The 142310-nt window shown below is 44.9% G+C and overlaps 4 protein-coding genes across 5 annotated transcripts; 2 read left to right on the forward strand and 2 right to left on the reverse strand.

Annotated features, from left to right (window-relative positions):
- Positions 1–49364: 49364 nt before the first annotated feature.
- tmem229b (transmembrane protein 229B) lies at positions 49365–58080 on the reverse strand. Of its 2 annotated transcripts, XR_013772692.1 has the most exons (4): positions 58023–58080; positions 57061–57183; positions 50712–52145; positions 49365–50625 (listed from the first exon to the last, which is right to left on the reverse strand). XR_013772692.1 is itself a non-coding variant. In XM_079286343.1 (3 exons), the coding sequence occupies exon 3, from the start codon at positions 52090–52092 to the stop codon at positions 51547–51549; it is 546 nt and encodes a 181-aa protein (XP_079142469.1). In that variant the 5' UTR covers positions 52093–52145; positions 57061–57183; positions 58023–58080; the 3' UTR covers positions 49365–51546. The 2 variants fall into 2 exon arrangements, 1 of the variants encoding a protein (XP_079142469.1); XM_079286343.1 differs by having other exon boundaries at positions 49365–52145.
- Positions 58081–60691: 2611 nt separating this feature from the next.
- On the reverse strand, positions 60692–93840 carry mta1 (metastasis associated 1). The gene is made up of 18 exons (XM_079287230.1): positions 93714–93840; positions 85465–85532; positions 82693–82786; positions 73517–73643; positions 72029–72092; positions 71617–71734; positions 70394–70496; positions 68503–68602; positions 67863–68051; positions 67077–67151; positions 66558–66616; positions 66009–66262; positions 65226–65377; positions 64446–64635; positions 64262–64351; positions 63574–63729; positions 61610–61756; positions 60692–61507 (listed from the first exon to the last, which is right to left on the reverse strand). The coding sequence occupies exons 1-17, from the start codon at positions 93739–93741 to the stop codon at positions 61647–61649; spliced, it is 1977 nt and encodes a 658-aa protein (XP_079143356.1). The 5' UTR covers positions 93742–93840; the 3' UTR covers positions 60692–61507; positions 61610–61646.
- A 10883-nt stretch (positions 93841–104723) lies between these two features.
- Positions 104724–121692, forward strand: crip2 (cysteine-rich protein 2). The gene is made up of 8 exons (XM_079286231.1): positions 104724–104851; positions 114456–114550; positions 117513–117570; positions 118076–118207; positions 119311–119382; positions 119514–119608; positions 120049–120106; positions 120363–121692. The coding sequence occupies exons 1-8, from the start codon at positions 104809–104811 to the stop codon at positions 120428–120430; spliced, it is 621 nt and encodes a 206-aa protein (XP_079142357.1). The 5' UTR covers positions 104724–104808; the 3' UTR covers positions 120431–121692.
- A 15204-nt stretch (positions 121693–136896) lies between these two features.
- On the forward strand, positions 136897–141815 carry crip1 (cysteine-rich protein 1). The gene is made up of 5 exons (XM_079286232.1): positions 136897–137167; positions 140228–140322; positions 141057–141114; positions 141387–141431; positions 141587–141815. Exons 1-4 carry the CDS (start codon positions 137128–137130, stop codon positions 141422–141424), a joined length of 231 nt encoding a protein of 76 aa, XP_079142358.1. The 5' UTR covers positions 136897–137127; the 3' UTR covers positions 141425–141431; positions 141587–141815.
- The last annotated feature ends 495 nt before the right edge of the window (positions 141816–142310 follow it).

The raw sequence follows: 142310 nt of genomic DNA on the forward strand, positions 1-142310 counted from the left end.
CGACAAGACTCCCAGCTGTGAAATAATCTGGGACATAACCCCCAATAAAAAACACCATTTGTCATTTTTTACATTTCAGTTTGTAAGTGTTTATTAGTGAGCTTTAGCGGAAATGGTTGGCAGAATTTTTAACAGTGGACGCAGCCAGGCTAGCTTCCCCCCCCCCCCCGTTTCCTAGCCTTTGTGCTAAGCTAAGCTAAACCAGCTGCTGGTTGTAGCTGATACATGGCGTAGAGACACAAGACTGGTATTGATCTTTTCATCCAACTCTCAGAAAGAAAGCGAATGAGCGCATATCCCAAAATGTCAAAACCTTTTCTTTCATCTGTACACATAAACACACAGTGTGTGCGCCGGCTCGCCTGCTGACTCAGTCTGGCTGGTGTATAAGAGAGGCTCCTGGCCAGCTCTAGTCAGAACCAGAAGGGCCAGCAGCAGCTCTGTGGAAACACTGACTCACCAGCCAGGGGACGTAACTCAACTCTACCTCCTCACAGCTGGCTCACAGGAGGAACAAAATATAGATTTTATTTCTAAAACACCTTTATTGTTACAGCACAAAAGAGAGAGAGAGAGAGAGAGCTGTATCAGTAATGTGGTTGGACCCCTGGGAGACTGTTGGCCCATCATAAGCCTCTTATTCGACGACGCTCCTCAGAGAACTTGTGGTCTAATCTTATAAAACTTTGAACACCCGCTCTCTGCGTGCTCGACAGGCTTATTAGTTGCAGTTCTGTTTCTGGGTGCTGAAGTGTAGTAAATGGACTCGCTACACTTCAGGCTCACAAAATGCCGCTCTGACGGAGTCCCAACTGAATTATGGCGTGAGAGCGCGGGGCGAAGAGGTGTTGAGGTGTCGTTAGAGTGACACGGGCTTTTTTCACACTGTTCAGTGCCGTTGCTGAAAGCTAAATCTTTCATCAGCCCAACCTTGCTCAAACCTGAAGTCATATGAACAGGGCCACTTAAAGAGAAGTACCCAAACTAAACATCACAGGTCACAGATTTGTGTGTCGATCCTGTTGTTTCATATCATTTGTGTATTTACTTTTCAGGTCAGGGGTCCCCGTCTTCGTGCCTTGGGTTCGGGGAATTTTAACCAGGTAAGTTTACCCTAAACCAGAGACTAACAAACTCGTCTCATCATCATGCTTTTTTTTGCCCAAACTATGGAAACAGGAAACAGCAGCGGCAAAGGAAGTCAGAGAGTAACAACAACAGCAGCAGTTGTGGTGAAAGAGGCACCTCAGAAAATATGAGAATTTAACCACCCGACTGCTTAAAAAAAGGTTCAGAGCAACGCAAATACGATACAGCAAAGATCCTCTAGAGCAAACAAACAATTTGAAAGTGCTGATGTTAGCATCCAGATGTAAACAAAGGCAAAGGAGTACAGGCGACATGGCTGTGTCGCCCTCTAATCATGTGACATTTCAGATCATCTGCTGACAGCTTGCAGAGGAGGCTGGTGAAACTCCACGGCAATTCAGCATTGTTTCCCTCTGCAAATGGGCCCTTTTGGCTCAAGTACGAGTTAAGCCAATACATCGGCAAACGTCAACCATCATCACATCTGTTCAACCATCTCTACATTTTCTTTTCAACTTCGTGTCAGAGCAACGGTCGAAATGAGAACGGCTGCACTGGAAAGGGCTTTGCAGGATCACAAAGACGCATTTTGGGAAAATATGATCATTCATTTCCTTTCAAAGAGTCAGATGAGAGGATTTGTACCACTTTCAAGTCCATGCCTCAAGTGTGGAGCTGGGAGGCGATAAGCCTAGCTTAGCAGATCGTCGAGAAACAGCTGGCCTGGGTCTTCACAAAGTTCAAAACTCCACCTCCCAACACCAGACGTTCACACATTTTCAACACATTTTAGGCTTTTCCAGTGTCATTTTACGCAGCGTCGCTATGGTGAAACACTGTTGTTAGGTTTAGGAAACAAAACCACTCAGTTAAGTTTCGGAGAAACATGATGGTCGGGCCACGACGGACTGATGGGGAACTGTTTCTGGAAAGACAAGTAGAATTGTTTGTCATTTTTCAATGCCGTGAGCCCAATCCAAATTAACGTATGGGGACAATTAAGCATATCATACCGCATCGTAACGTATCATACTGTACCCTTCCGTACCTTATCCTCTCATACAACAAAACTAAAATACTAAATTCACCTCTTTCGTATTAGGACAGAAGACGCAGTATTCTCAGACAACTGTTTTTGGGGGAATTTGGTGTGAATCTGAGCTCCAGCACCTGTGTCCAGGGCGGCAGAGACCTCTTGGTCTCCAGGCCACGTCTGCTCTGATTATAGCCCCAGAACAATGCACGCCATTGTGGCAGAGAGAGCATGGAGTCTGCGCAGTCTTCTCCATCATCTCTCTCAAACGCTCTCATTCAGCACACACACACACACAAAAGTGGTGTAATGGACTACAGAGTTGAGCGAACCACATAAAGGTAAAAATGTATGGTGTGTTTTTTTTTTAAGTGAGCATGAAATATGGTTGACTGGGTCTCTGGTGTTCAGGCAGCCTGCCAAGACTTGAAGAAGGCAGTTCAAATGCATCACACACACACACACACACTCACACACACACACACACACACACACACACAGAGATTGCCCCTGCAGGAGACCTCAGGCCACAGGGGAAGAACAATCTGATGTGCCACACAGCGAGGCTCTCTGCAATTAGACAGTCACTTTATCACACTGCACACTTGTTTTTTATTTCCATCTCTCTCACACACACAAACAAACACACAAAGGTGTAATCACTGACAAACACAGTGCCAACCTGAAAGCTGCTATTATGTGTCATTAGGGACACACACAAACACGTTTCGCAGCCCGACATGCTCCGAACACAGTCGGCCTCCAGCTGCTGAAGCTGGCGAGCTCCACATAAGAGCGGTAATACGCACGTCCCTTGCAAAGTTATAACAGTTATAAATAGAGCTGTGTTATGTTGAGCTTGTCCCTCCGGGGGGGGGGGGGAAGACTGGGAGGATCGGTCATAACCTCCGCGACCCATGACCTTTAACCCCTTACCCTAGGGGTTCAGTACATGCTGAGAGTCAATGATGTCCAGAGGGCTACACAGGAGTAGAAGCTTTTATATGGGCTGTGCTCACGTCCCCTCTTCACCCGCTCCACTTCCTGGAACCGCATCTCGACTTTCCGTGTGTGTAACCATTTGATCACTGAAGCTGACACGCCGAAGTCAATTTTAAGACATGCTTGCAGCCCAACACTGAGTCTTTATGTAAACAAACACACACACACAAGCCGTGACCCTCCCGTTTGGAGTAACTGACAGTTTAAAGTGGGAGCAACACTCTCAGCGAGTCACTGGCAGCTTGTCAGAGACCTGTTGATCCAGAGAGCTTTTTTTTGGTTGATCAAATGTCAGTATTCTTACCTATTTGTTTTTGCGAACAGTTTGAAATCACAACTGTGAGAGCGGTTAGCTTGTAACTTACTCTAAAACCAACATTGTCTATTTCTGCATTTCTATTTCATTGTGTTCATTATTGAGCTTTAGAGGTTCTGGTCGGTGGATTTCTTTTTTTATTTGGAGAGAGCGAGGCTAGCTGTCTCCATGCTACCTTTCTTTGAGGTTCAACATTGTCACTTTCTTTGAACTGACTTTAAGATAAGTTACATCGAACGTAAAGAATCCTAAAGGAAATGATGGTGCCAGAGATAGATCAAACATTATATCAGAAGAAGAAGAAAAATGTCCCCACAGACAAAGCTGGTAAAAAAAGATGCTCTGGCGACAGTATTTAATTTAAACGCTCCAGGTAATAGATTATAAATTCATTTTAAATATAACTATGTTGCTACTGGAGCCTCTCATCCACCATCCACATGTGGTCACAACAGAGCAACCCATCAACCAAAAGCCTTACAGCGTGAACACGGGGTCAGAGGTCATGCAGTGATTGGCCAATAAAGGGACCTGCAGGGGAAGTTTAGTCACCTACGTTTCAGAATGGTGACAATCGCTAAAAAGGAGTAAAAATCACTAATGTGATCACACTGATTCAACATCGGTTGAAACGGACGTGGCACAGGAAGGTGTGGAGCAGGACAGGATACACCAAAAGAATCGCACATCCAACGGTTTAGATATGATTTTATGATAGGAAACATCATGAGACAGCCCGACACGGAAGAAAAGGCCGGGGTAGTGGCCAGGTGTCTGTCGTGTGTAAACCTGCCTTCCAGTAAATCTTAACTGACCTTTATTGTCATATCTGAAACCGTTTTTTGCTTCTGGAATGAATTCATACTGAAATAAATAGTATTATAGATACAACGTAATAGATAAAGTAAAGGTTGGTGGTTGTTGGTGCCATTATGATTAAAGGTCTCAGACTAAATACTAAATACATATTTCTGATTAATCTTTCACCTTAAAGACCTCTAAACATCTTTGAATGAAACAATCACAGACAAAATATCCCACGCTACGATCAAAATAAACTGTGTTTGACCTCGGGCATAGATAGTTATGAATTAATCACAACTGAATAAATACAGCTCTCACAATGTTCTCCTCCAGAAGAATGCCTCGCCACGAACTCCCTGCCTCAAAACACACCCTCGGAGTAGAATGTAAGCAAATCAAAAGGAAAAGATTAAAATCAAAAGAAGACACCAGAAATGACAAACAAATGCAATTCAACTTGACATCAGCTCTTATGACGTAAGATGTGTAAACAACGCCAACAACCGCAAGGCAAGACGGTTTGACTTGCAAAGAAAACCAGGTGTGAGCAGCCTCTGAGTGAGATGCAGGAGTGTGTGTCTGTATCTGTGTGTGTTTGCGCAGAAGAACATTGTGTCCAGGACTTGCAGCCAGGCAGTGAGTCAAGGCTGCAATCTCTGTGTGTGTTTGCGTTTCGAACCTTGACACCACTGATGTTGACAGCGTGACAGCGTTTCCTACATAAGCTTTTCAATGTTCTCTGCTCTGAAGTGGTAAAACAGGAAGTGAGCGCGAGGTGGAATCTGCCTGTGGGGTGTTCTTCTCGACAACACCTCAGATCAGTGTCATCTATCGCTCTTCTGATCTGCGTAGCTGCCGTCAAAGACACCAGAGCTGTTTAACTGAGGCGGCGATGGGCCCGGCCCTGCCTGCAGCGCATACACACACCCGGAGCTATTTCTCTTGCCCTGTAACGGTGGTTTGGTTTCAGACAGGCTGCGACAGGCCTGCATCTGGGATCAGGACGGGCAGGCGTGGAGAGACTTCTGCCGCTGTGTGTGTGTGTGTGTGTGTGTGTGTGTGTGTGTGTGTGTTCCATTGTGTGTTTGCAGAGAGCGAGACAGATCTGCTAGAAAGGCCAAACGGGTTGCTGCATGCTGCCGGGATCTGCTGTGTTCTGTTCAGCGAATAGTAACGCTTTAAAATAATCCGTATATAACACCTTTCAGAGTAGAAAAGTATTTTTTTTCAATTAAAAAAATGCATTGATCGATATAATACTGTAAAAGGACAAAAGATGGATCCGATGATGACACACAAACAACAAAGTAAAACCACAATCAATACAAACACTGTAGGTTAAAAGAGAATGTAAAAAACATCTGTGTCGATGTAGTAACTACTCGTAGGACTAGTTGGTTAACTGTTGTAGCTGGTGAGCTAACTGCTGACACGCTAAACAGCCAGGCTAGCACTAGTCAGTCACAACCTCTTCTTTGAACGCCTCTCTGTCTTCTCTGTACAATAAGGCTAATAAGCTGCAATAGCTCCCTCCATTTGGGACTCTTCAACTCTTCATTTCCTCAACAGCACTATTTAGACAGCTCGCTAAGGTCCAAGTTCACAAAAAACAACAACAATTGCCACAGATTTACTTTGGCACCACGAGTGTGTGTGTGTAGAACAGCAAAAGGTTGGCTGTGTTATATGCCGGTGTGATCTGGCCTGAAAGGTCCAGGGCCTGCAGCTAAACTCAGCTCATAAAGGGGTTAAAAGACCAGAGATATATCCGAGGACCAGGCGCGCTTTAGAGGTTATCAGTAGCATCTTGTAAACCTCAACTAAAATACAAAGGCAGAATGTTGAAGATATGTTCAAACTGGTGTGACACGTTTCCTCATTGCTTGTACGAACTCAAGAGATCTTCGTGACTCTCACAGGAATAGTCAATTATAGCAGGCAATTGGAAGTGATTTACAAAGGAGTCCGGCGACACTACAGAGGTGTGTTTCCTTGTTCTACTTGTCAGTTAAATCATTTGAAGAATTTCTCTCAATTTTCGGAAGATGACTTACTGAATAAGGCTCTGGAATGCTCTGCCTGCAACGCTGCGCCTCGCAGATACTGTGGATACTTTTAAAAGCCAGCTCAAAACCCACCTGTTTAGGCTGGCGTTTGTGTAAAAGTAAACCCATGTCCTAGACCTGCTCTTAAAATATGTTTTACATTTTTACTTTATTTTTTATTTTATTTTTGAATTTTCTCTGTGTAGATAATTTATTGACCCTAGGGTCACATTGTGTTTTTTATGCTTTTAAATGTCTGCTCTGTTAAGCACTTTGTGATACTACTGTCTGTGAAAAGCGCTGTGTAAATAAAATTCATTCATTCATTCATGTGTCACAGAGTCACTTCTCCTAACAGGCACTTTAAGATCTCCAAACAATCTCGCTGTAAAGCTCCATTTAGTAGCTTTCGACCGTGTCACGAGATCTTCCTCAGCAGATGGAGGTTGCCCAGGTAGATCAAATTAAAGAGAAGAAGACCAATAGTGTCAACTGATATGAATCTCTGTGAATAACCTAATAATAATGATATACTGTCAGGGTTAAACTTTCCTCGACACTCACCTGCCAGGAGGTGATTGTGCAAGGCGGCCTTGCGTCACACACCCTTTGACAGGTTTGATAAGAGTTGATTGACGTGAGTGCACTTCATGCCTTAGGTCCTCTCAATGTGGCAGGGCTAGAGTCAGGCAGGACCAGGCACGCTGAAAACCAACACGATAATTACGTGAACGGTTATTATACAAACTGGCTGGGATATGTAAAAGTATACAAAACTGATTATTAGCCCCCGAATGGTCGGAAAACAGGGTCATCTAACAATGCAGCCGCCTTAAGAAGTTCACGGCTGAGTTTGAGTGCAAACCAGCAGGAATTGATCTGTTTGCCTCATCGATTTCTTTGTAATTCAACACTTTCAATCGTTTAAATTAGAAAACAACATCATGTGCGCTTCTGTTTCCTCATGACACAATAATAGAGATGATAAAGCAATCAAGTTGAATCTGCTTTAGTTGGCAGTTTTGATGACATGACTTTCGTATTTGTTTATTTGCGAGGTTCCTCCTATCGGCCCCGAGCTTGTTTTTTTTTTAATCTCGCCTTCACAACTTGCTTCTGAATCTCAAATAGTTTGCGACAGACTCGTTTTTACACACATACGAGAATGACAAATATATGAAAACTGAGAAACATTCTAAACTAAGACGGTGAAGTTAGCAAACAGCTTACCTGCTGAACATCGGCACGTTAGCGTCGTTACTGTTAGCACGCTGATGTTAGCATTTAGCTCGCACTAGCTGCTAGCATGCCTGCAGACTTCACAGGACTTCACAAGCTTGTCACATATGACCTGATTGCTAAACAAAATAAGAGTGTCCACGCCCAAGGGCTCCCTTTGTACCAGGTGTGTGTGTGTGACCTACATCTGGTAGGTGGTGTGTGTTGTGTGTCTATCTGGATATTTTCAGTCAGGGTGGAGGGGTTAGGAGCAGTGCCCCCATCCCTCCCACTGCTTCCACACCCCATTCCAGTTTCTTACCGTAAATGTGTGGTTAACCAGAAAAACCTGTTGGTGGGGGCAGAGCAAATCTTGAGGGAAGTGCACTTTGAGAAATCCTGTTTTTTGGTGATGTTGAGGGCATTGTGGATTTGTTTAGACCGAGCCGGTGACTTCATGATTATTATTATTGAGTTTTGGCATTTGTGTGTTCCCTCTGGCTACACACAAGCTCAGCAGTCAAAAGTCAACCTCTGGTCCTCCGACAAAGAAAGAGGGATAGAGTGGGAGGGGAGAAGGAAGGCCAAATACGAGGCTGTGAATGAACGAAACAGATAGCAAGAGAAGAAGAGAGAGAGAGAGAGAGAGAGAGAGAGAGAGAGAGAGAGAGAGAGAGAGAGTGTGTGTGTGTGTGTGTGTGGGGGAGAGAATGACAGAAACAGCACAAGAGCGAGAGAGCAGAGAGAGGGGAGAGAAGGAGGAGGGAGTGACTGAGCATTGCTTTTCAAGAGCAGAGAGAACAAAGGCTCCTTTGTGTGCAGTGCTGAGAGTGAACTGGAGCCAGGGCTTAGGGAGTGTTTAACAGTGTACACCGACTGCATTCCTGCAATGTGATTACAAGACGCTTTTAATTTATACTCAGGAAATGGACTTAACTCTTCCCTCTCCGTGCATTCCCCTGCTCTCTACCTGCCTCTCTTCTCCCTCGCACGTTCTTCTGTTGGTATTTGAACGAGTTGTACCCAGTCAGTTTAGAATTGTACAGTATGGGTGCCTTTTGTTTGTGAATTTCTACAGTACAGTTCATTTTCTGTGCAGTCTAGCTCACTGGTCTGCCTCTGGGCCAATGATTACAACGTGTCAGTGCAGCCAAACATGGTTGAATCATTGTTGGAACTCACGTAACATAGTTTCAAAAGTTTCCATACTGTATCAATACTGTGCAATACAGTATTCAAATCTTTGGGGATAATGCATATAAAGTAATGGACAACACATCTATAATATTTCCATTTGCTGGAATGGTGCAGCCATAACATACATGGACTCAATTGACTCAATTAATATGAATGTTTCTGGCCTGATGGTCACTCTCCTTTTGGCTCTGTTTTGGTCTCCACCAACTCCTGAAGGAAATACCGGTCTCTTCAGCTGTTACATGCTCCATTATGTTCGCCAGTAGTTGCTGTATGTCTAGTTTACAGTCGGCTGTTTCGCTCAAACAGATGAATACAGGTGTAAGAAGTGAGACCACGTTGCTGCCGGCTCAGACATTGCCATGTTCAGAGCTGTTGGAAGGCAAAATAAATGCTCCCAATCTCATATGACGCAACTTTAAATGAATTAAAACAAGTCACCCAAAATCTCAATGACCTCACTCACTGCCCTCCCTGCTGTTTTCTGCTCAGGTCATGGTAACTATGGTTGGTAAAGTCATACAACTCCAGCAAAAGTCACCAAAATGAGAAGAAACGCGAATGATGCCGCACGCTTCTCCACTCTGAGTTGAATGTTTTTTAGTTTTGAAGTGTTTAGGTCGCTCCAGTAAAAATGCGAAAGGATCGTGCAGAACGCTGAACCGTCACACATTGTTTTTACAAAAAGCTGCCTCAGGCTGCTTGAACACACTGTCTGATCAGGGCTTTAAGGGGATACATGAATAAATACAGATTTACAGAGATAACAAGGGAGATAGACCATCAAACCGCCTGAAAAACAACAACTTCTGCTGCTGCCCCAAAGCACCACAGCATTGTTTACCAACTAGAGAGCCATTACAGATCATGGACAGCCTCCCTTATCGAATTTAGCGAATAACATTTGGGCCTCACAGTCTCCTGACTCGACAAGTCAAAAAGGAGTGCTGGAGAGGTAGAACTAAAGAGGAGGGTAAGCAGAGATGGAGAGATGAGGAGGATGGAGGAGGCCGGGGTCAGGGCACATGGACCGCCAACCTCTGGCCTCGCTGCTGAAAAAACCCCGGCCTGTGTCTGGAAGTGATCATCACAGCTGCTTGTTATCAGGAGGAAACATCTGATCTCAGATCATCGGCTCCCCTCCTCCCTCTCCGTCTCCTTGGGATGAAGACAAAAGTGCAGTCTCAGTGTGTCCTCCTTACATGAGACTGGCCACTAGCTGCTTCTTTTACAGCACACTTCCTCTCCTTTTTCTTTTGTTATTCCACCCCTCACCCGACTCCCCCACACCTACCACCCACTGTATTCATATATTCAAATGTCAGATTAAACTCTTCGCATTGCAGTAAATCCTCCTCCTTGCCGAGTGATTTACTTTCTCTCTCGGCATCTCCTCTCAGTGCCAGTAATGAGGCTCTGCATTGTCCGCATCGCTCTCAATCCTCCATCAAACGCAGTGGAAAAGAAATATCTCCGTGAGGTTGAAGAAACCCAGGGGTGGGCTCCGAACCCCAATGCATGAAACAAGAAAAGGAAAGTTTTTGAGAACTCATAAAAGCGGGACAGGCCAGCTCCCACCCACCAGATTAGCTTCTCCTCAGAAAGACGGCATACAGATTTAATTAGCCAACCGCTTCTGCATGGCTCACTATTCAATCTCCTCTTTTCTTTTATCTGTATTTCAATATGCCCATTCTGCATTTTCCAGGACCACCTCAAAAACCTGAACTCTGTTGGGTTCTTTTCTTTTCCCTAATCACAAATGCAGGTCTGTGGTGAAAGGAAGGGCTAAAAGGGTGAGATGAGCGAGGAGGGAGAGCGCTTCGAATCGGGAAGGAGGGCGAGGGGTGTTACAGTGTAGTGTGCATCAAAAACAATACAAGGTTTTATATTCAGCTTGGATTAAGCGCCCAATCAACAGGTCTTGAGTGCATGAAGAACCACACGAGGAGCTTATGTGTGTGTAGTAAGGCGACTAAGCAAATGTCTGTGTGCGAGTGTGTACTCGTGTAGGGTGTGTGCTTTGGGTGTGCCCGAGTGATGCTGATGAACTGCATCTGTTTCTCTAAATGTGTTGCTGTTCTATCCGCATGAAGCCACTGGTTTTCATCACTAAAAGCAGATGTTCACGCAAGAATGTCATCCAGAGTGAGTACATTTGCAAATGTTAGAAAAAACACGACACCTCTGAGTACTCTGACCGACCTTCCTAAAACCCGCTGACGTTGTGATTTGCATTCAATTTTCTGTTAAACGTCTGGCTCAAGTAGCTTGCACATGCCCAGAGGTAGAGTTTAAAGTGTTAATTTCTAGTTTTGGTTGTTCAGTGTTGAAGTAAAATCCCGTTGAAAATGATGCGTTTCCTTCCAATAGGACCCATGTGGGTTTGATTAAGTTTAGCTGAATGAAACGGTTTGGATGAGCTTCGGGAAATACTGTGAAACCTTGAATATTGGTGGGAAAAGAGATGTGAATGACGACAAAGTCAGACTTACTGAACGCCATCCATCCCTACCTTAGCACTGTATCTACCTCGCCATTATTGTAACAAATGGTGTCATGGTAGGTTCCCACCATTGTAACATTCTTCCTCATAATATTACAAATGGCTGTGCAGTGTGTGGGCATCTGATAAGCTTTGAAACTCATGGATCTGTCCATTGCGGTTATATGTGCAATGAATTCCGTTTTAAAATCTAGGCTTCACTGATTAGCATGGACTGGTCTTGGAGGAGGCAGCTCAGGGTGCCCGAGGGTCTGTTTTGTCAGTTGAAGGGAGAGGAGAGAGGGAGGGAGAGAGGGAGGGAGGGAGGAGCAGTGGGGGACTAAAGGCGGGAGGGAGGCAGGAGGGATGGGGAAAGTTAGTCTGTATGAAATCCCTCTTTTTTCACTTTACATCAAAGCTGAGCCTGGCAATACAATTCAAAGAGGCAATCTGCATTTCCATGGGCTCCTCCTGACCCTGCCCCCCCCCCCCCCGCCTTCCTTATCCTCCCAAACCTCTCCTCCAACCACCAACCACTCTCCGATCCCACCCACACCTTTCTCCTCCGCTCACACAGCAGGACCATTGTCATCCACTCACATGACCCCCCCCCCCCCCAACTGTAACCCTGTCCAGACCGCTTGCTCCCACATCTCCCTCCTCCTTCACCCCCTCGGACATCCTTCCCATGTTCAAGCGTCCAGCAGCAGCAAGAACATTATCCGGTGGCTGTAATGTAAAAAACAGAAATGTAAACGTTAGCTTGCTAACACATGAATCCAGGTGATTCTCTTAACCAACCAAATGGATGTCAGGAAAACAATTCTTGAGGATGTTCTTGATTACAAAAGCACAAATATTGAATGCATTAAGATGAAATCTGGTTCACATGTTCAAGTTTCCCGCAGAATTACTTGTTATTTGAAGTGTTTAGTGCTACTTAACAAACGTTAGCATTAGCTAAAAACGCAAACCTAATATGGTGAACGTGGTAAATATAACACCTGCTAATCATCAGCATGTAAGCGTCATAATTGCCACGGTGCCACAGTACAGCCTCACAGTGCTGCGAGCATGGCTGTCGACGCTTATGGCTGGGTTGCACCAACACAGATTCATTTTTAAGAATTAAAAAAAATTGGTGCAAGAGAGCCCAAAATGGACCGACCAGAAATACCTTTTTTTTTTATCTTTAAGGCCATTCTTCATAAACATACTGTCTCCCTTTGTAAAACGCGATACCACTAGATCCTCTCGTGGAGAATCTTCTTCTAAACTGTATTTTAGTGACGTGCTCTAGGTTTGGAACACGTTACGATTGAAGATAAACCACATTTGGAATCTCTGCGTTCAGGCAGACAATGCATCTCAATCTATTTCGATGTCAAGCAAAATTAAAAATAGAATAAACAACGACGTCCTAGTTTCGTTGTTGTTGCTGCGGTATCAATGTCATCGAATATCCAAGTAGTGAATCATGTACATATTGCAGTGTGTTGAAGTATTGCTGTTGTCTAACAAATGGGCGTAACCCGACAAACCCGATCGACATTGCTCAACAGCAACCGCAATAAACACACAATGTCCTCCATGCAGGTGGATACAATAACATAGTTGTCCATATGACAGAGCATCAGGCTATTCATTTTGTGTTCTTGTTTTTTGGCAGATATGTGCTGAATGTGTTTGTTTCGATTACTGCTGGATGGTATTGTTGCAGAGGTTTCGGTGGGTGTTGGTCTATTTTGTTCCACTGCTGGCTGCTCAGAGGCAACATTTACTGGTTTAGTTGCATGCTCAGTGGTTTTATGGTCAAAATCTGCTCTGAAAAGAATCTTCTGGCCATAGATTCTTCTACGGTGGCCCACAGGGTGCTTCATTTCTTTCATGACAGAGTCCAGCCTTCACTGCCTCGGCCAATTTTCTCCTCCTCATATCTGGTTGTTGGGTTTCCGTCCGCCATTAGGCGAGCAATGGTCCACCTGAGAACAACTGACACAGCTTTTTAACAGTTCGAGTTGACCAAATGTGATTTTAACCATTTTGTTTTGTATTTCCCAAAGCTCTCTGGAAAGTCTATTTTTTATCTCAGGTACCATTCCCACAGTTGGCCGCAGTACAAGTCGTTTCAGCTTCATACTTGGCTGCAGTCAATCTGTAGACCTCATAATGTTTATTGCGTTTATTGACTATTTTAACCGGCTCTGGAATCTAAAGACCGGGGACTGCTGCCACTCAGTCAAACTCTGTTCTCCGGGTACAGTTTTTTGAACTCCCCGGGGTGCAGGGCGGAGGCCTCGCTGTTGCCCCATCCAACCATTGTGCCACGGAAGTCCTAAACATCACCGATTCCTTCAACCTGGTGCAGCAAGTCTCTGGTTCAACTCATAACTGAGGCAACACCTTTGACCACGTATTGACTTTCGGTCTGAATATGAACTCCCTCTTATTGATACAACTTGTCTCTGAACATGAAAGAGCTTTTGACTTTGCTCAATCAGTTGAATGTTTCAAAACACACAAAAAAACACTTTTATTGTCTTTGTCTGTCTACCACTGTTCCAGTGCATTAAGCCTCCCACACATCCTCACGCTCTGCCCTGTTGTCTGTGGGTGAAGAGGTGGTGTCGGGCAAGTCGGAAAAGGTCAAACCACAAATGGAGAACGTCTCCGAGAGGCCGACGGTCATGGCTAAAGACGTAAGTTTCCATATCGACAGCTGGGGAGAGGGACATACAAAGAACTTCCTCTAGAGGGGCCAGAATAGCATCGGGTACAGCACGCTGCGGTCGGAAAAAAAGACACGCAGGAGATGACAGAAAAGAGAATGTGAAAGCTACAACAGAGGTGAGACACAGTGACATCTAAGAGATAAGACACCTCGCTGCTGTCAGATGAAGTTCATAAGTGGGCCAAGAAGCAGGCTTCAGATGAGCAGTAATTGCACTTTAGATCTGCAGGAATATTGTGAAAAACAAAAAAAAACAAAGATCTTGCACGAAAGACGCTAAAAGATTCGAGCGCTGATAAGAAACGCAGAGTCAGGCAACAATTCTCCCCACAAGCGACGCCTTTCCCACCACACATATTTGGCCGTTGTTAATATATCGTGCAGATGTATTTTGTGAATATGAAACTCAGATGAAGGGGGATTACGCACTGAGAACACCAGAGCAGCAAACTTGTACTCGACGCCGTGTTTATGTGGATGTGTTGCTCGGAGGGAATAAATGTTTATTTGCTGTCAAACCACCGCGCAGAGACATAACGTCGTTGGCCTTGATATACGACACTGTTTTTGCCTCATTATGCCTTCGTCACTAACTTCACTCAGCCCTCTCTGTATTTTTCAATGATTTTTAACAAGATCTACTTTATGTCGTCTTGGTGCCAATCTTGAATCGACCCTCACAACCGCCTCTCTATTTAGACAACAGCAGGATTTGGGAGACACGGTTGCACTCAGTCCAGTTTTCATGCTCCTTCAGTCAAAGCAGAGTATGGTGTTGACCTCGGCATTGCTGTGCTCGCACTCGACACTGGCCTCAATACAACAAGACACTCAAATATGAAACACCCTTTCTGTCCTTTGTCTCAGCATTTAAAGCAAAGCTGTCACTCATTCTGAAATGTGTTGGTCGCCATCATTTTAATTTAGCTTCAGGGAGAGCTCCGGGCAAAACGCAGTTTCGATATGGCACTGATTATACGCCTGTCAGCTATAATTATTATGAGCTGGAAAGGTGTCATTAACTTGTTTGTATAACTGATCGGAAAGACTTACTTTGCTTGTTTCCACCAGAGCAGTTTACCACAACAAACAAGCGTGACGAAGGGCAACAACGACTCAAAGTTACATGGAAGTCTGGAATCTTCAATAAAAACCAGTTGTATTGTTGTTGTTTATTTGCCTGACAGTGATTCAGCAGTTGGAGTCTCTGTTTATTAACCACATCTACACTGATCAGCGTTAATGGCAAAGAAATCGAGTGCGGCAGAGGATTTACTGACGGAGCAAAACGGGGTCAATGCTCAGATAAATCAGAAGAAGACTCATAGCTCTTGTTTACTTCTTCCTTGTAACTATAGCCCAAAATACAAATTGTCCCCTTCCACAAAGATGAAAGAGCCACATGAATTCACTTTAGTAGAAAGCAAAGCAACATGGAAATGAATCATTGATTGTTTTCCCGCTATCCTTGTGTAACGTTGTGGAGATTTCAGCTCAAAGGGGACAAGATCTCAGCAACAGTAAGACCTGGAGGTTAGCTCTGGTGCACAGCAAGATCTAATAATAGATACTCATCTCAATAAATACTGAAGTGCATTCTGGGTGTGGCCCAATTCACCGTGGCTTTGACGCTATTGGCTGAGGTATGCCAATCCCCTGGATGGTACGATGGGTAGGACGTCAATGGGCGGATTCAGAGTTCACATGAAGGCTGTGGCCCCTAATTCACCACAGACACATCTTATTGTCTGCAGTAATGACAATATAATTATAGTGTTAGACGGAGTGTTATCTGCGTCCACGGAGAATAGTCACATGGCAGCTATTCAGCTATTTACACCCTGCCAAATTACTTGATATAGCAATAGTTAACCAACCAAAAGGCTTTTAAGATTTAGTAGAGTGACAAAGTAGATATAAAGAGTAGGTTGTGGTGGATGAATGGGTCAAACTCAGGACTTTCACCCAGGAGACTTGGGTTGGAGTCCTGTGAGAAGCTGATTTTTACACTAAATTGCCCTTTTCTGTATTATTATTCCTGAACATAGCTCATTGTTCTGATTTAATGGCAGTAACGTTGCTTTTTTGGTTCACTCACAGTCTCATTTCCGGCAAAAAGGCTCTAAAATCCCACTGTGCACTACCTGCTCAGCACCAAACAGCAGACCAAATTAACTTGTGCATTTAGCAGCTAAAGAGCCATAAAGTGGGCCTCCAACATCGACACCATCAGGAACAAGGCCCAGCAGAGGCCCTCCTACCTCAGGAGCTGCTGATCCTGTTTTACTCCTCTAGCATCCAGTCTGTTCTCCTCTATCACTGTGTGGTTTGGATCGGCCACCAAACAGCACAGAAACAGCCTACAGCGGACTGTCAGGTCTGCAGAGAGGATCATTGGTTCCAGCCTGCCCTCCATCCTGGACTTGTTCACCTCCAGAGTCAGGAAACGGGCGGGAAAGACCTCTGCAGACCCGTCACACAAGCTGTTCCACCTCCTCCCCTCTGATAGGCCTACAGAGCTCTGTACGCCACTCTGATCAACACTGAATCAGACATTCTGCACTAATACCTTATTGATTTATATTTTATTTATATTGTGCATAGTCCTTAAATGTTTATGCTTACATCTGTTCTACTTTTTTTGTTGTCCTTGTTTTTATATTTTTCTTGTTTATTTGTATATTCTGTGTATGTACGTGGAGAGACAAATTCTTTGTATGTGTACGCATACGTGGCCAATAAAGCTGATTCTGATATATTTGGAGGAGCTGGTGGAGACCAAACACAGAGCTGAAAGAGAGTGAACATTGGACTCATGTTCATCATAATGTTTCTCTGTGTCTATTAGATGTGTAAATATCTATTCGTCAACATGTGCGCCATAAACAAGTTTTTAAGACAACAGTTTCAAATTCAGTTTTATCAAAAGCCAATGATTGAATCGTTTATTGTATGTATTTGTCCTTCTGCTTCGTGTTTTTTTGTTCTCTGCTTTCTCATGCAAAATAGGTCTTGAACTCAGTGCGATCACCTGATTAAATAAAGGTCATATTCAGTCTCACAGCATCTCGAGAAGGCACTGAATACACAACTACTCCCACTCGTTTTGTCCTTTTCTCATCTCCGAGTTTCACATGACACCTTTTCAAAATACCACATCACATCGGAACACGTTGTACCCAGTGAGAAGTACGACGTCACGAGTAATATCAGTATGCCGTCTTATACATCAGCTTTGCAGGTGTGGCCAGCTGCATGACAACTGCATGACAAATGTCTGAGTTTATATAACTGCTTGTTTTGTTTTATAAGCTCATCTAAAAAGGGTTCACAAACTCCACCCAACCCAGAAGTTTCTCAATCCATCAGGGAGCTAAACAAGAGAAATCATCAAGCTGGAGTTTTGCCCGGCAGCAACATTATTCATAACTAACTACTTCAGACTTTCCAGGCCGCACCAAAGTGTGTGATTGCATCCATAAGCGGCCATGCTGCTGCTTCGTGTTCTCATCTCCGAGCGCAGCAATGTCCTCGACACACCTGGGAGTCATTTGCGAGCAATGTGGGCTCTGATGAATCCGGAACACAGATTTAGATTTAATAATCCAAATTGGAGGGATTACAGCAGTGGAAAGACAAGTGCGCCTCCTCGCCAGGCTTTGCCTCGTCTTCGTTTTTCACCCCTCTCCCCTGCACTACCACCACCATCATCACCACCATCCCTCCACTCCCCTTCCTCCCCACACTCTTCATTGACCCCGTGACCCCCTCCCCCACATCACTCACGGGTCATCAGTAAGAAGAAAGGGGGATTTAACGGCCAACTTGGCTCGGGAGGGCCCATGGAGGTGGGGGCCAAACACGTCTCAGAGGATTCCAATCTTCAGCTGACTTACCCCCCCCCCCCCGCTTCCCCCCGCACTTTTCTGTTCCCACTTAGCAGCCGAGAGAAAACATCTCCCCTCATTTTTTGGGGGTTGATTATTGGGGCTGGAGAGCACGTCTGTCAGGAACAGAGACGCCAACTCTCTTGTAGACACATGGCGAATGATCTGTGGGGGGGGGAAATTACTTACAGCAACAGTTTGACATTTTTGGGAAATACGCTTATTCACTTTGTTGCTCAGGGAAGATGAGAACTTTGATACAGCTTTCATGTATGCAGACCGGGGTGGTGGTTCCATTTTTTCAAAAGGGGGATCGAAGGATGTGCTCCAGTTTTCACATGCTCAGCCTCCTCGATAAAGTGTATTCTAGGGTTCTGTAAAGAAGGCTCAGACTGAAAGTCCAACCTCAGGTACAGGAGGAGCAATGTGGACTCCATCCTGGCCATAGAACCGTGGACCAGCTCTGCTCTGGATGGGTCCTGGGAGTTTGCCCATCCAGTCTACATGGGGTTTTGTGGACTTGGAGAAGGCTTACGACCGCGACCATGAGGTGAATGGATGGATGGATGAATGAGATGGATGGATGGAGGTATTTTGAGATGGATGGATCAGTGTATTAAAGATTGTAACCCTCTGTGGCACTTGAGGACATGAATCAACGACTTGAAAAGATCAACGGGTCAACTACATTTTGTCAGGTGTAAGTGTTCTGCAGGCCATCCTACACACTAAAGTTCATGCTATCACAGCCATCAAAATGTGCTGCTGAGACTCCAGGAAGTTACTGGCATCGGCCAAGAAATAGTCCACGCAAAGAGCCAGTTGATTACTACACATTTTCACGATACAAACAAAAAAGAACGTGTTAATTTGTGAGCTTCAGAGGTGCTGGAGTTTACCTTTGGGCAGACCCGAGCTAGCCTTCTCCCCCTGTTCCTAGTCGTTATGCTAAACTAAACTGTCTCCAGCTGCATATTTTTGGAAAGACATAGTGCTCTTCTCATCTAACGCTCAGCCAAAAACCAAATAAGCATATTCCTAAAAATGTCGATGTCGTCGTCTAACTGCCTCGTTAAAGCCATCGGAAAATCAAGAAGTGACAATACTGGCTGGGCAAAATAAGGATTTGAGGAGTGAAATTAGGTTTTGTTGTCAAGGAAAAGAGACTAAAGGATTAAAGGATCAAGCAGGAAATCACAAATGCAATCCCATCTTTTCTCTCAAGAGCCTCGTATCGTCCATTGAGAGGGAAAGTCATTGGTGGGTGTTTGTTCCTTCCAGGACTCCTCAACTCACTGCTTCACTTCTGAGGCAGCGCTTACAAGGCCGAGGCGGGGGATGAAATGAGAGAGGGTCTCGCAGAGTTATTCTTTCCTGATCAATAACGCTTTTAAACACTAATGCATGCAGCGGAGGCGGACTCAATTTGATTGTGAAGCTGTATTTGAACATGGCAGGAAGCAGCATCAGCACATCAAAGAGAGGCTTTGTGAGGAGGACAAGATTAGGACCTCTGACGCAAGGATGGACCCAGCCAAGAGGAGGCCATGAATACACACACACACACACACACACACACACACAGAGGAAAACTGCTCCGACACACAAGCCAACGCACTGCGAAGGCATTCAATCTAATTCCACATTTTCCGTTAAGCTTTCATTGGACGTATACAGGCACAACTATGCAGTGTCTATAATGTCAGAAAGATGGATGACGGAGTCATAAATCGCTCATCACTTTGTTAAAGGAATAGTTCAACATATTTTTATACGCTCAGTCATTTTCCCAAAACGTTACTCGAACACTATTTTCTGCTGAGGATTTATACAAATCGAATAGTTTCTGGCCAACAGTGGAGCGCACACAAAGCAATAAGCTGCTGTATGCGAAGAAATGCAGAAAAACAAATATCTAAATATTGTTGACCAACCACCTCAATATCAATTTTGCAACAATATTGTAGGGTTGACTATTCGTGTTTTCACAAAATATTTACATACGACTTTTGATAAATATTCATCAGTAATGTGGGTACAGTAAACTTCCCTTTATTCAATTACACGATGAATGAAGATCATTGTGAGAAATACTGCAACATAGACACATTTAGACACTGAAGAATTGGGACATTCCACCTTTTGATTGCATTTCTTTGTCATCGAGGACATCGCTACATTATGAGGTCTTTACGAAACAGTGTATCTCCGCTTCACACAGTTAGTGAGGTTATGGTCAACAAGGCTGATGTTGTCGTTTGATTTGCATCCGTCATGCCACTGAAACTGTGTCAGAGAAAAAAGAAGAGTAAAAAAAAAACACCTGGCTGAACACAAAAAACAGCCCCAGCCATGTAGAGCAGGCAGGTTAATGTAGTGATGTATCAACATCACCAGTTAATGTTCATTTCATACAGAGAAGTGAAAATATAAACAAAACAGAAACTATCCACACTCCAACACATTCTACGCACTTCTCCTCTCGTGCTTACCCTCCACCCCCACCTCCTACTTTTACGATGCCCTGCTTCCTAATAAACTTTTGTGGTGTTTGGAATCCATTAGGAGCAATATCCCACTTCTCAAAACATCCTGGCTCATTCTGGGGGACGGGGGAGGGCCTCAAATTTCCATTTCTATTGAAGGCAGACCGAGGGGGGATTTGAGCATGGAGAGCAGGGCTGCAGGGCCGCTGAGCGTAAAGTCCGATGGTAAAGAGAAAGAATGTCATAAGGGAGGATCTCAGGGGAGAAAACACACTGCTAGCAAGACATTTTTCTGGAAAAGTAGCCATTGGGTACAAAAGTATCGGGTTTTTTTGAGTAAACCGCAGCTCCATTATCTTTGTTTTTGCCTGAAAACACAGTGAAATGTCTCTAAATGAAACGGTAAAGACAGAAACTATGATTGAAATGTACTGGTAGACAGGCTCAATGATACTGGCTTGTTGCAAAAGCACACACTTGTAACACTACAACACCAAACTGTTGAAAGTATTTTCAGACTAACAGAAGCCACATGGAACAATGAAATGTTCCTCAAATAAAACAAATGAACCATGTAGGTGCTGAACCAGTCCTTCACTCATAAATCTGTTTAGCAGCAGTTAGCCAGGGAACCGTTGTCTTTCAGTGTAGAGAGGGCTGTTGTGTTTCTCAGTACAAGACAATGAAAAGTGTCTGATTTCAGAACAAAAACAAGATATAAGTACAACTTCATTGCCAGGGACACTTGCTTTAAACACTGCTTTTAAGGATCTGAGAACGTATGCTTGAAAGAACTTTTACTTTCAATTCTTCCCGTTATCATCTGCCTCTCTTTCCATCTTCCAATCTACAGGTGTTGTCATCGTCAGCTGTTACTCATATGTATCCCCCCCCCCCCCCCATATCAGTTCCAGTGGGTGTTATCCAGCTCCAAACAAACCTTTAATCCAATTCAGATAGCAGGCACTCAAGTGTCGCAACAATTGTTCCCACAGTGTGAAAGTAAGCCACTATCTGAAAGACACGAGAGCGGCAAGACAAATGTGTGGCCGAGTGCCAGCCGGGGGCGGTACAGGAGCGAGGGGCCTGAGATTACAGACAAAGCCGGAGTAAACAGTGGCGTCAGATAAAAAACACGTCGGGTCCTGTTAACAATAGTTCTTTCCTGGCAGGGAGCGTCAACAAAGCGCCTTCCTGTATGCAAGCCCCCTTGCATGCGGCCTCACTTCCTGTGGACGCTCCGACATGTGGCTCGCCGCAGACGCATCAGCGCTGACCGACCCCACATGCCATCCGACCTCTGACCCCCTGGGCGTCTCGCTCTCACACCACGCGGGGTGGAAGAAGCGTTCAGATCCTTTAGCAATACAGCTTGTTCTGCAGAAAATACGCCCCCTGGGAGTGTTATATTATCACATCAATTACTCGCACACAAACCACGTCTGGAAAAGATCTCTGCCGATCTGCGTTTTATAGTGCACGCCTTGCACGAACTCGGTCCCGGAGGAAATGGCGATATATTGTGCAGTCCTTTTAAAACCATTAAAAGCATCAAAACATAAGGCAAAAGAAAAGGAGATTTAACAGCAATTAAGAACAGTGTAAGAAATAAAATACAGTAGTAAAATGCAGAAATGCAGGAAATTGATTAATATATTAATTGAATGTGGTTCAATTAAAGGCAGCAGCAAACAGAAAAGTCTTCAATCTTGATTTAAATGAGCTTAAATCATTCCATAGGTAGTTTCCATAGTTGTCAGAATAATGTCGAGTAAAAGGTGCAACACTTGCCTTTGACATGTAGAACAGAAGTATAAAGTAGCATAAAATGGAACTAAAGTTAAGTACAATTACCTGAAAGTTAAACGAGAGTAAATGTACCGAGTTATTTTCCACAGCTGGAAAGCAAACACAAACATTCCCAGGAGACATCTATATCATCGGGAATTGTCCTCATTCCCACACCCACTCATTGAGTCCTGCTTTACTCAGCTGCTTCAAAACAGCACAAACATCTCGAGGGGGCAAACAACAATCGAGAGAAGAAATTACGGTTCAAACTGGTTCATTATGTTTGTCTTGCTTTCATAAGTTCTGGCAACACACACTTGGCTGAGGAAAAAGCATATTTCTGGATGGCACATCTCTGTGGACAGCAGAAAGCCTCCTTCCTTTTAAATCAAGACTATAAATGACGTTTGTGCGCTCCACGCTTTTATGATTGCAGCCGGGGAGGGGGCTGAGGATCATAAAAAGAAAAGAGAAAAGGAGAGCACAGGGCTTGTGGGTAATTACGGCGCAGAGTGGTAGGAGAAGGGAGCGTTTGGGAAAGACTCGGGGGCCAGATGTGTGAGGAATGTTCTGGCTGCTGCAGCGTGCAGAGGTGGGTGGATGGATTGGGGGGAGTGAAGACCAGTCGAATAACACAGCCTGCAGATCGTTAGAGAGCTGTCAAGCCGCCAGCGTTCTACTGTGTATTTCACATCATCTCGCCGAGCGGCTCCGGCCTCACCTTTCTGCCTGGAAGCGGTGGAAAGAAACTAAGCACATGTACCCAAGTGCTGTAGTGGAGTATCTCTTTCGTACTCCTTTACTACTTTTTTAGCCATGCTAGTGGTGCTGATCTAGGGATGGCAGTCACTCTGTCCAGACTGAAATATCTCAACAACTGCTGGATGGATTAAACTGAGATTTTCTAAGAAAGGTCATGGTCCTCAGAGGATGATCCTCTTACCTAGCATCATCATGAGGTTGACGTTTTAATTTGTACCACGAGTTTTGAGTCGTTTCACCAAAGAGACATTTCATCGAAAACCTTCTCAAATGGTTTCATGTACAGAACTGGTACCAAAGGAGTAAAATAAGCCTGTATTTGTGTAGAACTCCATTAACCATCCCACGACCCGTCACATGTGTCCGGTGACCCTCTGCTGGGGGTCCGGACCATAGGATGGGAACCACTGAACTAAACTACTGAGTTCTATTTAAAGCAGTTCACACTAGCTCCACCACGTGCAGCTTCATCAGTAAAATTCACATTGATGGATTTAGAGTTAATCTAAAAATGGCGTTGATAGTAACATACCACTCAGGGGACATTTCACTGAGTACTTCTACTTTTGATACTTTAAGTACATTTAGCTGGTAATACAGCTGTTATGCTCTTTACGTAGGATTTCGGTATTTTTTACCAAAGCGAATGATCTGCATATACTTCGGCAGACAGCTGCACCACCGCAGCCAGTCCTCCTCAATCAATTTGAAGCCGCAAGAAGCTGGGCACGTATTCATACAAGCTACCCACAATGCACCTGGAGAGCTCAACCTGCGTCACAGGCAGATAGTAAGAAAAAAGGAAAAAAACCACCCTCCATCTGCTTCTCATCATCCATCTCCTCTTCCACCCCCCCCCCTGTCATACAGACTCTTTCTCCCTCTCTCTGTTTCATGCTCTACCTCTCTAACTCATCCAACACTCCACCGCAACCTCTGGTGCTGTGGAATGGATAAATAGGCCACAACAGCTGGGTCTGACTCCTGACCAGGACCACCCCTCCAGACCTGACCAACACCACTCCCTCATCTTCCACCACCACCACCACCTCCACGAGTCTGTGCCCACATGTTTTAAAAGACAGAATCGAGGACGTTTTCCCCCATTACTGGCTCTGTTTACGGAATTATTTATTTGCCTTTTATATTCATTCAAATTCATTACCGGAGTTTTGACGAATGAGCGTTCAACCGCTTAGACCTGAGCTCATGAAAGGTTTGTTTACATCTGCAGTGAAAAAAAAATCCAGGTTTTGAGTTATAACAGCTCCACGAAAATCTTTTTTCCATGTTCCTACTCCAGTGCTTCAGGGCTATACACAAATATACCCAAAACGTACATGGTTCAAATAAATTCCTGATTGCGCCTTTAAGTTGGGAGCGCGTTGTTTGCTCAGCTGCTGAGGGCCTCAGAGAGAAACCCGGGGAGGCCGCGGAGCATTCATACCTTCCATTCATCACAGAGGAGAGGGAGCGGGGGGGCAAAGAAAGAGCGAGGAAATGAAGAGACAAGAGTGTGTGTTTTTTTCTGCTCTGCTGAGTAAGGAGAGAGGAAAGCTCAGCTTTCTGACAGCTGGGCTGTGAGACCTCTGCTCGACTGATTGAGCCTCATTCGTGTGACCGTTTTGTACAAAATCACCCTCCAGCAGCATTGTTTCTCATCATTTCAGTTGAACCCTCTCAGTGAGGATGTGTCGTTTTCAGTTGTCGAACACTATTCAGGGTGATTCGCACACGCAACAACGATTTGTTTCTCTCGAATATAATTTAACTGGGAAAGACGCTCACTTGCATTCTTAGAGTTGGATTGGAAGATCGATACCACTGTCATGTCGGTGAACAAAGTACAAAACTGGCACGTAATTAGCTTAGCTTAGCACAAAGACTGGAAGCAGGGGGAACAGCTAGCCTGGCTCAGTTTCAAATAATATGCCAACCAACATCTTTAAATCTCACGAATAATCACATTATTAGTGATCACATATAGTTTGGGTTTTAGGAGTTACTTGCTGGAACAACTTTGGGTGCGGTGACTTCCTGGAGTCTCGTTATTACAGCGAGGTTTGCTAGCCAGAGCCGGTCTCGTCGTTGCCTCCAAGCTCCGCCTCCATATCTAAAATGATTGAATGATGACTTGTTCAAATTCTCACATTTGAAAAGATGGAACCTGAAATTACCTGGAACACTTCTGTGGTAGTTCCCAGTACAGTAGGTGTATCCAGGACAACGTTTTGCCACAATGACACACACACACACACAACAATGGAGACAACACAGTCGTGCTATTGCAGATGGTAAACTGTCAATGCACACAAGCGGTGGATGACTAAACCAGGCTGACTACAGCTTGACCGTCGCTGTGAATCAGCCTGAGCTGCATCTCCACTCTGCTCCCACTTCCCCAGTCATGTCCGAGGCCACGCCAGAGCCTTGCTTCATCCTGTTGTTACTCACTTCAGTTGCACCAGCGCTGCCGCACACAACTGTCTCATCAGCACTTCTCACTTCCTCAAAAGTTAGAAAAACAGGGCTGGATGGCTGACTGCGGATCAGGAAGAGCGCAGGCTTTTGCGGTCAAGGAATAATCCCAACCACGTGAACCACGCTGTGCCTAGAACAGCTGTGAGCTCTGCTGATTCAACATAATACTAACGCTGTGGGGGCATTTTTATTTTATTTTCACCATTTGACTCTGTTTGGAGTGAAATATTTTGACATAATCACATTTGCCATCACACCAGCGCACGTCGGAGTACCGTTGGTACAGGGAAAATAAGGAAAGGGCGGGAAAAGAAACCACAGGGAGAGGTTGTTTTGAGAGCCCCAATCGTTTATTTCCCTCCATTTTCAGGGGCTGAAATTTCAGCCTCGCTGTGAGGAGAAACTCGAACCGGTGGTCCAGCTGTCTACAGACTGCCGAGAAAAAAGCCTCCGCCGCACACGCTCTCCCAGAGCCGCTCTCCCCCCCCTTCCCCTCCAGCCTCAGGTAATCAATGGGAAACGCACACCCAAACACAGCACAGCATTGAGAGGGATTGGGACGAGCTGTTGTGACAGAGGCCCCACAAACAAATCTGTCACTTGGCTGGAAAAACCACGTCCCCCGGTTGTATGTTTCCTGTTCCTTTGCTTGTTCTCGCTCCACAGCTAGAAAACACTGATAGAAGGCCAAACAAAAGGAAAGTTGGTGTACCTTCAATGTTATCATTGCGCCATTTATTGTCAAGTTCAAGTGATGACATATCGTCTTCATTTTCCGTGTAACTGATTTTACATTGGACACACAAAAAGACACCTTAAGGCCTAAAAACCATAATATGCAATGAAGAGAAATATTGCAGAGTTGAGTGTTTGAAATGGGTCAAACTCTATTTGGGGGCGGTAACAGACTTCTTGGATTTTCAAACTTGACGCAACAGTTTGTTCAAGAATAAATCAAGAAACCGACTTCTGTGAAACATCTGTTTCAGTGCTTTTCCTTTTAGTTTGTCTGACACCCCCCTGAATGAGTGCATGCAAGTATCAGGCCAGGAATCTGCTCTTCCTTCGAAACCCCGATAAACCTGCCAACACGCCGAACTAAACTGCCACACGGAGCATTTTCAACAACAGCTGCCTGGATGCTGTTGTTGTTGTTGTTGTGGACCTCAGTGGTGGTAAGTGATCAACAAGTGCCAGAGTGAAGGGCGGAAGAGGGTTCAGGGGAGGAGGACCAGGGTTCATGGGCCAGCAGATGTTTCAGCTTTTGGGTTTTGGCTAGAAAAGGGCAATTAAGAGCTGCTCTTAATGAGGCTGGCAGCCACCCCATAAACTGTCTGCTTCGGTGAAAGAGTTGCTCATTAGACGGAGCTGCCCAGAAAAAAACACCCACCTCCCCCCAGCACCCATCGCCTCCACGCTTACTGGAGCAGGAAGTGATGGATCACACATTTGAAAAATTGTATGCGAGCAATGAACAAAGTTACTTTATTCCACGTCTGGCTTTGCTGACAAAACCCTGTGTGTGTGTTTGCTTGAGTGTCCCTGTGTGCCAGCATGTTTGTTGTGCGCCAGGCCGAGTGTGGTAATGATGCACATTTTCCATGAGGTAGGTTGCTGCGTACCCTCCGGCATTAAGATCCCAGAGAGGCCGGCTGAACATAACTGATGAGAACGGCGACATTTAAAGAGCAAAACGTCCAAAATAGACCCGTTATGATCCAAAGAGCTCGTTTTTCCCACCCTCAATTTTTGTGCACCATATATTTCTAATTTGACGAACAAAGAGGTTTATGGAGACCACGGACAACTGGAGTTGTTGGCTTACGGCACAGCTGCTCCGCATAGCAGTAAGACACAAATAGTGATTTTCTTGATTTTTTTTTTTATCTCTGGTCATCCTCACGCTTCCAAATCACGTGCAGGGACTTCCACAATGGTGGAAAGTAACCAAGAACATTTACTCAAGTACGGTACTCAAGTACAAATTAAATTTCCACTCCAATTACAATTCGGGGGGCAATATTGAATATTTTTAACTCCCCTACATGTATTTGACATTGCTAGCTGTAGTCACTCGTCAACATTTTGCATACAAAACATATGAAGAGCTTAAAAATATGATGTGTTTTTCCAGATCAAACTTCCCAACACTTGTTTAAAATTAGAGCTGAATCAAAACTCAATCGGCCGAAAACGAAAACTAGATATTTTTCATGTATTTATGAAATGTCATGTTCCAGCTTCTCAAAAGTGAAGATTTGTTGATTTTCCGTGTCTTAAATTAGATTTTTTAATTCATTTTTTTAATGACTTTGCGGTCTGACTGTTGATCAAACAAACCAAGCAATTTGAAGCTGTCACTTTGGAGTCTGAATGAAAAAAGTCACGAGTTGCATCCATAAAAGAAATAAAAAATTTACAATAAACAATAAAATGCTGCTTGAGTGTACGAGTAATGATCCAACACGCCCATAAGCCGTTCTTCTGCATCGAGTACTTTTACTTTTATCATCTTAAGTACATTTCAATGCAGGACTTTTACTCGTTAAGGAGTAATTAGTACTTTTATTTAGGCATTAGGCTCGAGACACCGAGAGATTCTCCACTCTCGCGCTAACTGGCGTGGGCCGTCCCCAGACCTGTCTGGCATCGGGAGCGACTCGGCACAGCCGTTCCTATTGAGTCTTGACAAAGAAAACTAGGTCATTCGCAAAGCTCTCACTGGACGCGCGCAGTGGAAAGAAAATAAACGGGGCGGTGACCGGAGCTCGACTGGAGGTGGACGAGCTTCCTGCGCAGGCCACAGAGGGATGCTGAGAGGGAGGTGAAGGCCGTGCCAAGTTGTGATGAGGTATTGCCGTTTCTGTTACTCGCTATAGCTGTGGAGATAATCCTGCCTCTGATATCCATCTTCTTTTCACTGTTCCATATTTTGCGTGTGATGTGGCTCTCCGAGTTTCCTTCTGGTGAGTTTCACAACATTTATCTCTTCTTATAAATCATGCAGGAATTCCAAATCCCATATCTCTTTCATAACCCCCCCCCCATAGTTCTTGCACGTAGGCCCTGGATAATGTCTGATAGCAATTAGGCTTCAGAGGACTTCACAAAAAAAGTCAGTCACAGCACATATGATCTATTGTTCGCTTCACGCTGAAGCCTAAATTAGGTTTGCGGCACACACGTTGTTGTCATCACCACCGAGACCGAGCTTGTAGAAATACCAGCAGAGCAGGAAGTGAAAAGAAAAACCCTCAGATGAGAGACAGAGGAAGTCAGGTGACTGGAGCTTTATTGTTGTTTGCCTCCCTCACAATGCCACAGTAGAAAAAGACTCTGGCTTCGAGACTGGTTATTAGATCCAAACGGCAGCAGAAAGCTCCCGCTCACACCTGAAAGAGACGTATCTCTCTTTACTGAAGCTCTCGGGCAACAGTCCGTAGAGTTATGGAATCGATCCCTGCCCCCATATCCTCCCCTCGCATGAGCCCGCGGCGTATGTCTGCCAGATGTCTGAAGCAAAGAGGGGGATATGAAAGGGCTGAAGACTGCCAGAGGTGTCTTATATCGGAGGAATTATTATCCGAATGATATAACATAACACATGCCGTCAGTTCCTCCAGGAGCAACGAACCCCGATATATATATTAGAGCCACGTACCTTTCATTTAGCCGACCCTTTTTGGGAAAGCAGGAGGATGACGAGGATTTTCCTTTTCCACCCAGGACTAACACACCGTCAGTCTGTACCGAAAGTACAAAAAAGAGAACTTTTGAATCAACTTATTCCAAATACAAAAGTCGTATTTTCAACAGACATACAGAGATATAGTGTTCGAGAGAGACTGGGAGATATAGTGAGAGGGATAGAGGATCACAAAGACGAGTGCAAGTAAGACGAGGAGTTGTCGTAGATGACAGTAAATGTAATGTGTTTGTATGGTAAGGTGCTGCAATCCATACAAATACAACACATTTACTGCCATAGTGTGGTTAACGATGTCAATTAGTTAAAATTGTGAATTAGATAGATATGAATGCAATATCGCAGCCAGTAAAAACCAAAACAAAGAGCAAAAGGGGAACAGCAGTCAGCTGATAACGCTCTGTGGTTTGGTCACACAGGGATTTGACACGCTGTTATAAAATATTGATTATTGACGCTTTGAATGCCACACCTCTGATTTAGGTACGAATGAAACTTGTAAAGCTGGGAGCTAAGTTTTACCAGGAAGGATGAATTGTGTTTCTGTGCAATCGGAGTCAAACTAAATGATCCTCCCAATGGACTTACACAGGATGAGCTTAAATAATGATGATTTTCACTGTCAATTAATCTTCCAATTATATACTTGACTGATCGTATGGTCTAGAAAATGTCCGAAAGAAATGACGATGACAGTTTTAGTCTTCGGCGGCATCTGGAAGTGTCTTGTTTTGTCCGACCAGCAGTCCAAACCCAAACACAGTCAGTTGATTATTCGACAATATCATCAAAACAAACTCATTTTCAAAAATTGGAACCAGAACGGAAGGTGTCGCGTGTGAAGTTTTGCCATTTCAACTCAACTAATTGATTACTTTTGAGAATGAGACCAAGGGGTCTCAATGAGATTACTTCTCTAAATAAAGGTTATGTGATAACAATCAGCGAATCATTTCAACTCCAAACAGGACTTTACTTGGGGCAGCCATGTCAGGCCCCAGGCTCAAACCTCCACTCTGGGTTTGTCTGATAATTGACCAATAAAGCGATACGTTTGGGCCCCAGGAAAGCCTCCACAAACCCTTCTTATTCAGCTCACACAAGCTGAAAACCTCACTGATAACATCAAATAAAAGATGCCTGAAATCTGTCCGAGGCCTTGTGCGAGTCCTTGTAAACTATATACATGTGGAGAAACCCGACCCGGTAACCTGACTGGAGTTGTACCATGTAGCACATATGTATACAGACCCTGCTAGATGGATATCTAGCCCTCAGCCCCCAGAGCATTTCAGTGAATAGATGAGGAGGAGGGTAGACAGTACCTGACATTTACTTAGTACTGCAGGATAGACAGGCCATTGTCTTTCCTGAAATGAGAAACTCTGCCGCAGAAGGGCGAACGGGGGAGAAAGAGGGTGGTGTCAGACAACCTGATATCAATCTAATGAAATAATAGCGTGCTCTGATGTGGATATCTGGGATATCTAGACTTTATACCCCATTGACGAAGTCTTTCACAACCTTGGGAAGCGTAGAGACACAAAGCGGGTGAAATCGTGAAACGATGCAATGGAGTCTCGTGCGCGGACTCACTCTCACTGCCTCAAAAAGGAGATGACACATGTCAAAACATTTAGAAATCTCCTGAAACTCCTGTAGATGTGACCACAGACCGAGGTTTCAAAGGTCTGATCTAAGTGGCACCGATGAACTTTGCGGGCCTAAATCCTAAATGCCACTCTTCCTGGGGGTTGTTTTTCTGATTGTCTGTCGATAACTAACATAAATGTAAACAGCCAAAGAGAGAGAGAGAGAGAGAGAGAGAGAGAGAGACAAACATATAGGGTAAAGCCAACAACACAAGCTGTCCTCCTGATCCGTCCCTGCAGTGTCAACAGCCTGGATCACTTTCCCGCGTCCCTGCAGTCGGCCAGACAAACAAAAAAACTAAAAAAAAAAAAAGAGCACAAACCACTCAGCATCCATCAGAGAGAAAGAGGAAGGGAAAGAAGAAGTCGAGAGCTGCTGAAAGGAAGTGAGACTGAGGCCAACGGAGCATCTGCTCCAGATCCTTTTTGGTGCAGTTCGTCCCCTTCTGTTTGTCCGTGGCTTCAGGAACACAAGCCAAACAAACACACACACACACACACACACACACACACACAGAGGGACGCTCAGAGATGCGTGTACACCCAGAGAGAAGTTAAGAAGTCAATAGGACACCGCTTCATATCGTATTGGGGATTGTCTTAGCGGCTCCTCCAGGACAAATAACAAACGGGACCGACACAAATCAATGTTGTCTTTTCACTCGTGGGGGTGGAAGGCGCGAGCCAGAAGAGCCAAAAAAAAAGAACAAAGGAACAAAAAGGAGGAGAAAAAAGGAGGGAAGGGGAAATGAAAAGCCCCCTTCTGACTCGCAGTGACCCACATACATTTGCCCAGCTTTTCAGTGGCTCTCTCTCTCTCTTGGCAACCGGCAGCCTCTGTGAAAGAATCCCAGCGTTCAGCCAAAGCCCATGTGAGGGGAGGGGGAGGGAGGTGTGGACGGGTGGACACAAGTCCTCCTCCTCCTCCTCCTCCTCCTCCTCCTCGAGGCCGAAAACGCACAGCATGCAGTGCTGGAAGAAGACTCTTTATTCAAATCGAAGTACTGACCCGACATTTTAGGACTCCTGTGTTCTGTGTTCAACATCTAAACAGTATTATCAGCTAAATGTACACAAAGTATCAAAAGTAACTTCTTAAGTTCTGCAGAAAAGCGTCGACGAGCTCGTCAGTGGGACACACACACACCTTCTAGGTAATGAACACGAATGCTTCAGCAGCATTTTATTCTTGCAGCTGGTTGGGAATAGAACAGTGGTTCCCAAAGTAAAAGGTTAACTCTGGATAAGAAACCTTGTACCCGCACTGCAACTTGAGATTGTTGTGTCTTAACACCGGTAACGGTTGCTGTATTTTACGTTTCTTTGCGTTCAATCGGATTCCACAACATAACTCCGTCTGTCAGAGAACTGTTGGACAATATTTCCTTCTAAACGAGTTCTGGAGTAAACGTAAAAAGTGGAAATACGTAAGGTTGGCGGAATAGTAAAAACGTGACACTCGACTTCTAGTTGCATCACTTAGCAGCACTTGTTCTGTACATTTCCACACTTCACCTTCATCTGATCCACGAGGAAGCGATCGCTCGGCACACTGGTTGTCTTGGTGCCGAGCAGCAGCTGCAACCAGCGAGCAAACTGAAAGAGACCAGTGGAAGGTTTTTAATAGGCCGTTTGATTGGGGTGTCCAGACTTGTAGCCTAATGATGGATGAATGCGGAGCCTTCTAAGCGACAGTGACATAATCAGAGAGCTGTAGGTCAGCGAGTGACAGCTGAGCGGCTGTGGCCGAGCGGGAGAAAGAGCCCTTTCAGCCCCGACGCTCACGGACGCCGATCCAAGTTCATTAGCAGTCAGAGCGGCTACAGGGCCCGCTGCAGGCTTCTCCAAGCCCCACACACACACACACACACACACACACACACACACACACACGCACACACACGTATCAGCATGCAAAGACACACCGAACATCACATAACAAGCAGCTTTTTCTTCTTAAAGAATCAGTTTTTGTTCTTAATGGTCCAATGGCTGTGATTTTTCTCCCCTTCGCTTTTTTTTTTTATGGTTCTGGCAAAGCGTTTAATCTATAAACAATAAAAGGTTGGGGCTAAAACATTTTTCTCTGGTTTGGCCCCTTCACTACTAATCATCCATACACTCTCCCCTCTTTTCCTGCCATTTAGCGGCGATGGAGCCAAACCCGCAGCCCAGCCAAAGAACCTGATAGTCGTGGAACCCATGCAGCTCCCCCCCCCCACACCCCACCCACCCATCTTGGAATGCATTTCTGCTGCGCTGCACTTTTCACCATCCAGCAGGGAATGGATGCAAGATCCCCCCCCCCCTCCCAAAAAAAACCCACCCGCAAACTCAGACACAAACACACCACCGCTGGCATTTACAGAAAATGCCCTCCAGACCTCCTCAGGCCTGCAGTTCATTCCCACACAAACCGACTGACACCCAGTGGTGGAAAGTAACCGAGTACATTCACTCACGTATTTTACTTTCTATGACACTACTTGTACTTCACTACATTTCAGTGGGACATGTTGTACTTTTTACTCATCTGACAACTGTAATTACTTGTTACTTTGCATGAGCACTAAATAAACAAACAAGATATTGTAAAAGATTAAACCGGTGGTTTCCAACTGTTTCGACTTCGAACATGAAGCTGTGTTTAGTTGTTTCAGCCGTCTTCGGTGTTGCTATTTCTTCTTCCCTGTCTGACTAATCATCTCGTGACCCTGCAGATTTGGATTGGCACAACTCATAGTTTGGGAACCACTAGTCTCGACTAAGTGTCTGTAAAGCAGCTAAAACTAGCTCCACCTCGACTAACTACGACTGAAAGACGCTGCTTACGGACTGTTGCATCAGTGTTAACGATGTGATGATGTAATGTCTCACACACAGGCTCCATTTTACTAAGAGAGTACTTTTACTTTGATACTTTAAGTACATTTTGCTGATCATATTTATTTTTCTTAAGTCGTATTTTTGAATGACTCTCACTTGTAATTCGTTTTTTCCGTCGTTGTCTTGGTACTTTCACTTAATAAAAGCATTTAAGTGCTTCTGCCACTCTACTGCTGACATCCAATCCCAGGGTTTAACAGTGCACATTAAACACACTCATACAAAGAGCCACAAACACTCACACCCTTCTCCTCATGAATGACCACAACTGAACAAGAGACACATTCCTCCCCCATCACACGTTTCAGCTTCCCCCCCAAACCGCAGCAGCGCTCGTGGAGAAAACGACAACTTTGTCCAGACATCGGTTCTGGCCGTTCCCCCTCAGCATGTGATCTTGTGTTTCAAAGTCAACACAATGTGGAGGCCTGCAACCCACACACACACACACACACACACACACACACACACACACACACTCTCCCACCAAATGCAGCAGATCCTCCCCGGTGCATCGTGTTTGATCCACTCCTCCCACCTCATACTGTACTCGACTCACTTCTTCCACCCGCCGCCTCTGACCCCCTCTGACCCCCACACCTCTCTCTCTGCGCCCCGCAAGCGCGCGCAGTAAATCGGTGAGCGGCGGAGGACTCTGGAGGTGTCGGCGCTGAAAATAACTCGACTGAGCGAGCGAACTGTCGGAGCTTTGAGAATGGAAAATGGGAAAGCGGGGAGGGGAAGAGAAAGGAGGGAGGCTGAGGAGGATCGGAGGAAACGAGACGAGAGGAAGAAAAAGCAAAAAGACAGACGAAGAAAGAGGAAGGAAACGAGGAAGATAACTAGAGTGTGACCTGCATCCTGACAGCGAAGCCCCCCAGTTCCTGTGGGAACTATTCTACTGCCCCCTGGTGGTGCACAACATCAACCCTCCCCCATTGACCCCCCCCCCCCCCTTTAAACACACCTCTTTCCCACACTACAGTAACACCATGCTCTCCTTCATTCACTCTCTCTGCGATGACTCAACGTATACGCAGCACTCGCTCTGTAATTACATCGACCCTGATGTGTGTCCTTTACACAAAGAGACAACTCGCCCACGCTCAGGTCGCAGCAGCAGCAGCTGCAGTGTCCCGGCCGCGACAGACGATGACGACGGCGGCGGGTTTCCACGCCCTGCCACTCTATACGCGTCATGTGCTCTCGCCTGCAGTGCAGCACATTGTTTCATAAAGACATCAACTGGGTTACGACCTGATTATACGATGCAATGAATGTGGAGGCGGAGAGAAAACGACACCCAATCCACCTGAGACTGTTCTGGGGTCTGGGGCCCTGGGGCCTGCCATTGTGCCATGGGTGTGTGTTGTACAGTCACGTGAGCGTCTCGGATGTAAATATGTGAGAAGTATTTGCACTGGTGTATTTTAACAGGATAGAATGTAAATGTATCCAAACATTACCTGCAGTTTTGGACAGGAATCACACTGGAAATGGTTGAACAACAACCGCGTTTGCTCGGTATGAGCTGCTTGTGACAATTGAAAAAAGCTCAGTTATGTTCTCCTTTCAGGTATTAAACATGAAGCAAAGCGATGTCCACTTTAAACTGTTTGCTGAGTGCATGTAAACACAGTGAGGAGGAGGAATGTAGCGTGATGCAATGATACGGTCTCATTTGTTTGGCGTTGCAGAATCAGAATCAGGTGTATTGGTTTGCGCATACAAGGAACTTGCCGTGGTGTTTTGGTGCAGCGGTGCAACCTGAGGCTGAACTATGAATCAGGAATCTATATCAATCTGCCTCAAGCTTGAATCCAGCTTGAGGCTTTGAAAAGCCCAGGAAAGCGAGTGTGTGCTGAGGCAGAAAAGTCAACCAGATGTACGATTGCCAAACCAACCAGTTAGTCCTCCTCCTTTGAAGCCGTCGCTCTTGCAAAACCAAAACACGGCGATTAAAAACACGTCCAACAAGGCACGGTTCTCGTCTTTGTGCGGCTTGTGTCCAAAACCGGTCGGTTTGGCAAAAAGCACGTCTGGTCAACTTCCCAACCTCAGGAAAAAAAAAAAAGAGAACACGTTTCAATGGAAATCGAGTGCAGTGGATGAGTGTGTACAAAGCGTAGACCTCTGTCTTTTCCTTTGGTGCCACCCTCAGGCCAGGATTTACAGTTGTTGCCCTACTGGTGGTAAAAATCTAACTGAGAAACAGAATTTGTCCATCGAGTCTGTAGCAACCATCAACAGCCTTACTCTACATTACTATACACCTTTTGACAGAAAAACTCGTGTGCGTGTGTGTGAGTAAAGTGTGTCCGTCTACGTACAGTAGGTGTATCTCATAGGTGCTGGTGTGCGTGCGCTTCCTCTGCCTTTCCCATGGGCCCATGAGCACGGTGAGTTGTGCAGGTTACGGGCTCTGGCTGCTGTTGGGGGAACATAATGGTCTTATTGACTCAATCCCAAGCTCGGACCTGCCAGCCCGCCAGCTTTGTGAGTGAGCTGCGGAGTGAGCATTGTTGTAAACAGGCTTTTAAAACCGCTATTAAGCCACATTAGGTGTGTGTGTGTGTGTGTGTGTGTGTGTGTGTGTGTGTGTGTGGGTGATGAGGGTGTTTGTTTTTACACCTTTTCTGAGGAAAATTAAAAATACTGGAAAAAGCTTGGAATATACTGTGGGCTTGTTCACTTGTTTTATAAAACCAAGACAAAGGAGACATTTTGCCAGCAGGCTTAATGGAAACCCTGGTGAGGAATTAGTTTGTATTGCCCGTGTGGTTGCTTGTTTAATTGGTTGCTGCCGATGCAACTCTCAGGACTCTGCAGAGGCCAGAGAGAGAAACACATCCACTGCTGTGCAGATCGATGTTCTCATTGTGTTGCTGCAGAGCATGATCACACATCGACTGCTGCAGGGGTGACCTGTTCGTATATAGGCCGACCAGGAAGTTAGCGTCGCAAATAAACTCCAAACCTATAAGAGCTGGTTGTAAATTATTTTCGGTGCGTTTTAAATGATTTTAATGAGCAAAGTAAATAAATCAAGCATCCTCAACTGGGCCTTCACGTAGCTCCAGTATGCACCCTGACGCACCGAGCCAAGAGCCAAGAGCTAGCGTTACCTCATCGGCGGTTTCATTAAAAGTCGCAGTTGAACACACACCCGAGAGACAACTGCTGAAGGCCAACGAGCAGCGCACTCATCGTCAGGTGATTTCAGGTGTACAGTACTCTTCCGACACTTCTTTATCTGTGCTGTCAATCAAAGAGAACATCCTTCCTTGTGTTTCTTATGAACAGCTGTTCAGTGTTTTCCCACGTGATCAGCCTCAAACGTCATTGACTCAAGCGAGACTGTCTGGATTACATTTCTAACCGTGAAACAACACACCTCTGCGAGCATCACCCCCGTGTGTTTTTTTATTACCCTGGGCCTTTTTTTTTTTTTTACGGTCTAAACACCTACTGACCAGGCTCAGCGGTCAACGCAGCACATGGTCACATTTCCTCCTGGCAAAGTGCAGCACTGGCCAATAAAACACATCTAAGCACACATTCCTGGTAGACTATTTGTTTTCTTGCATGCCGTGTTTCCAGCGTTTACCCGGCAATAACCTCAATGCTGTCTCGATGTGCAGGTGATGCGGTGGTTCAGGTTCACACCGATCTGTAGGCTGTGGCCTCTATCGTCACGTTTTCAACTTGTTTTCGCTGCTGAATCAGTTTGACGTCCTGGATACATCCTTAAACACATACTAGACCCTTCTGCTTCTCTCAGAAATCTCTTTTTTTGTTTTTCCAAAAGTATCTCTGACAGTTTGACGGCGTAGTAGCGGGCGTTAGAACGAGTCACCCATATATGAAGGGTGTACATACTGTAACCTTGTTGCTTTACAAGCGGTTAAACAATAACTTACTCGTGCTTTACAGATCAGTTGTGCAGAAAACAACTTCTGAGTTGCCAGGTTGTAAAAAAAAACACTTTTTAGCTCTTTAATGCATCAGTAGAGCCCTCCATGCTATGATGGGAATGGTCACGAACCAAAGTGTTTGACGAACACAAAGTCCGAGAGGTAAACCTGCCTCCCTTTTCTCTGTCCTACGGTGTAAGCTCTGTGATGTGCCGCGATTGAAAGCAATGAATGGACTTTGCAAACTTCCTCACAAGAACTGTTATGTCACGTCCTGCCAGTAGTCTCACACACACACACACACACACACACACGCCGTACACACACGACACACTGACACAGACAGGTGCACGGTTGCACGGTTGCACGGTTGCAGGGTTGGCTGCGTCTCCCCGCCATCCTCTCTGCCTTATCTGCTTATCTTTTATCTCCGTGTTTAACAGCGCTTAACATTTCACATCTGCTCCGACAAACTCCCATAAACGCCATCAAATGCATTCCGTATCAAAGACAATCACCCGCCGTTGGTCTGAACAAACAACAGAGCGAGAAGACTTTGGTCTGAATGAGTAACGGTGAACTGAGCTTAAAGAACTCAACTAAATCCCAGGGAAAATCCGGGGAAAGTACCTTTAACCTGCTGAAACTAATCAACAACCTATTCTGCTGTTGCGTGCCAAATATGAAACATGGGGGAAAAAATCCTCGATCTTATCGTAGTGAACATGTATCTTGAGTTGCATGAATTCCTTGTCATGCGAGACAAGTGTAAATCAATCTCCGAGGCATTTATCGACTTCATAGTGAGCACATGTGCATTTCTTTAGCTGTTATTGAGACTTTGGAATTAGCTTACAGAGGCTCTCAAACTGCAATCATCGCAGGGTTTCCCAGGTTAGGAGGGGTCCAGATGGGCTGGGGGGAGCTCAGATGGGCCGCATTCTTGAGAAAACTTAAACCTGGCAGAGCATTGTTTCAGATACGGGTGGTCTGCCAGTGTATTGGGGGACCGGCGAGGACGTAGAAAGGCACCAACTGTCGTCGGGCAGCGATGAGCAGACATCAAAAGGTGTCGGGCGTGCGGTGGAAAGTGACCCGCGGTCCGGTCTGGCCCGGTCTGTCGCCCTCGGTACCCCCCCGGCCTGCCGAGATCACGGCCGCGCTGTCACAGATCCGCCTGGCGTTGTCCCGGAGGACCCGCGCTCGTATACATTCACGTTCCCAGCATCCACATTGTGGCACCTGCTGGACGGGACTGGAACCCCTGACCCCGTGACCCTCGTAGCTCCAGTCTGGCCCTGTCCCTCCACAGTGACAGGGGGGGGGGCAAGCGATGGAGACAGAGCGCAATTCAGGGCCTACAAGCTGCTGTGAGGTGCGAGAGTGAAGCTCCGGTTAGTCCTGCACTGAGATTATTAATTATTATTCTCTAGATATTTACCGTCGACCGATACGGAAAACAGAAACATCTACGAGCTGTAATTGGTCGTTCCTCGTCACATGACATGCAGCGTGCCGCAGTTATCATTGTAAACTGCTTACTAAATGTGCCACCAAATGACTTCTTTTTTTAACGTGGAAACCTGCGGTGGACTTGCAGTGGAAGTTTGTATTCCACTGACGCTCCACTGATTTATTTTTATTCTTTAGAATAATAAATCAGAACAGGATTCTGTCCAATCAGCATTCCCACTCGGTCACGCTGGCTTCACAGTCATTGTCTAGACCTGGTAATCTTGGTTCCATGTGAGCCATGTGACCAAGTTGTTTTTCAGGGAAATTAAAGAATGAGCTCACTGATGAACTCCCAGACAATGAGACAAACCTGCTGCCTCATCGTCAGCCAACCCTCAGACGGCCGTTCACACAACTCACTGCCGCCTTTGTTGAAAACCTGCAATTCCAGTTTGCACAACCTCTTTTCCAACTCTGTCACTTGTCAAAGTCTATGTATGCGTGTGTGTGTGTGTGTGTGTGTGTGTGTGTGTGTGTGTGTGTGTGTGTGTGTGTGTGTGTGATTGGCATGTCAGAACAGCTAGAGCCAACTTTAAAGGAGGCTTGATAGTGCTAATGAAAGGTTTGAAGGGTGTGTGTGTGTGTGTGTGTGTGTGTGTGTGTGTGTGTGTGTACAGACAAAATCAATCACTGAGCGTAAAGCATGCTGACTAAGAGAGGTGAAAAGCAGCTCAGGAGAGACAAAAGGGAAGCCCTCAGGTAGCGTTTCCACTGTTACATCACAATGGCTGTGAACTCTGTGCGCTGTACTCTGTGGCCACTGGCTCTCAGCCAATCAGTGAGCAGGAGGGGAGGAAGGGCCTGCCGAGATGATGGATGAGTATTAAGGCTATTAGGAACTGGCACCGATTCAGAGAAAGAAAGAAAAGACAACGCACCGCACACGCTCACCTAACAGGTTCGATCATGCCTCTGCTGCTTCTGGCTCCTGCGAGCTCGGAGATTTCACGGCAATTTCCAGTCGTCATGAGAGAATGTGACACAGATAAAATGAGTCGGAAATAGGCTTTTAATGATTTACTGGCAGCTGCAGTCGTAAAGAGTGCCCTTGCCTTTTAGTATGTTTCATGGTTATAATGTCAGCCATAACACAAAGCATTAAAGTTGTGAGTTGAAGTGTTATGTTGCCTCGGTATCCCCGGTTCTGGACCACTAAATATATCAAGCTCAATATGTTGGTACTGATAGTACTATGTACTGGGTATGAGAGAACAGAATACATTATACAATGCGTACTTGCATCGGTGTTGACTTTGCACTCCCCTTTTGAGCTGTGACACCGGCCGTTTGTCATAATTACACCGGACGGTGGAAAACTTTTGCCGTCAAACTCGAAACTATCCAGCAACTTTGTGCTGCAGTGACCTGCGAGCGATCACTCGTCTCCCTTCTCCCGGTCCACGAAACGCACACCTGAACACACCGCAGCAAACTCCCCGTCCACAGAGGGGCCATTCTATCGCCAGGCGCTGGCGTGCAAAGCTGCAGCGGACCACTGTTTTCATAATGACTGGAGAGATTTGTAGAAAGGGGGGGGGGGGGGGGTTGTTGTGGGGAGCAGACATGATGTAAAATAACTTAACTGCTTCATAAAGTGCAACGGGGGAGGAGGGAGGCAGGCGAGGAAGAGGGTAAGAGGAAGGAGAAGCTCCCATGAGGACCTCGGTCGGACTACACAAGCTGAGCTCGGCGCCAAAATCAACATGACACAAGCGAGCAGATGTTTTTGTTGCTGCCAAATTTCTGCTGCTTGACCCTCTTTGCAAACGGGCAACCGTGTCCGACCAGTGTCACCCTGAACTTGTTGCCATTAGTCGTACGTTAAACCGCCTATTTAGCATTTATAAGCAGTATAAAGAGATTGAAGAAAGAGCCTATAACACATTATAATGCAGTTTTAAACAGACTTATTTTCAAGCGCTTATTATTATATTCATTCGTAAACGGTAAATGGCATAACTAGCGGCTTCCTAGTCTTCCTATAGCGCTCAAAGCTTTGACAAAACATGTCAACTTTCACCCAGTCACACCTAACGTTACATTCACACACTGTTGGCAGAGGCTGCCATGCAAGGTGCTGCCATGCAAGGTGCCACCTGCCCATCAGGATCTGAACTCATGCACATTCAAACGCCGACGGCACGGCCTCTGGGAGAAATGTGGTGTTCATTATCATTGCACGAGGACACCTCGACATGCAGACCGGAGGAGCCGCCGATCGTTCAATCAGAGAACGACCCCAATGAAGCCAGGAAGTATCGTTCAGTTAATTCTCAAGGCTGTCCTCGACCAAAGGAGTTCTCAGTCGGCGAACACTCGTTTGATTTCGTTGACGAATCGATCGCTCGATTCAATCGACGGATCTGTAAAAATGACTTTCGCCACAAAGAATCACAGAAAAGCACCATTTTGCAAATACAGCCTGCAAATACGTATCAAAACTATTCATCGCTGCTGCAATGACAATTTGCTAAAATAATTCAATAAAAAGGTGACATCGATCTGTGCAGCGAGAGGACACTACTGGGAACCTCTGCGTCCGTCAGTCTGTCTGAGGTAAACCGTCGCAGCCTGTAAGCTATTCTATTGAGTTCAGTGGATTTGTGTTCCTTCTGGTTACTGAGACTGTATGTCTCGGGCTCTTATTGTGAAAGGTAAGAACTTGGTTGAAAGTAACAAAGTTTGCAGTCTTGGAGCCTCCGTGTTGTTATAGTGTACACTTCAAATCTGTCCGCTCCTCACAACGTGATTGGTTGATGCATTTATTCGCGATACACATTCCGGAAAAGAAATAAAAATAAAAAAAATCACACCAGATTTTTTTTCCACGTAGTATTTGCATTCTGTGTGAACGTTCTCATGACAAACGCAAACGTTTGAAAAACATGAATTTATGAGAAAAACGCCGCCGGTGTGTGAAGGCCTTAACGGCTCACCACAGGCTGTATGAAGGGGGGGGGGGGGGGGGTTACAGAAAGCACGACACCCCACAGCGTTACACAAAGACGTCTCCGTCTACGACGACCATGACGAGCGACAGCTCAGCACTGGCCTGATGCCGGCTGCAGCACAAGCTGGGAGAGCAGGAACAAGCAGCCAGCGCTCACAGGTGGCTCTCTGCAGAGGTCAGAGGTGGCCCGCAGCTTAATGCTGTAAATATCAGCTGTCAGTCCACACATCAAAGTAGCCTCTCTGTAAAGAAACGCCGAGTGTGCCCCTCATGCTTTCTGCTTCACCAGCTTGAGAGGGTGGGGGAGCGGTCGGGGGGGGCTAAACCACAGAGTAGACCCCAGCCGGAAATCACACTGTTTTCCTTGACTCTCAAATGGGGGCTTTTTGTTTTTTTTAACACACCAAATGGTTGGAAAAACAAAGGCTACGAAGGTCCAGCATATTTCATAATAAGACGTCACACTGCAGCCCACCTGCACAAACAGCAGCCTGTAGCCTCCTGTACAGCGGCTCACCGTGCACGCGGCTAACGAGCCCCTCGGCAGCTGGTGCAGCGGGCCGCACCGCGTTTGGGGCGAACGCACGTTTCGCGTATAAAACTGAAGTTTAAACACTGAAAAGTGAAAGAAGCAGTTGGCCCGGCCGCGAGGCGCAACGCTCGCCCACCGAGTTAAAGGCCCGGGCTGGGAAGGCTGGAGTGGTGCGGTCGAGATGTTGATGTAAAGTCTCAGACACGTGTGCCTGCTCAGTGGCGGAAGACACAGTCAGACCTGTTGCTGACGTAGAAAGTACCAATACCACAAGACTACTGAGGGCAATGCATTGCACTTGTGATACTTTAAAGCTAAAACCAATATTTGTTTCTGTCCAGCCCTAAACCGTTTTGGTTCACTCTCATAGTATCGTTTTGGGCCTCAGCAGAAAAAAATGATTAAAAAAACAACCGTACACGACCTGCTGAGCTCCAAACAGCAGACAGAAACATTTGTAGACTAGCTGGGGAACAAAGTGAAGCATTTAGCCGCTAAAGAGACAGAGATATCCCACGGGAGGTGGTGGAGACCAAAAACAGAGCTAAAACAGAGAATATTGGACATCAATGTATCAGGTGATTAGAAAGTGGACAACACATCAAACATCTCATCGACATTGTGATACGAGACGGGATATCGGCTTAGATTTTGGATATGTAATATCATAACATGGTATAAGTGTTGTCTGTTCCATTATTTGCCTTTACCCACAATATCCACATTCTGATAATTATTTATCAAAAACGTCATCGTGTTAATATTGCACCAATTGTCAACCCAACAATATTTTCACAACATCGATACAACGAGTTATTTCGAAGTCTATTTCTATGTCAAAAGCGCCATCAGGTGTTGCTACACCTGGGTAACATAAAATTGGTAGGTACCTCAGGAGGCCTGTGTCAGACGCTTCCCTCTCCAGTCGTTCTCCCACAGGCGGGAAACACGACGAGCAGGTGATGACCGGGGTCGGCTTATGCAACACCAAACCCCCGCGGTTCAGCCCGAGGGGGCGAGCGGCGCAGTTAGATTCTTATCTGCGCTTGTTTGAATTACGCAACGCCGTGTGTGCACACGTACACGTGCACACCCGCAGCTGTCATCAGTGTAAACAGAGCGGCGATGTGACAGTAACACCGTTAATTACAGTTTGCTTGCAGCTGAAGCTTATTTGTTCCCAGTGCTCCTGGCAGACCGTCGTTACACACAGAGGCAGGAATGAGCGGGAAAACAAACCGTGACAAACACCATGTCGACAGTATGTGATCGATCGCTCTGCGGCTCTTTTGCTCTCTCACAGAGATAAACAAGCGGCAAACTGTTTTTATTAATGTGGGCAGGTTAAATAAGGAAACACATCCAATAGTTGTGTAAAAATGCCGACCTCATGGCGGTAGAGGAGGAAATAAAAGTGTATAATCACAAAGGTCAGGTGTTTTTCATCTGGGAATAGTTCATGTGGGCACCTACATCCGTCGAGTTAACTTAAAACTAACTTCTTAAAACGTGCCGGGATGAAATCGCACACATTAAAGTGCGGACTTTGAGTTGCACACTGTTAAATGTTCCCATCCTACCTCAGCCAGCAGATAATTAAATAGGACAAGCGGCTTTTAATGCGAAGAGACAGAGACACATCGGTAGCATCACAAGCCAGTCACTGCAGCGTAGGTGGTCAAATGAAGGTCCGCGGCCATGTTTACTGCGGAGAATAAAACGTGCCGTTCAGAAGGAGCCAGTTTAACAGAGCCAGCCTCGGCATTTGGATCCCATCAAAACCAAACTATGATGACGTTAGAATGTGTTGAGAGCAAGGACTCCCGCTTCAAAGTAGGGCGCGGGGCTCCAGTACAGTGTGGCGTCTGTTTGAAGCCCAGCGGACCATGTTAAGACGCAACGCAGACCGGGGCCCTCGGGCCTGATGGACTGAGGGGAAGCTGGCATCAGCTACGCTGGATAAATAAGACACTCTGATCGTTGCCCAAAAACTGGCATCTGAAAAGGCCAACTGGAAAGGAGGCTGGACTTGAGATTAAGTGGGAATGACACACACACACACACACACTGAAGTCCTCTGAAGGAAAGAGGTTGAATGGGCCCAGGGCACCGAAATCCCAGTTCAAGCTCCTCCTTGCATCCGTACCCGTGGACCGCAAGACGAGCAGCAGCACATTCATTTTCACAACTGCTCTTTATTTCCTCCCCTGCCGGCAGCCATTACTGTCATTCACGCTCTGCCGCGTACCTGGAGAGCAGAGCGGCCGTTAACAGTCCTGCGGGCACCTCGGGCAGGAAACGACACGAGGAAGGGAACAGGAAGGATGGTCAGCGGTGGAAAGAGTACCGGGATCCTTTACGCTACGTTACAATACATTACGTGTAAAAAACACTCGGTTAGTGGTAGAAGTCCCCCATTGTGTGCATGTAACTCCAACTTAAACATTAGAATTACCAACAAAATGTACAAAAAGGACCAGTTTGAACTACTTTATTCATCCGTTTGGCAGCATGGTTGTAGCCAGGGATTAAATGAGTGAGCTCCAGAATTTCTTTTTCTTTTAATGGGTATTGAGTGGGGTTACAGGCGGTCCTCCCCCAGGAAATCAGGAGCGTAAAACCAATGTATGGTGGAAATGTCAAATTTGTTCTTCCATCCACTTCGGCGTCGTGAATATTCCGGGTTGTGTGCGTTGATAAACAGCTGGCGCCGCCAATTAAACACAGACGCAAAGCACCGGACACACTTGCATGTCGTCTGATACGCTGCAATATACAGGATGTTATAACGTCATTTTTTACAGCGCAAACAAGGAATATGGAAAACAGGGAGCACATACGTGGGCGGGGCGCTGGCACGTTTGCTTTTCTTGGCAGGTTCCACATTTTGACCGCGATCCGTTGTGCTTGAATGCGGCACGATTTGGAAAACACTTCTCCACCAGAGCTCTCGACTGACATCGTACAAAAGAAAAGGGGGGGGGGGGGGGGGGGGGCTTTGAAGCTGCAATGTTGCACTATCCCTCCAGAGTCCTCTGAATCAGACTCAATATTCAACAATAGCTCAATCAAGGGATTGGTAACTCTTTATCTTCCGTGGTCAACTACTTAACTGATACTGCGTCGGAGGCAGCTGTGACAGCTCCTGCGTCAACACACTTCTATTTCAAACAATTACTCCCGCCACCAAATACAGGTGGAGCAGCGTGGGAAAGCGTCGCTCCTTCTCGTTATGCAAAGCCTCGTACAGGAGATAAGCCGTGACCGTTTTCTGGAGCGCCACAGGTTCAAACTGTCAACATGAAAATGGGCACAAACCTGCTGCCTGTTGTTGTGTTGCTTTGCATAAGAGCCCTGCCTGATAAGGTGTGTCGTTTTACTAACTGGCGGGTTGAAAGCCAGACTGAGAGGTATCCAATATATGCACGATTTCCATGCGGGATCGCTCACCTCGGAGCATCTCATCGTCTCATGATTTGAGACAGGAAGTGGCTAACCGTTACCTCGGGGGGGGGGGGACACCTGGCCAGGAGAAAAGGTCGCTCGGAGTTTGTTGAAAAAAAAAAAAATCCACAAATAAGTTCTGATTTGTTGTAACACAAGCAGTGCAGAGAGTCGTATCAGCGATTTAGGTAATAGATTTATTTCTATTTTCTCAAAAGACTTTTACTTTGGTGATTTTCTACTTCTCTGTAATTGTGCATTTGACAATAAAGAATTTGGAACTTTGGTCCCGTGTGTGTTAAGATACAACTAACGAGCGTCACATGAGAGGACTTACCAGCAAATACAAAGTGAAGCTCATCACGGGGCAGCCTGCTGGGACACGGAAGCGATTCCTCAAATGTCTGTCTTCCTGTGTTTTCTGTCTCTGTCAAAATAAAGGCACAATTTCTTTTTAAATCAATATCATGATCAGGAAACAAGATCTAACATTTTTCATTCCCGACCCCCTCCAGACATGTTTTGCGACAAATAAAAGCACTTTGCATTGAATAATATGATTAAATAATATGATGACGTGGTTTTTTGGGGTTCCACAGAGTCCAATTAACTGGTTATAATTCGCTAAAAAATCCAGAACCCATGAATATGCAAATGAATTTGTTATTTAAAAGTTCAACATCATACAAGGTGTCTCAAGTGTCTTGATCACACTGGACCAGTTGGATTTGATGTAACGTCTGGTACATCGTGTAGATGTCTGAAACTTAAGGAGACTTAATTTAAAACTTAATTTAAGGAGAACACAGAGAAACTTTCCCTCTTCTGCAGATAAATCTGAAAACCTTCGTGTCAAACTCTGCACATACACAATATTCTGCACAGTCAAACATCACAGTCACGGAACCAAAACAAAAATGCTTTTTTTGAGTGGAAGGGGGTTTAAATTCAACCCATGTAGAAACAAATTGTTTATATTATAACATCGTAGCGTTGGCTGCTTTGATGGGTAGGCCTGGTGTGAATTTACGTCAAATAAGATGAGCTAACTCCATTCTGGAAAAATAGTTTGCCAAAAGTGGGTTTAGGGGGGGTTTAGCGTTGTTCGTCATCCACACTCGTACGTCTTCCATTCTGTACGCCAGGGCCACGCATGTACAGGCGTCGTTCGGGTGGAACTCCTCCTTCCTGCAGTAGGTCAAAATGAAACCTTTGCCATTGTTTTTTTTGTCTTTTAATCCATGGACATCGATACTTTAGTACTTCCTGTTGAGGAAACTGTAAACCTGACACTGAGAACAATGAGGTCAAACAAGACGGGCCTTGTGAAACTTAAGCTTAACACACATTTCCCACACACCCAGAAGACAGCTTAACGCGCTCGCAGAACAGGCCCTTCAATCGGCCTCGGGGAGGCCACTTGTCATCTCCACAGCCCAGCTTACAGCTTACGAGTCTCCGTACTTGGGAGTGCGAGTGACTTGATTTGGAGGAGGCGCGACAGGAGCCACCGTGCCAAATGAGGCAGGGCCGCAGCAGGCCGTGAGGTTCATTAGTGCGGCTGAGTGGACACACCCTGACACGGGTAGGTCTGGGCAACGCTTCTGTGGACGGGGCCCCGGGGCCGCACTCACAGCCAATTAAAGGATTTGCAGAGACACGTAAATGACCGAGACTCTCCCTACCTGACGAAAGGCGCGGCAGCAAGACGGGGAAGGTGGTGGAACGTTCTGCTTGAGGCTTCTGCTGAAAACAAATGGAAATCTGTCATCAAAGCATGATTCAAAATAAATGAGTTGCTTTTTTTATTATGCTTAGGCTGTATAATGGCATGACAGAGCTTTAAATATTGACTAAAATGAGAGGGCATGTTGGCTCACATAAAACCGTACAACCGGCCGGCATTGTCCCATCTTAGAAAGCCGAGTCATAAAAACAGCTTACTTAACGGATACATCTGTAAACGTAGACTGATGACTCAGGATCAACTGGTGTCCTCGTGCTGTATAAACAGCTGCTTTGTCTTTCCTGGTGCAGAAGAGCCATCATGTGGCCGAACGAACGTCCTGCAGCTGTAGACAGCGCTGCCCATGTGTTTCTCTGCAGGAGCAGCACTTCATCATGTCGAATGGATGCATTTGAGGGAAGCTTCATGCGAGTATTATGAGATGTTAATACGCATGTACATCTGGCGCTATCATCAGTTCCAAATGTGTCCAATGCTCCAAAACGAATGGCATTCATATCAGCCACAGCTGCACTTTGGGTTTGGTGCTTTAGCGCAGGTAAGCGCGCCAAGAAAGTGCTGCTTTGAAACAAACGCTCAGTGACTAAAGTAACTTAACAGCCTCACGGAGCTGATGCGTGAACGTTAGACACACGCTATCTCGACATGTTTGCTCAGGATAACGAGTGCGAGGGCACACCAGCAGTCTAATTAGTGGTCAGTGTGTGTTTGTGATGTTCATCAACTGGTGACGTCTAACAGCTGACGTCAGCATCTGTTCCTCTAAACTTTAGAACTAGAAGGTTGTTTAAAACACTTACCTCCGCTCTGACTTTAGTTTCAGACTCTTTGAAGACTTTTCGAACCATTTGGATGAAAATATTTGCGTTTTTTTGTTTCCAGTTTCCAAATTGCAACTCTTGCTGTCCAGGCAAGGTAGCCGACGGGCCGCCATCTTTGTTTTGATGAGGAAATAAAGGAGCACTTGGGGGAACTCATTAAAACTTTTTTATTAAAACTTTTTTTTTAAAAAGACTTATTTTTAGAATGAAGTATCTTCTAAAAAAACTGCTGGTTACCCCCGTTAGTCAAATGTGTGCTACTATTGAAAGTAGGTAATTTAATCATAAAATAAGATACAGACATAATAGGTTTAAATATTAAGCCATCAATTCAGTGATGTTCATTTGTCTGAGGTAACATATACAGTATATACACACATATGTTAATACATATATATCTTGACCCTCGACATCATCGGTGATAAACCTCTTCAGGTAGTACGGTGTCTTACAGTGAAAAGTTTTGAAGGTAAATTTAATAAAAGTAAATGTTTACAGCAAAAGGTTTTAATGGTAAAATGTTTAAAGGTGTCGTGTAAAACGTTCTCAAAGCTGTGTAAAATGTTAATAACTATTAAACATGAACGATCACGCGTTTTGTCATTATACAGACTGACCAGTGACCAGCGTCCCTGCTGAGTGATGATACAGTGGGTCTGTGTCTTTCATAGGACACTAATAAATGGGCTGAAATGTGTCTCTGTAAAACACACGCATTCACCTAAAACTCCTCATTGCCCCCGAACACTGACCAAACTTATGTTGCATGTTCGTTGCTCTTCGTCTCATCAGCAGTAGTCTTATGAATTCAAGACATCGGCTGCACACCAGTTCTCATAATATAGTTTATTAGCTTTTGAAAGAGGAAAGTTAACGGCCTTGAGCTTGATAATCATCGCTGTTAAGCCTGTTGATTCACGTGTGAAATAAAAACACAATAATAATAAAAAACACAAACATGTCCTTCTGATTTTGATCCTGAAAAGGATTCTTGACCTTTTGTGCGTCGTATGTGTTGTCCAAGCGCAATAAAACCTTTGTTTTCCGGCTGCAGTTTCCAATGTGGCCACTGGGTGGCGGCAGTTCATCTGTCACGTGGAACAGCTTCCTGCCGTCCACCCTCTGGACCTGCAGGGGAGGCAGTGAGGTGGAAACACTGCATGCCATCGCAGCAACAATGATGCAGGTCACACCTTCACGTCGTCCAGTAGTGTTGTGCAAACATGGATTTGGATGTTTCTGTTTTTTGGGGGGTTTTGTTGCATAATTTCACACAAAAATGGGGAAAAGCTGAACAATTGTCAGCACAAACTGTTGTGATTGAGTCAACAACATAAACGGTCGCCCTGAGGAATCAGTCCATGTATTAAATCGATCCTCTGGTACCTTGATCACTGCAAAGAAGGACGTCTCCGACCTGTTCTAAGCTCGATCCAGTAGCACCAGCGATGCATGCGTGAGGGTGAGCGTGCAGTCCGTGATCGTTCTCCTCACGCAGCAAAGGAAGTCTCAGGATCAACATGAAGGAAATGAGCATTGTTTGCATTACACGTTTTCACCTGCTTGGAGTACCAGATGCCTGAAGATAAGACGAGTCAAAGATGCAGTCACAGTTGATCCAACACTACCTGAACTGTTACACTTGTGGATTGTGTCAGATGTCAGTCAAATATCACAGAGGTTCATTATTCACCATGGAAACGAAAACATGTTGTGAGTCACAAATCACTGGGGGGGGGGGGGGAAAGAAATGCAGCAAAGTCTGATACTTGCGTCAGGAGAACTGTTCGGGTTTCCTTTCATGAATTCATCACAATGTGCTGCATATTTCCTTCACACACTTAAACTGACTGGGATGCGAATAAAGAGAAGGGTCGTGAAAATGCGGCTGAAAAACTGACAATAACAATTGTTTTTCAAATCAAGAAACCTGACGTGACAATTTCTCATTCTGTGTCACTCAAAATGCAGTATTGCTACTTCGACGTGAAAAGCTTTTCTAAATTATTTTTATTTTTTTTTTATCTGAGATTTTTGGTGCTTCATGCTGATGCTCACGACTCATTGCCTTTGCCAACAGATGGCAAATGGACCGCATCTATTCAGCGCCTTAAAAACCCCTCACATTAGACTACACACACACACGCACACACACACACACACACACACACACACACACACACACACACACACACACACACACACACACACACACACACACACACACACACACACACACACACACACACACACACTCATACGCGGATGGTGGAGAAGCTGCCATGCAGTTCGGAGTTCGGCGTCTTGCTCAAGGGCACCTCAACATGCCGTCAGGAGCAGACGACCGGGAATCGAGCGTGATAACAACACGGCGGACCGGCTCTGCTGCCTGAGCTACAGCCTATATTATATGTTGGAAGACAACTTTTTATTCATGCATTTGTTTCACCAGGCATTGTGGGTATTCACTGAAAACAGTCTTCATAATGAAAGTTGACCCGCAAAGCCTCAGGGTGCGTGGTATGTTCCCAAAGAGCTTTCTGTGGCTACATGACTACAGTACTTTGAATAAGGACAATATGTTCATGTTTAAAAAGAACGGACATATTGTTCTTGAACTTGTTCCTTCACGGGTGACGGCACTTATTTTTGCAACAGTATTTGTTTTTTATTTCGTTGTTTTTTTAAATATTCTGAGGTCTTTGCAGTCCTGGGGACATTCGACGTTGAGTCTGGGTCGTTCAAGACCTCGATGTCCTTACGGTCAGCCCCACATGGAAATGTGTGGCTGCGTCATGAGATCCATGTCGTGCCTCTGTCGACGGCCGGGAGCACAGTGAGTGATTTGGGTGTTTGAAGCCTCGGTTAAATTTGGTTTTCTGGCTGTTCTGCTATTCAGTACACCTCTGCACACCAGCCCAGTGGACATAGTTGTCCGTTTGCCCCCCCCATACAGTTAGTGGTGGAGAACTGTTCATCAAAGGTGGCTGAGGAGGGTATAGGTGGTGTAGCAGGGTGCTTGGGCTGGTTTCAGATTGTGTTCTTCCTTCATTCATTCTCCTTTAAGGCAGCCGTTGGCATCATTTCTCGTCCTCCCTCCTCCAGCAGCCAACTGACGGTTTGACCAACCGTCCTCGGGCCCCTTGTGCAATCGAAGCCGCAGCGTTTTGCGGATGACCAAGCGCTCCACGATGAAGGAGGCGCAGAACCAGAGCACGGCGTACTCGGCCGTGATCAGTCCCATGAAGTTGTAGCGGAACTCGGAGTAGTCCCAGGGGCAGGCGTTGAACTGGCGCAGCAGCAGCCCCGTGCCAAACTCCCACAGGTACGTCCACAAGGTGTAGATGACGCAACGCGGCAGCACGCGGCAGCGGCCGCGCAGCTTCAGGTACATCTGCTCCACGGTGAGGATGCAGGTGCCGTAGATGAAGAGCGCCCACACGCTGGTCACGCCGGGGAATTTCCAGTTGCAGTTAACCACGAACTCCCAGGCGGCTGTGAACATGACCTCGCAGAAGTAGCCGTGGATGGCGTAGAGGTACCAGCGGGACAGCGCTGTCAGAGGCACCGGAGCCTCTGGGCTTTGCATGGTCGCCATCCTTCCTCTTACTTTCACGTCAATGTTTCCGTCTCCGATAATGCGATGCAGGTCTGAGGAGAAAGGAGCAAAAGGAAGGCGTAAGACCGTGACACGAAGGCAACGCGGTACAATATGTCAACTCCATCCAAAGTTCAATGAAGGACAAGGCAATGAAACACTTGATTGACATAAGGAAGATGAAATCAGACACGGCGGCGCTTCAGAGCACTTCCGCCTTCCCTCACTTGATGCTATTTACTGACTGAGTCTCTTATGTAACGTATAGCTTTATCGCCTGACTGCCGACATCATGTGCTCTTTTTCCAAAGCCGCACACAGGCTTTGGTGTCAGGTGTCAGGAGGCCCACGCGGGGTTGGATTCTTTCTCTCCTCTATTTATCACATCGCCAGGTCTAATAAAAAACACTGAAGGCAAATCCTACCGAGGAGTTCAAAGAGCACATTGGTTGAGAAGGCCGCTGAGTCTTCTACTATGGACGATAGCCGCTCTGTAGAACACAAGCTCAGAGAGAGGTTAAGAGTACAAAAGCCTGCTTGAAGAACAAAACCCCATTTTTGTTTTTGGCTCTTTTTGTCTTGAAAGGCTGGCTGAGGCCCAGAGTGGTTCCATGGGGGATTAGCATATTTCTCCCAAAACAAGGAACAAGGGTTTGATGTGAGGGGACTGGACCACCTGACCTCCTTAAACCCCTCATACCATCCTTTCACTGCCTGCCTGAGAAGCTCTCCCACTCCTCCTCTACCCGAGCAAGCGTGCGTCAAACTGTTATTTGCAAAGAATGTTTGGAGCACAATGCTTTATCCTGAAGTGGATACAATGAAAACGGTTTGCTACAGTAGAACGCCGAAGACCAGTTGCCTCTACAGCTCACGAGTTAACATGCTATGTGTGACATTTGTTTGGCGTTTTCTTCGTTTGTCCCATATCTCACCTGAGGATCACATGTCGTTGTTTCCGCACTCACACGCTCGCGAAGATGGAAATCATGAAAAATAAGGAATGCAATATTCAGCCGTGAATAACAGGTAAAGGTCAACTGGAAATGTTCGTCGCCTCATACAGCAAGACGTCATTTCTCACTGCAAGTGTTGACAAAGTCTAGTTTTGTCTCCTTACACAACTCCCTTTTTAGGCGTGTAAACAGGACTTGTTGGTTGTTCTTTAGAAATGTTCAGTAACTTTGTATCTTCTGCTTCTTGTCTGTATGTCGGATCCATTCCAGCGGAATATCGTGTTGACCTCTGAAGGCCTCTCAGCCTTTGACGTTGTCAACACAACCGGTCAGATTACATGAAAGATCCCTCGCATTGTTTCGTGTGCAAAGGCAGATTTGTTTAGGTCTTGAAACATGAAGCGAGCATGTTGTAGCACAGCAAACAGGTTCTGGTGAACACAGATGAAAAGAGTGACTGAATGGTCACTCTTTCAACACATTTATACTTCAGTGAAGCGGCACCTGAAACCAGCGCTACGTGTCCCTCGCTGCAGACGTGAATGAGGTTTGAAATGTGATCCTAAAGCACAGGAACGAAGAGTGAAATGAGGGTTCCAACGCACTCTGTTGAACATCCCTCTGCGGGACATCACAGTGTGCGCTGGTCATCAGAACGGCAACCGTGACAGAGCCGCCGGCTTTGTAAACGGCGGGGAGACGGAGCAGGATGCTGTCTGAGCTGAAAAGGGAGGGAAGTCGAACCGCGGAGCGGCCGAGTGTGTGTTTTTGAACGAAACATAAAGGGAGAGCGAGCGACAGAGAGAGAGGGAGTGTGGTTCCAAAGAAAGCCGACAGGTCTGTCAGCTCGACGCTCCTCTGACAGCAGGTACGCAAACACGAGCAAAGGAAACAGCGACATGAGAGTCAGCCATGGTTGAGTTAAAACAACACTTTACTGTGCCGACGGCACGCCGACAGCTGTGAACTGTGACTTCTTGATTAAATCGGGAACCTGACCCACTGCTGACCTCACATTACACCATAATCCCCGTTCATGTCCTGCAGCTCTCTGGTGCACGGCACGGATCCGAGGCCCACGGTCCCAGCTTCCAAAATATGAGGATTTACTGCTTTTCTCAATCTTTATAATTTGATAAATGTAGCTCATATAGCTTCATAACTTCAGCATCCTCTGTATCCGTGGGGGGGGGGGGGGGGGGGGGCTCTGTGTGCACTCTCAATTTACAATATTAACAATGCGTGCTGAAACACACCATTGTTGTTGTGACATTTGAATGTGGTGTGATTAAAATGTCACACTGTTTGACAATGTGTCAGTCCCGCCCAGTGCTAATTGCCAGCTGGTTATTCTAAATGTAATTGCACCAGGATGTATACCTCTGTGTGTTGTGCTATGTCCTGCTGTGAATGTTTGTGCTTGGGTGTGTGTGTGTGTGTGTGTGTGTGTATTCTGTGTCTTGTGACTTCTAGGTGCAGCTCCCTAACGAGTGATTGAAGGCACCTGGATGAGGATGTGGTTTACCTATAAGCGCCTCCTTGCTCCGCCCTCTCTCTCTCATCAGCCGGGCACCAGACCCGGGTCTGCAGTGGAACTTTCGCACTAGTTGACTTGTGTCCTGTAAATAAACTGCAGCTGTGGTTGTGTTTAACCTAACCTGGTGTTGTGTCCCTCCTATATGTTGCGACTCCCGAGCCGGTCGTAACAGATGTACAACTAAATATACCACGATAGAAGATTTGTATGCTGCTGAATGTGTTTTAATGGTTTATCTTTGGCCCAAGCTCCTCAGTGTCAAGTGTCCTTTCTGCTGATGTTGGAACTGAAGCTAAACTCTGTCGTCTCCGTCTCCACATCGACTGAGGAGTCCACATGGTGCTTCATCGTTGGGAACACTGTGTTGCAATCAACTCTGACTCGTAACCTTTTCTTTCTAGTTATCTCAGCTTAAAAGTGCAGAGACCTCTTCTAAAGCAAAGACAGATATATATGTATTTGATAAATAAAGGAACCTATTTGGTCATTAAAGCGCTGTGACTAAAGTCAGCATGTGTCCAAACCCTGGAAGTATGGCGTGAGGTTACTTTCTAAGTCATATTGTTGTCATTTCTATACTGCAATTTCATGCCAATTATTAGCTAATTCACATATTTGCGTGCCAAAAAAGTGAGCAAACTACTGAGTCAGTGGCTGCATATCTTTGAACTGTTCTGATCAGCGCAGAGATTTGTGATTTCCACATATTCCCACTCGCACACAGGAGCATTTTGGTTTGGAAACCTTCCCGTGCTTCAACAATGACCTTTTATGTGCCTTTAAACGTGCATTCCCATCATACCTACACGGTCACTTATAATAAGAAGCAGGAACTGAAAAACCTGCATGAGTGCATTAATACTATAATAACTTAGACCAAGTGTCCACACAGCTGAGGTGGGTTGAATGTTGTTGGGTTTTTTTTACACCAGTGCTTCCGTCATGGGGTCGTTTTGGGATTCCTCGCTGTGAAGGCTGGTGCTCGAGTTATAAATAGATCTATAATACAGTCGGTGTAAAAACTGAGAGGGAATAAAGGCAGCAAGCAGCAGCAGCAGGGATTATCTCACCCAAAATGAGTCAACTGCAGGCCTTATATGGAATAAATCAACCCAACCCCACAGCACCTTTTTTTTTTTGTTGCATCCATAAATGCGATGAAGAAATGTTATCCCGATGGGAATGCGCTGTAGATAAAACTGCATGGTCTGCAGTTACGCGAGAGAGCCAAAGTCATCATATTCTGTCCCTGGAATCTATACGGGCCAATGCGCCGGCTGCAGCGTCACGCGCCTCCTTCCCACTGAGCAGACAAACCAAGGCCGGTCCTGAGCACGCGCACGAGGCCACGACACCCGGCTGCTCCAGTAGAACCACACCGACCTCACACTGGTCAAGTGGAACTAAATACTCTCTTGCTCTCTTGCATGACGTACGCTGACATGTTCATTCTTAAATCATACCGCTGCCCACAGCAGCAGGAAGGAGTCCGAAAACCAGGAAATGAGTTGGCTGCACTTCCGGTTCACTCGTATCGAAGTCAACGGGTTGTTTTGATGGTTTTTGGTACTTTTGCCAAACAAGTAGTTGATCTTGTTGAACAAAACGTGTGAGTGTCATGACGTTTGTTTGCAGCAGAGCTTCTTTCCTGCAGCAATCCAAGATCCAATGGAGAAATCCAAAAATTGGGAAACGATGCCACCCAAAATCATGATGAATGAAACGGCTACTGACTGTACGGCCTAAAACACCCAAGATCCTAATTCTCCTTCACAATAATTCATTAAAACTCATGAAATAATAATCATACCAATGCAATGATTAAGATCAGTGTATATGATGGAACAGTGGCATTAGATGTAGAAAGCCACTTGATTACTGTACACAGCCTGCCTGTACTCAATGGGAGATATCCCCCCCCCCCCCCCCCGTTCAAAGCACTGTACCCGGGCCTGGTGGACTCCCCGCCTCTGAAATTTGACGCAGGGGATTTGGAAACACGTTCATCCCGTACAAAGCATCTTTGAAATACAGGAGGCACAATGACACACAGGTTACTGCGAGTCTCTCCTCTTTCTGAGTTATATCCACTGTCCTATCCATAACAGGAGCAACTGTGTATTCAAAACATGTGCATTCAAACTGTACATAACTGTGCATTCAAAACATGCCCAATGAAGAGGAATGCATCCTTTATTCTAACACGATGTGCAGCTGTTTACTTTGCAGAAATTACAATTCATTTAATTTGGGACACAGTTAAAAATAAAAAGCTGCCAACTTGCAAACACACACATTAATGATAACCGGACGCTGTTTTCAATCTAAAACTGGGTGAATTAAGAAAACACACATTTTAGTCACACAAGCTGCATAGATGCGGTGTCATGAAAGCCATGCTATGTTGTCTTATATGTCGGCTCCAGCAGATGGACATGAATCATCCTCAGAGCAGCTTTCATTTCATTTGTTTACCTTCAGATTGAGCTCAGCGGTGTCTCCCTCAGCATGCAGGCCGGCGGATGAAGCGCATCACCCGGGGAACCTGTCCTGGATGTGACGGTCTGCAGCTCGCCTCCTTCCTCCACCGTGTTTCTGCTGTCCGGTGGAAATTGACACATTTTACTTCACTGCCGCAGCAGCAGCAGCCGCAGCAGCCGCAGCTCACGCTCAGACAGACTCACGCACGTCTTGCATCTTTGGTTAACCCTTTCACCACCGACCTCCACCGACCTCGTGCTGGAAGTCCACTCAACCGGTCCATGTGGTCCAAAAGTAACTAAACGCCTCCACCAGCCCCTCTAAAGCTTATTAGCACATTATATATAGTCTGTATATTTCATTCTCCTTGGTGTTTCCTGTAATTAAAATATATTAATGGCAATGAACAAATAGTATCCCACTAAATAAGGCAGCAAAAGCCAGTGAACCATGAGTAAAACAGCCAAACCAGAAGTTATGTAGAACACAATAAGCAGTCAACTGCTTTTGGTGACTGTGTTAAATATATAACTGTCATATTGTAAAATGATTTAATCATTTAAAAATATATAACTATCATATTGTAAAATGATTTAATCATTTTAATGGTAATTATGAACAAATTGTAGATGAAAAAATGATCTATTTCATTCGTTGATACTGTGCTTTCCTCTTCTATTCCGTTATAAACTTGGACAATGTTTCCATCCTAATGCAAAATAAAAAAAATGCACCAGAAGAATGTCCTATTTTAGTTTTGTTTCAAAAATCCCCTTTAAAACAGGTAACTGCCCTCATGAACATAATCTGCTGCAGGTGCGTGCGCCAATAAAGCTGTATACTTACAGAGTGCGCCTCACGGTCAAGGACGCTGACACTGACTTGAATTTCCAGCTAAAATATGTTAAATTCACAGAAAACTCGCACAATCGAATCATTTTGTTCACCATTCTTACATTTTCAAAGGCTTCCGGTTGTTTCCCCAAAGTTCCAGACCTGTAAAGTGATCCTGTTTATTCTCACTGGGCTTCTTCCAGTGGGATGAATATTTTAAGAGTCTAAAAAAGAGGCGTGAACACTCACACGTATCCAGTCACACAAGAAGAGGTGACGAATAATGTCTCCTCTGGCTTTGTATGTTTAGAAAGAGGAGTGGTGTAGCAGCCTGAAACCCATATGATCAGTGTCACTGAAGTCAGTGACATCATGGACCGGTACTCAAGACAGGTGCTTTAGTCATGCGTTACAAACTAATGCTGAGGTCACGACTCGCCCCAACACCTTCCTGCTAATTCTTTCTTGAGTGGCAGACTGTGAGAGTCCTTTCAACCCGCCGCATCAGAGACGCTGGTGTTGTTTTCACCTTCTGCGTCTGTGTGTGTGTGTGTGTGTCATCACGGCTAAATGTGGTCCTGTACACCTACTGTAGTGGAAACTATGTCAGAAGCAAGGCTAGAGTTCTTTGCCAGGGGACAGATTCTGTCACCGTAAGAGTGTCACAACCACGCAAGACGTAGGGGGGGGGGGGGGGGGGGTAGGACGTGAGGAAGGGGCCATTGGCCCCCTGCTTTAAAACCCCCTGCTGCTACTGTGATCCCCTCACAGGATGGTCTCTAGCGCCACTTCATAATCTGCCAAAAACATTTTCATGATTTGTGTTATAAAGGATGTCAATTTTGTCCAAAATCTTTTAAGGTCTCGACGACAAAAAGAGACAAAACTGTACTCGGACATGTATTGTTTGTGATGTAAACATTGGTGGTTTATATGATTCCTTGTCATCACTTGTACGTCTAACTATACCTAAAGTAAAAGTACTCATTGTGCAGAACGGCCCAGTTCATACCATTGTGTATTATATCATTATTCATGCGTTAACGTGTTCATCATGTTATTGTTGCAGCTGGTAGCGGTGGAGCTGATTTTAATTACTTTATATGCCGCTGGGTCGTTTAGTCTCAACCAATAACAATATATCATAATGTATCAGTCGAGTGTGTTCTGGATTATTCATCTGAATCTGCAGAGTAACTAGCAGAGTAAAAAGTACAATATTTCCCTCTGATATGTAGTGGAGGAGAAGTATAAAGTAGCAGGAAATGGAAATACTCAAAGTAAAAGTACCTCAGAATTCTACTTGGTTACTTTCCACCACTACTGCAGGGATTGACTCACAGTCGCTCCGTGATGGATTTACATTCACGGCCTTTCTGATGACGTAAGCAGCAGTCAAACGTGCATCGGATGAAAGGATTAAACCGGATGATATATGATAATATGACGCAGGATGCAACGGAAATATCGACCCTGATGACGCTCCATTAATATCAGTTTTACGCGTTCAACGGGAAATGTCCCTTTCAACGAGACAAGAGATTCTTTTCTTTAGAACACTGCAATGACATCATCTGTATACTCACATCGGACGGTAGAGGTAGATACTAAAGAATACCTTACAGGCGCCATTTCCCACAGAGCCCCATAAAGACAGGAGGGGTGCTCCCTCAGTCATTAGGTTAGCTATCGGCATCGCCCTACGGATAAGTGGACTGAAACAGAAAACAGCAGAGAACATTCATCCATGATTAAGCACCAGCGGACACCATAAGTATTGACTTTCTGCAGCGCAAACATCTTAAACAGAGAAGAACCACGCCTGGACTCGAACATGTTCAGATAAAAGCAGATTCTTTGCTCACAATGTGAGTTTTAGACGACGAGAGAGGAACCGAGAGAAACGACCCGATGACGTGTGTGCGGGATGGATGAGATGAATTGATTTGGATTTTACAGGCAGTGGAGACGGGTGTTTGCGGAGACTTTGTTGATCCTTTTGAACTGAAAGTCCTCCCCAGTATTTAAGCAAGTAGTAGAAATACCAGTGTAAAAAACACATCAAACGCCCTGCATTGGACATGTTGGAGTAAAAGAACACAAGTATTGGTATCAAAATATAAAAGTACCCAGGTCCGAATAATATATATTGTTATTATTAATGTGTAAATCACTTTAACGTTGCAGCGGTTAAAGGTGGGGCTAATTTAAATATGTTTACCTGCTGGTAGCTTGTTAATAATATTATCTTGATCTAGAATATGACGATGAGGATATTTTCAGAGTAAAACCATCACACTGTCTCAGGGAAAGTGTTGATTTTAATCCATTCAAAAGCACATCTAAGCGGGTAAATATCTTCTATAGTACTTCTTAAAAAACGATAAAATACTTTTAAGTACCGGTAGTAATATGTTTTATCCGTTACGTCTTATGGTTGGGTATCTTATTATATTTAATATAAAGTGCTGCATTGTTTTTAATTTGATTTTCACATGTAAAAGTACATTTTAAATAAAGTTTACGACCGTTTCCAGGTCAGGCACGAAGAGTCGAGCTCAATATCTCAATGGGTGGCGATGATACAACAAAAATAACCGTCAGCAGATTGTTGTTTTTCATCGATATTTGTATATTTCCTTGTATCGACCTGTGACTGATGTTTATATCAAGACAAGCTACGACTGAACATAAAGTAAAGATAAACACATCGACAAAATGACTGGACATGAAAGCAGAACACATTCTTGATTTTTTTTCCTTTTTTTTTTAAGGTTGCTTACAAAACATGGCTGAGTTTGTCCATTTTCAAATACTGATCTTTTTTCTTCTCTCTTTTTTTTAAAGGTTCAAAACATAAAGCAGCAGCGTGGGATGGGATTTTGCATAATACCCTGTTTGCATACCTGTGTGAGTAAGAAAGCACCTCTCACCTCTGTGCACAGACACCAACAGAAGAGGGGGAAATCAAGTCTCTTTTTTTAATTACATTATCTAAGCATTGATGCATTACTTGTGAAAAAGGTAGAAAAAACAGCAAGTCTTTCTCAATAAGTTAAACCTCTCTGGCTGAAGAGCGGGGCCGGCTCACAAAACAGAAGATTTCCCGAAAAAGCATTCAAATTCATCGAAAAACAAAAAGACAAGGAGTTAACTTGTGGCGCTGAAGTAAAAGTCGGTCTCCTTGTTGAATTTAATTTGTTAAAAAACAAACAAAAAAAAGACAACTAGAAGATGCAAGTGGCTTATGTTACAGTCCTTCCACCCTTCTCCACAGGGCTCTGCAAGCAGTTCTCATGAAACTGCACGAGTTCCATCGTTTGATCGACAAACAATAAGCGGAGTTATAGTTGGTAAAAAAATTATAATAACAATAACAATAATTACAATGACAGTAATAACGAGAAATGTAAGTAATAAACACAGTCCTGTACAGTCAGGCTCATCTTCTCATCGACCACAGCCAAAGTGGTCGCGCTGCCGGTTGGTCGCCAGCAGCGCGACGGACCCACGCCGACTCCAGAAAGGTGAGCAACGCTGGCGTCTCCTCCGCTGCACTCGCCGATGGTTTGGTGGAAAGTGCCTTTCCATTTCATGTCGCCCTCCGCTGCCAAAGACGACACAAGAGGGACGTGATGATGAGCCGACGTGGTCAGTTCATCCCGGAGACCACGGGGCCCAACGTAAGACAACTGCTCCAGAGACTCACCTCACTGGGGTTTGTAGTTTGTGTTCCCACAGAGCGCTCAGTCCAGTTCATGTACCTCGTCCTGCATGGAGACCGAGGGCCGCCCGGCTTCGCTCAGACGCTTGGCCATGATGTCCCACTGTGGAGCCAGGATTTTGGATTTAGAGCCTGCGGAGGACGGAGAGAACCGGAGATGAAACGACACACAAGTCCACCGACGACCGAGTTCACTACAGGATCAACTCTTCTGCCCCCTGGTGGCGCCACAGAGTACTCATTTATGTATTTGTGTCTTTGCCTTATTCTTTGAGCAGTCGAACTAGATGAATCGATTTCCACTAATTACATCTTTCTTTGTGAGAAATATCCAATAAACAGCGAGTAGCGACACTTCATCACCAGTAGGAAGCAGAAAATATACTCAAACAACCAGCAGCCGGTATTTAACATCTACCAGCTCACAATACATTCAGCAAATTATCTTCAGAAATATTCATTATCATGTTGCTGACAATCTGACTCTGTAAACGCTATATTTAAAAAGACTTAAATGTCATTCAGCCAACAACAACCATTGAACATTCAGCAGCATTCCTCATTATTTTACTCCATGTGCTCTGCTGCACCTGAGAGGCCCATCATGAAATAAAACGCCGACGCAGCTCCGAAACAAAGCACAGCAGGTGAGAGCAGCTAGTTTATAGATAATAAACAAGAAACTAATCAGTAAACGCTAGAGTCACTACTGGGTAGATCTCTGAACAGAGCGAGGCTAGCTGTTTCCTACCGTTTCCAGTCTTTATGCTAAGCTACGCTAAGCACCTCCTGGTTTCTAGCTCCATACTGAGGCACAGACGATGTCTCCAACTTCTCTCAGCAAGAAAGTCGATCACACCTTAAAGAAAGCACCGTCCGTCTGTCTGTCCTTTGCTTATCATCTCGAGCTCTCATCCTGCTACACTTAGCGGGTGTTTTGTTGGGGACCCCAGGACGTGCAGCGTCCAAGTTGGACGCTAGTTTCCCAAACATGTTGACCTACCGTTATTTTTCATGCTTCGTATGGAAACAACGACATCTGGATGAAACTAGTGCAACAAACTAAATAAAGCAAAACATGTTAAATGCTAATTAAGGACATAAAGAGGCTTCTCCTCCACATGAAGAACGATGAACGGGATACAATCCCGAATACTTGATCCTGGCTGCCTTCCACCCTTAATCTCCCCCTGGTGAGCTATCCCAGCCTGGGCCTGAGGTGGGCTCACAGACCAGTGGAGATGCTCTCCCTCAGGGTACACTTACCAAGCCCCCCCCCCCACCCCCACCCCCTCCTCTTCCTCCTGTTACCATGACAACATAAGACTGTAGCCTCCAGCTGAAGCAGCAAGGCCGATGCGATCCTCCCAAAATCTCCCTCTCTGTCGCTGGCATGCTCTCCCTCTCTTGATCTCTCAGTCTGTCTCTTCCCCTCTCTCATTCCACAGGGAGAGGGAAAAGTGGGACATCACCCAAAAAAATAGGAACCCCACTCAAACTCTGTTCACCCTCCGGCGGTGTGTTGTAGCCATCGAGTTGAGCTCAGTTTATGTTCTCTTTAAATGTTTAATAATCCATTTAAAAGCTTTAACATTTATGTGTAATGTGACGTATTTTAGTTTGTCTTAATACCGTTAAACACATTTTAGTGTTCTTTTTTGAATGGCTTTTTTGTCATTTCAGTCTAATTTTAATTATTTTAACAGCATTATTCCACTCCTATAATTACATACATATGACCGACTGCCTAAAGAGTCGAATAAAAGCACATAAATCAACATAGAAAAACTTCAGTTTCAAGTAATTTCCGTCATAGAATATCATTTTTCAAGCTCATGTTCAACTACAGCAGAGATTTAAATCGAATGAGACGTTTTAAAGTTTGTGAATATTCTATAATAACTAGAAAACAACAACAACAACACACTGTAGTCTCTGCTCTCACTCACCATCCAGCCCGTTGTGCAGTTCGTAGCTGCGTTTGCCCAGGATGGTGGGGGAGCCGTTGTTGAGGATGGGGGAGGACTTAATGGGCGTCAGGCTGCCTGTGGAGATGGACGCTCCACGAGGCGGAGGGTTGGGTTTGGCTGGACGGGGGTGTGCTTCTGCAGGGGAGAGTGAGAGAAGAGAGGTGAAGGGAGAAAGTGATGAAGAAAAAAAAGGGGAGTCATTTTACCCGCCCTAGAGATGTTTACCTTCTCTCGAATACAACTGGACGACATGGCACTCGGCTCGCGGAGCTCAAAACCAAGCTTTCACAACACCAAGAGTCCACTGCCATGCTAGCAGCTCTGATGCTGAGCTAAATGCTAATATGGTCACAATAACAACAGCATTATGCAGATGTTTCACACAAAGTACAGCTGAGGCTGATGGGAATGTCCTTAGTTTTGCAGGTATTCGGTCATAAACCAAAGAATTGGTCTCGTCAGCATTTTGACCCGATGATGGCGCTAGAGGAACCCGTTAAGGAACCACCAAAGTTATTACAATTCAGCCTGAGGAGAACAATGCATGTACCAAACACACAAAGCTGTCCATCCAATAGCTGTTGAGCCATCGAACCAAAGTCAGCCGGCTCCGTCCTCTGTGGACCATTGCTGTGCGTATGAAATGTCGTGACCGGCTTCTTCTTACCTAAATACCGAACCACAGACTCCAGAGGTTTACGTTCCACAGCTTTCAGTGGCGACTGCTTTTTTGCCACATCTGGCAACCGCAGGGCACCTGCAGAAATCCATCGCAAAGAAAAATACGGTGAATAAAAACCCGAAATGGATTACACAGTCCACCGGAGAGGACGAAGACAAAGGGCCCTTACACTCTGCCTTAATGGCGGCCATGTTGACGGGGAGGTAGGGGTGCCTGGCTAGATACCGCGGCCTGATGATCTCGTGGCAGAGGCGACGTGCCATCTGCGTCAGGCCAGTGCTCTGCAGGAAGAAAGCCTGTTTCGTCTTCACTGCGAATTTGGGGCTGCCGCTGTGCCGCAGGGGCAGGCCGTGGGGGCTCTGTGGGTACAAACAGATCCACGGTAAGCTGCAACGGAGAGCAACGCGCGTCTGTGGGCTCTGGATTCGTTGGCGCCGGTTGGAGCCGACTGGAATGCTTCCCCCCCAAAAAACAGAGAGAGAAAAAAAAGCAGCATCCATTCAGCGCACTGGCAACAGACCAGCTAGTGCAAAGTCATGTAGTCGCTAATCATTTACAACGATACGTATACCGTTCAGAGTGTATGTGGTACTTCCTCTGGCTTATTGACACAGTACACACACACACACAGTATTTACACCATAACATGTCATCAGGGTTACTTGCGAGGACTGTGATCTTGTATTAACCGTTAATGCTAGAAACTAATTTCAGGTAAAGCATTAAAAGAATGTTGAAAGCGTTGCAGTCGAGGGTTAATAATCCAACGTTGAAACTGTATTTGTGGACCCAAAAAACGACTTCATCTGGTGACGACGTTGGTGACTCCAGCTTCTTTAATGTGAGGATTTGAGGCCTTTCTTTGTCATGTATGATAGGAAACTGAACGTCTGAGTTTTGGGGTGTCGGATAAAAATGTGTGTGTGTGTGTGTGTGTGTGTGTGTGTACCATGCTGCTGCGGTTGGGTCCAGGCCGCTCTCCATCCAATCGTGTGGGCATCTTCAGCCCTCCGTACTTCTTCCAGTAGTTCCAGCATGAAGCGCACAGGCGACATTGCATGTTCGGAGGTCCCCATGAGTACCACTGGTAGGAGCTGCTGGCTACGCACACACACACACAACCACACACACACACACACAGGAGAAAGTGAGTGCAGGGTGACAGAGCAACACACGTATAAAAACATGCCCACGATGGCTGATAATCCACATAATCATGAACACGCGTTCATTTTCACGCAGGCGAGAGCACAACCTTTAATCGTTCATCATTAAATTAACTACAAACATTCAAATAACGCTGTTCTCTCTCCTCACCATTTGGTCCAAACTAGAAGGAAACAGAAGGCCTGAGAACAACCTCTCTTCGCCTCGAACTTTTAAATGTCAAAACAACGAGTCATGTGGATTCATGTTGCGTTGGTTGTTTTGTCTCGTGTATTTAAAGGACTGAGATCTTAAATAGCACCTTTGAGCAAACAGGAAACGAGCTTGTGAATTAGTACGACGGCGTTTCAATGACATAACTTCTTACAGGTTCCGTTTTTCACTCGCTGCAGCCCCTTTAAATACGATTGCAACTGTGAAAGGCCAAAGCAATTACCCAAGTTCACCGTGCCCAATTTAGCGACACGCACTGGAATCAAACGAATCATTTTATTTTAAATGTCAATCAGCAAAAGAAAGAGAGGCTGTTGCGGTTACATTGCGACAGCAGTGCTGAGCGACTTACTGTAGCAGCTTTCGCAGGCTCTTCCGAGGGCAGGGACCTGCGGCGAGCCCGGGGCACCCGGGACGCCTGGGACTCCTGGGACTCCTGGAATGCCTGGGACTCCCGGGGCACCTGGAACACCTGGGACGCCTGGAGGTCCTGGGACCCCTAGGATCCCTGCGATCCCTGCGATCCCCGGGACCCCTGCGACTGCCGCTCCATTCACCAGAGCTGGTTTTACATTGTTACTCAGCTGGTTGGGGTTCGGCTTGTTACTGGAGAGGCGCCACAGAAACAGGGAGAGGGGTCAGACCATCAGAGACAACACCGGTCAAAGAGAATATACAACCTTCACCAGCAGCAGTTCTACTGGTACTGCACGGAGAGCTGGCGTGAATACTGACTCACTGAAAGAACGGTGGCAGATGTCCAACTGTTAAAACACAGCAGATGCTGCTGTAGAGGGTCAAAACAACCGATCTCTCCATGTATTCACATGACAAGAGTCGCACACATGCACTCGTGATGAATGGAATTATTTGAGTCACACAGAAACTTGGAGGTACTCACTAGTTCGGGATGTAGACCTGCTTCAACTTGCTTTCTGCCTCGGCTGCTTTTAATCGTTTCTGGAGCGGAGACAGAGGGTGAGGAGGACGAAGAGAGCAGAGGAAGAACAGTGGGATCAGAGAGCCGTGCTCCAGAAACACCCCCGACGGATTGCACTGATTTTAAGACAGAGTGTGGAATATTTTTGAACAAAACCGACTCATTTCTAATAAGAACATTTTTGTTGTACGTTTTAATTTGGAGCTTCCCTGACGACAGAATACAGCCGAACTGTGAGGAAAAGGAGTATAAAAAGAAAACAAAAGGGAATTGTTCACCAGAAAAGAGGGAGGAACACTAAAATCAAATGTAAAAGAGGATGTAAACAATATTCCTTTTCCTTTTACTCGGGATGTAGATCGGATGCAAACTAAAAGGTCGTAACAGTTATAGAGCCAGAGAGAGACACAGCCTGGTTTAAATGACTAGATGCCAATGAAGAGTTCTCTTGAAACCTTGATGTGAATGAATGTGTTTTACCTGCTGTACATATCTGTCTGTGGTCTTCCACATGTAGTAATACTCAATAATACTCGTCAGGGACTTCCACGGCAGCTGGAGGAGAGAGGCCACAAAATACTCGTTATTTCAGTGTAGACGCTCGTAAAATGGTGAGAGCAGACCAATAAAAAAATATGTGACAACTCGTGACTGTCGAGATGCTGTTAAACCGTGGATTTAGCACTCCCGCGTGAATATACCAACGTTTTATACGAGGACATTCTTCATCTAAATGAACTAAAACCACTAAAAAGGCCACAAAAGCTGCCGAGGTTGAAGTAGCGCCGTCGAGTTGCCTCCGAGAAGTTTTGAGAGTGAAAACTGAGCCGTCAAGTCGAGGCCCCACCCATAATGGTGGCGTAGTCCTGTTGTTTGAGAGGAGGCCTGGGTGGAAACCTGAGTGAGCGGCACTGACGGCAGACCGCCACCAGGTGGTGGAGTGATGCACACGGCGAGCGCTCAGCAGTGTGCAGCAGTAACGTCCTCTCTCTCACGGCTCTCTGTAGAAATGCTCATTGTGCTCCGCTTCAACGTGTTCGCTCTTTAGTAACGAGGCTGGCTGCAACGTGAGCTTGCAAGACCACTATTGTGCCTGAAAGTTTCTCCATCTAAAGTCAGCTAAATAACTTAAATAAGCCCAAATGACTGCGACATAAGGTTAACTCTAATTCTGTGGTCACGGGTGCATTGAACACCTATTCCACACACCTTTAAATTAGACCACAGGCACTACGCTTTTAGTTCCTTTTATCTACTGCTACTCACAAAGTCCTGCTGGATGTCGGTGAAGTCTTTGCCGTATTTCTCGAGCGCCTCCTCGAACAGGTTGGCCTCCGAGGCGCTCCACTCCTCCATTTCATCCCTGCAGAGGACGGGCCCACCCTGGGGTACCAGCGCTGCGATGGCCCGGGTCATGTCGTAGCCCGTGGCATGGAGGGTGTCCATGGCGTGAAACTAAACGCGCGATAGAAAACACGTCATTTGAAACGATCGAGCAATTTATTTATATTCTGCTGACTTGTTGGGAAGAGAACAACTTGTATCATTTGTTCAGTCCGTGGAGCTTATATGCAGCCCCTTCTTCAAGGCGTACGGATGTGTGTGTGTGTGTGTGTGTGTGTGTGTGTGTGTGTGTGTGTGTGTGTGTGTGGCTAGCTAGAAGGCCTCTCATCTATGTTTTATATATGAGGATAAGATCTAGGGCAGAATAGACCCACTAGGCTTCCGGGGGCCCCGTGCTTGTTAAGGACAACCACAGACTCAGCAACCACAAACAGAAGCACAAGCACACGTTAACACGCATGTGCGCGACAAGCACAACTGCTACACTCTTCACCTACGGCGGTGCGATGCCGATTTAACCCCGAGGCCGCTTTTCATGCGTGTGGATGTGCGAGTATCTCACCAAGGTGATGTCTCTGGAGGCTGCAGCAGCGCTCATGTGCAGACTGGGCTGGCGGACAGAACTACTGCAGTCCAAGGCTCTGGCGAATGTACCTACTGACCTGCAGGACACAGACACGACGCAGAGAGAGAGAGACACATACATATATTATTTCTATAGAAAAATAAGCTTTCAGTTTTACTTTCACCGTCTACATTGAGTGATTGAGATAGTTCCCTCCGAAGGTCCTTTTCTGAACCACTTGTGCGCAAAAAGAAAATCCAGTGCTTCCTGATAAAATATTCAGTGTTGTAGTGTCGCAGCAAATTATACAACTCCAGACAATTTGCACAGAGATAAAACCGCTCGCTCCAACATGGAGAAACAAAGACGACCAAACGTTCAGAAGAGTTTGTGATACTTTAAAGGAATAGTCCGACCAACACGTCTACCAGCAGCTCGCTGAGCGTACGTCGATAAATCTGGTTTGATTTCTATCCAACCAAATTCACACACATCCCCCTTCTGACACAAAATGATCATTTGTCAGCTTAACGAGTTACGCCGCTGTTGAGTTTGGCTACGTCAGTGACGGCGATGTTAGCAGGTGAGAAAGCGCACATCGGATTTGACAATGACCTCAGAAAAAAAACACCAATGCCAATAACACCAAATGCCAATAAAAAGGCAGAAAATATCTTATTGTCACACTTAAGTGTGTTTCCCGAGCGTCTGTCGGTAAAAGATGTAGCGCCACTTCACCAAAGTCCACAGCAACTATTCTCGGGACTTTCAGGTTGATAGCGGTCTGTGAACAGAGGAAGGCGATCAAAACAACGCTTTACTAAACCGACGAAGAAGGCCAACGCTGCAGCAGAGGCTTTGTTTTGAGTGGCACAAATCCTAACGAAGCAGACAAAAGCCCTTCACCGATGGTGGGATGTGACAAGGGCCATAAAGGCCTTCACCGACGATGGGATGGGACAAGGACCATAAAGGTCTTCACCGATGGTGGGATGTGACAAGGGCCATAAAGGCCTTCACCGATGGTGGGATGGGACAAGGACTATGAAGGCCTTCACCGACGATGGGATGGGACAAGGACCATGAAGCCCTTCACTGATGGTGGGATGGGACAAGGACCATAAAGGCCTTTACCGACGATGGGATGGGACAAGGACCATAAAAGCCTTCACTGATGGTGGGATGGGACAAGGACCATAAAGGCCTTCACCGATGATGGGATGGGACAAGGACCATAAAGGCCTTCACCGATGATGGGATGGGACAAGGACCATAAAGGCCTTCACCGATGATGGGATGGGACAAGGACCATAAAGGTAAGACACAAACTCCAACTTCTTGGCCACTTTCGTTTCGTCAACTTAGCGCTCAGAGGTAAAAAGGTTGGAGTTGGGGGAACGTGCTTTTTTGCTTTAATGCGGGCGACATCGCTCTTAGATATGAAGCAGGAGCCATGAGACGGTTAGCCTAGCTTAGCATAAAGTCTGGAGCTTTCCGAAGGAAACAAATCTACCTACCAGCACCCTCTAAAGCTCACCTCTCGCACACGTTGTAGCTCGTTGCTTTCAGCTGTACATGAGGAGGTTTGAAATGAAGTTTTGTGCAGGACTGTTTCTTAGCCAGAGAGGAAGTCACTGCCCCTGAATTAAGCTGCTAAAATTCACAAGGTACATGATGATTAATGCACTTTGGAGTAGATTGTTGTTACCTTAGAGCCAGGATAGCACGGTTCCCTTATATCCAGTCGTTATGCTACGCTAAGCTAACCATCTCTAGGTTGAGGCTTCATACTTGGCATATATACCGTACTCGCTACAAGAAAGCTTATTGTTTGTATATTTGGTTTTTTTTGATCATTTGTATGCTGAAGCACTTAGTGTCGACTTACCGAGCAACTACTAAGAACTGGTCAATCTGTTTCTCGGTCAGTGAGCTGTTGGGGTCAAAGACCTTCTCCTCGAGTTTCTCCAAGTCTCTGCCATCGCCCTCGTCTACACACAGACACACAGACACAGTTATTTATCCTATAGGCCTCTATGGTTCCTTATTGTGGTACCACATGTGTACAACAAGAGTTTCAAAGTTCCACAATCAAATCGGACTTTCTTCCTGGTTTTGCCTTTTATTTTTTCATTACTAGCTCGTGCAAAGCTTGAATGAGTCCACGGTTGAATAGGTGGAGTCTGTCGAGCTGCTAGCCTGCAAACAAACCCGCCGAGCTGCCTGAGCTTCAACACATGGAACAGAATGTCATTAACATGGCTTTAATTAGAGCGCTCCGTGTCCCCGTGGTGCCCAATTGCAATTTCAGAGGTTTTCCCACCTGCTAAGAATACAATTCTGGCAAAACACTGAAACCCTAAATATGGCAAGAAAACAGTCACATTTAAAAGTGCTGAATATCTGCACACAAGGTCTGGAAAATACCCTTCAGGCTGCTAGAATCAAAGTTATGTTGGACATTAAAACCGTGTGTGTAAGGTATAATAAACAGACATCAGTAGAGATTAAAATGAGGCCCACGTTTGCATTATGCATACCGGTATCAGCTTAAATTAGACAACATTTATGACACTAGTTAGCTGAACTCGTTTGGCCAGGAATCTAAAAACTGTTGAGTGTTAAGTTTCAGGTGTTCCTGTGCATTCACACGCACACACGCACGCACACGCACGTCTCGCATTGTAGTAAGTTACTGCCTGATGCAAGTGTACACGTTATCCTGTATTAGGAGGAAATGGGCGCTCTTAGCAGTCGTTAAGCAAAAGCAACAGTAAGCTCTCCATCCTTTCCTCCAGGTTACAGGAAAATCATCACGTATACAGCAAAACAACAATAGTTTGTTGTTCTGAAAGCTTTGATGATGTATCGTCATGCTGCCACACTGTGATTGCCATTGAAACTCAGGTTAATTGTTTTTCTTTTCAATAACTTGGGGGAGAAAAGGCCACTTAAAGTTCATAAAATGTTCCTGAGAATTGATAAAAAAGAAGAAATATAATAAAGAGCCCTGCAGGAAAACGTTAACGTGCTACGCTGTGAATAAGCTTCTCTCGAAGAACTGTCAATTAAAACCAAAATGCCCCAGATTTAAGTTTAAGTGTGATGTACCTTCTTTCAGGAGGTCGGTGATGTCGGCCTGGTACTTGTTCCCGACGCGGATCTCCCCCTTATCCGCCAGCAGAGTCTTTTGCTGAGGGTCGTATACCAGCGAGTAGAAAAAGGCATCCTGGGAAATACAGATGGCAGAAAGGCGTGAGGATGGTATGAAAGGAACAGGAAGCGAGACGGGCGAACGGAGAGGCAAAAGAGAGGAGTGTATCCGTGTGTGTGTGTCTTCCCCTCTGCTAGTCTCTCGTCTCCTCATTACTGTATGTGAAAAGAACATTCTGGGTCAACACGTTGAATAATTCATCTGGAAACAAGAATCTCTTAACTCATAAGTGTCTCTCGCTAACACACCTAACCACAGTTTAGAAGGCCGCGTCCTGTTATTTCAGCATGAGGCGCCGGTGGTACGCACCTCTCTCTCCAGGTAAGACTTCAGGGCTTCCGTCTCGTTCAGCAAAGTCACACAGCACTTCCCCCTGGAGTCCAGAAAGGATGTAAGGGAAGGAGGTGAGGAAGGAGAGGGTTTAGACACGGAGGAGGGAGGACAGAATGAATAACATGTGAAACACAGAATAACAGACTTAAAGTCTCTGGGGAGAACACGTTGCATAAGCGCTACCTTGGCCTAACTGTCTAAGAGGATACTTTGATGTAGGATGAATCTCAGAAACTGCAACGATGATGTCTGAATCCAAATTATTTACCAGCCGAGTAGTCACACACCTCTTCTAGCCCGAGGCAAGCGCGATTCGAGGGTGATGAACTCAAAAACACCTCGTGCAACCTGCGCCGCTGCAGCAACACGGCTGTTAAAGTTAGAAAATCAGGTTCGAATTTTGTTTTTTTTATTCCAGCAGATGTCAGTTTGCTCTTCCTGCCACTGTTCAGAAATGTCAAGTAATGAGGTTGGAATGATTAGGTGGGTTTGCCTGGAGCCTACTGACGAGCAACGGCGGTTCTACATGTAGAAACAGCTCACCGCTGACATTTAGTGCTCAACGCGCACGCTTATAATATTATTATTTAGTTATTATTTCATGTCTGGGGCTTGTGAGACTGAACGCCGACTCCCGAGCATCTTTCAGCCGTCATATAACCTCACGAGAGGCAGATAATGCGAGTGACAAGGAATCGATGAATAATCACGTCATCAACTGATGTTTTTACAGCCGCACGCACAGAATCCAAAGAGGAGGAATTTGTTTTATTTATTACGACCATGAAAATAGAACAGACGGTAAAAACAAAACTTGTACTAAAACTCTGAAGTAGTTATTCAGTAGACAAACTGTTTCATTCAGTCTCAAGGTTCATAAAAAAGAGATATTCAACAGTCTACGTTTTATTTTCAACATTCAGTTGAACTGGATTTAAAATTTTCCATGAAAGTAAAGTTCCAAAAAAATGTTTGCGTGTGCTTTCAAGTGTAGTTCTCAGAAGTCTAGACTTAAAGTCTACGGGGAAAACATGTTGCATAAGCGCTATGCTGGTCGAACCGTCTGAGAGGATACTTTGATGAAGGATGAATCACGAAAGACAAAAACATATATAAATGGGAGGTCAGACTTGTGAAGGATGGTGATCGGCGTCTCTGATTAGAGATGAAAGTAGCATCGGCTGCTACATCACCATATAAAATGAAAGTTTATGGTCAAAATTAGCGTTTTTTTAAAAAACAAGTGAAAATAACTCTTGACAATCAATTCCACGGGATGTTTTGATTTGGAAAAACTGGGATTTTTGGACTCAATAGCAGCCCCAAAGGAGCAGCTTCATTCACAGCCTGGGATTGGTATGCGCTATGAAAACTGTGCCCTGTGGGGGAGAGAACACAAACTGAAGCCAAATTGAAACGGACACCCTGGCGGCGTAACACCGGGGTGTCGTTACAGCAGCGTACCTGATGTGTGTGGCGGGTAAAGACTCCAGTTGGCGGGACAAGAAGAGCTCTCTGTGTCTGAGCTGGTGTTTCTGTTTCTCGGGGAGGTCGGCCATCTCTGGATTCTCCATCTCCTCCTCCAGCTCCCCTGGGTGGCAAGAAAGGGTGAAGGGTCAAACATATACCCATTGGATGAGGAGGAACAATGACGTCCGCAGGGAGAACGGGGGGGGGGGGGGGGGGGGGAATGTACCGGCCACAAACTGTCATGTACAACAAGCAGGTATTAAGGATGCACACTTGATGAGCCGGAACATTGAGTCCTCAGGGAGGACGACGCTCGCGTATACATTCAGATATTTTACATAAAATCTCACCGATTATGTCGACAACTCGAGTATGAAAAACCACATCTGGCCACGGCTTTCTCATCCGATCCTGCGGTTCTACCTCATTACAAATAACGTGTTCCAACACTGCTCGGGATTCTCCACCATTTTAATGCCCCCCAGCTGTGTTTTCATTATACGGTTACTTGGGCAATCGTCTGTATTTCAAGCGTTAAAAAAAACGACTAAAAACAACCTGAATTGAATGTTAAAATAACAGCAATCTGGCGTCCCCACTTGCATTTAGACCAGCAAAAAGACACAGCAACCAAATGTAAAGCATCCATTGAGAAAAGGTGAGTATTTGTGACTGCACCGCTATTGCCTCTCAACGTGGTGACGGCTGAGCCAGTGCACACGAGCTGACGGAGCTGACGGTGTTTACCTGAGGGTGCGTGCTAAGCTCCTGTAATGACGCTATCGCCTATAATATATATATGCAGCCGGCCATGTCAACAGAGCAAAGAGGAGCTCAGATTACCCCTCCCCCCCCCCCAATGGATAAAACCATTGGTTCAGCCAAATGACTCCTCTCCCAAAAACAAACAAATGACCACACTCCTGCAGAGGGGTTCAGTTTTATAGCCTCAGGTTCGGAGATATCGGCGTCAAACATTTCTGCCGTCACCCCGAAATAACAGAGCTGAAAGGATTCTCACGAGTGATTCTAAAAGCACTCGTTTCTTTTCCAGAGCCAGTTATTCGGGGCGATCCACAGACCCCACAGTCAGAAGGTTTTATTAGAACCAATCTACCCGTTCTGTGGAAACAGGGACACTTCTGGAGAGATGTCCTCGCTAAATATCTGGGTTTTGTTGTTGTTTTTGTTACAGGGCCCCATAAAGGAGGTCAGACGTAAAGGCATGTGTGTTTGTGTTAAAGGGGTGATTCGGTATTTCACTTCCATAAAGCTGAGGAACCAACAGAGAATCTTAAGAAACCTTCCCGGCCTAAACGAGTACGTCTTCTAATCTGCATACATCCCGTCAGTAACGCAGACCTCCTGCTATCATGAGGCTTCATCGCGGTTATAGTTTCACACTTGAAGGAGCAGGAAACATTAAACTGTTTCCACAGGCTGAGTAGGACTCCACTTGACTAGTGAACGGACTCGTGTTGTTGATTGAGCTAATTCCGCACAAGTCCGTCTCAGCATGTACGGCATTGTATCTCGGAGTGCCGCGACGTGGATCCTCTGAGGGTTTTCTTTTATTCCGGGTGTAACCTTGGATTAACAGAATCGATGGAGAAAAACAGTCCTCGATAATCGTCGCAGGAACGGGCGGAAAGAGCGACCGCTGAAGGGCCATCAGCCCGTTCGAGTAGGTCACGTGTCCCGAGTCGTCTGGTGGGCGACGCCTCCAACGCACACTCGCTTCCTCACTTGTGGAGGAGGGGAGGGGAGGAAACGAAGGTGGCAGGGGGAGGAGAAAAGAGATGAAGACAGAGAGACGTAAAGGCAACGAGGAGGAAGAGGAGCGATAGAGAAATCAGCAGGGAGAGAAAGAGAGCGAGAGACAACCAGCGAGAGAGTGAGTGCAGCGGAGAGAAGGAAGAGCAGTCTGTACGTGCTCCAATTCATTTGGAGTTTCATTAACGGAAGCGAGACAGAAAGAGGGAGACGGGGAGCAGAACAAAAGCAATCAAGGGATTTTCAGGAGAGGAGATGTGTGGCCAAAATCAATAAGTACTCCCTCACTCACTCACTCCCTCACTCACTCACTCACTCACTCTGCCCAGCAGACGCACTATCAGTGCCCAGGCAGAGCTCTCACACACACACACACACACACAGCACGGGCATCGCTCCATCTTCTGCCATGTAAAAGCAACAAAATATGGACTGAGATTATTAATATAAAAGGAAAACAAAACACAAGATTAAAAGGGAAAAAGAAAGAAGTTGTGGGAAGTTGAGCGGGGAGGCAAACGTGAACTGTGTGCGTTAGCGAGGCCGCTATGCGTGTGCGACATGGCTCAAACATGTGTTGTGACATGTACCGGGTTATATGGAGACAATTGAATATCACAATATTATTTTGACCAAATACCTCAATATCAATATAAAACTGATCATTGGTGCTTTCACAAAATATTTTACAATGAGACTTTTGATGAATAATCATCAGTAATGTGGCTGTAATGACCAAGTGGGTTAAAGCAAATAATAAATATATATATAAATATATAATATATATAAATACATCTTCAGGTGGATGTTCCAGTATTTCCAGCTCAGCGACTCATAATGACTCAGCGACTCTTCACTGGTAGTGGTGGTGGCATCAGCATGAAAATACACAATGTGGAAAAACAGAATCTAATTGCAAAGGACTGCATCAATTATTGGCCAAACAGGCGTCCACCGTGAAGAGTGAGCCGTACACAAGACTCGCTGCTGAATAAAAACAAGACGTGTCGATTGTTGTTCGCTTTTTGAAACGTTGGAAGAAAATTGAACGACAGCAACTCTCATTAAGTTATGCAGGAACTGTGTTAGAAGAATAACGGCACAGAGGCTCGTTCGGTTTATAGCTCCACAAAAGTGCCAAAGCAGAAAAAGATGGCGACCAGGCAAACGTACAACTGTAGAGCAAACACTTTACATTCATAGATCAGGGTTTCCTCCAGCTGACTGCAACATTCGTCTCCACTTCTAACTTTTTGGAACAAAAAAAATGAGGAGGAACTGTTCCGTTGGAGAAAATGTTGATATTGTTACTTCTGTGTTTGTACAAAACCTAAAATATGTTCGTCCTTCTCTGCAGCTCTTTATGAGATGTATTCCTTTATTATCCTTGTAAAGGGTTTTTGTTGTTGAGTTTTTCTTCATCCAAAATGAGGCTCTACATCTGATCCATGAATTCTCACACACACACACACACACACACACACACACACACACACACACACACACACACACACACACACACACACACACACACACACACACACACACACACACACACACACACACACACACACACACACACACACACACACACACACACACACACACACGGCTCTTCCAACTGGCCCATGGCTGAGCGTCTTTGACTAGCAACTCAACTCCCCAACCTCAGTCCTCCTCCGAGCTAATCTCCTGGCAGTGCACCCACACCATACTCTCCACAAATTGCCTCTCCATCTCACCTGTCCCAGCCAATTATCAATTATTGATGAATGGGTCGCCTTACGGGGCCGAGGGACCGCGAGGAGGGGAGGGAGCAGGCCTGAGGGCGAGGAGAGCGCGAGCAGACCGTTATTACCTTAACGAACTGACTGCACCTCTGTGTGTCCGTGTGGTAATGAAAGGTCTGCAGACAGAAGCAGACAGCTACATGCTTCTGCCCGAACATCAGCCGTCACAAGGAAACCAACCGATCCCAGTGATGCGGAGACATCCATCAAGTCAAATCCCGTCTCAACGTGGTCCTGGACCTTACATAACTGTCCATTAAGAACCCCGAGAAATAAGTAATTAAAACTGCTTTTGTCGACAGTTTTGGATCATGAGGTTCATGTGAGCCTACCATTTGAATTATTGCATCATTTCCCCAGACAAAACAAGGCTTCCTCCAGAGAACCAGAGGCCAGTAAACAGCTGTTTCCACAGGCTGAAGAGCTCGTCTCGTGAGCCGGGATTCCCCTTAAAGGGACCACAGTCAAATATTCTTAAACGTCACGTAAACAAGAAACAGAAAGTCTGTCATTGGGGTGAGGTGGTAGGCAGTGTATGCACTGTGTGTAAACAAAGTGTAACAGTCATCAGATTGTTGCGCTGAATGTAAACCTGGTCTCCCGTTTCCTCAGTGAACCTCATTTCTATCAGTGTCCCTGGAACCAAAATCTATTTAGTTGCAAAAAGCTGCAGCACATCGAGGTGTAATTGAGCACAATTCACCCCTTTCTTCCCCGACAAACAGAACAAGTAATTACATTTTTTCTTTTTTTTTTACAAAATTCAAACAAAAAAAGACCAATAAGCTTCAACAACGGCACGAAATCTCTGTTTGTACGATAACGAGGCACAACCGTGTCGACAGGAGGCGAGGATGTTGCCTTCACTTTGTAATCGTTACGGCTGATCAGGACGGTTCATAAAGCTCCGCGGCCGGGGATGCAAATGAGAAACTCATCCTCTCTTTGTAGGACGTACTTCCATAATGACATTTCGTCGCCTCAAGATAAATATAGAGCGCCTGTGAAGCTGCTGCCGGAGTAGAGACAGGGAGACTACGAATGATTTCACTTATGAAACGGTAATAAAAGCGTCCCGATAAGAAGGGATGTGACTTGTGACATCGGTGTGTGACCCACTTTGGAGTCCGAGCAGGAATAAACCTGTAGCTGGGATATACTACGCTCATCCCACGGCCAGCTCGACTCCACTGCTTCTACTGTTGTGCGTCAGCTCGCTGGCAACGTTGTCGTCTATTGTTTATGGGAGCTAGGCGCCACATTTCAAAAATAGAAAAAAAAAAGCTTTGAGTCACGGCAAATTCAAACTGTCTGAAGGGAGGGGCCGGGGAGGTAAAAAGCCAAGTCCGCCACAGAGGGCCGGCCACTCAGGAGGCTGCTTCGCTCACAGGGGGCGGGGCTAAGGCCGGAGTCAGAGGCCCCGTGTGCCCCAGTGCTCAGAATCTCTGCAAGCAAAATATTTGATCAATGACTCACAGCACACACACATAAAGACACACACTCACACACCCCTTCAGCGATTCCTGTGACAGGGCCCAGAGCTAAGACCTCAAGTCCATCATGCATTTAAGAAAGACATGAACACACACACACACACACACAGGCTGTAGCTACAGAGACGCAGACAGGATACAGCCCACACCCATGCGGTGCACAGCCAGTCCTGCCATGCTTTTTTTACATGTTGCAAATGTCTGAAAGCCCCTTACCGAACTGCAGCTGGCAGCCCAAAAAAAGCCCAAAAAAAACCAAGAGGGCTCGATAGGAGCTGCTCACACAAACATTACTGCACTCCCGCCGCATCTGATCTATAATATTATAATTCGATGCTGGGTTTCTTTAACCAAAAGGTGCAACGAAACCTGAGGTATGGGTTCAGCCACATGATCGCAAGTTACATTTTCATGTTTACTGAACACTCAAAAGACGTGCACGCACACACCGTTTTCTTCCTGCATAAAAAGTGATAAAGCAGCACATGTATGAACGCACACACACGCTGAAAATAATTACCAGGGTTTTTCTTGCACAGAGAATTAAGAGGCCAACGCCTGTCACATTTCGTCCCGCCTCCAACCCTCAACGATACTCTGACGAGAGTCTTCAACGCCATTTTCTAAATCAAAAAAAGTGTTGCACTCTTTGGATTTCTGTCATTTGCAACTGAAATTGCGGCACCGAGCCGATGTGGTGGCGCTGGACTGTAATTGGCAAAGTGAACAGGAAAAGGAGACGCCGACACCGCCAAAGGAGGAAGAATAAAGAAGTCCGTTTGTTCACTAACTAAATTACACCGTCAGTCATTGCGCTTTCGCCCCCCCCCCCCCCCAGCAAAAACAGATTGCTGAAGAAAATAAAAACACTGCGACCAATCATATGGAACATAGCAAGCAGATGAGGTCGTTATTAGTCTCCTGTTCTTCGCCGTTTGATGTTTTAATCGTTCATGAACATGAACCTCAACGTCGTCCTGTACTGCGACTACAACGTTTACGCCGCTCAAACGGAAGAAGATATAGAAAGTTAAGTTAAGTTTCCCACCTTTAATTGAACACAAAAGATCAAACAGACATCTGTAGATAACGATATTAGTCCATTACAAAACATCTGGGAACATGCCTGCCGCACTCAAAGGGGGGGGGGGGGGGGGGGGAATTTAAATTAGGAAGTAAAACGATCCAAATTAAAAGAACCGGCCGTTTTACAAAATGCTTCAAAAACTGGATATCTGCTGTTGTGTAAATCATATTTTGCCAGTCGACTCAAAAAGTTTTAGATATTCAGTATATCAATATTAGTATACCGATCATGAATTTAGTACACTTTGGAACAAATACGTGCAGATGAACATTTGACATCCAGAGATTCACATTTGAGACTCGACCACCTGTAATAATTTGGCCACAATTTAGTAAATTGACCACAGACGGTCCAGATTAGGCCTTAATCTAAAATGACACCGACCCACCCATCCCCAGGCCTCACACACACACACACACACACACACACACACACCCTAAGAGCCAACATTTAGCCTGCCACACCCAGTCAAAGTCTAGTGGGTGGTTAAGCTCGTCAGGACTACAGGGTGGCAGCGTCTCCACTGGTAGTGTGACAGCACTTCTGACATGAGTGCTGGAGTGAGTAAAATCAAACGCTGCTTAAATTAAACTTTTTAAACATTAGCCTGATCCTTTTTCGTTTGCTTTGAAGTTTGTTGGTGTGTTGAATGTAAGTTTTAAGTCACATTGGGGGGGGGGGGTACTTGAGGCCAGACTGGACACCAGCAGACATACTCGTTGTCTGTCCCCATGTAACGACATGGAAAATGTTCACATTGCATTGTGCAGTGTATTCAAAGTGAATCATGTGGCCTGTTAAAGACAGGGCCTCAGTATTAAACGGTCTCTTTTTGTGTGAACGCCACACAGACCACACTGTCCCAAAATGAGCGCCGTTATCCTCATTTGCACGACTCATCGCGTCTCGTCCTTCACCACGAGGACACCCGTCTCGCTCCGCCACCTAATAACACTTTTGCCATTATGAAAACGTGGTCAGACGACACTTCATATGAAGTGCTTAATGTCAAGCACAACCTGGCCTTTAGGCACGATTTTGGTGTGAGCAAGTCTGCAGAAGACTATTTTAAAAAGGAGACGTCAGCCACCGTCTAACAGCAGAGCATCACGAAAGACTCACGAATTCTTATCTTTGCATTTCAAGATCAGCGAATATTGTTTTTGTCTAAATGTGGCTCGAGAGGATGACTGTCGGTGGGATTATATTGACGACGTATAACCAGAGATGCTGCCCTCAGTCAGGTCTTCCTCCAAAGGACAGATCATATCAAACAGATCGTATCAACGTTTCTGAGTCACGATGCGGATCAGCAGAAACAGATGAGGAGCAAATATAACTTTTGGAGATGCCCCGATCGTTGTTGTTTTTTTTTTTTTTTTTTTTACAACAGACACCAATTTCTGTGTTGTTTTTCGTTTTGTCAATCACGTGTAAAGCTGTCCAGAAAACTCATTTCAACTGCTCTGAAGTCAGCGCAAACCACCATCAATGTGAAATGTTAGAATCTGGCGAGCGGCTTTGGTCATTAGCAAGTATAAAAGTAATTATTGATATTAACAAAATGATTGACAGTCAAAATGTCAACAGTTTAAGTACTATTCCACAATTATAGAGCGAACAGTGAAGGGTTGAATCCGAGCACTGACCATGAAAACCAGCTTACAAGCAACAAACAAGCACATGGAGGGGAGAGTGTGTGCGTGTGTGTGTATGGGGGGGGAGGGGACAGAGAGAGAGAGAGAGAGAGAGAGAGAGAGAGAGCAAGATGGCGGACGTAGTCACGTGAGTGGTTACACCATGCAAGGCTCCACAATGGCGGCGTGGCAGCGATTATTCAAAGGGAAATGTGTGAGACACACAATGCTAACGTTAGCGGTTAGCTCCCAGCGTTACCATCGCTCCTCCTGATGATTTCAACACATTTGTTGTCCACTGTGCAGCATCATCAGGCATCGATGACGATCTCTCCGTCGCATATTTGCATAATATCGGCCGATAACGATGCAGGGATACTTTATTTCACACTAAACGGTCATTATTATTGTTGTGCAATTAATCTGTGGTTCACAAGAGGATCCGTACGGATCAATTACGGTCTGTTACACCACTACAGATGGTAGGATTAGAGAAAGCAGACAGTAAATTATATACACACACACACTGAGGTGAGCAGTGCCTTGAAGACATCGTTTCCCACGGACCACCGGGGAGGCGACCTGGACATTTAAGAATGGCTCTGGCCTTTCAGAGATTCACTTTTGTCACCTCTTCTACCACGCTCTCTTTTACCACTAACCATCTTAAACTCACCATCTCCGTCCTTCTGGACTTCTGTGTATTACCCCCCCTCCCCTCTCTCTTGTTTATTTCTTAAATCAATCACGTCTCGCTCTGAAAAACATCCAGGTGCTCGCAACATTAAAAGGCTGCTTGAGGTCCACGTGTGCCTGCTGCTCCAGATACTGCAGTATCTGCTCCGAGCTCTGGAGAACGGCACCACATTCAAGCACGCACTACACACCCACGCTTCAGAGCGCGCGCACACACACACACACACACACACACACACACACACACACACACACACACACACACACACACACACACACACACACACACACACACACACACACACACACACACACACACACACACACACACACACACACACACACACACACACACACACACACCAGATCGAACGCTGTCTGCAATCAGGCCTGTCAGAGGAGGGGCTGCTGCAGTCTGGACTGATTCTTTCAGCTCGGTAACTGTGCACGAAAAAACCCAATGTTGTGTGCCCCCCCCCCCGCCCCCCGCCCGATGTGCAAACAGGCCATACAGTCCCACCAAATCCCAAATAAGAGTTGTGTTTTCCGGTTGCTGCAGGCACCATAACTTTGCAGTGTGGAAAATAACTGAAGGAGGGTCGCCCGAAAAGAGCCGGGTTTTCTTTTTTAAATCCCCCCCCCCCCCAGTTCTGCGTGTTCTTCTGGGCTGGCTGGGTTACGGTCGGTCACTCACTTGCGTGTTTGTCTGCCAGGGCGATGAGTGTGCCGGAGATGTCCCTGCGCCGGTAAAAACACACCACTTTGGCCTCCACGTTCCCATTGGCTGTCTGCGAACCAGAGACAATCGACGTTACCACGGCAACAAGTGGTGCGCACACACACACACACACAAAAAGCCCATAGATGAGGCTAGTTCTTAACTGCAAACACAGTGTGAGACAACAGCAATTCTCCAAAATCACAGAGAGTGTTGCCGTTATCAGGACGGTGTCTGTGCAGCACGAACATTGATTTATTCCTAATAACGCTACATTCACATGTTGACATGACGTGTTTCATTAGGAGCTGATCGACTATTTTTAATCAAACGAAAACGGGCTAAAATAATTGATTTTTTTTTTTGGAATAAAAGCAATAAGGCTCATTAAGAAGATGATTTGTAGCTTCTTTTTCTTTTTACTCCATGCGCGTAAAAGACTGAATAATAGAGTAGGAAAGGCAGTATTGATTAACTGTGGTTCTGTGAAGTGTTATCATATTTGGATCCCGTTATAGGTCGAGCGTATTGGATTAGGATCTCTCTCGTGACTCGTGCAGGATGGATGAAGGAGAAACACAGACAACATGTCAGATCTCTGTAGCACTGCAGACTTTCTACTTCTCCAAATCAGCGAATAATTAAAAATCCAATTTCCACATTTCTATGTTTGACAAATGGTGCAAGGAATGAGCAAAACATAATATCCTCAGTTAGGATTTCTTTTTTTTCTGACCGCAAACTTAATTTCTCAATAAATGAAGGAGGTTTTTAATTATTCATTTTTTTTGTTTCGATTTTGCTCTTTTGTCGAGTGTCGGATTGACATTTTTACTAAAGTCAAATGAAGAAATATTCTCTTTGTGCAGGAAAGTTACTGCAAACCTGACTCAGACTACAGGCCAGAATGAAGCAGAACATAATGGAGGATAACAAAAAAAGAAGTGACGAAGGTGAACAGATATACATTATATTATAGTCTGCACTATGACGGGAGTAAAAGGTGTAAAAAGAAAAAGAATTATGATCATGAAATGTATAATAAGCTGCAGAAAGCTAAGCTTTATAAAAATGTAAATCGTTTAAATCACTACATCGGCTGATTAGATTCAGTAAGTCGATGTCTTTTTGGTGATTCTTTGACAGTTCAGCAAAATCACAAAGTAAAGCACAATTAAGAGTATGATTCCCATTTGGCATTGCCATCATGAATATGTATATGTGCAAGTTAAAACTGTAACCCGTCTGCCCAATTAAAGCAGAACATGAGAGAAGACGATGAGAGAGGAACTGGGGGCGTAACGAGTACACAACATGAAGAATGCTAAATATTCTAAATATCACTCTTTTTCTGCTCCTTTGACGATACGTCTTGGGCTTTTATTGTGAAAGGAGGAAGGGAAGGAGTGAATCTGGTGTGCGCTGCCTTTATCAAGGCTGGAAGGCGCAATAAAGTTCGCCATCTTGTTTCGGACTACGGCGCCGTGTTTCACACGTAGCGTTTCACACGACGGGATCGGTTGATGCCTTTATTTATCATGGTTTACCTTCATTTAATCAGGTAACTCAAGTGAGAACCGGTTGTCATTTACATCGACGACCGGTAACGGGAGGAGAGAGAAAATCAAACGCAGATCCATTTGAAAGCTCAGAAAAATCGACCCTGTCCGGAAAAGATGCTGTGTAATAACGTGTGCTTACTTTCTAATTCACAAGAAATATTAAAGTTCTCCTTTCACAATAAAAGCATTGAAGTGTACATCAGCAACGTGCACATCAGACTACTGGCGTTCAGTTCATTCCTTTCCCGCAGTTTTGAGCAGCTGGCAGTCGTCGGGACTTTCCTCTAAACTCTTCTACACTTTGTAACCGTGCATCTCGAGACCTTACGGAAGAGGAACTCAAGAGATCCCAGAGGAGCAGAGCGGCTGACAGCGACGGGCAGAATAGAGCGCTCACTCCGAGCTCTGCGTCAATCACACTAAACAGCCTCCGTATTATCCGGCACGGGGGCGGAGACAGCGGGCACCTGGAACTGGTCCTCAGAGACGGGCCTCTTTTTCTGCTCCTTTGACTGAACAATGAACAACATGGCAGGCTGGGACCTAGCAGACGGCACCCAGGGCAACGTCATCGTCACACTACCGCGGTGACGTATATCAACAGTGTTTCAGTGCAAAACAGACACATGTTGCAACTCTATTGTCCATTAGTTTTATTTATTATGTTCTTGGTATATCAACTGGCTGGTCAAAGAGGACCTTTACTGTCGTATACAGCATCAAAGTTTCACATTTCAGTCGCTGAAACACAGTGTCTTTTGATATTTTTGCTTGAAAAATCACTTCACGGATTGATTATCAAATGAATTAATCAGCTGATTGTTTCAGGTCTACACTGGACTAAATCTTCAACCTTTTGATCATTCACAACCCTGAATTATATTCAACAATACGGTTTCATTAACTGCACTGATCCTGAGCCTCATAACGTAAATAAAACAAATCGTTTTTACACAGTGTTCATATTTTTCTTACGCCCTGATAAAAAGCAACCTTTATATTTAACAGGCCGGGATGTATATTCTAAAGAAGCCTCCAAATATCACAAAAAGACCAAAACTTTATGATAACTCAAGAGGACATTCGAGAGAAAAGAGAAGATTTCTTTACCACTACAAGCCAAATGTCGTTTTGTTATGCTTTAGGGATGCGGCCGTCAGATCTGTGCTGCGTTCAAGTCACTCACCTTGTTCAACTCCTCTATCCTCCTGATCAGCAGTGGGTTACTGGACGAGTTCTCAAAATAAACGTAATCTGCAGAAGAACAGCACGGCGGAGGAGGAGAAAGAGGGAGTGGGGAGAAAAGAAAAGAGCAAAGACAAACGTCAGTCTGCATTTCGAGGTCATCCAAATGCTCAGGGTGACTTCCAGTTGGACCGCACTATGACAGCTTAATAAGTCAACACAGACATCCCCCCCCCCCCAATGTTGCTTTAACTCAATCAGGTTCACTTCATACACAGGAGATCCAGCTGAAGTTGGGAGGTCTGACTGAATGAGACGTTGATGCACCGACACAATAACTCGGGCTCTGCTTGGTGCTCTCCATTCAGACTGCAGCCTTGTACCTCCTCGTGCTTTCTTTGCCTCGTTACCGCCGTTTGCATGCACCGCGTGTCTGCATTCGTGTGGGTGCGTATGGGAGACTGCACAGGCTTTACCACGCATTTGTGACTTGACTATGCATTCAAGTGTGTGTGTGTGTGTGTGTGTGTGTGTGTGGCTCCTGGCACCGCTCCAGGCCCGTTGGAGGCTTAGCTCTCACCAGGATGTCCCCACAGGCCCCGGTCTTGGTAGGGTGCCTGGTCTTAGCCCTGCATGTGTCTTGGCTGAGTGCTGTCAGATTATACCCCACACTTGGTTGGCTGCCTGGAGCTGGAGCTATCCTCCCTTCACCCTGAACCTCCCACAGCCAAAGGGGACATCTTCAACGGTCAAAAAAAAAAAAAGGTTAGTAACACCGACAATATAATCCATTACAATACCGGTCGTTATTTTTCTGCTGATAGACTGTTTCAGCTTCAGTCATCACCTCAGACAGTAAGAGCCGGGGATCGAACCTCGTGGTTAAAGGACGACCCGCTCTACCTCCCGAGCCAACAACAATCTCCCTTCCCATCGGTCTCGACTCCAACGCAATACTGCTCAGACTCGTCTCAAGAGTTCCTCTCGACTACAGCTCTGACTTTGACGGTTATTCAGACAAAACAAGCAAACGTGAAGACGTCGCTCTGAGCTCTGGGAGACTGTGATCGGAGTTTTTAGTTTTCACTTCCTGACAATTTAAAGACTTAAGAATGAGTTCCACATCCGAACTATGAATATTAAACATTATGTTGGCTGATCTCGCATCTCTAACAGACTACAATGCAAAGCTGCTGATTCTGGGGTCACACCTTTGACTGGAGAAACCTTTGGCTCCACTCTCCCTCTCGCCACCCACTTACACCACTGAACACAACAGAGTCACACCGACTGCAAATGTAATTTATCTCCAATTAAAGTAGCTAAAAGTAGAGACCCTGTGAAGTGAATGAAATAGGATACTTCCTAATGTGATCCTTTGTTTAAAGATAGAAGAGCGTAACACTTCCTCTCCCAGGTTAACTAAAAAGCAGCAGCAGTAGTTCAGAAAGCGTGTCGAGTGTAATTTCAACGACAGCTTCTTCATGCAACCGCATCCTCACCGACTGCTCGACGTCGCTACGAGTCCACCCGTCACCAGACGCTGCTGCCACCGGGACGTCTTCGTCCCGCTGCTGAATATCAAACGGAGCCAACGAGACGCATGAATGAAGATATCGTGTGCCGTCGTTTTCTAACGTGCACCGGGAGAGGCAGCCGGAACCCGGAGGTCAGAGGTCAGAGAAACCGGCTTCTGACCGGTTGTGATGATCATGAAAAGGGAGTGATAAAATGAACCGATGATCAAATATATATTTAAAAACAAGAATTACAAGCACAGGATGCTTCCCGCTCTTCAGATGTGAGGTTAAGGCTCCAAGGAAACAAGGAGCATCTTTTGGTGTCCTTGCAACAAAATTTGCAATTTGTAGACGTCACATTCAGCAATATTTAAATGAGATCAGCGAGAAAAGACCTGGTAGATAGTGATTCCAAGTTACGTTGAGATTATTTTGTGAAATGTCTCGAAATTTCCTTGAGTTCGAGATGTCTTCAAACTTTGAGACATTGTTTAATGTATAAAATGTGAAAAAAGTGAAAAAATGGCTGCGACAAGTTTGCAGATATCAATGTGAACGTCCTTAAATTAACAAAAAAGAAACAAATCATCTCATTTCAGAAGCTGTAATCAGTACATTTGGCCTTTTAGCTTAATTTAACAATACATCGTATGAAAATAGTTCATTCTCTGTCAATTCAGTTGACTAATCACCTCATGGTTTCAGCTCTAATGTGAACGTACGTATTGTAACTGGACACGCTGGTATTAATAACAACAATAAAAACACATCCTGGTCACATGAAAGGTAAATAAGAGTGTTGAAGAGAACCCTGTTCAAAAAGTATCTTCACGCTCAGACACAAGGACGGGTCTCATGACAAAACCGCAGAGAGAAAATGTTGAATTCTCTTTTTTCTTCTTCTTCTTTTTTTTTGCGGCCTTCAACGTCCGCCCGCTCTGAGGGACCAATTAGTCCAGAGCCAGAATGCGGCACGACCATTTCAAACTGAAGCAGAACCACATGTCAAACATTCACTTTGGCTGTGGGGTTTGGGTGCGATTCCCCTCCGGCCACACAGCGAGTTCTGTTCTTATGTGCGCCACTGTGAAGGTGGGGATACTGGGTGCAGCTCGCCGACTTCCTTTTTGTCCCTGGCGCAGACTTAAAGTTACCAAAAGACGGGAGTTCAAGAAAAACACAAATCCGGTTAAGTGACAGTCAAGAGTGGGCTGTTTGGAGTGTTTGGAGTTTCCACCATGTGAGGAGCTGGAGCCTGGTGGAGAGCGAGCTGGAGAGGAACTCAAAATGAGAGCAACAGAGAGAGAGCGAGAGAGAGAGAGAGCCTGTAGGCACTGAGCAGCGTCACTCAGTCTCTCCATTTTCCCATCAGCCCTCCTGCCGCCTCAATCCATGTATATATCCCCCCCCACTACCCACTCTCCATCCCCCGCTCCCGGTCTGGCAGCCAATCGGCGAGCTCCGGCGCCTTGTGACGTCGCAGTCGAATTGTGCGCGAGCCAATCGAGGCGCGTTACCGAGCCCCGAAAGGGAGTCTGCTGGGCTGACTCAAACCAGGAAGGGGGGGGGGGGGGGGGGAAGAGAGAGAGCGAGCGAGCGAGCGAGCGAGAGAGAGAGAGAGAGAGAGCACATGAGATAACTGATGGGCCGAGCAGAACTGTCGCGTGGGCGAATGACTTAGTAACAGTTAAATTAGGATCAAATGCCTGAGACGATAACACGAATAAAAAAGGAATGTTGGTTTACATTTAAACATACGACCACACACACACACACACACACACTAAAGAGACTTTGGCACGGTGCCCACTTACTTATGGATCGCCATCCAAACTACGCACTTACATGTTGTCAGTAAAACTGATGCACTTTCTATAGCGGTCAGTTTCTCACGAGGTTACCGGGCTTAACTGTTCATTTGGGACGTTGTATGTAGAGGGTGCTTTCCAAAAACCTGACCAGCAGAACTCCAGTATGTCACCTGTACCTACTTAACAAAACAAAAATCACCACATGTACGAGATGCATGACGGACAGTGAAGGCCGTAAAAACATCTCTGCATGGTTTGGCATCTTGAATGGAAGAAGTATTACACGGTTTTGTCTATGCCGACACTTGTAGAATGTCTTTAGATAAATCTAAAGTTGTCACCTTAGTGCGACGGTCAGGAACCCCGTAAGGTTTCGCGACAGGGAAAAGAAGCTCCGATACAGCATCAACAGCGTTACCTCGCAACATTTGGAGATCACCCGATTTAGAGAATCAAGACTTAAGCAATACCACCACCCGCCCCCCCCGGCCGTCGCTGCTACGCAACACACAGGAAGCAAACAGTCAAACCTAATGGGTGCACCAGTTCAAGCAGGCATGGACACAAACTGGAGGCATCGCTGGCAGAGTCGGGCCAACTCACAGAGCACTAGAAAGGTGCAGCATGGTCCGGGTGCCAATATCAGAGCGGAGTCATTTTTTTACCAATAGAAAAAAACTTTAACAAAACACAAAACACGCCAAACATCTCACTGGCATCACTTTAAAAAAAAGAATCTTGATACAATCAGCTGCACAGGATGTTTGCTGAAAAAACAAAATGCTAGTATGAAACTACACAACTCAAATTACTCAAAGGAAAAAGTACAACATCGAGCATCTCGTGCCACATGCATGTGCTGGATAGTTTTTCGATGCACACTTTATTTGGTAATAATGAGAATACAGCAGTGGTGTCTGTATACAGTACTCTGGCAGTCATGAAAAGGGCTGGAGCGAGGAAGGGAAGATGGAGAAGCAGGAAGTCGGCGAACGTGAACGTCCGCCCACGCGCACACACCCCCACCCAATGCCCACCCACCCACACCCACACACACACACACACACACACACACACACACACACACACACACACACACACACACACACACACACACACACACACACACACACACACACACACACACACACACCTGTCGGGATTACGGCTCAGACCGTCGTAGTACGGCTGGGGGTTTCTGGTGATGCTATTTTAATCAATGTCCCAGCTCGTTTTAACACGTTCGACATCACTCTAACTGGCCCGGTCAACGCATCCGTCTCACCGAGTTCCACTCGTCATTCCCGGCTGAAGACGGTGAACGTCTGCTTTCAGATTACAGATAAACGTCTTTCACTGAACGCTCTGCGACTCTGCGCTGGCCTTGGAGATAATCCACATCGGACACCATGTCACGCAAAACAGAAAATATGCCTTTATCATAAATGTCGGAGTTAATTAGTGATATTTAAAGCAGAGAGGGCTTTTTTTTTTTTTATCTCATAAACAGCGACTGCTACTTCACTCCCATCATGCATCGGTCTTGCACTTGTGCCGCAGCAACCGGTGCAGTTTGCTCCAATTCAAAATGATTGTTCAGCGTAGGGTTTTACACAAAAACCTCTCCCTCAGACAACTATTTTAAGGCGGGAAAGACGACTCCTTGAAATCTAAATAGCCGAGGTGGCGAAGACGCCACGAGGCCAGGTATCCTGCAGCGAACGCTGGTAACTGTGACGGGTGCATGTGCAGAAATGAGACGACGGGGACACTTGTCATGCAGCTGGCTAAATGATCATAATTTGGCAGGATGGCAAGTCTTTAAAAACTTAACTCTGCGAGTCCACCCACCAGACCTGCGAGCGAGAGAGAGAGAGGCGACTGCCAGCGTGGGAAAATTAACACCAGCCACCAGCCAAACAAAGTGTGAGCACTGTCAGAGTTTGTAAGTTAGTCAGTTTGTATATCAGTAAACATTACAACACCTTTCAGCGGGGTCTGAATCATAACTGGCAGCACGGAGAAAGTCCTCACCGGCCAACGGCCGAAAGAAATGAGAGCACGCGCAACAAAAGTTTGTCACTTTTTAAAGTTAGTGAACACAGTTAGCACATTCTGTGCAAGAGTTGTCACACTTCCAACAGCTGCAGTTACAGTATGTATTCAAAAAGGATAGCTTCACAAATTGTCTGAAAACAATAGCCGGGTGCTCGTATGAAACAGGCTTCGCTTGCTGTGATCATTCCTTCCGTTTACACCGGCTATCAAGAGTCCTGTGCAAAAACACATGAAGTTTATCTGAAGTTAGTCCTTTTCGTACTTAGTGTTCCCTCTTTGTGTTATCATCCCAGAAACACTGAGGAGACACTGAGGTGGGTCCGTTACTGTGGAAGATCCCCACTGGATTTGTCTAACTACGGCTGCGGTCAGAGAGACACAAGCTTTTAATGGCCAGTATGAACAGGAGGACTGATTAAAGCTGTTTTAATGTTCACACGGGCACATTACTATTGTTTGAACACAGACATGAAGAGAGTCATTTTTGTGTGAACACGTTTTTTGTGACACTTCTGTGGTCTAGAGCACACTATCTCTGTTCTAGCCTCTCTTCCCTTCGCACCATTTCGATGAGAAGACTTATAACATGGCCTACACTTGGTCACCAACACTTTCCTGCAGTAGCGCTGGAAGAGCGACGTGTGGCCTGCAGGATGAAAAGAAAAGACATCCTACGGAGCGGAGACAGCTTTTGTTCACAGCTCAATCAGAAGGGAAGTCGTTGCTTTTCCAAGATCATCCGGCATTGTCTTACAAAGTGGCGGCCATCTTTCCAAGGGTCCAGCTTTGTTCTGATGTTGAGTTTAACTGGTCTCAGAGGACCATAAGTCAATTATGAGACTTATTTTTGGCTTAAATTCTGCTCCTTTTTTATCTACATTGTTATTATGAGTGTGGGAAAAACTATTTAATAGTTTGTTTATTCAGTAATGTGATTTTAATGCTTTGTGGTTTCAGATTAGTTTGGGTTATTACACAATTAGGCATATTCATAATGTTCGGATTTTGTCTCCCAAGAACGGACAAGGTTAATATGATCATAAAGAACAACTTGGTATGTGGTATCAGTTAGTTAATCCTAATTTATTCAGGAGATCTAACCGAGAACAAGATCTATTTTCTCCAGCATCACGCTCAAACACATACACGCCAATTAAAACACAAACGTTATTAGAAATATGAGCTGGTAAAGATTTAAAGTATCTCAGAGGAATGAGTGTCTCTAACTTCAAGCAGCTCATTCCAGCAGAAAGGTGCCCACAAAAATGAGCATTACAATGCCGAGTCAGAAAATGATTATTATGCGTGTACAGAGTAGATAGCAGTGGGCCTGATATTGATCCTTGAGGGATCCCTTCATCAATAACAACAGTGTGAACTTGTGATCAACCCGCTAAAAGGCCTCAGACAGAACTACAAAGAGTGAAGCGAGTTCACAAACGTCATCAACAGTTGCAGGAGTTGTTGCTCTGACCAGACCTAAAACCTGACTGCTGCCTCCAGGAGCCCACAAAGCTGTCAGCCGACCTGTGGCTCTAGGATTTGGGACGGACAAGACAACATGGCAATAGGTTGATCGTTGTTTAAGGTATTAATGTAAATAGTTACTTCGGTACAGGGCCAAAACACACCACCGTAAAGCTACGAAGTAGGCCGACAGGCGGGGAAATCGCATCAATCACAAATCTGTACTGTTTTCTACAGATAAGATGTATAAGTTCATCTGATTCTCATCTCAGAGTGCAGAGATGTGCTTAATTCAGCAGCATTTGGCTGATGAAGTGTTACATTTCTGCCTGGCTCGGGAGATAATCCTGTCCTCACGCAGGTATAGGCCGCATTTAATTTGACTAAATATGAGGGCTATGACGTTGACTACCAGCTATTCCTGACGTACCATGCCAAGGGAAGTCAGAGCATTCCTGCTTCACGAGAGAATGGTCGGGGATCGCATGTAAATACATCTGGAGAATGAAATCAGTCTCGCTTTACCTCCATCTCCTTCGGACACCTTTATGTGATTTTGGTGCACTTTTTGAAAGTGAATTTTGAATATAGAACATTTTACCACTTGTGTTTTTCTTCTTTTTTTGTGCGTAAAAGCATCGGATTATTGTGCCATTGTTTCTTTTGTGCTGTTCAGTCCTTTCTCAAAGAACTATGGTGTGGCTGCAGTAACTATTTTCCCTCAGTACCTACAGGACATGAATCAGAGCAACAGAAGAAGAACATGAGTGGGAAGGGCGAACAGGAATCCACTGGATTCCTGAGGTATTAACTGGAGGTGCTCATGCAAAAAAAAGAAGAAATAACCCTGTTTAAAGATTTTAAATGCATCTTTCAGCATGCATTAAGATTCTTATTCAACTTTTTTTTTAAACCTAGTTCCTTCCTCTTCACTTTCTCTATAAAAGCATCTACTTGCTGCTTCCCTGCAGGCTCGTGGGTTACTCATAACGCTGCTTGTTGTGAAAGAGTATCCAGGTCAATAGTTGAATGGCACGCAAAAACTTTTACAATGCGTTCGCCCTGCTACCTTAAATATATAGAACACACAATGCATCACTTCAGACGCATCAGCATATCGAAGTAATAGTTTTGGGAATCATCGTTAAGTTGGAACAAAACACAAAAGAAACGAGGGGGGGGGGGATCCAGCAGTACTCTTCATCACCATCCTCCTCTTCACCATCATCATCATCATCATCATCTGTGAAGCACAAGGCTCTTTAGCTTTAGGGAAATAAAAGAAGGGAAGGAAAGACGGACCACGCTCTGTAAATACCAGAGACCCGCGGCGGATCGTGGCGAATCCGCCATAAAAACAAGGTTTTAAAATGTCCTCCCCACCACCACCTTACCTCCAACCCGGTACATGTTCGCGGCCATAACTGCCCCCGGTCCCTGGCTTCCTCTCCAGGTAGAGGGGTGGCTCTCTCTTCTCTCTCGCGCTGCCGGAGCTGTGTTAGCACTGCCGCCGCTGTGTGTTGGAAAATGGTGGATTGATCAATACGAAACAGACTAGCCGAGGGACCTTAAAGAGACAGTACACCTTTTTTATTTGTATTATAAACCCCGAAGTTCGGCAGCAGTATTCGGTTTGGGGGAAAAGTATTGTCACAAATAACTGATTTCATTGCTGTTACGGTTTCAACCGTAAACTACGAGTATGTTTCAAAATGACGCTACGCCACGGGCTTTGTTGAAGTCCCACACGTGACGTCACGGACTTATCTTTCTATATCCCCGTTCACTTCACGTTAGTTACTTAGTTAACGTTACCTGCGTAGTAAATTAGTACGTTAGTCGTGTAGTTGCTAGTTTAGATGATAAATGGGAGGAAAATAACAGTCTCAGTTTTTCCTGTGGATGTGAAATGGAAACGGTTTTACTTTACTGCCATGATGTAGCACAGAAAGTGGCTTAATACTGAAGCAAATAGTGTAATTTCTACCTATAAGATGTTAAAAGGTGGAACTCTGGTTGTACACCTGAAGATTTTGCTACTAAAACAAACACCCCAGAGTTGGTAGATATTAAAACATAAAATACTTACCTGTAACTTGGTGTATTTAAAAATGAAGCATCCCTGTCCCACGCTGAAAACCAAATGCTGTGACCCCCAAACCCCTCAGCTCAAGAGGTTCAGGACCCACCAGGGGAGAGGGCCCCATGGGGTTGAGAGGAATAGGCTTATTTATATTTAATTAATGCAACTCAAAGGTTTATCACCAACCACTGATTGATGATCAACGACTCTATAAATAAATGATTACTTTACAGATAATGCCTGGCCTAATTGTTTGGGGCACACACTTTTGTTTGTTTGTAGTTGCTACAAAATGTATGTGAGCTGTCTTATGTCAGGGTATTTTGTATTTCATAGTATACCCATTTGCTTTTAAGCTGCCTACAATTTAATTTGGGATATTCATGTGACATTGGTAGGATTACTCCTAAATTGAGGTGTTTTTTTCATGACGATAGTCTTTAAATTTGCTAAATTTCTTGTTTTTTCTTGCATTTCCCTGTCAAATAAGGAATCAAGTTGGGAAATTATTTGCATATATATATATATATATATATATATATATATATATATATATATATATATATATATATATATATATATATATATATATATATATATATATATTAAAACAGTGTTCTATAAGTCATAGTCACACATATTCTAGCTCATATTTTATAACTGTAAAGCAAATAGTTGCACTACATTATGTACTCAGAGTGCAATGAGGGCAGCACAGTGACTGATGATATGCTATTATGGGATACACATGATTCTGGCAGCATCACAAGCAGGTGTAGGACTATCAAGCCGAACATAACCACCTACCTTGTTAAATGTATAAAGTAGGAAGGATTATGTTCGGCAAAATTTGACAAAGAAAAATGGGATTTTTTTGTATTTTTTGCAAAGACCAACACAGACACTCTCCTCAAATATTATATGATTATATTGCAGTATATGATAATAAAAACAAATAAACAAACAAAAAAAACCCACAAGAATACTGCTGTTGTTTTCAGTAAAAGCTGTCTTATAACAGATATGCAGTAAGACAAGAGAGAGAATATAGTATATAGTCTTTTGGAGATAGTTGTTTGATTCGCTCAGTTTTCATTGTGGACACAAGCGTGGAGCCTCTGTGCTGGAGGAATGCTGTGGTGAAGGCTACATCTGATCTATACCATATGGAAGCCTCAATTACTGTTTCCTAACACAGGGGACTACAGTCCGCAGTCACATGACCGCCATAAGCCAATGGCGTGCACTTACAGTACGCACTCCTGCTCAAGTGTGCAGTCTTAATGTTGGAACTGTGCTGCATTGGAGGGAGCCTGTATTGTTGTCTCGGGGCTCTCTTATGAAAAAGAATGAGAGAAAATGTAATGAATTGAAGGATATTTTGCAACGTCAATGTGCAGAGAGGGAACAAAACAAACTATGTTGTGTTGAACAAATGAAAGAGCATTATTACCCGATGGGTATTTATGCATATTATATATGTTTATTTCCCAATTTACAGTATGCTGTTCATTGCTATGTGCAACATACGGTGTATTTCTGCATGAACACATCCATTATCTGTCTGCATATTGCTGCATGCTGTTTAGGAAATTGCTCCCTGTTTTACACTTTATTTCATATGCATACCTCGCTAATTGACTTTTCTTTTGGAGCAATAAAAATGTATTGCAGTGTATCAGAGTGAATCCCTGCACAGTGTGTGTGTGTTACCATACAACGACAACAAGTGAGCTGTCTTCCAAGCAGTTGAAATGTTCCTTAATACACTGGGAGGACAACAGTGCCAATACTTAACATGGGATTAATGAAAAGTGGTCAACAAGGTAGCCTTGTGTTTGGGAACTGTGACTACTTTCATCAGGAGTGTTTGTTTACGTGTCTGCTTGCTGCTGTGCAGATGTTCTTTTTTGAATCCATTTGCTCCTCTGCCAGATGTTTGCTGCAGTCAGGAACACAGGCATGCGAGCATGCATGCAGAACAGCATACATTTGCAGGTGTTCTCCCCGAAGAACCTCAGTCTGTGGCGATGGATCGAGACGCAGAGCTTCTGCAGTCCCGGAGGATGACCTCTGATGGCCTCTCTGTCTTTCTCCTACTTTCTCCCTCATCCTCTGTCAGTCCTCCACTCCTCCATGTTACAGATACATGCACAGGAGAGACAAAGAGGAAATCAATTCGGCCCGTTTCCTGGCAGAAACCATTCCATATCTTTGACTGTGCTTCCTCGTTTGTTCTCTCACTGGGGCTGTGCTTGGATCCAGGGACACTATGGGAGGTAGAGCAATAAAGGGACTATTGTTAAGAGTGCTCTCTCCTCTACACATACATCGGTGTATTTCTGTGTTAACAGTGGAATAAACAGCAGGATCATTTTTTATTATGGAACAACACCTGTGACAGCACTCCCCACAGAGTCACTGTCGGCCAGGTTAGTCACAGTTATCTTTCATACAGTCTTCATTTGGCAACGACAAGCTCTGACTCACGCTGAAGGTCAACGCCATGGTGAGATCTGCACCTCCAACTGAACAGGCAGCGTTGCAGTTTAAAGAAAACACTCATCCGAGCTGAAGTCAAGTATCATTTTTGGTTTGGTTCTATATAAGTCCTGAATGTGACAGCTCTCTGTTGCAGACGTCATTAGCGACTAGCCGTGTTTTTTCACTGCTCTGAAGGCTTTGACACGAGGCAGCGACGACTCTTTTTAATTGGGAATCTCAGCTGCAGGGGATCTGTCTAACAGATTTCACAGCTTAAAATATCAGTAACTGAATAGAAGCTTTCACAGGACATGCAGCTTGCATCTATCAGCATCAGACTCCAGGGGGAGCGATTGTCTTGCTTATGTCAAAATGGGCAGTTGAGACAAAGAAGTTGCTGCTTCAAGGCCATGCACAGATGGATGCGGTGCTGTCCGTAACTCGTGAAAAACACACATTTGAGCTCCAAGACCAGGAAGAAACCATCAACATTTCTAAGCACCAGATGCCTAAATGGAAAAACAAGATGCTTCCAGTTGCACCTACCTCATCCCACCAGCAGGGGTCATCACTCACATGGCCTTGTCCATTGTCCTGAGTTGCTCCCCCAACAGGGCAGTGATGTACTGAGAGGGAGGAGGAGGAGGAGGAGGAGGGGGGGGGGGGGGGGGGCCGTCAGTGAGTTATCATGAATTCTGGGACAATGCCAGTGAGTAGCATCAAATTGACTGTAGACCTCGAGGATAACATAAATCAAACGTTGTCACCGTGTCCTCGTTGTTGCCTCTCTACCAGAGTGCCAGAAAGCCGCTCTACAGTGTATGTTGCCTTTTGGAGGTCATCTGTCCGTCTGTCATCTGGCGCTGCACCCATGGCTTGTCTGGAAACACCCAGCCGCACTTTGAAGGCCTCACAAGACACCTTGGCCCCAATCCAAAGGGATTAACCGCACTGCAATTGCGGGTTATTGTTGATACTGCAACCTTCACAAGAATGAATCGCGGAATAACTATCGCGCTGAGACGAAAAGACTGTGTCAGATATGGATGCAGGCGGTTGAATATGTGGCACTCAGACGGGCCTGGCCCCACCTTGTAAGGGAATCCCGCCGCCAAGTGTCCACCCTCCACCGCAGGGTCATGTGCCAAAATGCAAGGAGCCGCCAGACGAGAGGGAGCTGCACATATTTTGTGAAACAGCTGGTGAAACGCCAAATGTGTCTCCATCTTCAGAGAGAGGAGAGGCCCTGGCACTCAGTGAGAGGACTGTGCCATGTGGGGGGGAAACCCACACAACACTGAGACATGAAACCGGAATCACAGGAATGGCAAATGGCATCAGAAAGTCACGTCTTATATTTCCTTTCCAGCAAGAGTGTTTGTCGTTTTATTGGGCAAGACAATCGGAGCTGCACCAGCTGATGTGAAGACGAAGATTCTAATATATTCAAACACAACCTATTCGATCGCGGAATGAGCAGCATTGGCGATAGAGGTGCTATTTTATGTAACAAATAAGTCAAGATGCAACTAGATGCTGCAATGTCTCGATTTAAAAATGTGTTATTGTTGAAGTGAATCATGAGTAAATCATTTTATGCTTCATGGTATTCAGCTGACACACAGGAAGAGCCAGGTATATATCAAAGACACACTGAAGAGGGCTCTAAAATGATTCTGGGTTTTAAATCATGAGTGAGTCTGAGTGCTGCCAACCAAACACAAAACAAGCTGCTGGTTTCATTCTAGTCGATTTAGAAACGTCACCTTGTTGTGGCTCCTGCTTGGGATGGAAACCTGCTCTCTCTGGAGCCTCCACAAACTTGATTAGAGCCTCTAACGTAAGAGGCAGTTGTAGCGGATTAACTGAGTACACTTTTTGTTTACACCTCCAGTTGTCACGTCAGTTTGAACAATGCCGGACGGACGGGTGTAAATAAGTGCACGGCAATTAGCTTGAAGGCTGTTTAACGAGAGTATGGGCTGTTTATCACGAGTGTTTTCACACATTTATTTCACAATAACTAGATTATTGGTATCTAATTAGTGCATGACCAAATAGAGACTGTGGTATGAGACAGTGAGAGAGTGGTATCGGTCTTCTTAGCCAACTCTCTGCAAGAAAGCAATTTCGTGTATTTCCCAAAATGTGAAACTGTGTTTTGTGTCAAACTCTCACTTCATACATCCAAACTGCATGATTGATGCAGCCGACCAGTAGTCAGTTCTGCTGACTGATGCTCAATGAGAGATGTTCACACAGCACGTTCACCACGGACACATCCGCTGAGTAAGATGGAGTCTTCAGGGCGTATTGATCATGAATCCGCTTCACTTAAACAACACGCTGCAGCACAAACAGAAAAGCCTTGATGAGTCAGACATTCCACTGACTGCCCCGGGCTCTTCAGTGTGACTATACGATAGGATGTAGAAAGTAACATGTTCTCACGTACTGGTTTAAATAGCTTACAGAACGTGTTTAGTCACCTTTAAATCACCTTAAAGTAAGTATTTGATTTGTTAATTATCCTCCTTGTGATATTACTTTAAATAAAGACTCACGAGTTCATGCAGGTTGTCTGTATTTAGAGTCTAACTCCCATGTGCGTTGAAGGATTCCCTCAGAAATGATATGAGCTCTGAGAGGGAGGATCACAGGACGTCGTGTAGACAGAGACATAAAAACCTCTGCAAACGTCTGCCAGCGGCCTCGACCACACCCTCCCTCGACCACACCCTCCCTCAACCACACCCTCCCTCGACACGCCTCAGCGCCGCAGCACGTGTGATGCCAAAAAACCCTGTTGTAAACAAACACATTTTAACGACAGATTTATTGAATGTATACAGATTGCACCGGCTAGAAATAGGCTTTTAGATTCGACAAGGGAGCAGTGGAAATGCATAAGAGTGGAACCTCGACCAACAGTGACCGGTGAAGACGTCTGCCAAGTAAAACAATCCACCCACATCACGAAAAACGGCATTCGGTGGAAAATAAACACCGCGCATTCCAAGTGGGAGTAACATACTTCAAAATTGACTGTCAACGGCTAAATAAAACACAGGAGCACTCTCCCATCTCCGCTTAGAAATACTGTAAAGGAGCCACAAGCAGACTGTTCTGTCTGTAAAAAGCCACCCTGCTGTCAAAGATACCCACTGAGGATGTAGACCTGATGGAGGACTGAAATGGGCAACTGGCCCGGGCCAAAAGGGCCCCCAAAAGTCACAGGTGTACAGTATGTCAAACTGTTTTTTGGGTAATTTGATTTATTGAAAATAAGTGAGAAGATTTGCACCATGAAAGTACAATATCAACTGAGGCCTGTCCTGTGCTCGAATTCTTGCAGTTGATAATGTGCTCACATGGTGCATATTCTAAAACAATATTGTGTTGAATCAAATCACCACAAACTTGCACTAAGTACACGGTTAAGTTTGATTCCATTACTTGTTGCGCTGGATTTAAAGCAGGGGTCTCAAACTTCCGGCCCGCGGGCGTCATTATGTGGCCCGCGAATCCGCCAGCAAAAAAAATGTATTGAAAGTCAAAATTATGAGATACTGAAACACAGTCATAGAAGCAGCTCTTTGGCTTACTGTACATTTGACATGGAAATGTATTGTGAGCACATTGAAGACGACTTTAAACTGTGAATGCAGAGAGTTATTTAACAATATGTTACGAGTAGTTACATTTACAACCGGCCCTTTGCGGGCGACCGTGATGCTGATGTGGCCCGGAGTGAAAATGAGTTTGAGAGCCCTGATTTAAAGGATAGGTTCATCTATATGTCTGTCTTAAAACAATACACCTATATGGACATTGAAAGCAGCAATGGTTGAAGTGCTTCAATACAGTTGTAAAGTACTCGTACTTTTACCTGAGTATTTCTATTTTCTGCTACCTTTTACTGTGTGATAACTTAATTTACCCAATTAAAGTGACGTTCATATTAATTAATCAATCTAATGATATATTATACATTATTCAGAAAAGGGCCAGTCTGCTTAATGTGTAGTTGTGGTACTTTATATATCTTGATACTAATACTTTTAATCTCTATTTAAGAGATTGAAACGTATTTTTGACACCAATTTGATTTGTCATCGAAAGCACTTAGTTTGGACACGCTTATTGGTTGTGTTTACACATGTAGTGTTGTTTACACATGTAGTATGAAGTGTGTATGTTGTCGGAGCTGTCTAACACCTGAATAGCACTTGATGAAGGTCTACCAACTGAAACATTGTGATGAAACACAGGACAAGTGATCATTTGTGGGCAGGACTGCTGGTTTACGTCAATCCGTTTATTTCAATGATTGTGGCTTACAATGACAGTATATTATGTGTGTGATTTGTAGTAACTTGCTTGTATCATGGCTAAACAAGAGGACGGCATCCTGTAAGGAGACGCAGAGAAAGAAGGCAGATAAAACCCTCCCTGTTGTCCTCTCGGTCTCATCCAAAAAGATAAGATCTGCTGTCTATTAAAATCTCCCCGAACACTCAACATACAGCTCATCATCTGCCGAGGCAGTTTAATCTGACCCCTGTCTCCTCCTCGCAGAGCTAAACATAGGCTACTGTTTCTAAAATAATCACCACTCTGGAGCGTGTGCGAACGTTTTCAATAATTAATTCAGGCTCTTTTATTCTCCCTCTCGCTGAAAGACACGCACATGCAGATCACGTGCAGTCCGTACAAACAACTGCTCTCACATTTTCAGCAGTACCACAGCTGCCTGAGGTCTTTTAAACGACGTGCTTGTCCACTTTAAATAGAGGCCCCAGAACCCCTCAGTCGGGCCGAACTGTACTGGTCGCCTCTCTCCGGCTCTCGTGCCCGCCGGCTGGAAGAAGCAGCCGGCTGTGGTGTTGGGCTGGGCCCTCGCCGGCCTCCCTCAGAGCCGACGAAATGTCACGTGGCTCATGTGGATTAGCCTGCATTTACATCTGTGGAGCCTGAATGTGTGAGTGTGTGTGTTAGAGGAGGGGGAGGGGGGGGGGGGGGGGTTAGGATGAACAGGAAGGAACTGAGGGAATGTCGCTGTCTGGGGTTAAAAGGCAGCTTTGGCACCTGTTTGGCCTTGGGGCTTATCTGATGAGTGTTGTTTAAAACAAGGTGTGCAGCTGGAGTTCATGAGACGTGGTGGACGAAGGGTCGAGGATTAACACGACTAAGGGCTCGGAGTTTGTTTCCCACTGGGATCGTGCTAGTGATGTAAAGACGTATTACTAACTATGAGTGATGGGCTCCAGATATAAACACGCAATTTCTGACGAATTCAGAGCAATTTTGGTGATTTTTACACGATTTCTATATTTTTTGTTTTGTTTTCTTCTAAGAAAATCAAGACGACATTCCACGTTGGCTTTAAAACATTTCAACCGAATGCAAAGTTTCAAGGGGCGCTCTCACTGATTTGAGAGACATGTTTTAAAAAGAATACGGGAGTCAAAATTGATGCAGCAGATGTTGAGATATCCTGAGCTTGACCTGGTATTCCCAGGTCAAGCTCAGACATCACGAAATCCTATAAAATCCTATTATGCATCTGAGTACCGTCTTTGGTTGGACTCTCCATGTAAATGAACCACAACATTCAAGCTGCACCCCTTCAGGCAGGCTTTCTGCAAAAAAAAAAATGAAAGTCTCAAGCTGAACTGAGATACCCTGATGGCATCATCAGGTTTATTTTATCTGAATAAAGTGAACTGAAGCTGCACAACCAACTGTTTTCACACGCTGAGTGGTTCTCCTCATGACGAGTGAAAAGGTAAAAATGGCAGAGTGCTCCTCTGAGAACACTCTGAGATAAAGAAAAGATTAGGATGTGTCACATTTTTGAGGTGCTTTTTCCACCCTTGTTTGCCTCATGGCAAGACTAACATTCCTTGCAGCCCTCAGGACCACCTCCCTCTTTTCCCGCCGTCTATTCCTGTCGTTCCCCCCGTGGGCTTTGGATGCTTGATCTGCTCTGGAGAAACAGTGAGGGTCTGAACCAAGCACCAGATCAGAAAGTAAAACGAGTGGCCTGGATACGTCCACTGCAGTCTCACCGGGGGATTACCCAGACTCCTCAGAGGCATCGAGTCACACCGCCGGAGTACGAGCCTGTCACGGGCATCTGTTCAATTTTGCTCCATATATCCACAACCGTGAAAATGATTTTAAAGGCTTTTAAACTTTCATTTTCAAGGAAAGGTTTTGCTGATTGTACATTCTCCTTTTCATCCTCACATGAACGTTATTTTATATCACAGATAGTGGGTATAATACACCCTTCCTCTCATCTTCATCACATGTGTTCAGTGAGCCGAGGATTGCGGAGAACATTGTCCTTTCACTTTCAATCTCCTGCCTCCTCTTTGTCTCTGTTTCCCTCTGTAGTGTGTTTGACCTCCTCCTCTCCTCTCAGGTTTGAGTCCGCAGCTGAACTGGCAACAAACCTGCAGCGACAGCAAATAACTCGAGGTGAACGTGAACTTGTGTGCTCTGTGATACACACACCGAGAGCGCTGAGGCGGGAAGACTCTCTACTCCAAATTTACTGCGAGTAGGAAATGCTGAAAAACGCTTTACTGGAGCAGTGATGCCGATCAGGGTTGCCCCATAAGTTGCCCAGTGGACAATCTGGCTGCCTTTGAGAGGCCGTTGAGAACGTTGAGACCGTTGAGTCTTAAACTGATACAGTTCTTTTCTTTTTAAACAGCGAGCTCAGAGATAAGGAGGAACCGGTTACAGGCATCCTGACGGTTGCTAGTCAGCCGGGACACAGATGTGGGAAATATCAGAGCGTCTGATGCTGGACCAGGACCTGCACTGTGTCACTGTGGCAGACAGACCAGACAGCACCCATGTGTGAAAGAGATGACCTCAGTCACTCCGAAGACTCCCCAAGTGGAAAGAGACAGACAAACTGTTGCAGGAGCTGATAATGCCTTTTAATTAGTCATCAAGTGAATGCAAACCACGACATGTCAAAGTGGATTGTGAGACATTCAGGAGCTGTTTCTCTGCTCCGCCTGTCTCCAGTCAGAAGGCCCATTTTGTCACAAAGCCAGCAGCCTTCTTGAGAGGAAAGTCGATCCACCCGAGCCACGTTTCAGCGCCGTCCTTTGCCTAAAGAATTCCTACGTGTCACTCATTCTGAAAGAGAGCATTGTGATTCAACCAAACACTACTCCTACTCCTACTCCTCTTGTGGAAAGAGGGGGGGGGGCGGGGGGGGGGAGTGCACGTGTACCCTGCACTACTTGCTCAAAAAAGCTTTCCCGCCTGGCCTTAGTGTGGCCATGACAAGACCACAGACTGGCTCATAGAGAAAGAAATGCTGCCTTCATGTGCTGCTCGTAAAACATTCAACTTGCAAAAAAACAGCGATTGATTCTAAAGACCTGAGGATCTGCTTCAAACTAATTATGTTGTATTATATGTTAGCCAACTACATCTAAAGTGTTTATGGCTTCTCTCAATGACCTCACTTGGACGCAGTAAACCGTAGCCTATAAAAAGAGAGAGAAAACCGGAACTAGCTCAATAGCTAGCAGCTAAAGCGCTAATGTATCTTGAATGTTTGCTAGATAGCTGTTTGAAGACTACTTCCACAGCAATAATATTCTAAAGAAGCAGAATGAAGAAAAAAAAACAAGCAACTGACGTCCCAAACCTCGACATTAACTGTCAAGTTTTGACATTTCCTACAACACATGAAGGAGACACAAGGACTGGTACTGTGACGGCAGGGAGGTGGGGGCGGGGCTATGCAAATGAGGGAGCCGTGGACTCAATAGATGCTCCTGGCTTCTGTAAGCGGAGCGCGGACACTTGCTGCGGAGAGAAGAGACGGAGAGAAGAGAAGACGCCGCTCCGGACAAACAAAACAGATCACGTTCACTCGACATCGCAACATGTCTTCAAAGTGCCCCAAGTGTGACAAGACGGTGTATTTCGGTGAGTGTTGCACGCTTTATTTGTTCCCATCTTTTCAAATTACTTTTTTGGGTCATGATGGTTATCTCGCTTCATTAAACCAAAAGATCGGTCTTTTTTTTTTTGGACCAACGTGTTTCACAGTTTTTGATGGTCCCTTAATTTACACATTTCATGAATAGTGTGCATATCGGATACAAAGCAGTTCATGCCCATTCATTGAAAAAAAAATGAAAAAAGTCTACGTTTCACTCATTTAGAATTACAGAATTTACATTTACTGAAAATGTCTACTTTTCTAATTGAGTTCTGAATGTATGCATGCATGCACTTTTGCCTTATTCTGTGTTTTTAACAGTATCTCAGTGTACAGTAGGATATTCACAGTATTTGTGTCTAATATTGACTCCATAAAAATCAATATTGCTTTAAGCTGTTATGTTCAGTGGTGGTGGAAAAAACGTAAACCATTCCTACATTTCCCAAAATATTTTCTCACAGAAATAAAGCTCATACCATTTCTTAGATTAGGCAGTTTTTTAGGGGAAAGAGTTGCTGGCAGTGTAAATGATTCACAGAGGTAAACTTTTTTTGGGGAAAGGAGGTCAATGTAAACAAAAGCCCTAAGAGCAAATATTTCAACAAATTCATGTTTTTTTTACAACATGTCAAATGCTTTTAACATACATTTATTTATTTAACATTTATTTTAGTGGGAGAAACCAATGCCGTGTCTGCTCTCAATTCGCAAAACTGGATAAATAATGTATCTTATTTTGACACTGATCTGTGCCATTTTTAATTTGTTTTATTTGGTAAACATCCAAGCTTGGCAGTTGGCTTTTGGAGGCCCTCGCCAAGAGTGCAGAAGTGCCGTATGCTGAGATTGCCCACTCACGGAGGAGCACGGCAGCAGCTGCTTCACTGAGATGAAAACATGTCAACATGCATCCTTGTAAACAAAGACTGAAAACACGTAAACATGCATCTCTTGCATCCTTGTAAACAAAGACTGAAAACACGTAAACATGCATCTTTTGCATCCTTGTAAACAAAGACTGAAAACACGTAAACATGCATCTCTTGCATCCTTGTAAACAAAGACTGAAAACACGTAAACATGCATCTTTTGCATCCTTGTAAACAAAGACTGAAAACACGTAAACATGCATCTTTTGCATCCTTGTAAACAAAGACTGAAAACACGTAAACATGCATCTTTTGCATCCTTGTAAACAAAGACTGAAAACACGTAAACATGCATCTTTTGCATCCTTGTAAACAAAGACTGAAAACACGTAAACATGCATCTCTTGCATCCTTGTAAACAAAGACTGAAAACACGTAAACATGCATCTTTTGCATCCTTGTAAACAAAGACTGAAAACACGTAAACATGCATATCTTGCATCCTTGTAAACAAAGACTGAAAACACGTAAACATGCATCTTTTGCATCCTTCTAAACAAAGACTGAAAACACGTAAACATGCATCTCTTGCATCCTTGTAAACAAAGACTGAAAACACGTAAACATGCATCTTTTGCATCCTTGTAAACAAAGACTGAAAACACGTAAACATGCATCTTTTGCATCCTTGTAAACAAAGACTGAAAACACGTAAACATGCATCTTTTGCATCCTTGTAAACAAAGACTGAAAACACGTAAACATGCATCTCTTGCATCCTTGTAAACAAAGACTGAAAACACGTAAACATGCATCTTTTGCATCCTTGTAAACAAAGACTGAAAACACGTAAACATGCATCTTTTGCATCCTTGTAAACAAAGACTGAAAACACGTAAACATGCATCTCTTGCATCCTTGTAAACGAAGACTGAAAACACGTAAACATGCATCTCTTGCATCCTTGTAAACACAGATGGGGATGCAACAGATTCACTTGGGCAAAGAGTCTTAATCACAGTGTGGATGATGGCATCATCATCTATTTACTATTAACAGATGTTTACAGTGAAATAAATGTGCACGGATAAGAGCAAAGCAGAGGATTAAAGGAGCGCATGTCATGAAGATAAACAAAAATGTCCGTCTCCGTTTTTTAATCTGAATATTCCCGATATTCAGCGTATTTCTAGGGAACGTGCTGCTGCCCCGTTCAATTGCGAGTGATCCCGCGTTTACGTTCGGCCGCATGCTGGGAACAGAAACATTTGTTCTTCGACGCTGATCTTTTTCTACTCTTCACAGGGCGCGTCAGAGCTGTCACAGGGGTCAAAATCAATTATGTGAGTGCATGGCAGTCCTGTTATGTAACAGGAGAGGCAGCAAACACCACAGCTGCTGCTCATCCTAGGGGTCCCGAGAGTCGCTGGCAGGCAATGAATATCTGTGCAAATAAGATTTAATTTCCTCCAATACAGATTTCATGCAGAGTATTCGTCTGCGCAGAAGATTTAATTCGCTGCAGCGAGTGAGTCACGGCTCCTCTGTGATGCATGTTTTTATTTTTACGTAACCTACTGAGATCCGTCCTGGGGGAGTTATTTCGGGTTGGGGGTGGTGTCTTATTGGGTGGCGAGTCGACTGTAAGGATGATGAACCGGTGGAATTAGCTGCGCACGTCAAACCTGGGGAGGATGGAGAAAGTGAGGGAGGTTTTTATGATGACAATATGAAAGTCTCAGTTATTGCAAGGGAGGCTGTGAAAGCTATGACGAGGCGTGGGAGAGGTCAGGGCGGGAGAGACGTTCTGCCTGAGCTGCTGCCCACAGCCTGGAGCATCAACATCACGGCCATGAAGAACACAGATACTTTAGAGTGAGCTCAGCAGCTCCACCTACATGCGTCCTCCTCGCAGATACTTGGCCCGAAATCCTTCTCAGGTCTGCAATTAAAAGTCCCAGAAATGTAAAATGCTTCCGATCTACTCCGAGACATGTGTTCCTGTTGGAGAAAAGGGTCTGTTTTCTGTCCACACTCGACTCTCTTTTTCTGTAAGAAAAACCCACAAAACAAACGTAATTTCGCACGGCAGCGGTGAGCCACAGTCTGTGACGGACTTTTTTATAATTTTCCGTTCGATACTTTAATGAACAGCTGTTTTCACGGTGGTGGTGATGGTTCAATTTCATCACCACTAAGTGCACGTTTTGATTGTTGCTGATTCGCTTTGCTTCTGCAGTTTCAGAAAACCAAAGAAATGGCACCATAAAAAAACCCGTTGCTTGTTGCTGGTGTTTAAAGAATGTGAACGTTTAACTTTTTAAATGCAGGGTTGGCTGGATTCCAAGTCCCAGAGTCCACATTGGGGCGTCACATCTGTTAGTTCCTGTGGAACGGAGATGCCTAGAATACATTAGGGACTACTGGCTGACATGTGCCAGGCCCCAGTGGAAATACATTGTTAGCGTGTGATGGAGGCCATGCGGGACACCTCGCAGCATGGCTCACTAAGTCTCTCTCGGCTCCAGACCCAAATTCAGCTGAGCGATCCAGCCACGTCTCCTGTGCTTGACAAATTGGAGCCGTGCATCTTTTGTGCAGCGAAGTGAATAAACGAGAAACTAATGGGGCTCTGCCGGGAGTTTCTCTTTCTCTCTTTCATTCACTCTGGCTCCTCTTCGGCCACTTGCCCTTCGCCTCGGGCCCCGAATTCCTCTTTCCTCAACGAGAAGGACCGGGGTGAGATGGCTCGCCTTTATTTAAGCGGGACACTCTCAAAGTGCCTCATGCATTACAATGAGAAACGACATCTCTATTCACACAAAGCTCTTTCTGTATCCGCGCACGTTCGTTGCCTCCAGCGAGGCAGAATACCTTCATCCTCTCAGCCCGACGAGACGGTTCCCACACACCTCCTTTTTTACCCCAAACATCCACACAATGCCTGTTTTCCCCCCCTCCTTCCACTCTCTTCTGTCAGCGGCACAGCGCCCTGTTTTCCACTCGGCTGCCCAGTGGGCTGTGTGAAAGTGCCTCGTCAGTTGCGTAACCTGCCAGCTACTGTGCACCAGTCATTGAGGGCCCTTTTTCTGAGGCACAAATATGATCCCCCTAATGGAGACGGCATTAAGCTCGGCCAGGCTGCCCCCCCCCCCCCCCCCCCTAAACACAGGTGAAACCATTTCACCCGGCAGCACAATGACCTGTTGCACAACAGCAGGAGGAACAAAGTTGTCGACTGTTCATCCAAATGTCTCACACTTTAACGTTACAATCATTCAGATCCTCAAGAGTTTTATTCAATCTACTCTAATTTTTGACGTGATTGGTGACCGCCATTTTTTTTTTACTGGTCACGGAAGTTTTTACTGGAACCATATTTGACAAAACACCAAAATCAATGATTTTCAGATTGCAAAGATAAGATATAAAGGTTTTGTGAAACACAATTTAAGAGTGGCACACAATCCTAAACTGCAGCGATACATCAACACAGTTGTCCTTTTGAATATTCATCTGGGCATCCATGTTGTTAAAAATCACTTGCACCAGTACCACCAGTAACCACAGCTGCTGACTGGAATGTCAAGGATTCGTCTATAATTTGAACTCTTGATCCTTTTTTTTTTTTTTTTTTAACTCTTTCAAAGGGAACTACTCTTGTCGAACCATGTGCTCGTTTAGACACGGACGATTTTATTGCTCCTCTTTACAAGCCTCACTACATAGAATTTATCCACGTTATGTCTCCTGTCATGTGATGTCGACCCCCTCAAGGGCTGATTGTCCAATTACACAGGCTACATCTGAAGATGCCTTTCTAGTGACACAGTCCCCGCTTGCTCCTTTGAAGACATGGTCCACTACTCTGTAAGCTAGTCATGCAGTTCCTCTTTGAAGTCCCGGTGGCTCGGGACACGGCGTCCTGACTGGTCAGAGATGAGATGCAGTGTGTGGGGCGAAGCAGGCTGTTTGGGGAGGGACTGTGGAGCGGGTGCTTTGCCCCGCGGCTCCTCTGACCAGCGCAGACAGGATGCGAGTTAACTGCGGCCCATTTACGTCAGCCAGCAAAATTCACGAGGTCGGCCTCTTTTATTCACAGAGGGGAAGGGGGGTTCGGGGGGGGGGGGGGAAAGCCCGGGGAGGAAACCTCGCCTTGACCGAGGCGACAGACGACCTCCAGTGCTAAGTTTTGCCACGGGGTTGCATCAGCCACAGGAGGAGACGGATCCAAATCCATGTTTCTTTGTGGCTCTTCAGCATCCCCACCCAGCCCCGCAGCACGCCGACTCTGCACAAATCAGTTCTAATGTTTAACGCACCGCTGACGGGCTCGTCTCACTTTCATCAATCCCTCACGACCAGCAGAAGATGAGCTTTTAAAACTCTTTTCACTCACTCAAGTCCTGACATTTAAAAAAATAACCACCTTGTTAAGAACAGATGGATTATTAACGTGAAATTATACACAATAAATGTACAAAAGCGCTTAAATACTTGACAAAAAATGAAACGATCTGTTTCTCGCTTTCCAACGTGAGGATTTGCACCATTGTCCGTCCATAAAGGACACTGTTGTAGGTTGAGTAGTTTGTTGACTGCACGAGCTGAAAACTCCTTCGAAGTCACTTCCCTGGGTGAGGTTGAATTGTGCCTGACTGAATGGCGATTGTCTTTTTAGTTTAGTAAAAGGTCACAAGTCCTCGGGGGTGTTTGTACTCCAGAGAACGGAGGAGAGAGAGGATGCAGAGAAGGAAACGCAGGCTGCTTGTTTTTTCCTTTGGTACATTTCTCTTGAGATACGAGCCTGTTTTACTGAATGTACCTTCCATGTGTGGGTCCTGCGTTGCCTTCTGGGCCTCCAGTCAGTCAGGCGTGTGGTGTTTATTAGGACGTGCAGTTATCACACTGCTGTGACAAAAGCCCAAAGCAGAATAAACACCCGCGTGGACTCAGCTGCCGCTTAATGGATGAAGGGGAGGAGGAGGAGGAGATTGTAGGACGAGCTGAACAGATGGGTCCACGGCACCAGAGGGTACAACAGAACACAGCCAACCGTGATTTACAGATGATCCCAATAACATTGGTGACATCACGAGCACTACGGAGAAACTCCAGCTTACTGATCAAGAATATCGTTATAAACTGTACCTTTTTACACATGAATGAGGTCCTTGATGATTGGTATTTAACCTCGTGCTTCATTATAGTGAGTTACAACCAACAGACACAGATAAAAAGAGCACTCATGGGAGATTTCAGAGCCCAACCCCCCTGCCGTGTTGCATGCTGGGAGTTCAGCTGTATAAATGTTGTTCAGTGCTTGTGCTTCTTTATCTCTTCTGTCCATCACCAGCTCTGGTGTTTGGGTGCAGCTGCCCTGTCGCTGTTGATAATTAAGCAACCATAATTAAGTCCTTTTGGAGGAATTGGCTGTTCATGTTTTCCCCTCTGAAGACCGCTCATTACAGTTCTGTTGCTTAATGTTCCGTCCAATTACAGAGTGTTTTGCCATTTGCTGCTCCTCTTACTGTACTCGGAGCCTAATTGGTTTCAGCCTTAATGAGATCTGAAGTGTAAGTGAATCATGTCACAGAAATAACGAAATGAATAAAATTATAACCGGCTAGAAGTCGTCTGATCTGCTCACTGGAATATCACGACTCATTCGTTTTCAAAGAAAGTACTTGATACCGAATTGCCGTCTTTACCCGTCGCATTAGATGTCTCGTGACTCACATTTCCCAGGACTAAAGTTAGACCCAACTAAAGATTTCTGATGACTCAAATGCTCTCTTAATAAGTATTGGTGTTACGGGCTGACATCATGGATAACATGTCATCAGAAACGTAGAAAGAGCAATTGTTTTGACCCCAGTGCCGTATACAGTGTGAACATGTCTGACCTTATTAAATCAGAAAGCATGAGCTATTCGCAATTTAAATGCTTTTTCCAATTACGTAAAAGCACTGAAAACCTTGACTTTTAAATGTCACTTGGATGAGATGTTGCCCCTTAATTTCCTGCCAGTGGCAGCGCTAACGCTGTCGTAATGCCTTTTTTCGTTGGGCGTCAAAGTCAAACATATATCTTTTTGCACTTGAGCCTGTTTGGTAATTTCCTGGCTCCTAATCAACCTGCCTAACTGTGCCGGGGTGGGTGGAGGCGCCACAGCTGGGGTTGTGTTTATGCACATCGGGGGGCTCAGTGTGCAGCGTTTCGGCACTCGTATCGACGTGAAATTGTGCTTCTGCTTCTTCCCATCGTCTCAGTAACGCTCTAACAGCATGTTGCTGTGGCTCAAGTTGACTGACGAGCACAAATGAGACCCTTTTCCATAATTACAAAAGCACTTTCGAGCCTCTTTTCCTTTGATTAATGTTCAGTAGCGTCAGTGAAACAAACAGTCGTAAACCCTGATGCTGAATCAGAGCGAAGAGGAGTCAGCAGCCGGCTGTCCTGGTGATTTAAAACCACACTGACGATGCAATCAGAGAGGCCGACCGCAGACCGAAGAGCTTAGACCTGGAATTCACAAATGAAGTTAAGCAGCTTACAGTGATGCAGGTATCCATCGTCTGGTTCTGGTGCAGACCTCTCTGACCAGCACACCTGCAGTAGCATCGTCTGTCAGTCGGTACTTTATATCAATATTTAAAAAATTCATACATTTTTTTTTAGAGGCACAAAAGTCCCACAAATCCAGATGTTTTCTGGATCTCTACAACCTCTGATTTTTATATAATTATTATATTATTATAATATAGCAAAAACGGACACAAACGAACTCTTCAGCAGTGATTTCCCAAAAGCAGTCCCACCGTTTGTTAGCATGAAACCACGGGGGAATCCTTTGTTGTGAGCTGTTGAGTGAGACGGTCGGGAGAGAGAACAGGATTTGGCACATCCTCATCGGTGTTGACAATTGAAATGTGACTATCCGGAGAGACTTCCCTGTGAACAGCAGCTTGTTGTGTTTACACAAATGGGTGCTTTTACCCTCAGGTTGTCTCCGTGATGAGGTCGAGGAAGACTTGGTGGCATTTCAGTCGCCTCATTCGTGCCCACACGTTTACTATTTTGGAAGACAAAGAACGATCTGTCGGCCCATTGTTGCAGTCACTTCAATTTTTCTTTTTTTCCTCTTTAATGCATGTGAAATGTCAACTTAAATGCATGTTTTCTGGCTTCATTTCAGCAATCGAGGCGATACAGTATGAAGGATAATAAAGATACAGGCTCACGTTGGAGCTGGGGGGGGGGGGCAGATCCCCTCCACCTCCCCCACTCTGTAACTCCCACAACACATACTCCACACACACAGGGCTCACCCCTCTTATAACAACGACGACTGCCCTTTAAGACGTTGTTCTACGCACAGAGAGAGTCACAGCATGAGGACATACTGTTTCCATTCACGTCTGTCTGCTGGTGTGACTACATTCACGAGTCGGTCTATGACAACACTGAGTGCAACCGAGTGCAACACGATGAATGACTTTCAGGAGAGGAACATGCGCAACTCGTATTTAAAGAATATCGTCTCGCCCTCTCTCTCGATGATGACCGGCGTGGCCTATAAACACATCTTCTGATTCAAGGACAGATTATTGATTTTTAAAGAATGATTTATTGTCGCCTTTTTTCTTTCAGTAACTTTAAGAGTGATTTAACGTTTCCGGCGGTCTGCTGTATCAGCATTCCTTTGCTCTCGAGTGGTGATGGGAGGTCATGCACCCAATCCTCGGATACTCTCCAGGGCCTTGCTGTTGGTCATTTGTCTCAGTGTTTTTATAATTGACAGGGAAACAGAAACCTCTGCAGGGAGGACTTGGATCTCCTAAAGCAATCCCAAGAAGCATTTTTAACACATGATACCCATAACATCAAATCAACTTAACGTCATGATTGAAAGAAGGGTGTTCATTTGGTCAAAGGTGAAAATAATAAACTGACGCATTACAAACAGACACGTCCATAAAACTCTGTGCCGTCTCAAATCTCTGGTTTAATTTGCTTCCCGACTATAAGCCGACGCAGGACTTTTCCCGGTTATAGTGGTACATATGGGAAAGCAGCTGAAGCCAGGAAGTGTGTGTGTGTGTGTGTCTGAGCGTTTGACTGAGGGTATGTAGGAAACACTCCCGTAGCCGTCTATTTGTGCCGTGTCTGATAAGAGAAGGTGTTTCCTCTCCTGCCTCCACGGCTCCTTGTGGTCCATTGTGTGGAAGCAGCGGAGATTTTATTGTTGGAAACGGTATAATTAGGGCCCCTTCGCTTGTCTGGAGTCGGTCTGGGAGAGAACGGGGACGGAAATGGGGCCGAAGGGCCGTCTGCAGCAGGACGGGTATACTGTAAACCGGGGGGGAGGGGCGACACAAAGGATCTGGGTTGGATGTGGTCACCCCCCCGCTGCTCCAGCTGGGCTGGGACTCACGCCACTGTCTGTCTGTCCCACAATGACATCACCACTGCACAGGCATTCCCAGTACCCCCCCCCCCCCCCCAGCAGCCCAGAGATACAGCACAAGCTCATGATTCTTCTGCAGCGTGAAGCAACGAGAGCACGTCATTCCTCTCAGCGATGAGCGATTTGAACGCCACTTTTGAGCGCGACGCAGTCGACGGCCGTTGTTGGTAGCAATGTTTATAAATGCTGCTTCATGCGAGTGTTTGCACTCACCCCGCACATCTCTTTTGTCTTTTCATATGCAGCGGAAAAGGTGTCATCCCTGGGGAAGGACTGGCACAAGTTGTGCCTCAAGTGTGACCGCTGCAACAAGCTGCTGACCGCCGGAGGCCACGCTGAGGTCAGTAAGACGCCAGCAGCAGCGGGACAATACTGTCCTCCCACTGCTGAAAGCACATGCATCTGCTGCGAATCCGTCTTCTCCAGAGCTGCAGCTACTGACGTTTGAGGCACTCTGCTTCCACTTTGTGTCTTTATACTTCTACTCCACTACATTTCCAAGGGAAATATTGTACTTTCTGCTCCACAACTGGACATTTAGTTCAAAGATTTAAGCACTTGGTACTTTTAAGATTAAGATTTCACACGTATGATCAGTCGATGAAATCACAGTTAAATTAAACTAAGGCTATTAAATGTTTTCTCACATAGTATTGCATTAGTAATAATATTCCAATAATTATGTACAATTATGTTGTTTCTTTACAGTTCAGTGAATGTTGCGGTGAAATTGAAAAAGGGGGGAATCCAGTACTGACTTATTGAAAGATGGTCTTCACAGTGCATCCTCGATGACAAACGAACTGTATCGCATGTATTTGTTTTTAAAAGTTCTAGAAACATGCAGGCACTACATGCAGGGCTAGTTTGTAGCTTGCGAGCTAGCCGCTAACATGCTAGCAGCCACTTGGGAAGATGGTAGCATTATCCAGTCAAAACAGCTGCGTCCTTTACTCCCCATGTTTGTTCTCAGGCGTGTGCATAACATATTTTCAATAAAGATCATTTTATTGACGAAGGCGATGTTTTGGTACCATAAGGAGGTTAGATTAAAAAAAAAAGGGAATGGTGCCACTCGGCTAATAAGCAGCTTTGTTCCCCAAAAAAGTCAGCACCATTGAGACGATCTGCTATTGGTCAACTTTGGCAGTCAATGTTAGTTTGTTGAACTCTACCCTGATGCCATTTTGTTGTTTAAAGCTGGTGTGACTGGGCCTTTCGACTGGAGGAGGGTCTTTCAGAGATATGAAGTTATTTCCTCTCATTTCACTTCATACAGGAAATCGCTGAGTCCATGCCTTTTTTTTTCCTGACTTGGTTTGTGTCCAGTTGCATCTGTCATTGCAGGCTGAGTTGCCTTTCTCCTCTCTGTCGCATAATCACACGTCTCAACATAAGATGGATCCCCTCCTTTCGTGACCCAGCCGATGATTCAATTCTTACCCTCTCTCTGTCAATGGGTCGAGTCTCCCGCTCCTTTTCTTCAACTCAAAGAGGATGTGATCTCAGCGTCTTTTGTACACAAAAGCAATTTCCTCGCAAACCCCAAAGGATGCCGTTTAATCTCGCCATGATTGCAGTAACGTAGTCACACAACCTAACCGCTCTCGCTCTCGCTCTTCATGGACTGCATCCAAATCCTGCCCCGGGCTGCAGCACCGTGCCACGAGTCTGACTTTAGTAGGCAAAAAAAACTCAATACTTCATCGTCGTCATGGAAACAGAGTGAGGCTGAGAGACGTTGCATATAAAAAATTAGGGGGTGGGGGGTGTGATGTCATCTCGGGCCCGGTATGCAAAAGGTGACGACCTTCCGAGAAAAACTGACCGCTTCTGAAAGTGTTTCAGTACTTTTTTCTGAACGCTTTATTAAGAACCTGACGCCTACATTACCCACAATGCAGCTCAATCACCGACAGTTTAGTCTGAGATTTTGGGTGTGTTGTGCTAGTAGCTAATGTAGCAGCATGCTAGCCTCAAGCGGAGATGAGAAGCGAGCTAGAGGTCTGTTAGCTCACTTATTTCTAACTCCACACCCACAGATTTGCACATATATATATATTACACAAAAGTGTGTTTATGTTCTCCAAATGTATCTGGTGAAATACACTGGATCGCTTCATTAGGCCTCTAACATATCCATCAAATGATACAACTCACAAAGGAGAAGCAGCCGTTGGGTTGAACTGTCCGGTTTATAGCTGTAACTTGAGAGCATCTTTTAAAAGATAAACCTTGTGTACCTGCTGGGCAGCAGAGCAAAAACAGCCAAGGTGTCAGAATGAATCCACCTCCATTCTGGTCTCCCCTACAGGGACTGAATCCCAGCAAAGTGAGTGAGTTTAGGGTTGAAGCGACGGGGCACGGAGATGAAGATGAGGTCAGAAAAGAAAAGATGGGAAAAACACATTTAAACGTCAGGATGTGGGAAGTGAACTTCTGGGAAGCGAGTGGGCTGAGCAGCGATGGATAATCCATTTTTAGGGTCCCTCACAGCCAGAACCACAGCGGTATACCGTACAGCAGACTGTGAACAGACCACTCGCTTCACTTGACAATGAAGCGCTGTGTGTCCGGGCCTGAGAAAGTCATCAGTGCTTAGTCACGGCGGCGGCAGCCAGACCTTCATGGATCTCATCAATGTCAAACGGGAAGTGTGAGAGGAGTGCGTTGCCGCAGTACCAGTAGCTGATCCTGTCGTGCTCAATGCATTATTAAAAGGTGAGAAAGCAAATCGGTCTTTTGAGGAAAGCTCATGTGGCCAAAGCAGAAGGGATTGTGGGTAGTATGTCCCTCCTGTGACGCCCTGGCGTCCTGCCCGTGGCATTCGCTCGGTTCTTCTCTTCTATGGGCATCGGGCTCTGGACCAGTGGCCACCCTGGCCCTCAGCCCTGATCCCAAAGCTGGTCACATGCTCCTGCACTGACCGCCACATACCCAGCATGCATCAGCAGCAAGCCATCTATGTCTTAACACTGACCCCTCAAGTGGCGGGCCTTCACGGGGGTAACGGAGACGTAGGCTGCACTGAAGTGTGGCGCTGGATTCATCAACAGAGTCCTGGCGACGTCGTCATTATGTGTTGAAATGAAGAAAAAAAAAGAAGAGGCTTGTTTCCGCTTTTGGACACCAGCTCTCCATCTCCTCTCCAAAACCAAAATATGATGTCAGAAAAAAGTGTGAAAAATAGGACTTCTCATACATGTCGTGGTTGCATTTTACTCGCGTCTTATGTTTTTAAATCTTTCTTAAAATCCTTTTCATGCCCATTGAGTCAGTTTGTTTTTCTGTCTCTCCCTCAGCACGATGGACGGCCCTACTGCCACAAACCGTGCTATGCTGCCCTCTTTGGGCCAAAAGGTAAAGTACACGTAGACGTGTGGACTAAATATCATATCATATAATATAATACACATTCAGAGGCCACTTTATCAGCGACATCAGTCCAATACAACAGCTCTTCCATAACATCTCCACAAACCTTGTAAAACATTCAGCTTGACAGAAATTAGTTAATTCAATTATGTTTATTATTTAGGCCACAGTTAAAGGTGGTGTTGCATTATACTGCATACTATATTTAACAAAATCAATACGGTGCAGAAGTTAATATGTAAATAAATACATGACCATTTATTTATTCCTTTAATTCTGAATGGAATATTGACTTGTTCAATCATTTAAGCTTGTATCTGTTAATTATACATTTATTTCTGTATGTATCTATTGATTGAGTCATTGTTAAGTCTTCCAAAGAGTTCAGACTATTTTCACACATTGCTAGTCAGTTTTAGTGTTTCTAAATTTGAATGCCATATGTCAAATCAACTTATTCATTTTCACGCTGACATTGTTTCTTCCACAGGCGTGAACATCGGTGGCGCCGGCTCTTATGTGTACGACACTCCCGCCAACAACAACCCGTCTGCCACGAGCGTGGATTCAGCCCCCAAAGCTGAGGAGAAGCGAGTGTTCGCCCCGAAGGCAGCGTCGAAAGGTAAACGAGGAAGCGCGCGTGTTACACCGTGTCCGGCCCGGGAGCCGTGGCTCCGTCAGCAAGTGTTGAATGGAAGAAGCTCGTCGATGGGGACGTGAGTTTGGTGCTTTAGGTCGGAAGGAAAGCTGCTGCTGACTCAATGATAAGAACGCCGACACACACAGTCTTTTGGGACTTGAGGAGGATTTTCTCAGACGCGTGTGTGTGCGTGTGGGTGTGTGTGTGTGTGGGTGTGTGTGTGTGTGTTCTGGGAAATCCCTGTCAGCAGGAACAAAATGATCTTATCAGGTGTTTTGCAATTTCTCTCTCCGCTGTGCAGTTCTCAGTTCGTGGCTGTTTTCGTCTCACTTTGTCGTTGAAGCCAGAAAACTCAGCACATTTAGGATTGTTTTAACCTTTCTGCATTCAAAACCTTTCAATGTGTGAAACGGCTCAACCAGATAACGGGAGATCTTTAGAATCTTTTAAATGAATAATAAATGGACATATAACTTTATTTCATCAAATAGAACGAGGAGTGAACGTCTTTAGGTTTAAGTAGATTCTGTAGAACGCGTTGTACTGTGTCTACTGTAGTTTAAGTCTTCATGTTTCATGATGTGAGGCAGTTTAAGATATTTCAACTTTTAGTCTCACGCTTCAGTTAAGTGCTGTTTACAGTTTGTAGGATTTTGTTGCGTGTTGAATCTGTGTGCTCACGTGTTGCGTGTTGAATCTGTGTGCTTCTATTTGTTTTGTGTTTGGTGACGGTGTGGGGAAAACGTGTGCAACATGTCGGTGGTTTCATGGTAGAACAACAACCAAACCAGTGTCTTTGCCTTATGGCGCCTCCTGCTGCCCCCAGCACAACACTACGTGTTCACCAAACGTTCATGATTGGCTGTTGAAAGAGGGAGTGAATATCAAGTGTTTGAACATGGCAGCCGCAACTAATTGGCTGGAAATATATAAAAGCTGTTTAGTACTTGGCTCAAATTTTATTTTCATACCCCTACTTAGGTAACTGGAAATATTAGTGGTCATTTATTGAACCATTTCCCTTACCGTCCCAGTATTGTAACGTGTGTGTGTGTGTGTGTGTGTGTGTGTGTGTGTTGTTTCAGCTGCTGGCAGCATCACCACCTTCTCCGGAGAGGCCAACTTGTGTCCCCGATGCAACAAGAAGGTGTATTTTGGTGCGTATGCTATCACACTTCTACAGAACAAGGTGACGGGGGGGGGGGGAAAGGTTGGCGAGTGAAAGGTGTGAACTTTGCAAGTGGTTGCCATGGTGTCTCACAGGCGTGTCTGTGTTTGTCACAAATAGCTGAGAAGGTGACATCACTGGGGAAAGACTGGCATCGGCCCTGTCTGCGCTGTGAGAGGTGCAGCAAGACTCTGACTCCTGGCAGCCACGCAGAGGTGAGACCAAGGAAGTCGGTTAAACCGCTGAAGTCTTATTTTGATGCAAAGATCTGTACATTAGCTGGAACAAGACGGGAGAGAAAGCAGTGCTCTGGTTATTTAAATGTGAAAGAGCAATAAGGAAAATAAATGAATTGCGATCTCAATATTGATCAGAATGATCGTGATTATCATTTATATACCAGTAAATGAACTCCTCCCAAGAACGAGACAAAGAACAATTAAAAAAAACATACAAAATTAAGATGAGAGATCAATGAAATACAGAAAACAAGAGGACGCCAGCAGAAAAATGGGAAATCAACACCTAATTCATGTCACGAAGTTAACAGGACATTCAAATGTCTCTTTTTCATTTTCAACCGGTCTGCCTGACTTTTTATGGGACAGAAAACACGATCTTATTGTGTTGATATTTGTATTTCTTTACGTTGCAGCACGACGGCCAGCCCTACTGCCACAAACCGTGCTATGCTGTTCTCTTCGGGCCCAAAGGTAACCGCTAGGGGGTGCTGTCCACCCACCAATTATCAGCCACACTTGAAACAGAATGTCTGAGCACTCGATCCACGCTGCACACACCGAGCTGGTTCCTCGAGAGTTATTTCATCACAGCGTTATCTGCCGCACAGCAGCTTGTTGAGGAAAATGATTTCGCAACCTCTCCTGCTGCACCTTTCTCTCGCTCCTCTCTGTTAAACCCTCCTCCCCCCCTCCTGACACCCTCTTGCTCTCCCTGTGGTTTTTCCAGGCGTGAACACTGGTGGCGTTGGCAGCTACATCTATGAGAAGGAGCCCAGTGCAGTGACCCAGCCTTGAGCCCTTTGTCCCCTCAGCTTCATCCCTCTTCTCTTCACAACACTGACCATCAACCACAGTATTATTCGTAGCCTGTTTTCTTCCTCCCACCTGTGCGTTCATACCTGCAACAACCGGCCTTCTGATCCTTTTTCTCCTTGATTCTGACCCGCTCCCAGCTGATTCAGCACCACGAGGAATGATTTATAATTTATATATGCATTTGTCCGGGAGATCCACATCCAGCATTCCCGCCAGGTTGCTACAAATGATTTCAACCTTTTTTTTATTTATATATTTTTTGCCATGTTTACACATTTATAAATATATGTGAACATATTAAATGTCACCACAGTTAAATACGAAGGTCTTATATTTCAATGTTGTACCCTGAATACCGTGCGATTGTTTTGAGATGACGTATGTTTGTTTTGGGAAGGTGCATTGTGGGTAGAGGTTGCAGGCACAGGTGGTGCTCAGGGGCACGGTGCCAATCAATCTGTATTTCATTAACGCCACATTTACATTTTGGCTGCCTGACAACATTCCTAAAAGTCCCAACATATTGTGAGAAGGTGGGAAATCTGATCTCTCAGGTGACTGTTACAAGATTTTCAACACATCCATGAGGCTGTAACATGAATTTATTTGACTTTTGAGCATGATGTTAATAACCTATTTAATGTCAAAATCTGGCTCATGTGCTAATAAATAACAAAAACGTCTATTTTTAGAATGAGGCAGAATGGGGGTGAAGTTTTGCTGAGGGAGGGCTGTGCTTTGCCAGAACAGAAACATGTATTTATAGCTTCGAATCAAGTCCTTAAGTTAATTAGCCATTGTACTACTACTACTACTACTACTACTACTACTACTACTACTACCCTCTCTGTGATTATGAAGGAGGTCAAACAAGGCGACGTAAGCTGTATAAATCTCTACGATCAAGATTTTTATTGTTTATTTCAAATAAATAACACTGCTGTTGTTTTCCTAGAGATGACGCACTGTTTGAAGTATTTCTTTGTTGTTGCCATTAGCAGGAACAGTAGCTTAGCTTGTAGAAACACTGCAGACAAGTCATTCTGTAAGAATGTGCATGATCCTAGTATTAGAGTACGACTGTTACTGTGTTTGTTTAATACCTGTTGTACATCGTAGGGCTCATTTCTCTTTTTAATCCCTCGAATAAACAGAAACTCTTCATCTGTGTCGTTGCGATTGTTGTTTCACAGAGTTTTTAACTCCCTGTTTCTGTTCATGAATTGCAATAAACAAACTAAATGTCGTGTGAGCTTGTGGATTTCTTGTCTGATTAAAGTAAAACAACACAATATTCACGCCCAGTTTGACAATGAATACCATAAACGCCATAACGGTAAATAGCAACTAATTTATTCTAGTTTAAGAAAAAACGGGAAACTATTGTAAGCTATTATGTTGAGTATGCAGGAAGCAGGGTTTCTATGTGTTTTGTGCTTTTATTGTGAAGGAGGAGACGGAAGGAGAGAGAGAGAGAGCGGAAGGAGGTTCTGAAGGAGTGTGACAAGGAATGAAGTGGCTGCCATCTTTGTGCCGAACGCAGAGCCCCGTGTTTGTTATTTTATTATTATCCTAAAGTAAAGTATGGGCGCAACATAAACCCTCGGCTACACTATATCACGTAGTTGTGTTGAGCATGCTGTTGTTACATTATGCATATTTAATAGATGATTTATAACACATAATTAGTTGTACACAGCTATTAGGACATTTAATGTAGACATTTTATATTATTACAGCAGTATTGTCCCTCATTCTATGGGTGCCTTCAGATGGATTTAAAGTTGTTGACGTACAATAATAAAAGGTTTTTGCACACAGCTACATTATGGTGTTTTCTGCAGGCTATTTGTTCAACGCTTACGTGCTAAACAGGGGGACCTAAAGTAAAGTATTTCCAGAGGAATTTTCTTAAAAAAGGACTGCTGTTAATGGTTAGATCAATGTAAAACAAATCGCCATTAAACACAAAGTAGTAAATGTTAATCACGTTAATCACACGTCATATTGGATGGATGAAATGAGAAAGATTACTGTGTTTCATGAAGACAGTTGAATGATTACAGAGTTGGTCTTGTCATGATTAATACGCTGTGCTCTGATAATACAACGACATATCCATTAAACTCATTTAGAGTGAACAACAGTCTTTGGCTGATGCGAGGCGTCCATATTTGTTTTGTTCTCAGGCACGCACGATCGTGACTATGACTTGGATGTTGACGTGAACAAGTCCTAAACTCATAATTACGATAATTACGATATGGCAGGAACACAGCCTTACACACAAAGACTGGTCCACTGTTTTGACTGGCAGTTGCCTGGCAACATGAGCAAACAACACATCAACTGGGTGGTTCAAATCCTGATTGGTGCATGCATGACATCACTCTTTTTTTTCTGAATGAGTCCTGCCCACTTTAAACCAGCTAAAGGGAACTCAAGACTTAAATGATCTACATTTGGCAGAAAATATTGTGTTCATGTCGGATCCCATCTCTAGTAAGAAGCCGATTGAGAAAACAGTTTTTCTTTAAATAAACTGTGAATCCTCTGCTACAACGTACACAACACCCACTTCTTAGAGGCCGGGCGTCAGTCGGACCCTGACGCTGTGAAGCAGCTGTACAGAGCTCTCTGGACTCTGGATCTCACCCACAGCTTAACTTCAGCCCCAGTCAGGTGGCAGACAGACAGCCAGGAAACCGGCAGACTGTTTTCTTTCCCCCACTCAGTTCACCGCGCTGAATTCATTATCGAGGCGGCCCCCGGTAATTAAATTACGCTTGTTGGGACTAGCTAATCAGAAGAAATTTACATATCACTTCGGATTTCTCCAATAGCCATTGCTCCAGTCAAAAGGCTAATTCAGCAAAACATCTGATGGGAGGTTCCCACTTGATAACATAAATCACACGTGTGCTATCAAAAGCATGGTTTTTGCATAAGAACTGAGTCCGGCTTAACAGTACAGCACATCAGATCCTGCGTATCAGTGAAAGGCATCAGGGGCTTTACAACCATTGTCCTCCTCATCACAGAGACTATGCCATCTGAATGCACATCCTTCACTGCCCCTGATGGTTTTAGCAAACCTACAGATGCCACCACACCTCACAAGCGCTCCTTTTCTTTCTTTTTTTACATGTGGGCCAGTTATCTGCACGCAGAGTCGGTGAGAAGCAGATGTGACAGTTTAATCACAGAACAGCCTGTCAGCCGCTCCCTCCTCCTGCTCTTTACATCCTCCCTGTGGCCGCGACAGCTCAGGACCCGCCTGAACCCAGCCGGCTGGACCTGCATTTCAACATTTCAAATGTGAGGAGGATAATGTTGCAGAAAAGCCGAACCCCAGAACCTCCCTGCTACCCCGACGGCCCAAAGTAAAAAATTCAAATCTACCCCACGCAAACAATCGCTCGGCACAGGTGGGCCGTCTGCTGTTTCACATTGTCGAGAGCAGCAACAAAGAGACATGAAACCGTGGCAAGCTGCCGCTGTCCGGGCGTGAAGCCAAGACCCTCCCTCCCTGTTGTCTCCTACGCTCTGCATCCCGCTCTCCCACTGGTCCCTCAGGGCCCCCTCCAGCCCACGATGAAAGCATTTTTATCATGCTTTTGGTAAAGCGAGCTCCCTTTTCTTTCTTTTTTTTGCACAGATATCGGTAACTCAAAGAGACCAGCAGCCTTTCCAGGTTATCTCACACTTTCAGTGTCTGTGACACTACATGGCAGAGGGCAAATTTGGGGGGCCGGTGACCGTGAGGATAAGCTTCGTTTTGGCTGGCTCCTGGTTGAGCCAGCCAAAACACATCACAGATCAGCCGTGTGCGCAAAGACGGCCCCTTTGATTGCAAATCCAAGAGCAACAGTGGAGCTTTCTGCTGTCATGTATCTGGTCTGTGGAAGTGAACCTGGTCAGGACAACGAAAGAGATCAAACTCAAAGAGAGATTCTAACAACGTGAGATTTAATTACTTGTGATCGTCAAAGTATGCTTGTGAAGCTGCGGCTGAATTTAGATGTTTCGCCTGGAAAATCTTTGATTCAATGAAATCACGTCAGCAAATAGAAGCACCAGAGTCGGTCTCACCTCTGAAAATGTGTGCTCGTGCGTGTTAACATGACGTCGGATCAGTTACATAATGTTCAGCCACACCCTTCAGACGGACAGGAAGCAGCTGTTAAACCGATCACATTTCTCATCACCACGTCTGTCAGAAGCCTTTTCCCTCTTTTGTCACCTTTTCCTGTTGTTCTGCTCTTTGCTGCAGGTTTCCACTGCACATATTTAATTCAGAATATAGATATACACACACACACACACATACATATATGATCTGCAGGAGGGTTATTGAGTGTCAGGGTCAGAGGTGAATGATGGAGAGAATAAAAGAGATTCATTTGGAAAAAGGTAGTGGCTTCGGTTGCCAAGCTTTTTAAAAAAGGAAAGTTGGCAGTCCATTCACCTTTTAGTATTTTGGGTAATTCTGTTGGGCCAGTTGGAAAGCTGAGAGGGTGCTAAAGCAGGGACGAGACAGCACAGAAGCTTCTGGTGAGACTCAGTCCAAGAGTTGTAGGTGGGCTGCTGCACTCAGAGCCGACATCCTTTTATTAAATGTTCATTGAAAAGAAAAAATGGTCGACAACGAGCAGGAAATATGTCTGAGACAAGTAGAATGTTTTTGACACTTATTGTCTCTCATTGTCTGTAGGGTCCATTTAATGTGAGTCACAGTCCGTCAGTACCATCCCAAACCAGAGTCTCATCAAGTGGGCTAACACAAAAACATGTCTTTAGAATACACAAATAACTCTACAATTGCTTAAAAACAGCGCAGTGTCATGCTTCTAGTCAGATAACAACAATTAAAGCAGAGAGACAAAGCTAGTAAGGTAACCATGGTAGCTGGTGAACACAATGGACCATTTAGCAGCTGAAGAATTAAAAGTAGGGTGAATATTGGATGCCAAGTGGACACAAGCATGACTCCAAATTAAAGTTAATGCTGACCATATCATTTGTTTTGATGTGACACTACGTCAATGTCGTGTTTAGGGCTTGATAGGAAGAACGAATCAAGCAGCTAGCATGTGAATCTGTGCACCAGCTTGACAGGAATGTGATTCTTTCACCACATTGTGATTGCAATAAACAGTTTGACCTTTAATCCACAAAACACCATTGAGTGAGAAAGTAGCCCATTGAGTAATGCTGGCGTTTGCATGATTGAATGTCTGTGAATGCAGCGGCTGTCATTAGTAGCTCCACCTAATTCTTATCTTGAATTGAGCTTGGCTATAAAAACAATGACCTAATCACCGGGGACTGGATTCACAGTGCACACAAACATGCCCAGAAAGATGTTGCACAAGAGGGACATTCAGCAAACATTCAGCAAACATGTGTTCTTTCTCGTTGGCTTGGTACATTTTGATATTTCAGTTCACATAAATACAGTCAGGCCTGCATCCAAGGACAGGCCCGCTGCCGTCACAGCCGCTTCACTCATTGTCGAGTATCCGGTAAATGGCCAAAGCTTCTCGGTGTACAATGGACCCAGTGTGCAAGCTGCCAGACTGAGACGGAAAACAAGTGAGGAGGGGCGCTGAGCTAAAAGCGCTGCAAGCAGTTTGTAGGCAGTTGTGGTAGAGAATGAGAGATGACAGGAATGTCAATGAGAGGAGATGATAGGTGGACCTCCTAGCAACGCCAGTCCTAAAATGTTGCACCCAAGCCCCAAAAAAGAGCGCTGGGCTTTGCACCTTCAAAATGAACTGCCAAAATCACATGCATCTACATTTTTGCAACTTTTAACAGCACAGATATGCAATATCAGTTCAGTTCAGTTTTAAAATCTGCGCTTAAGCCAGTCTGAGTGCAAATAACTAAGACAACAGATGGATCATGAACCAGAGACAGTCTTAAAAGGGTCTCAATTCTGCACACTTCAGCCTGCAAAGACCCCAGCTGTTGCTCTGATATTAATTCACAGACTTCTGCAGCGGTCACAGAGCGTTCCCACACAGTGTAAAGCCCACCGCAGGGACCCTCCAGAGCCGATATCACTCGGGAAAACATTTTCTCTGCATTTGCCTTTTATTTGCCTGGCGAGGGAACGGAGGCATGTTTGTGTTATGTGTGAGGCGGTTGTCAAGGAGACCCGGGTTTCTCAGACGAGCAGCATGCCAAGTTATTTGAAACATCTCTCACTTTGATTTTCAACTTTGATTTGGAGAGCTTTACTTTACTGTTAAAAACACTTCTTCAAGCGGAAATTACTCCATGATATTCTCAGCGGTCGACAGAGAGATCAGACACAAACGCATTCTACTCCTGCAAACATGTCTCAAGATTCATACTTATTATAAGTTTAACATGTTATTAGTGATTGATTATTCACTGGTTTGTGGGTGGACAGGCTTGGTGGCATTGCAAAGAAATGTGACTCAAAAATCCCCCTGCCATAAGAACCTTCATTTGATTTAATCAAGGAAAACCACAAGATATATCTGGTTCCCTCCAACAGGAAAGAAAGTGGTTTTGCACTAAAAGATGACACTCTGCACTGTTTAGGAAACTGTCTTTTAGAGGATGTGTGATGAGCGTGGATGATCTGTTCCTATAATTACCATGTTATACCGTTTACGTGTTTTATATGCCATCACTTTCGAGGCTGCCAAGCTTTGGATTTCCCCAGCGTTTGGGTTGTAGTAAAAATGGTAAAATAAAACCCTGTATGAAAAGTGTAAGGAATGGATCAAACAGTGCTTTTATCTGCTCTAACGTAAGCTGCAAATGTTAGCATGTCCGGCTAACTAGCTGGGCTACCTACTGTAGTAAGCTAACGTTATTTCCAAAGCCAAGGAGCATATCATAAATGAGTCTGTGGGGTTACATGTTAGGTTAAAAAAAACAAACGCATCAACAACTAGTTATGTATTATTTCCCCACTGTGTGGAAGCTAATTCTAGACGCTATCATAGCTAAGCTAAAATTAGCTAAGCTAACATTAGCTGCTTTGTTTAACTTTTTATTGGATTTGGGAAAGTTAACACCCGCAGCAACTGGAAAATCTGCAACTATTATCACTTTCCCTGCACATGTGTCTTTATAAGCTGTTTTACTGTGTGTTGTAACAGGGACGAAACCTGCCATTTACAAGGCTGACTGGAAACCCTGGACACCAATTCCTCCAGTGCAGCAGCTCAGATACAAAACAGTGGTTCAAAAAGATTAAAAAAAAGAGCTCCCAGATGTTAATGTGATGATTATGTCATCAATGAAAAGGAGCACACATGCACAGTCAAACTTTCCGGGACAATTGAAGACGCCACGATGGATCCAATTTGCATGTAAGGCTTTGTCAGAACCCATTTGCATCTATACCCACTTCAAAACACAACTCGGTGTCTGGAGCTCTGTTCAATGCAACATCCAGATCCCTCGCTGAGATACAGCTCACGCAGGGGCCAGGAGTGGACCACGTCACACACGGCAAATATGAAATCTACAGCACCGATTTGGAAACGGGGCTATCTTCATCCAGATGAACGAAATAGAGTCAGAGAGGGAGAATGGTTTTCTGGAGGTCAGCCTTGCTGGTCTGCGTACTGTCAGACCAGACACTAAAACTTGAGCCTTGACCGCAACGTAAACACACTCTGGGACTCGCAGACGGTCGTTTTTTTTACACAAAAACTATGATCCTCGTGTGTATGCTTCGCATTACCGCATTCAATCGTGCAGTTTAAACCCTCCCATTCATTTACTGGTCTTCATAATGGCTTTAATTATGGGTGTTACAGCACATGCAGCTGCTTCATTAAGTTGCTATCAATGCTTTGATTTTGTCAGAGTCAAAACAAAACAATGAATGACCGAATGTGTTTACCTATATGGTTATAAATACATCCGTCCTGAGTCTCTGTGATTTTAACTGTACTTCTACGACATTATGAGCTTAATAAAGCATACCGTTGTTTTTTAATCATTCTAATAAAATCTCAGTTACCGAATGACCATGAAGTCAGCTCGAGTCAAATTCATAGCCCGTCACTGGTCACTGTTCCTGCTGAGTCTCTTTAGCGTGACTTACGGGGGGAGAAGAGCTCAAGCATGTAATTTTGTGCACTTTATGAATCATTAGTCTGGTGATTGATTTGAAGTGGCATTTACGTGGCATTTACAGGATCAAAATGTAACTGTCCAAAGCTTTTTCGCTCCATGATTGCTCACAGTGTTCAGGATTTAAGTGCAGTTTCAGCCGAGACGGAAACCAACCATGAAGCTTTAAAAAGAATCAAAAGAAAACCGCTGTGAGATGAAAATCGGAGCAGTGGATGAGGCGAGCCACTCGGATTGGTGGGTTTCTGCAGGAGCAATTTCCAGAGCTGCCAGCCTTGTGAAAGTGTGTGTGGTTATCCCTCCTTAGAGCCGAGTAAACCATTGAAGAGGCAACTTTGATTCTCAATTATTTTCTGTCTTTGAAGAAAACTCCAACTACTTGAAAGAACAGTTAAACACTTGGCAAACAGACATTTATTTTCTTGCTAAAAGTTAGATGAGAAGGTCAATATCCCTCTGCATTACTGTAACTGCAGCCAAGAGGCAAAGCATAATACTGGAAGCAGAGACTTCCCATGAAACCACATTTGGGTTTTTTTTGTGTGTACAGAACACTAAAGACATACCGTAAGCTTTAGTCAGAGCTGGCTAGCTGCTTCCCCCTGCTTCCAGTCTTTATGCTAAGCTAATCGAATTGCCTCATGGCTCCAGGTCTATATTGAATGCACAAACATGAGTGTGTTTGACATTTAAGTTTTCACAGTTGGCAGAGGACAGTACCGCCACACAGTGTTTACACAAACTACAGTAGCAGCCATTCTGACAGAAGCTTGATGTCTTCTTACAAATAGCACTCAAAAGTTTTGGTCACCATGGACGATCAGAAGCATGCAAAAATTCAGAGTAATCTCCACAAAGTCCGGTCCTGAGGTCCATCCTCAAAGCCCAACGTGGCATCATGTCGCCAAGTGTTGCACGAGACGCAGAAATCTTAGCGTATTCGGAGTTTTGGAGGTACCAGAGGGAACAGGTGCTAAATAACAGGACCGGGGCGAAGAGATATTTCACAACTTTCCGTGGAAAGTGGCTTGATCTATATGGAGGTTGATGGAAGAAGGCTGCTCTGCTGGTTTCAGTGAATGAGAGTCGCTTTCAAGGCTGCAGAAGAGAGAAACCTGATTCACTGAGAGCAGAGGTTGCGGAGGCCACGGAACAAAGAGGGGATTGTGTCTTTTGATCACTTATTGAGCTTGTGGAGGAAACCCATTCCAACCCAAACAGAGTGTAAATATTTAGCCAACAGTGTTGGACATATTTCTGCTGTCTATTTTCTCCTTCACTGAACTAAGTGGAAAAATCAAAGCTCCGAATCGCAATCAGAAAAGCAGGCAGAGGGGAAAAAAGCTGCATGGCAGGCTGTTTGAGCAACGGATGGTCAAGCAGTGGCAATAGAAAAATATACAATTGTACAACAAGTCATTTAAGCTGCATTCATTTCTCTTTTTTGGCTCCTTTGGTGCAGGTCAACATGCTGCAAGCACAGCACTGAGATATTATCACCTCGTAAAGTTGTCGAGGTTGTTAACAAACCGATATGGAGCAACGTTGTCATTCATTTTGATTTGCTTTTGTGTTCATCTGATGAACGCAAATCCGATATTTACTGTTTCTGGTCTCCACCGACTTCTGAGGGAAATATTTGTCGCTTTAGCTGCTAACTGCTCCATCGTGTTCACCGGCTAGTTGCTAACTGTATCTGCCTGGTGCGGCTGAAATGCACGCTTTATGAGCGGAAGCAGCAAGCTGTGGGCTTAAAACCCCAAATACTGCGATGAAAGACACTGAAACACTGTGTTGAGTTGAGGGGAACTGTGGTGAGTGATTAATAAATAAATAAAATAACATCAGAAGAGCAGAAGACATAAGAAGCCAGTTTGCAGCAAGAAACACTTTAAATCCGTGCTGCAAAAACAAGAATACCACTAAAATCCAGTAAAACATGTTGCATTGCTCCACAGTCTTACTCACTCAAAATAATATCCCACATTCAGTCCAACAGACTTTTTATACAAAGCAAATTCTCTGTTTTTCGGAAAATTGGAGTCATGCTCTTTAGAATAAAATCCTAAATTTCATCCAGCATGCCTGGCTACCTTTCAGCTATAATGAGTTCCAGCAAAGGCGGCTGTTGGGAGTAACTTTAAGGTGGTTTTGTAAAACTGTGGTTCTAAAATCAGCAGAGAAACACAGTTTGGAGTTTGTTGACAAGGAGCATGAAGCCAGGTTATCACGAGGCACTTTCCGTCAACAAGCGAAATATCAGACTCTGTAAAAAAAAGACCTGAACGTGGAGCTGCGGTCCAGAAAACATACTTCGTTAAGAGTGAAAAATGATGTTTCTCTCTCAGTCAGAAAACAAATGACGTGAAGCGGGTTACAGAGCAATCGATCTGGCCACGCTGAGAGATAGGGCGGGTTACGACTGTAGGTGATAGCGTGAAGCCATTTAACACGACATGCTGACGCTTACAGCTGACCTTTGAGCACAGCAACACACGTTTGACCTCATCCACGTGATCATTAACCAGGAAGTATAAAGACTGCAGAAAGCCACACAGAGTGGAGGTGGAAGGGTTCATTTGTTTGTCACATAAATTCATTACTTCATTAACGTCACCATAGTTATTTTAACCAAAATCAGTTGCTGGAATTTAGGAAAACAGGAGAAATCAGGAATATCTATGTAAGATAGCTACATACGAACTGTTGTACACGTTCATACTCAAGTTTACAAAAAAATATGATGCGTGTCCGTCTGATTTTATTAATATCTGTTTTCTTAACCGACCTAAAGTGACTCTTCTCTTTGGCGTCTGTAGAAGGAAACGATCACGCGGTGTCCTCAGCCTCTTCATTTCCTGTTGTTGAGGAACTCGCAGTTGTCATAGCAGCGGACACAACCTCCCCGACAAACAACTACCGCTGTTGCCAAGGAAATGACAGCTTACCCGCAGTGTTTATTTACTTGACCTTTCTGTTCCTTCTGAATAGTTGAGCCTGTGCCAGGTCCCAGCATTAAACGGGCCTTTACCGTCGCAATTCGACTGGTTTTACGGGATGCTTCTTTGTCGGAAAACGTCTGCAGCAATGTTTTTCTCTTTACGGTGCCCAATTTGGACTTTCCTCCCTTGCCAGTTCCCATGGAGATCCAAATGGTTGACCTGTTCTCACCCCGACCAGCCGTGTTTGTACAGGAATCTGTGTAAGTGTGTGTGTGTGTGTGTGCATGAGAGTTTTGATCGAGGGGCCGTAACTGAAAGACATCCAAGTCAAACACGGCCTGAGCTCGTCTGCCATCTCCGGCTTCCTGCACAGAGGGTCTGAAATATTGAGGTTGTAAATGCTATATAAATGCTGTATTTGTTCTCCACAAAACTTCTACTTGTAACGGAGTATTTCTTCACTGTGGTATTGCTACTTCTTCCAACTCCGCGTGAGCATCGATTTGGCTCCTTACCGTTCGGTGCAAACATGTGATCGACTTCCTTGCGGCAGCTTTCTGAATGAGCTGCTGACCTGTGGAGACACCCGTTACAGTAGTTCAAGTTACTGCTGCAACAGAGCTGATCAGCAGGAGATTGTGGCAACACATGGCAACATTTCCACAGCACCGGAAAGCTCACAAAACCCCCCCTGCGGCCATTATGACACCAGGATTCACTCACTATTACAACACTTCCTGCAGCCGTGCACCGAGTATCCTGCAAGGGGCCAAAGGGATCTGTTTGCAAACCCCTAAGCACGTTCAAACAAGCTAAGTATAACTCAGCAGAGGGCAAGAGACACCCTCTGATGTGGGGATAAGTAATCAATCCGGAGATGACGAATCGCTATCAGCAATCAAAGCGCAACAGAGCACAGGCGCTCCGGTGTTTCCCAGTTCGACTGAAATCACAGGGAAATGAAGGTGGAGCGTGAGGTAATGGGAGCATCAAGCAGAGATAAGAGTGCAGACAGCGGCCTCGGAAAAACCTGGAGTATGTCTGAGAGAGGGAAAGTGTGAGAAACTGAGAGACCCTGCAGGAGAAGTTTCACAAAGTAAAGATATCAATACTTGAGTGGAAAATACTCAAATACATAAAGGTCCTGCATTCTGAGTCGGATTTTAGCTTCACTGTCTGCTGAAACTGTTTTGCTCTCCGGTTTCAGTGATGCTTTCAAATCAATAAAATAAATATACAGCAGCAAAAAAAGATAAGACCATTCTGAAATGAGGGCAGAAAAGAAGGTGGGACTTAAGAAGCGAGAGAAGAGAAACTATGAGCTGAAAGATGCTAAAATGCCCCAAATGCTGCGGATTGTAGTAGTGTAGCAGTTGCGTACTCTCAACGTTGTGGTCACAAGCTCCGCAAGTCATTTCAGACTTTCCTCCATTCATCTTCAAATCGAGGGGCTTCTCTATAATTCTCCTATAATTTCCTTAATTGATGCTCGTGCAATTCAACCGTCAAGTGAAATGTTTACTCTATTCCCGAATGTGAAGTACATCCACAGCGAGAAGATTAAATCCCTTACAAATATGGACATCACAGGCTGTGATGTCATGCTACAGAAGTTATGGCTGCCGAAGGGGAAGCGTACTTTAGAGCTCGCGGTAGCTGCTCTTACAGCAGCTCCTCTGTGTTTGAGCCACTCTCTTGTTCAGGCGTTTTCATTTTGAATCAGAAGAACTCACAGGTGAAAGGTCACTTGCACAATCTGCATAAGTTTGAATGATGCAAATGGAGCGCACAAACAAAGTAGTGTGACATCATTCTTCAGTCCCATTATTGGCTGCCAGACACCAGCCCTCTGTTTTCAGTCATGAAATAGTTCAACCTTTTTACATTGACTGCTATAAAAAAATGTCAACGTGCTCTTTAGATACATTCTGGTGACTGTGAAGCCGAAATGTATCGCAAAGCACTGCAAAATAAAAGGGGGAAAAATAGAGCAAACCTTCTAGGCAGCAAACTAAGCTATGAAACACGTTTTACTCAGAAACTAGCTGCTCGACCCTCTATGGTGCCAAAATCCAGTAAAACAAAAGACTGAATCCCATAATTATTCATCTGTTGCCCAACATTTGTCAAATGTAACCATCTTGAGTCTGAAAGGTCAGTTAATGACCTCCACGTTATCACTGGTTTGCCTGTGCAGCATTTTGAATAATCTGCTAGACTTCATGTCTCTCCTGCAGACCGTGCACATTCACGTCTTATTGTGCTTGATCAGCGATGTGGAACATGAAACCTACCTCCATCTCCATCTCGTCTAATTGAAGGGAGGAGGCCTGATCACGGCAATATATAATTACAAGGCAGTAACGGAGACACATCACAACCTCGCCGGCTGGACCGGAGCCGAAGCCGACCCGGTCCTCTTTGGACTTTGGAGATTCTCCCCACGCGGCAAAACCTGCAAGTAGATCTGTCACTGCAGGTACATCACGAGGCTGAATCCTTATTATTTCATGCCATCATGTTGGATTTTCGCACAAATTTCCAGCCCAACACCAACTCACTGAGAACGCCATCACTCAACTCATGCTGCTATTGCGGCCAAAAGCAAGTTTGAGTGTTTTTCTCTTTCTTTCTCTGGACATGTTGGCCACTGCTTATTTGGTCTTCTACCAAGTAAGACGCTGTGGAGAAAAGTAAATCCCTCCAGTGTCCTGCCTGAGACAAGACCTTTAGAAAGCTTGCACTGCAAAGATATTAATCTGTGTGTGTTCACTGTGACTTAACTTGGAAAATGGAAATGCGCCGAGCTATGAAAATGACATCTCGATCAGCTCAATCAGTCAACATGAGAATGCCTCCGAAAGCACCAACGGCCTCACGGGATCAGCCTTTTTGTTGTTTGGTTGCCATGAGGATTTCATTAAAGAGCTCCTCAGAAGGGTTTGTTGTCTCTGAGAAGTCACTCCACCGTGAAAACAGACAGAAACAGGCTTCACTCTGCAGGTGCGTCCGTATCTACAGCGGACACCACATCAAAGAGCGAGCGCAGCAGCTTTACGACCCCACGTGCACGTAGCAGCGATACAGATCATAAAGTTATCTTTTCAAACCCGACCGAAAATGTCAAAGCTCGCCCTGGGGCTGGGTGTGTGTGCGTGTGTGTGTGTGATCGGCTTGTGTTGTAATGATTACACCCAGTACTCAAAGCGTGAGCTCAATGTCAAAGCCAGAGTCCGGGCCAGAGAGGCGTCTGACATCATCACCACCGCCGGGGTGCAGTCCCAAGATACACCAAAATACAACGCGCTAGCAGCTGCGTGGCTACTAATCTGAGAGGGGGGGGGGTGTTACATGATGATATGTGTGTGTGACACTACTGTTAAATGTCCCACAGGCTACAAAATAAATTGCATTAAATACCAGCGTGTACACCAGTGGATCAGCATCAGCAACATGAGCCCGAATGTCCAAACTAAATTATAACAGCGCAGTTTCATTTGGAGCCTGTGTGCATGCAACTGATCCTCGGTTACAAAAACAACCAGCTTCTCTGTTTATCCTCATGAGAACAAGACAAAACGACCAAGAATAAATAAAAACTAACACCATTGGCATTAATTATAAATACCCTGCCACGCTTCACAAAAACAAGATCTTCAGATTGAGTTCAACGAGTGCTTTGTTGTTGTTGTTGTTGTTGTTGTACTCACCTGTCTGTGAGGTCTTCGGCGAGTGTTGAGCGGCGTGAAGTCCTCCTCCATCTGCAGCTCCAGCTTCACCTTTTCTTCTCCTTCATTCTCGGGGCATCTAAACCAGCAGAGGCTACGTTTCACCGTTTCACCTGATGCTGCATCTAACGATTTCAACCGTTTATCGACGTAACCCCTGGAAAATGCAGAAGTTCAACCACCCGCTGGAGTGCAAGCTGGTTGGGAATCGCAGGTGTATCACGTCTTTTGTTCCAAAGTACTATAAATATAGATGTAGTGTTATGTTACGTTCCCTGTTTTGGCATCTCAGGGATGCAGGGAGTGACTGTTCTGCAGAAGCTTGAACGAAGGATGGTTCATTGGATGAACAGCGAGCGGCTACTGGGTACACAGAGGGAGAGCGTGAACACAACGCGGCACGGAACAAGTTACGAGCACAGAAAGAGAAGACTCGCGCACCGCGTGCCTCGTCAGTCACTGCCACCGCTGTTGATTCACCTGGTGTTTGGTTGTTCATCAGGTGGGGGTCAACGGGGTCAGCGGGGAGGTCCGTTTACTCACGTCAGGCTACACACCCAGAAAGTAAATAATTAAGGATCAGGTCTTGACAAAGCAACGTGACTTTGGTGACAGTTCACGTGTGGGATGTAGTTTGATGTTGTTTTAATCCCTGGGTGTTTTGTTATGTGTTCTATAATCTGCATTGGGTGATTCAGATGGTCATTTATTAGATTCAAGGCCAACCCCCTCAGGACTAACCGGCTAGGATAGTGTGACATACATTCCACTCGTGATCGTGACAGTATAAGACATACACATGTTCACACAGCGCTGCAGCAGTTCTCTCTGTTGAACTCTGTGAAATAAAGTTGCCAAAAAGGAAATGGGCCCGACTCGAGAGAACAAAGGAAATGCTTAGAGAGTATTAATAATTCAGGGTTTATTCCACAGAGGCATTCTGCAGGCAACGTGATGATTAATTCCATTATGAGCGTGTGAAATGCATCCCAGTAATTAGCTGAGGACTTATAGGTCCGGCTGTTGGCTGAGCGTCAGTCACACTGATGAAATATGACTTATAAATATCAAACAATGTTGTATGACGTATATTACTGGATTATAAATATCTCAATTGTGTACATCACTTGAATGTTGCAGGTAAAGGTGAAGCTAGTTTTACGTCGTCTTAATCTGAAATATCTATTTGTTGATTGTACTTCATGTGGCTGTAAATCTGAATCTGCAAGGTTATCAAATAAATATAGTGGAGCACAAAGTTGCCGTAGTGGAGTAGAAATATGAACTACTCAAGTAAAGTACAAGTACTTGTAAATTGTAAGCTACTTGAGTGAATGTACTTTACCTCATCCTGCTCCACTATCTTGTACCCAACCGCCTGCGACTGTAATAAGAAAATAAAATAATAATAATGATGATATCAGAATGATCACTTTGATAAGACAACATTGATTATTCCTCATAATAGAGTCACTTAAAAAACTCTAAAGAGGGGGGAAGAGTTTAGTTTAATTCTTAAACTCCAGTGGCCTCAATGTGGTGTTTTCTGCACGCACACGCGCACAGACTCTTCGCGAGCCGCTCCCACTGTTAGAAAAAAAAAAAAAAAAACAGGTTTCGGTTACTATTTCCTCGTTGCTATAAATACGGGACGCAGCGCACATCTGCACCTCAGCGGTCAGTGAGAGCGAACAGGTGGGCCCGTCTCCACAGGACACATCCACGGGACACATCCACGGGACACATCCACAGGACACATCCACAGGACACATCCACAGGACACATCCACAGGACACATCCACAGGACACATCCACAGGACACATCCACAGGACACCTACCGCGTTTTCTCTCCGGTAAACCAACACATACAGCTGCGAAATGCCAAAGTGCCCAAATTGCGCGAAGGAGGTTTACTTCGGTAAGTTCTCTTCTTTCCGTTGCTGCATGCAGGATGTCGTGTTTCCTGCTTGATGAAATGTTGGCGGGTTTTCTGCACAAATCAGGAAACAGCAGATTTACAATATTCAGTGTCACGTGAAGGACTTTAAATGGAAAATAAATCATAAATGATGGATTGAATTGAATTACTGAAGTGCAAGTGCAGAAGTATTATCAGTCAAATTAAAGTATCCAAAGTACGCATGCAGAATGGCTCCTGTCATTGGCATATTATTGCATCATGACGCAACAACAGTATTTGATGTAGTTGGTCAAAGTGGCGCTGATTTTAACTGCTCGTTTAATATAAAATGCATCATAATGTCACGCACATATATTCATCTTTTGTATGTAAAAATCACAATTTGCAAAGAAATCAGTAACGATATTTGTGAAATATATGTATTTCAGTAACGAGTACAATATGTCCCTGTGGCATTCTGTCCAGTATAAGTTGAAATATTAATATTTATTGACCTAAATATATATTAACAGGCTATATAAGTAAAATACCTCAACATTGTGCCGAATTACAGTACTTGAGTATGTACTTGGTTACTTTCCACCACTGAGAATACAAGGGCCACTGTGCATAGTGAGTACTCGTACTTTTGAAACTGAAATTACTTTTTCATGATAATACTTGTGCACTTTTGCAAAAGTAATTAGAATGCAGTGCAATGGAGTGTGTTTTGGATTGCAGTACTGCTTCTATGACTTAAGTTAATGATCTCAATGCTTCTTCCACCACTGATGCTTTGGATGTAAAATATTAATCTGAAGAGTAACCATAGAGCTAAATGGACAATATTTACTGGCTCAATCTCTGTCACTCCACCGTTATATTTATTTATCCGTGTCATTTTTTGCACATTAGTGCCCGGTCCAAAGGCCACTGCACTCTGTAAGCTTTCTTGTTATCAAGTTACTTTGGATCGATAAGATCTGTGCTCCCTGAAATTGAATTGTCTTTCCTGATGTCTGATGAGCTGGATGAATAATGACCCGATGCAGCTGGCTCCGTCCCTGTAGGTCTGTGTCACGAGTAGACCATCAAAGCACGGAGCTAGTACTGCATCCGGAGAGGACAGAGACAGCTCCATTTTAGTTGTGACTTAATCCATTCGCCACATTGTCTGCAGCTCAGCCGTGCGATGGAGTAAATCTTCCCCGGGGAGACGCGCAGAGGCTGAGGGCCAAAGCAGAATACAAAGCCAAGTCTTTGGACTGTCAGTCAGATGAATTGGCCGTGCGACTGGGGAGCCTTGCTTCCCATTCTTCCTTGTCATGGATACACCTTCCCCATCTGGACAAAACAAGCAAACCAATTTGTTTCGTCCAGAACAAGCCGACCAAAGAAAATATGCACTTTTCTGAGAGGAAATGGAGCCTGGAACAAAGCTTTGCATTCTTTATATGGAAGCAGAGTCGCATCGTTATCCTGAACTGTGCATCAGTTTCTCCCCCAAACCCCCTCTATAGGTTCCATGTCTCACCTCCTACATCGCACCTCACTGCTCCACTCACCCACCCTCTCTCTCCCTCTCTCTCCCTCTCTCTCCCTCTCTCTCCCTCTCTCTCCCTCTCTCTCTCTCTCTCTCTCTCTCTCTCTCTCTTTTGCGTCTCATCTGTCTTAATGTGAAGCTCTCAGATGGAAACAATCAGGCTACCGCTACCTCACTAAACGATGAGGGGGGAACTTGGTCCAGGTCCAGATACACAAAGAGCACAAGACAAAACGAAAAAGTACAGCGCTCGTGCAAAGAAGCTAACGTGCTGTGTGTTATTTGTGCAGACATTGTGCAGGAAGTTATCAATGAAAGAAGTGTCTTTTTACGTAATTCATACAAAAAAACACACATTTATCTGCACATTTATTTTAGCTTGACCTCTTCAGCCTCTATTTTTTAGCTTGACAAACTGTTATACAACCACTCTATGCATCTTTTTTGGGATGGAATGAGGAGTTGTGTCTGGTTGTGTTTACTGGATTGCCTCCGTAAAGTTCCAGGCAGGGCGAGTTGATGCAGAGAACAGATCTGACTATTTCTTGTGTCTCTCACGCCACATTTACTCTCATATCGTCAGGTACAATAAATAACCCGTGCACAAATAAAAGTGTGCTTCATCAGATCCACATAAAACAACATTACGTCAACGCAACTGATCAGGATCGACTCCAGGCTCTATCCACTGCGTGCACAGACAATAACTTACTGTTTGCTCAGTCCACTCATTTCTTATTTTAATCTAAATACAGTCATCATTTCGGGTCAAACCAGCTCCACCACATTGAGTTGAAATGTTTTCATGCAACTGGCCTGAGAGGCTGACCTCGCCCTGGGGCACTTTCCCTGTTTCCGCTGCACGTTATAGTCTCATGTGACATCGTGTTATTTTTCGGGAGGAAGTATGTCACATCCTGATCTTGGTGGAAGGTTTGGAGATCAGATTCACCTGCGTTATTCGTTCATACATCTGCAGTCCTTTTTTAATATCTTTTATGGGTTGTTTTTTTTCAGATGTCAATCAAGTTCTGTGCTGCTCACGAGTTACGACGTGTTTGGTAGAAACAGCCTCAGTTTATGATAACACATCCTCCGCGTCAGCATTTCCTGTGCATTCACTTGTAGCCTTTCTTTTCATCTTTGCATAGATTCTTGGCCAGATTCTTGCTCTTAATCTTTTGACAAACCTCAAAACTTAACTCCATCTTGTCCAGCTGGCCCACTAAAGACCTGGAGAGGTTGGGCTCCTCCCCACTTTTACAGTCCTCCTGATGGGTGTTGGTGCAGATCAGGCCTGCTGATAAAGACGGTCTTTATTACAGTTTATGAGGCCGGACAGATTCCTCAGGGACACTCAGACCTCCAGCACCCCACCCAAACAATGTTCTCCAAGTTATCTGCAACGACACGATCTCTAACTGATATCGTGACCCTGTGACGCTTCCATCTCCTCTTCAGACTGCAGTAGCTCTCTGTGTGGTGGACGTTTAAGGCGGTAGGGATTGATTTTGTGGTTTATGTGTGTTTGGCAGCCGAGAAGGTGGCGTCGCTGGGCAAGGACTGGCACAGGCCCTGTCTGAAGTGTGAGAAGTGCAAAAAGACACTGGCGGCCGGCTCACATGCAGAGGTACATACAAGAATATCCTGCAATCTTTAATAATGTGCACAGGCTTTGCTTTGCATATCTGAATCCATGATTAAATCTCCGCTCTGTTACTGATTTTACAAATTTTAATTTTCAACTTTTTTTAATCAACAAAAGTTATAAATATGCTAATATTCGAGAAGTAAACCTGAAATATTGACATTCAAATGTAATAGAATTGTAGGTTTACTGAGAGTTCATATATGTGTTACTTGGCTAATGATGGGGAAAAAACAAGCAGAAAGAGATTTCGATATTTTAGCATTTTAGAAACATTTGACAGGATCTCATGTATCGCTCTGATACGATCGAGTCAGTTTGATGGACGGAGTTAGCTAGTTGCCCAAAATCATATTTAATTGGATAAATGTATGTGAGTGAAGAAGGGGTTTGATCTGAAGCACTTTTTAATTGGACATATATTCAGCATATAACAAGAGAAAAATGGCCAATTAACACAGACCTACATTAGGAAATCTTATTTTTAGTTTTACCATGTTTTTTGTAGTTTTTTACAAAAAATAAACAACTGTTGGTCATACATTAATCATACTCAAAAAGGTTGCATATTGGAGAGGACAGAATAATGTGAACAGATAAGAAGCATGATCGCCTCCAGAAGACTGAAATAGACGTCTTTTTATATATCATATTTATGCTTAGGTCATATCTACATTCCCAGTGTTTGCACACATTCACAACTCTGCCTCTTACAGCATGAAGGCAAGCCATACTGTCACAAACCCTGCTACAGTGCACTGTTTGGACCTAAAGGTAAGCATGTTCCCCTCATCACCTTTGATCGTAAGACTCTCGGCTCTGTGTGAGAACGATGTTCTGTGTCTGAGGCTGTAAACGGTCCAATCAAAGCACACACTGTCACCGGATGGGATCACACACACACCCAATATCCTTAAGAATTTTTTCACACTCTAATCTTGCGTGAAAGAATAAGTTCTCTCTCAGATTTTCAAAGTAAAAGTGAAAAATGTCTCATGTTAGTGTTATTTCACTGATGTAACTCCTTCCTGTCTCTTTCCTCCCAGGATTTGGTCATGGTGGAGTCGAGAGCCACAAATATTAATGGACAGGTAGTGTGCGCACATTCATCGCTCATTAATTTGCTTCTTCATCTCAGACATTTTCAAACTATTTGTTAAGACAAACAGACCTTGACTCTAAGCAAATCCCTTCTTGTACTTTGCCCCGAGTGCCTCATGTGTGTTTTCCTCTGCTTCATCATCAGGTTCAATGTTGCCCGGAAACTAGATTGAAGAAGCCAGCACTGCTCCCGAGTCCCAATAAAAACCGGCAAACAAACTGTGCTCTCATCCAGAAGAGACATTTTGTGTGTGTGTTTTTTATTTTATTGTTGTTTTTACTTCTGGTTTCTGAAGATCATTGTGTATCATTCCCATGATACAGTAATGAAGCGGTTGTCCTTGAGGACATTCTGATTAAACTTTTAAAAATTGTGTCATTCTTCACCTTTATTGTATTGTATTGTAATTTCTCTGCAGTTTTTGTGTGAAACACGATGCAATAGAGCAATTTCTATGCCGATGACGACGTTCAAGTCACGTGACATATCTTTCTGCTAAAAAAACATATGACTACTTCACTTCTACTGACATAAATGACGGCCCCTTAAAGCCATGAGCTTTATGTTGTCTGGTTACACAATCCTTCCTACTTTATCACATCAGATTCAATGAAACGTTTTGCAGTGATATGAGTTTTGAACTCGATAATCATTAAAAAAAATTCAATTTAGAGGACGATAAAACTTGCATGATTTATACCAGACCGTAAACAAAATGGAGTACAAATCTGCTGAATGTTCTGGAGCTTTTAGTCAAATTACATCATTTTAAAAACTAGATGAATTATGTCAGTTTAGAGAGACAGGACGAGTGAGGGGTTATGGCACAAGCAGGACACCCATTTTCGATTTCTTTTCAATTTAATTT

This window comes from Melanostigma gelatinosum, assembly GCF_949748355.1.
Source record: "Melanostigma gelatinosum genome assembly, chromosome: 16".
Classification (NCBI taxonomy): Eukaryota; Metazoa; Chordata; class Actinopteri; order Perciformes; family Zoarcidae; genus Melanostigma; species Melanostigma gelatinosum.

Coding starts and splice junctions, on each gene's coding strand:
- crip2 (XM_079286231.1), top strand. CDS start 104,809: ATGTCTTCAAAGTGCCCCAAGTGTGACAAGACGGTGTATTTCG. Junction 104,852..114,455: donor TGACAAGACGGTGTATTTCG/GTGAGTGTTGCA, acceptor TTTCATATGCAG/CGGAAAAGGTGTCATCCCTG. Junction 119,383..119,513: donor CAACAAGAAGGTGTATTTTG/GTGCGTATGCTA, acceptor TGTCACAAATAG/CTGAGAAGGTGACATCACTG.
- mta1 (XM_079287230.1), bottom strand. CDS start 93,741: ATGGCCGCGAACATGTACCGGGTTGGAG. Junction 66,263..66,557: donor CAGGTCTACATCCCGAACTA/GTGAGTACCTCC, acceptor GCGCCTCTCCAG/TAACAAGCCGAACCCCAACC. Junction 64,352..64,445: donor GGCCGCCATTAAGGCAGAGT/GTAAGGGCCCTT, acceptor GGATTTCTGCAG/GTGCCCTGCGGTTGCCAGAT.
- tmem229b (XM_079286343.1), bottom strand. CDS start 52,092: ATGGCGACCATGCAAAGCCCAGAGGCTCCGGTGCCTCTGACAGCGCTG.
- crip1 (XM_079286232.1), top strand. CDS start 137,128: ATGCCAAAGTGCCCAAATTGCGCGAAGGAGGTTTACTTCG. Junction 137,168..140,227: donor CGCGAAGGAGGTTTACTTCG/GTAAGTTCTCTT, acceptor TGTGTTTGGCAG/CCGAGAAGGTGGCGTCGCTG. Junction 140,323..141,056: donor CGGCCGGCTCACATGCAGAG/GTACATACAAGA, acceptor TGCCTCTTACAG/CATGAAGGCAAGCCATACTG.